The sequence below is a fragment of the Peromyscus eremicus genome, chromosome 20 (assembly GCF_949786415.1).
Source record: "Peromyscus eremicus chromosome 20, PerEre_H2_v1, whole genome shotgun sequence".
Taxonomy (NCBI): domain Eukaryota; kingdom Metazoa; phylum Chordata; class Mammalia; order Rodentia; family Cricetidae; genus Peromyscus; species Peromyscus eremicus.
In genome coordinates this window covers 20,220,751-20,356,156 of record NC_081436.1, presented here as the reverse complement: position 1 = coordinate 20,356,156, position 135,406 = coordinate 20,220,751, and the positions used below count along the sequence as shown (strand labels likewise).

Sequence of the window (135,406 nt, the reverse complement as noted above, 5' to 3'; positions counted from 1 at the left end):
CACTCTGCCGCCCGGCATCGAGATTAAAGCAGAGACCACAGGGGCACACTGCTTCCCGGGTTGGCTCACCTCCCTCCCTTATTCATCCCTTTCCTGCCTAGGGATGGCACCGCCCACAGTGGGCTGGGCTCCCCTACATCAATTAGCGATTGAAAATGCTTCACAGGTGTGGCCACAGACCAATAGGATTTGGGCAATTCCCCCTCCTGTGTAACTGGGTTGTGTCATCACGTCCACAATAAAAACTAACCAGGTCAGCCAGCTTGGTTTCCTATATGGGAACAAATAAAATTGGATCTCAAGAAACAGGCATAATAGCACATGCTTTTAGACCTAGCACTTGGAAGCTGAGGAAGACCACCCTGAGCTCCACACCAACCAGGACTAACAACAGAGTGAGTTCAAGGCCAGCTCATACCTCATGGTGAGACCTTGTCTCAAAAAATTAAATAAACTTAGATTCCTACATCAGACAGCATACAAACATCAATAAATTATTAAAATGATAAGAAAATGTATACTGAAACTTTTAGGGCTGAGGATTTGGCTCAGTTGGGAAAGTGTTTGCCATACAAGCGTGAAGACCTGAGTTCAGTTCCCCAGCACCCACAAAAATCCAGGTGCATAGCTCATGTTTGTAATACTGGTACTTGGGATGGTGAGACAGGTGGATTCCAAGTCAGTGGCCAGTCATCCCAGCTGGACTGTGAGCTACAGGCTCAGTAGGAGACCCTTTCTCAAAAAATGAGTTGGGGGCTGGAGAGATGGCTCAGTGGTTAAGAGCACTGGCTGCTTGTTCCAGAGGTCCTGAGTTCAGTTCCCAGCAACCACATGGAGGCTCACAACCATCTATATCGAGATCTGGTGCCCTCTTCTGGCATGCAGGCATACATGCAGGCAAAACACCATATACATAAAAATCATGTCTAGCATATTCCTTTAATTCCACACTCAGGAAGCAGAGATAGGTGAATATCTGAGTTCAAGCCCAGCCTGATCTACAGAGTGAGTTCCAGAGCTACACAGAGAAACCCCATCTCAAAAAAACAAAAACAAAACCAAACAAACAAAAACCTTTCAAGAATTGTTATAGGAAAGAAAATGGAAATATACAGAAAACAAAATCCACAAAGGATTGTCAGGGTTAGAGGAAACTGAGAAATCCACCAGGAGTTGCTTGTTTGGATTCTCTCATGACTTGAAGGTAAAATGTCCCTGTGGGCTCATGCAGCAAGCGCTTGGTCCCCAGCTGCTGGAACTTAGGAAGTGAGGCCTTGCTGGAGGAGGCAGGTCCTTTTAAACTTACCACTGGTTTCAACTTCCTCTCTCTCTGCTTCCTGTCAGCAGTGAGGTGAACAGCCTTCTCTACACACCTCTGCTGGTGTGATGTTCCGCCTCTTAGTGGGCCTAGAACTAATGGAGCCCAGAACTACGGCCCAAGCCCTCTGAAATGTGAGCCCAAATCAATAGCTCTTCCCTGGCAATGTCATGGAAAGCCAGAAGATGGTCAGCAGGTAAGGGCTTTTCCCACTAAGCTGGATGCCCTGAGTTCAATCCCTGGGACTCACATGGTAGAAGGAGAGAAGTAACTACACACACACACACACACACACACACACACACACACACACACGCACACACATACACCATTTTTTAGAATGCGGTTTATGTCAGGTGTTTTGTTATAATGATGGGAGGTGTGACTAACACACACTCTAAGAATCAAATACCAAGACAGAATTAGATACTCAGACACCGGAGGGGGCTCTGAGGGGCCGAGGGAAGAGGCTGTGGGAGAGACTGCAAAAGCTTTAGAGTCACCTGTGAAAAGACTCGGGGAAGGAAAGGGGAAGGGTAAGAGACCCCAGACTCCAGCAAAGCTCCGAGAAGGCAGTACTGAGGCCAAGCCACAGCTTCCGATTTAGAGGAGTCTGGTGCCAGTTAGAAATGGCCCAACTCCAGGACTCCCTGATGACTGGTCACTGGCTGGGAGCCATCAGGGCAGGAGAGACAGGAACGTGGTTTTGACCTGAATGCCAAAGTGATCTGAAGGTGTGGCAGCTGGAGGCTGTCAGCCAACTGTGCCTCCCTCAGTGGGAGCCTTTGAGGAGGAGCCTGGGTAGGATAATGTCCATGGCTACCACAGGTGCCACCACGGAAAGTCACAGAGGGCACACTCTCCACCTCTCGGTAGGTGATAATGGAGCAGCTTAAAATGGAGACGGTGAGATCAGTGGACAGCAGCAGGGGACCACAGTTGGGAGGGGACCTTTCCAAGCACAGGAAGTCTCAAACAATTGTGCATACAGCAGGTCACAGCATGGCTCTGAACACTGTGCCTGATGATACATGGCCACAGCACAGTGCAATCAGCAATAGATCATAAAACTGTTTTAAACCCATGTTTTGAAACTGAAATTCTTGAATTACCTAGTATCTGAGTTAAGGATGAGCCGGTGGGGCAGCACATGTCTGTAAAGGGAGGTGGAGGCAGGAGGATCGAGAGTTCAAAGCCAGGGCTGGGAAATGGTTCAATGAGTAAAAACCCCTGTCACACAAGTATGAGGACTCGAGTTCCAACCCCCAGGACCCCTGTAAACACAAGCGCAGTTGTGTGTGCCTGTGTCTCAGTACTCCTGGTGTGAGATTCGGGCCAGAGACAGGAGAGTCCCTGGTAGCTCGTGGGCCAGCTAAGCCTGGAGTATATACCAACAAACAAGAGCATCCCGCCCCAAAAGGTGGAAGGCAAAGGCTGGTACCTATATGACCTCCACATGTACACTGTGGCACACACACACACACACACACACATACATGCATGCACAAAAGAGTTCAAGGTGAGTTTTAGGCTGGCTGGGGCTACATGAGACCTTGTCTTTAAAAAAAAAAAAAAAAGTGTAGGGAGGATTTCATGAGAGAACAGGAGACTATTTAGAACTCAGGCAGAGAGGTCATCACAAGATGAACCCGGAAGGACATAGTAAAGGAGGGCACAGAGGAGATGACACCTTCAGCGCCCATGGTAGGACAGAAGACCCAAGGCTGATAACTAATACCTGACAACAGAAAAACGAGATCAGAAGGACGAGAATCACAGAGAAAACAGATTCGTCAAAGCGAGAACCAAGAGAGAAGCCAGGAGTCGTGGCTGGGTCTCAGCAAAGAGGATAATATTGACAGATCTCTGGCAAGAGCACCCTGTGCATGTGAGGAATGAACAAAAACCGCACAACGCAGCCAGAGCGGATTCAAAACCAACAATAGCTCACGTTTACGAGCTGGCTTCACACCTCATTCGATAGCACAACGTCTATTTACAGGGGAGATCGAATCGCACATCCTCTCTGCAGACTCCTCCCGGAGTATCTGTGCAGCTTGCTCCCGGCCCCTTAGGCACTCTTACTTCCATGCCTGTGGTTAGGCTGTTTCCTGAGCTCAAAAACGTCTCTCCCTCCTATGCAAACAGTAAGATTCACTGCAGCCTCCGTCGGCTGGCCGTTCCCGACAGCAGTGCGCCTCTGTCCATCCTGACTTCTCTGTCACTAGGAGGACCATGGTGTGCTTCAGGATCGGAACGCGTTCCATTTCAAATGTCCACAACTGGGAGGGGCTGGGGAGATGCCTCAGCTGATGCCACACGAGCTTGAGAACCTAACTTTGGATCCCTAGAACTCAAAAAAAAAAAAAAAAAAAAAAAAGCCAGATGTGCATGCCTGCAGTTCCACTGCTAGGGAGGGGGATGGGGAGGGAGAGGTCTCTGGAGTTTAAATGGCCAGCAAGCCTAGCTGAATTGAATTGATGAGCTCCAGATCCAATGAAAGATCCTGACACACACACACACACACACACACACACACACACACACACACACACGAGAGCAATTGAGGAAGACAGCCAGTGTCAACCTCTGACCTCCATATGCATGCACACACATTCATGCATGCACACACACAAATGTGTACACGTATGACACACATCCCAACACACACGAAAGTCTACCCCACTATCACATACAACATCCAGCCTCCATTGTGTCTGGGCACAGAGGCTGCACGTCCTTGGATGGTCACCATACTCCATGAGTTAGAAGAAGAGGGATGACTTGTGGTCCAGGAGCTGGCAGCAGGGATCCTGGGCACCCAGGTGGGGGAGGGGAGAGCATCCTCATGTCCACTTTAGGAGACACAACATTAGGTAACAAAATAACAAGTAGCCTGTGAGAGAGGACCAGGGTGAGTACCTTGGATGGCTCATGGGCGTTCCTGCTTCCGCCACTCATTCTGCACAGGCCCCACGCAGCAGAGAAGCATTGCCACGAGAGAGGTCTGCTTGGCCTCAGGCCAGACCTTCCGTGATGGCCACAACTCAAAAGGCATCATCCAAGATGCCGAGGCTGCTGGGCTCAAGGTCAAGGTGGGGTTCGGTTTGGAGACCTGGCATTGTACCACGGCTTCCATCTGCAAAGCCTCTCCCACTGGCCAGGCTGGACCCAGGGGCAGCTCAGTGATTTCCCTATTTCTTTTCTTTCCCCCTTTCCTTTTCTGTCTTCTTTAAGCACTTAAATCTTTTATTTTCTTTTAGACTTATTTATTTTGTTTTGCATGCATGAGTGTTTTGCCCACAGGTATGTCTGTGTACCATGCATGTGCCTGGTGCCCATGGCGATCAGAAGAGGGTGTCAGATCCACCGACACTGGGGTTCTAGATGGTTTTGTAAGCTGCCTTGTGAGTGCTGGGAATCAAACCCAGTCCTCTGCAAGAACATGTACTATTAACTGCTGAGCCATCTCTCCAGCCCCATTTTTTTTAGTTTTCGTTTATTTTTCAATTGATGTCTCATGTAGCCCAAGCTGACGGTGAATTCATGTAGCTGAGGATGAGTTTGAACTCCTGACCCTCCCACCTCCACCTCCCCAGTGCTGGAATCACAGGTGTGCTCCACCACTCCCAGCTCATCTTACTTACTTTCAAGTTCAGTTTTCTCCGCCACCCCTACACGCATTTGCTGCTGCCCCTCCTCCTGGCAGAGCGGGTCCTGGTGATGTCTGCAACCCCTAAGTTCTACCACACTGCAGCCGCCACTGCTCGGCACTGGCTACCTCCATTCCTGTCTCTACTGATGGATTGGTCAATTGATGATGGCTAAGGAGCCTTGAGGGCCCACCTGTGCCAGGTAGACCTCTGAAGACTTGACTTGTTTAATCCCCACCCCCTAATGTTGTTGTTTTTAACTCTTTACAGGGCCCACCACCCAGCTCCAGCTCCCAAATAAATCACATGGAGGCTTATTCTTTCTTATAAATGCCTGGCCTTAGGTTGGCTTGTTTCTAGCCAGCTTGCTTTCTTTCTCTCTTTCTTTCTTTCTTTCTCTCTTTCTCTCTTTCTCTCTTCTCTCTCTTTCTCTCTCTCTTTCTTTCTTTCTTTCTTTCTTTCTTTCTTTCTTTCTTTCTTTCTTTCTTTCTTTCTTTCTTTCTTTCTTTCTTTCTTTCTTTCTTTCTTTCTTTCTTTCTTTCTTTCTTTCTTTCTTTCTTTCTTTCTTTCTTTCTTTCTTTCTTTCTTTCTTTCTTGAACTCACAGAGATCTGCTTGCCTCTGCCTCCCAAGTGATGGGATTAAAGGCGTGGGCCAAAGGTAAAACCACACCCAGCTGTAAAATGGTTACTTTAATGAAGAAACAAAAATCAATCTTTAAAAGAATGTTTTTAGATATATTTATTTTTATTTTATGTGTGTGAGTGTTATATCTGCATGTATGCCTGTGCATCATATTCATGCAATGCCATCTGAGGCCACAAGAGGGCGTGGATCTCCTGGAACTGGAGTTACAGCCAGTTGTGAGGGCCCATGTGGGGACTGGGAACAGAAGCCTGATCCCCTGAAAGAGCAGCCAGTGCTCTTGACGGCAAAGCCGTCTTTCCAGCCCCACAAACCTAAGCCTTAAAAAGACCGTCATATAGCCCCGACATGGTGACTCATGCCTGTGATCTCTTATTAGGAGGCCGAGACAGAAATTACTGTGGTTCATGTATAGCCTGGGCTACATAGTGGTTTCCAGGCTAGCTTGGGCTATAACAGCCAACTTTCTCCAGTAAACCACAATGACAACAATAGAGAATGGCACACAGATCAAGGTGACAAGCTGGCATGGCTGGATGATGTAAGCTAGTGTGTAGATACATTTACAAGCCTGTGTCCACTGTCCACCACCCGAGCCCTAGTCTTCTGTGACAGCAGGGAAAGGATACAGTCTTTGGGTGACTCTCAACCACACCTCCCTGAAGAGAGTTCCCACACACCAAGTCCAAAAGCGAGAAGCACGGTGAGCAATCTCATTCCTCTGGAAACCAGAGTTAGATGTTTAAATTATTATTATTATTATTATTATTATTATATTAATTATTATTATTATATTAATTATTATTATTATTTTCTGAGATAGGGTTTCTCTGTGTAACAGCCCTGGTTGTCCCGGAACTCACTTTGTAGACCAGGCTGGCTTTGAACTCACAGATATCTGCCTGCCTCTGCCTCCTTAGGGCGGGGTTAAAGGCCTGCTCCACCACGCCCAACTAGCCATTTAAATTATAATGGAAATGTTATATGCTTGGCCATAGCTGACTGATGTGCCTCAGTTTCTTTTAGTCCATGGGGTCCAGTTGGATTTTTCCAGAGTGCTTCGTTCTTCCTTACTAATGGCAACACCAGCCCACAGAGCCGTATCTTTCCTGATTTGTCCCCAGATCCCCTCTTGCCTACTGGCACTTGAAGCCTGAAGTGTTTCTGCCAGCTCCAGTCTCTGATTGGCAGGCCCTTCCTAAGATGAGATAAAGCTGTCCAGCGTCTATCTCCCACCTCCAGCCTGAAGCATGCTGGGAATCTGTTCAGTTTTCCAACTGAAGGCAAAGGCTGGCTGGGTGTGGGTTCTGTCCTTCGGTCAATGAGAAAGCAAGACTCTTCATTCTAGCTATCGCTAATTATTCATTTCTTGCTGTAAAAAGAATGTCACTTTTGCCAGGGTGGGGTCGTGGTGGGGTGGTGGTGGCGCACGCCTTTAATCCCAGCACCCGGGAGGCAGAGCCAGGCGGATCTCTATGAGTTTGAGGCCAGCCTGGTCTACAGAGTGAGTTCCAGAATAGGCTCCAAAGTTACACAGAGAAACCCTGTCTCGAAAAACAAAAAAAACAAAACAAAAGAATGTCACTATCACTGGCTTTTTTTTTTTTTTGTACTAGGATTTGAACTCAGGGCCTCACACATGCTGGGCAAGCATTCTATACTGAACTGTATTCCCAGCCCTCTTTTGTTATTGTTGTTGGGGTTTTTGGGTTTTTTTTTTCTCTTAAGGGAGGACAGATTTATTTATTTTGACTCAGAGGTTTCCATCCATCGTGTCTTGGAGGGTATGGTAAAAACAGAACAGGCTAGGAAGCAGAGAGAGACAGAGAGAGACAGAGAGAGAGAGAGACAGAGAGAGAGACAGAGACAGAGAGAGAGACAGAGAGAGGATGTCTGAGTTCCTTCAGCATTTGCTTTTGGTAGATGCGAAGGCAGGTGGAAATAATGGGAGTGCTTTGGAGCGGAAGGAGGGGAAAGCTTCAGGTGTAGTCAGGTCCAGCTGTTGGTGACTAATGAGGAGTCAGCGTCCTGAGTGATCGGTTTGGTTAGGGATGTGTATTCAGCTCACTTTGGATGGGCAGAGACGATAGGAAAGCTGTCAGCTGTCAGCCAAGTCCTAGCCACTGGGGTAGATGCTTACGGAAGTTACTAGTCAGTTTCTTGAATTGTCCCTAGAGATAGCAACCTGCCTCCCTGCAAGTACGGCACACGCGCGCGCGAGACACACACACACACACACACACACACACACACACACAAACTTGGCTAGGAATAGGAGTGCTCATTCCACAAGCAGAAGGACCTGAGTTCGAATCCCCAGTAGCCATGTAAAAAGCCAGGTGTGGCTATGAACATGCCTGTAACCCCGGAGCGAGGGGTAAGGTCAGGCCGAGGTGGACACAGGAGGACTGCAGAGGCTTGCGGGCTGCCAGCCTAGCTCCGGGTTCAGTGAGAGACCAAGTCTCAAAAGAATAAGCTAGAAATAGAGTAGAAGACCTGGTGTCTTCCTCTGACCTCTGGGTGTGCACACACACCACACACCTGCACACACACACACCACACACCTGCACACACACACCACACACCTGCACACACACACCACACAGGTGGACATACGCCAAGGAAAATAAGCGATGACGTGCAAACGTGAACCCAGTTACACATGTGGGTTTGAGTAAAAGCCAGTGCTCTTGGTGTGGCCTTCCAGGTCGTCCCCAACCTGTCCCCTTCCATCCCCCCGCACTAGTGACCCAGCTTCTGGACTTCACTCCTCAGGGACCCGCTGCTGAGGGGCTCCGCCCACCCGAGACGTGCTGACTGGGTATGAGGTTTTTATGTTTTTGTCTTTTGAGACAGGCCTCATGTAGCCCCAGCTGGCTTCATACGACACAGGAGCTTGGTGGGTTTGAGAAGTGAGGAGTCCAGAGTGGGTACATTGGACCAAAAGAGAGGGGTGGTCCCCCTGAGGCTGGGAGGGAAGGAGGGTGCTGGAGAATCAGATAGAGCAGCGTGGTCCTCTCTCCCTGTCTTCAGGCGTGTGGTCCCCACGCTCAGCTCTGTGCAAGGCAGGGTTCTAACACTGTGTGGTTCTTGCAGATTTGTCCTTCGGAACTATTTGAAATCGGACTGTAGGACACAGACAACAGCTATTCATAAATAAGGTCACCTTTATGCTAAATGAGCCAATTCACCTGGATTTGTTTTCAAACTACCGGGAGTCAGAAAGACTTGTTCAAGGGAGCAAGGCTTAGGATGATCATGGGTATTTTTACTGGGTCACAATGAAACACTGCCAGCCACAGGCTCAACACAAGATGTCCCTAAGCTTGTGCCCTGGCCTCCAATGCTGCCTGCTCGTGGTAGGGAGGCTTCCTGTCAAACACCGCGATGTGCTGTGTCCTCCAGCCTTCTCAGGGAGCAATTCAGACTGTGACACTTTATACTGACAGCACTGAGGAGGTAACTGTGAAGGAGTGCCAGGGGAGGTGCCAAGGAAGGAGTCAGTTGCCACCTGGGGAAGCTGTGAAGCCCCCATCCCAGGTGGAAGAGGGGAGGAGAGAGAAAAGGAAAGGTGGGGGTGGCCAGGGATCAGGAGTCAGGCACTGTGTGCTCCCCCAGCTCTCCTGCAGTAAGAGGCGAGCACACACCAGAAGGCTAAGAGGGAAACCCAAAGAGAAGCTCTCCTCTTGAACCTCAGCAGGGCAGAAGATGAAGGCACCAGATCAAGGAAGGCGTTCTTCTTTCTGCTTCGAGCACGGCTGATTCTCCACTACTAGAGAATGAATGTTTGGGTCTCTCCCAAAATTCACTTACCTAGGGGCTGCTGAGATGACTCAGTGGCCTAAGGACCTGATGCTGCAGGCCACAATAATATGAAGTAGGAATTCAGCTGGCTGTGACAAAGCTATACCCGGAAGAAGCCAAGGGCCTTCCAGAGGCAAAGCCAAGGCTTTTGAATATTAGCCGTTTCCTGCTATGAATTTCTTGTGTGCTATTGTAGCTTTTCCATCATTTATTGGGCACCATTCCCCCTCTACTAATGGAATATTTAGATAACCTTCTGTGCTGACAGCTATACACAGCCACAACCCCAGTTCAAGCCTCCCTGTAATTACCATCATTAGCATCATCCGGCCATGCCCATCCCCAGACAGACAAAAGTATCTTATCAGGGATACCTCTGTACTCTCTAAGAACAGACGTAAGCATCCAGACTAGGTGTTTGAGAAGGCCTGGCGGATGTGCTAATTAAGCTTAACTTTGTCCTTTTCCAAAGTCTTATCTCTAGTTTTAGATCTACCTTTAACCATTAACTCAGACCTAAAGGGTTTCTACTTACAGGTACATCTAGCTGACTCAGGCTGCCCAGCCACTGAGTACACTCCCCCGCCCTGCCAGAAAACCACAGTAGCCAAGATAGCTTGAACAGATAAGGGGCCAAAGGAAAATAAGGCAGTTTTATTTTCACTCGTCACTGATAGACTCCTAACACTTTAACTCACCACTTCTAAGAATAAAGTTGAGCACATAAAATCCCCCTTGCTCAGCTATTAACCGAATTTTTAGCCCTCAGTTGATTCCCCATTGGTCACTTCCCTTTTGGGTTGCAGATGATGGCTGGCAATTACTGCTCCTCTGTGTGGATCTTATTGCCCCTCCTTCTGACCCTGAGGAATTCAAGCCTGGTGACCTTGCTTTAACCAGAGCATTGCTATTGCATGGGTATATAACTGTAAACCTCAGAGATTTGGAAGGATGAAACGGAGAAGAGAAAAGAGAATGGAAGAACTAGATGGGTAAGAACTGGAGAGGAAAGAGCTGAGATGGGGAAGAACTAGATTGAAGGGCTAGAAGAGAGGACTAGAGAAACGAGATGGAAGATGAGGAAGAGCCAGATGGGAAAGAATAAGATGAGAAAGAAGGAGATGGGAGAGGAGCTAAGATGGGAAAGAACTAGATGGACGAGAACCTAGATGGGGCAGAACTAAGGTGAGAGAATTAAGATAGAACTTAGAGGGGACAGCAGATAAATGTAGAGAGAAATCAGGCAAGAAAGGAGCTAGGCATGAGAGCAGAATAGAAGCTGTGTAGAGAGAGAACTGACTCAGAAAAATAAAGTGAATGGAATAAAGAATTTGTGTGTATAGATTTATTTGAGTATTCCTCAGATTATTCACCACTGGTAGCGTCTCTTCTGGGACTCTGGGAGAAGGCTATCGAGGGGCTGGACCCCCATAGCCTTCGGTAACCTGAGCTGATGGGAGGAGAGAAGCAACTCTTGATAATTTTCCTCTGACCTACACACACACACACACACACACACACACACACACACACACACACTGTGGTAGTTTGAATGTAATTGGTCCCCCATAATCTCTTAGGGAATGGCATTATTAGGAGCTGTGGCTTGGTTGGAGGAAGTGTGTCACTGTGGAGGTGGGCTTTGAGGTTTTCTATGCTCAGGATACTACTGAGTGAGTCAGTCAACTTCCTGCTGCCTGCAAGATGTGGACTCTCAGCTACTTCTCCAGCATCACATCTGCCTGCACGCCACCATGCTCCCTGTCATGATGATAATGGACTGAACCTCTGAAACTGTAAGTGAGCTACTCCAATTAAATGTTTTCTTTATTAGAGTTGCTGTGATTATAGTGCCTCTTCACAGCAATAAAAACCCTAACACACACACAGAGAGAGAGAGAGAGACAGAGACAGAGACAGAGAGAGAGAGAGAGACAGAGACAGAGAGAGAGAAAGAGAGAGAGAATAAATAAGTAAAATGTTTAAAAATAAAGCAAAAATGTGCTTATTTATATTTATTTTTCTGTGCTGGAGATGGCATCAAGGGCTTCTCACATGTTAGGCAATTACTCTGCCACTGAACTACATCCCTAGCCCCCTCCAAAATTCATCTTAGAACCCCATAAAATGGTATAAGAATCAAAGTTGAGCGGTGGTGGCGCATGCCTTTAATCCCAGCACTGGGGAGGCAGAGACAGGTGGATCTCTGTGAGTTTGAGGCCAGTCTGGGCCACAGAGCGAGTTCCAGGACAGCCAGGGCTACACAGAGAAACCCTGTCTCAAAAAAAAAAAAAAAAAAAAAATCAGAAACTTAGAGAGTTCTAATGAGGTCCTAAGGCTGGAGCACCAAGGACATTAGTGCCCTTAGATGAAGAGAAAAAGAGACTCCCTCCTTCCAACAGTCCCAGCCTCTCTCTTCCACATATGAAGGTCCAGTAAGAAAGCAGCCACCTCCTAAAGCCAGGAGGCTGGCTCTCAGCACACACATCTGCCAGCACTTGATCTCGTCCAACTCCACAACCATGAGAAAGTTTGTGCCCTGCCGCTCCCTGACCAAGACTGTGGTGCAGACCAGACCGTGAGCCCTGGTGTTCCTTGGCTTGTGGTGGCTTCACTGATCCCAGCTTTCATCTCTCAGCGGCCCCTCCTCCCTGAGGCAGAGTCTGTGGCAAATCTCCCTCTTCTTACGACACCAGTCAGCTTAAAGGCCACACACTAATCCAGTGGGACGTTGTCCCAGCCTCACCACAGCTGCCAAGATCCTATTTCTAAATCAGTCACGCACTCCGGAGACTCAGGTAGACATGAAGTTGGGCAAAGGGTGCTGATCAACCCGGTTCCTTCTTTTCCAGATGCCTGTTTTTGGCTAAGATTCCTCAGACTACTGAGCCCCACCCCCTATCCCCTCACCCACCCCACCTCCTCACCCACCCCTATCCCTCACCTCCCCCCACCCCCTCAACCCACCTCTATCCCCTCACCCACCTCCACTCCCTCACCAACCCCCACCTCCTCACCCACTCCCACCCCCTCACCCACATCCTCACCTGCCACCACCCCCTCGCCCACCCCTACCCCCTCAACCCACCCCCACCCCCTCACCCACCCCATTCCTTCACCCACCCCCACCTCTTCACCCATCCCCACCCCTCACCCACTTTTACCCCTCACCCCCTACCTCTCATCCACCCCCACTTTCTCACCCACCCCTACCTCCTCACTCACCCCTACCCTGTCACCCAACCCCACCTCCTCACCCACCCCTACCCCCCACCCACCCCATTCCCTCACCCACCCCTCTATCCCCTCACCCACCTCTACCCCCTCACCCACCCCATTCTCTCACCCACTCCCACCTCCTCACCCACCCCTAACCCCTCACTCACCCCTTGCTCTTGAACTTCCCTGGCAGAGGAAGCTACTAGGTCAGAGCTGCTTCTCTTGGTCATGGCTCTGCACATACGCAGCCCCTCTCCCAGCCTTTGATAACACCCCATTATTTTTACCAATTCATCCTGCAGCCCAGTTTCAGAGAGGGTCAAACGCAGTTACTGTCCCGAAGACACCCCCTTCCAGCCTGCTTCTCCCTGCAAAGCGCTTATCTTAGAAAATCTAAGCAGAATCTGCATTTATCTTGAGGATAATTGGAGTCATCTGCCAGGGTCTCTCTACCAAATGGCTCTGTTTGTCCCGGAGGCCCCTGCTTGACTCTCCGTGCAGCGCGAAGTAAGCTTGGGGCAGAGGGAAGCCACTGGCACTGTGAGAAGCCGTGCTCCCGAGTGTCAGCGACTGCCCCCAGGGACACTCAGGTGCTCCCCCTGCCCCCAGGGACACTCAGGTGCTCCCCCTGCCCCCAGGGACACTCAGGTGCTCCCCGAGTGTCAGCGACTGCCCCCAGGGACACTCAGGTGCTCCCCGAGGGTTAGCGACTGCCCCCAGGGACTCAGCACTTGTCATTCAGGTGTTCTCAGGACCTCAGGAGGCACTGGCCTCTTCTACACCTTCAATCCCAGGCAGGCAGGCAGGTCTCTGAGAGTTTGAGGCCAGTCTGGTCTACAGAGTGAGTTCCAGGCCAGCCAGAGCTACACAGAGAAACTGTGTGGGGAGGGAGAGGAGCGTACTGTCTCTTACTTGGAACCATACCGGGGCCTTCTCTGTTCCAGAAAGACAATGGAATACATTAGTAATGTCTTGTTTGCTTTTGCTCTGCCAAGCAAAAGCCTGGGAACCTTTGGGGAATTCACTTGACAAGCTAAGAACATGAGGCCGTGCCAGCACAGCCACTACCACGTGTATGCTGTTCCTGTGGCTCCCGCGCCTGGGGAGGCGTGACTGTGGAGTGTGTAGGCAACACAGAACTGTGTAGGTGTGGCCCTGGGGGGGCGATGAGGATGGGGGGTGGTGGAACGGTTCCATGCAGTGACTTTGCTCTCTATCTGTACTAAAGGTGTCTCTGCCGCTTCCCTTGAAGCAGACACCAGCAAGAGGATGATGAGAATACAAAGCCTGACAAGCCTATACTCCTCTTCCTCCCTCTTCCAGGGTGGCCTTGCAGCTCAGTTACACCTTTGTCACACAGCATAGACATCGTCACCAGTGTGTGAGGGACCGATGCTGCTTCGGGCACCATATTCCTGAGGAAGCATCCGTTTCTTATGCTTTAAAAATTCCCCCCAAAGGCCAACAAGATGGCTCAGAGGGTAAAGGCATTTGCTTGGTGTGGTGGTTTGAAAGGAAATGGCCCCCAAAGGGAGTGGCACTATTAGGAGGTGTGGCCTTGTGGAGTAGGTGTGGTCTTGTTGGAGGAAGTGTGTCACTGTGGAGGCGGGCTTGAGGTCTCATATAAGCTCAAAATACCCAGTGACACGGTTCACTTCCTTTTGCCTTCTGATCTAGATGTAGCCAGCAGCACCCTGTCTGCCTGCTCACCGCCATACTCCCAGCCACCATTTCCCCCTGCCATGATGATAATGGACTAAACCTCTGAGACTGTAAGCTACCACCTCAAATTAAATGTTTTCCTTTATAGGAGTTGCTGTGGTCATGTCTCTCTTCACAGCAATAGAAACCCTGACTAAGACACCAGGTGAAGAGGCCTAACTTAACATCAGTGCAGCCATGACAGGCTGCAGACTAACAATACTGGGACGAGGCCTCACTACTGCAATAACCAGGAAAAGCCACAAACTGCACCCTGTGGGGGACCAATCAGAATTGAGAAAAACAAGTACTAGATGCTCTGCTGTGGGATGTTCTGTATGGCAAATGTGTTGCTCTGATTGGTCAATAAATAAAACACTGATTGGCCATTGGCTAGGCAGGAAGTGTAGGCGGGACAAGGAGGAGAATAAAGCTGGGAAGTAGAAGGCTGAGTCAGAGAGACACTGCCAGCCTCCACGATGACAAGCAGCATGTGAAGATGCCGGTAAGCCACGAGCCATGTGGCAAGGTATAGATTTATAGAAATGGATTAATTTAAGCTGTAAGAACAGTTAGCAAGAAGCCTGCCATGGCCATACAGTTTGTAACCAATTTAAGTCTCTGTGTTTACTTGGTCGGGTCTGAGGCTGTGGGACTGGCAGGTGATAGAGATTTGTCCTGACTGTGGGCCAGGCAGGAAAACTCTAGCTACAATGCTCCAGAACATTAAGGATAGCTTATATCACTTGTATATAGGTCGCCAATTTCCTTGCATAAATGTCAGTACCAATGCCTGTTTGACAAGACTTCTGTGCCCCACTCCTGCCCAATCAGGAGTGCAATCCCCATCCGAATCTGGAATTCCCCTACCCCCCCCCCATTCCTTACTCCTTAAAAACCCTGCCGTAACTGAGCTCAGGGCTCTCCCTGATCCAACTGCTGTGTTGGAACAGACAGAGAGCCCAAGCTCGAGCTTGCAATAAAGGCTCTTTGCTTTTGCATATGAACTCAGACTCCTGGTAGTCTCTGGGGGGCTCATGACTCAGGCACAACACAGGCAAACCTGACAGTTGGAGTTCTGTCCCCAGAACCTGCAGTGGAGGGAGAAAACTGACTCCCAAAAGTTGAGAACCAATTCCCAGGATCCTTTGCCTTCCACATATGCTCTCTCTCTCTCTCTCTCTCTCTCTCTCTCTCTCTCTCTCTCTCTCTCACACACACACACACACACACACACACACACACACACACACACACAAAAAAAAAAATAATAATAAATTTAAAATTTAAAAAAAGTTCCTGAGGATCCAGGCATGGTGGCACATATATTTGGGAGGGGGAGTCAAGGGGATCAGGAGTTCAAGGTTATCCTTAGGGATGGATATATGAGTTCAAAACCAGCCTGTGCTACAGAAGATTGGACCCTGAACAAGTAAACAAGGAAAATCCTGATTTAAAAAAAGAAACAAACAAACAAAACCACTAACAAATCCAGCCATCAGTGACTCCAGCACTGAATGACTTGTTTTCTTTGCTTTGAGTTTACCGCTGGGCCGGCAGGGTCACCCTACCCACTGATCTGCAAACAGTTTATGTCAGGACTCAAAGTCTAACCCAGTGACAACAGAGAGCAGTACTCAGGGCCACTGAGCTCCTTTGAAGGGGAAAGGCCAGTCTCAATCACTGAAGCAGAAATTAAAACTGACTGCTTAAAATGATTTCTTTATACCGGGCATAGCAAAGGCAGGTGGATCTCTGTGAGTTCTAGACCAGCTTGGTCTACAAAGCGAGTTCCAGGACAGTCAGGACCTACATAGACAGATCCTGTCTCAAACAAACAAACAAAAATATCTCTTTACAACCTACTTTTTTGTTTTTCTTTTTGGTTTTGTTTGGTTTGGTGTTTTGAGACAGGGTCTCTCTTTGTAGCCCTGGCTGTCCTACAACTTGGTCTGTAGACCAGGCTGGCCTCAGACTCACAGAGACCCGCCTACTTTTGCCTCTCCAGTGCTGGGATTAAAGGTGTGTGCCACCACCACCTGGCTTACAACCTATTTTTTAAAGATATTTTTTATTTTTAATTATGCTTATGTGGGCTGGAATGAAGGCTCAGTGGTTGGGTTCAATTCCCAGAACCCACATGGCAGCTCACAACTGTCTGCAACTCCAGTTCCAGGGGATCTGATGCCCTCACACAGATGCCATGTGGGAAAAACACCAATGCACATAAAATAAAAATAAATTACAAGCATAGTGGTGGCACACGCCTTTAATCCCAGCACTCAGGAGGCAGAGGCAGGAGAATCTCTGTGAGTTGAAGCCCAGCCTAGTATACAAAGTGAGTTCTAGGACAGCCAAGGCTGTTATGCAGAGATACCTTGTCTCAAAAAAACCAAATAAATTATATAAAAATAAATTATGAGTATGTATGGGGACCTGTATGTGGTTGTGTGCATGCGTGCAGAGGCCAGAAGAGAGCACTGGGGAGCCTCCATCTGGAGTTACAGGCAGTTGTGAGCTCCCTAGTGTGGGTGCTGGGAACTGAACTCTAGACCTCTTCAAGAGTAGTAGACACTCTTAATCGCTGAGCCGTCTCTCTAGTACCTTTACTCTAGTCTTTATGGTTTATTTTTATTATTTTTTAATGAAGTTATGGTGGTTTGAAAAAAAGAAAACATGGCCCCCAAAGGAAGGAGCCCTATTAGGAGGTGTGGCCTTGTTGGAGTAGGTGTGATCTTGTTGGAGGAAGTGTGTCACTGTGGAGGTGGGCTTTGAGGTCTCATATATGCTCAAGATACCGCCCAGTGTTTTAGTCTACTTCCTGTTTCCTGCATATCAACATGTAGCAGCTACCTCTCCAGCACCATATCCGCCTGCATGCCACCATATCCTGACATGATGATGGACTTAAACCTCTGAACTGTGAGTCACCACAGTTAAATGTTTTCCTTGTAAGAGTTGCCGTGGTCATGGTGTCTCTTCACAGCCATACAAACCCTAAGACAGATGCGCATGTTGTGTGGATCTGTGTTGGTGAATACGCACATGAGTGCAGGTACCCAAGAAGGCCAAAGGAGGGCATCTGGTCTCCTGGAGCTGGAGCTACAGATGGTTGTGAGCTACCATGTGGATGTTGGGAACCAAACCCAGGGCCTCTGCAAGAGCAGCAAGTGTTCTTAAGCCCTGAGCCATCTCTGCAGCCCCTAATTTAAAAATAAAAATTTAAAGAAGGATTCAAAGAGTTTGGTTCTGATTGCTTAAGGGACAGAATGGTCCTTTACTGAGTGAGACAGGGAGCCTGAGAGATGAGCAGGCCCGGGGGGAGACAGGTCTATGGACTGGGCGTGTCAAGCCTGGGAAGGGGGTACAAATGGGGGTGCTGAAGAGCTGTCGGGCATGCTGGAGGTTCAGGGGGAGGAGGTTACCAAAGATGAAACCGTGGGAATTGCTGGGCATTGGTGGTGATCAGAGCTACAAGAAAGCACTTCTTTTTTTTTTTTTTTTTTTTTTTTTCCTGTTGTTTTTCAAGACAGGGTTTCTCTGTGTAACAGCTCTGTCTGTCCTGGAACTCACTTTGTAGACAGGCTGGCCTTGAACTCACAGAAATCTGCCTGCCTCTGCCTCCCGAGTGCTGGGATTAAAGGCCGAGAATGTACAAGAGTAACATTTTAAAGTTAATTTTGGTTAACAAAGAAATGTTAATGTCAGGGCTGGAGAGATGGCTCAGAGGTTCAGAGCACTGGCTACTGTTCCAGAGGTCCTGAGTTCAGTTCCCAGCAACCACATGGTGGCTCACAACCATCTATAATGAGATCAGGCATACATACAGGCAGAACACTGTATACATAATAAATTAATAAATCTTTAAAAAAAAAAAGAGAGAGCCGGGAGGTGGTGGCGCACGCCTTTAATTCCAGCACTCGGGAGGCAGAGCCAGGCGGATCTCTGTGAGTTCGAGGCCAGCCTGGGCTACCAAGTGAGTTCTAGGAAAGGCACAAAGCTACACAGAGAAACCCTGTCTCGAAAAACCAAAAAAAAAAAAAAAAAGAGAGAGAGAGAGAGAAAGGAAAACAAATGTTAATGTCACACAAAGACACAGTGGCAAAGATCTCCACTAGGAGTTTTCAGAAAATCCAGCTCCTTTTTGCTGCCTGCCACCACCGCTGCTGAGGTCACAGGAGTGAGGCCTGTGTACGCTATGTAGCCTCTTACCTGTTGGCTGCCCTGTTGGGACTGGGGGGGCGGGGGCAACTCCTCTCCTAGAGTCCAAGACATCAAGAAGATATTAGACAGTGTGGGCAATGAGACGGATGATGATTGGCTCAACAAGATCGTCCGTGAGCTAAACGGAAAAACCATTGGGGATGTCATCGCCCAGAGTGTTAGCAAGCTCGAACGTGTGCCTGCCTGCTGGTGGGGCTGGGGCTGATTCTGCTGCCCCTGGCTCTGCAGCTCCTGCTGCTGCTGGTTCTGCCCCCATTGCAGCAGAGGAGAAGACAAGGAGGAGGAGGAGGAGGAGGAGGAGGAGGAGGAGGAGGAGGAGGACGTGGGATTTGGCTTGTTTTATTAAATCCCTGCTCTCATTGTAAGCATTACAGCTCAGATGGAAAGGTATCCCTGCAGCCAGGAGCCGAGGAATACCACAAAGTCACACCACACAACAAACCTCACTCGAAAGATTTATTGTGAAGGAAAAACAAAACAAAACAGAAGGACGTCTGCCTCTGCTCGGGCAGGAAACATCAGCAAACTGAACAGGATACAGGGCTTATAGAGTTTCTTGGGGTAGAAGGGGGCAGAACTTTCCAGGGTGGAGCTTTCCAGGGTGGAGATTGGTGGGCTCTCATGTCCAGAGCTTGGGCTTTTTACTCTATAGGGTGGGGGTGGGATCCAGCACTTAGGGTAGTTAGAGTGTTCTGTGGGTGGAACCTGGCAGTCAGAGGTCCATGGGGCAGAGGCCTGGCCACTCCTTTGGTTCGAGGGGCTTACACTCATGCCAGGCGGTGGTGGCGCACACCTTTTAATCCCAGCACCACGGAGGCAGAGCCAGGTGGATCTCTGAGTTCGAGGCCAGCCTGGTCTACAGAGTGAGTTCCAGGACAGCCAGAACTGTTACATAGAGAAACCCTGTCTCAAAAACCCCCCAAAATAATTAACAAATAAATAAATTCTTGCTCTGCTGCAAATAAAGCTTTTTTATGTTAAAAAAAAAAATCCAGCATCTGTGTATTTTGCCTTGTGTGTGGCTGGGAGTGGGACCTGGGACCTTTCATCTGCTGCGCTGGGCCATGCTCTACCCCTCCCTCCAACCCAGCCCCAGCTATTCTGAAAAAAATGTGACACACGCCGTAATGAATAGACAACTCTCCACTCTTGGTTCAGGTTCTTGCCCTTGAACCTGTTCATATGAGTGTCTCACAAGTGGGAAGACAGGTCCCGACTGCCCAGGCTACGGAGAGACAAGAGACAAGGTTCCCTGAACCCCAAGAATCAAGAGAACAGCCTGGTGGCCCAGTTACTTTGCTGTGATAAAGGACCCGGATAAAAGTGACTTAAAGGAGAGGGTTGACTTTAGCTCACAGTTCCAGAGGGATACAGTTCATCATGGTGGGGAGGACGTGGGGGCTGGCAGGGAAAGCATGGGGACAGGAGCGAGAGGCTGCATGGTCACCTTTTAAACACTCAAGAGATCCGAGATTCAAAAATGCATCCACGCAAGCGTGTGTGCTCAGCTGCCTTTCTTCATTTCCAGAGTGCAGCGTCACAGCCAGGAAATAGGCCCCGCCCACCTTGGCAGAGCTTCCTGCCTCAACTAAAGCAATGAAGATAATCTCCCCTAGGCATACCCGGAGGCCTGCCTCCCTAGGAACTCTATGTCTATCAAGTGGACAATACTCATCATGGACTGGGCAACACAGGTGCATCTATCTGCAAGACAGATCCTCCCCGGAAAACAAGTGGTACCAGGACACCTTAGCGTCCATCTGCCTTTTTTGAAACAAGGTCTCTCTGTGTAGCCTTGGCTAGTCTCAAGGTGACTATGGAGACCAGGCTGGCCTCGAATTCACAGAGATCCTCCTGTCTCTAGCTCCCTAAAGCTGCTGGTATCAAAGGTGTGCACCACCACACCTGGTCCTAGCTACTTGTTCTTTTTCTTTCTTTTTGGTTTTTTTTTTTCCGAGACAGGGTTTCTCTGTGTAGCTTTGCGCCTTTCCTGGAACTCACTCTGTAGACCAGGCTGGCCTCGAACTCAAAAATCCGCCTGCCTCTGCCTCCCAGTGCTGGGATTAAAGGCTGTGCTACTGCCTAGCACACATTTTTTTCCCTCTAAGGCGGGGTCTTATGTAGCCCAAGCTGGAACACACACACACACACACACACACACACACACACACACACACACAAAACAAACAATGAATGCGATGCTAAAGGTAGTAATAACATGACAATACTGCTCTGGGGGGAGGGGTTGTTTTTGGCGTTTGCTCGCTTACTGTGTGGTTGACATGGCTGAGGTTTTCTGTGTTCTGGTACCTGACTAGGGCTCTTCCTCCTTGTCCCACTTCCTTTGAGGAACTCCATCCATTTTGTGTGGTTGGCATGTATGTGTTCTAAGACTGCCAGCCAGAGCCCCTCTCCCCAGAGGCCTAAGAGATGGACTGTCAATCTGGGAGATGATGATGTGACATTGTTGCTACTGGAGCCATCTTCCACTGCTGCATGGAGAGGAAGACCCACTCTGGGGCAAAGAAGATGGACTTCACAGGAAGCCCTGGTCCCCAGTGTTGCCGCCATATGTCCATCCCTGGAGGCCCCAATTGTCTTGACTAAAACCAAATGCAATTGATGGGTACTTCCAGGAGCTGGGACAGCAAGCTGGAGGGGCACTCCCTGGGGAGGGCCTTCTTGCTGAGCTACAGAGCGGCCGAGAGCAGAAGTACCCAGTGTCCACATCCTTTGATCAGGACCCACTTTCTCCAAAACCAGCCCAAGACACTCCCACAAGACTAATCCAGCTGGGTGTGGTGGCACACACACCTTTGCTCACAGTGCTGGTAAAGTAGAGGCAGGTGGATCTCTGACTTCAAGGCCAGCCTGGTCTACGTAGAGGGTTCCAGAGGTACCTGGTGAGACTCTGTCTCCAAAAAATGGAAAAGAAAGAAGGAAGGAAGGGAGGGAAGAAGGAAGGAAAGAGGAAGGGAGGGAGAGAGGGAAGAAGGAAGGAAGGGAAAAAGGAAGGAAAGAAAGAAAGAAGGAAGGAAAGAAAAGAAAGGGGAAAGGAAAGAAAGGAGAGGGCTGGAGAGATGGCTCCATGGCTAAGAGCAAGTCCCTAGGTTCAGGGGACCTAGGTCGGTTACTGGCACTCACATGGTTCAGTTCCTGGCACTCACACAGCCAATCAGGAACCAATGCATGTGACTCCAGATCCAGAGGATCCAAAGCTTCCAGCCTCCACAGGCTCTCTCTCTCACACACACAAGCACACACACACACACACACCCCACACCCCGCCCACACATGAGTAAGAATATTTTTTTAAGCACTAATCGGTTCCTAAGAGCCTTGCCTTAACCACCTGTCTGGCTTCCAGAGTTTGGTTCGGCAGCCCACAGGTCCACACCAGATGCCAGAGCCAGGGCTTAAAAACAAAACATGTTCCTTAGATTCTTTCACTCCAAGGGGTCCGTGCACATCTGGAAAATCTCACCAGCGCAGATGTGCGATGCTATTTACTCATTTTTGGCCTTTCTCGCCTACACTATTTACCCTTTTTGGCCTTTCTCGCCAAATGAAGGCGAAACCACTGGACTGGAAGACACTGGGTGGGCAAATTAGCAGCGGGAAGCGACAGGCCCAGGGGGTAGGGAGTGAGGGCTGGGGAACAGGCCCTGAGGTCCCTCTGCCACACTCTCGGACTGATAAACTTGAGGATACCACGAAGGGACCCCGCAGACGCCTCAGCCTCTGAGCACTTGTCATGGCCATGGGGGGGGGGGGGGGGGGACTGCGCTCAAGGCTGGTGGTTGGTTCTCCGGACTCACCTAGCTTCCTAAACCGCAGCAGGGAGCCCGGCCTGAAATACGTTTCTGGGTCGCATCTGAGGACCTCTGAGCATCTGTGATGCCTTCAGCCTGAGGCTTTCCCAGACTCCACACGGGAACTGGCTGTGCCCTGGCTCGGAAGAGGCAGCGCCAGGTGCCAGGTGGAACATTCGAGCAGTTGCTGTGTTAAAAGCAGTGCAGGGATCGCTAACTGCGATCCGAGCAGCAGGAAGGCCCTCCTGGAGTGCAGCTGGAATAGGGGTCCTTGAGTCTCAGCCCTAGCAGAGTGGACTACCACGGAGCTGGGGGCAGCTGAGAAAGTTACCTACCTCGGTGTGTCTAAGCTGAATGTCTTCCCTCAAGCTGCCCCCCCCCCTTTTTTTTTAGTAAAGGTTAATTTATCCAGGACCAGCAAGGGCAGAGGCTGCCCTGGGGGCCATTACGGGTGAGATGAGGCCTCTGGTTTTTATTTCCTCAGCCCCCTTGGAGCAACTCTCGCCTTCCGTCTGAGGGTCTGTGTCTGTAAGTGGGGTTCCTTGGAGGCAGAGGAAGGTGCTGGTGTGTGTGAACCCCGCTGGTGCTCTTCTGCTTCCCAGACGGCAGGGAGTTCTGGAGTCAGGGTCACCCTTCTGTGTTGTCCTGAGCCCTGGGCAAGGGCTGAGTTTTTTGTACCGCTGAACCTACCCACTGGTCGTTGCTGTGCGGTGCTCTCACATGCCTAACCTGGAGCAGGACTCCCTGCAGTGAAGGGCAATCCCTGCGGAGCTAAGGAAGGGCCGGTGGGTTGTTTCCGCTATGGGCTCCTAGCCCAGCATTTCCATGCTCCCCCTTCTGTATGCTTGATTTAATTATTCCTTTGCTTTGTAGCCTGTAAAAATAATGGTCATACCACAGCTTCTTTTTAAAAAGGGGGGTGGGTGACTTTTTTTTCCAGGCAGGCTAAAATTGGAATATAAACCCTAACTCCTAATTCCTGGGACAGGGACTTTGATCCAAGCGTCAAGCAGCCACCCTGGTGACTGGTGTGGCCTGGTGACAGTCACAAAATATAAATATGGCTCTTCAGGGCTTATTCTTGTGACTATGTGGATGGAAGGAGACAGCCCCCCCCCAAAAAAACGGAGAAGTTCTGTGAATTAGGCACACACACCAAAGGTAAGTCCTGCATTCCAAAAAACAGTTCAGCTTCCAGGCTGAAGAAATACCATCTGCCCAGGCACAGGAGTGTGAAGAGGTGTGACATGTTCGGAGCAGTCATACATTTATTCATTCAACAAATATTTACCCAGCACCTGTTATGCTCCAGACGTGATCTCAGGCTGGATGTACAACTGTGAAGAACACAGGCCCTGCCCTGGGAGAGCTGACATTCAGAAGAAACACAACAACAAACAGGTGGGGGGGGGGGCACAAGCCCCTTAGATGCCCAGAAAGCCTTGGGAAGGGAGGGCACTATGTGTGACTGGGGAGGGTCAGTCTTGCCAGTCCCACAGGGTCAGGGAATTGGGTCTGAGATAGGAGGAGCATCTGAGCAAGGGCCTGCCAGAAAGCACTGGGATGTGGGGGCCTGCTGAGGTGCCTGAGTTGGAGCCAGGAGGCTGAGGACTTGCAGGATTCCACAGGCTCTCAAGAAAGCAGGGCTGGCTTTCTGTGGGGGTGGAGGGTAGGCAACACTGGGTCCACCTAGAGGCCTCCTCGGAGAGGAAACTGGCGAGTCAGGGCCAGAAACACCCGTCATCCCCCCAGCACACTCCAAGCACAGGACGAACCCACACACCCATTGTACAAAGTGGGAAACCGAGACATCCTCAAGAAGACATGGCCATAACACTAAGTGTGGGACCAGGGAGTGAACACCACGAGCCACGCCTGGATGAGTGCTCCGTGGAGAAATGCAGTGACGTGGCCTCAGTGGCTTCTTTTCCAAACATGATTGGAAAGAAAAGAAAAACCCACCTCCCCCATTAGATGGAGGGAGTTGGAGATTCTAGTCAATGTTACCTAGTCAACCGTACAAAATGCAAGCCTCGCAGGGTTACTCGGTTACTGAGGAGATGAACCCACGGCATGCAGGATGCCTGCAGAGAATGTGCCTGGAGGTGCAGGGAGCATGAAACACATTTATCAGCATAATGATTTGTGTGAGGCTTGTGCTATTATTTCTCTTTAGTGCAGGAACTAGGAGCAAAGAGAGTTACAGAAATAAGTCTATTTTGTTTGATTGATTTTAGATTTATTTATTAATGTTTGGCCTGCATGGATATCTGTGTACCACAGGTGTGCCTGCTGCTCTCAGAGGCCAGAAGAGGGCACTGGATCCTCTGGGACTGGAGTTACAAATGGCTGTGAGCTACATGTTGGTGCTGGGAAATGAACCCAGGTCCTCTACAAGAGCAGCCAGTGCTTTTAGCCAGTAAACCATCTCTCCGGCTCTTGCTTTATGGTTTTGTTTTTAATTATGTGTATATGCCTGTGTTTCTGCATGGGTTTGTGCACATTGAGTACAGTGCCATGGAGGCCAGAAAGGGCTTTGGATGACCTCGATCTGGAGTTACAGGTGGTTGTGAGCCTTTATGTCAAGGGCTCTCAACCTGAGGATTGCCCCCTGACGGTCAAACAACCCTTTCACTGAGGTCACTGAGGACCATCTGCATATCAGATATTTACATTATGATTCATAACAGTAGCAAAATTACAGTTATGAAGTAGCAATGAAGTAATTTTATGGTTGGGGGGTCCCCACAACATGAGGAACTGTATAAAGGGGTTACAGCATTAGGAAGGTTGAGAACCACTGCTCCATGTGGGTGCTGGGAATTGAACCCAGGTCCTCTGGAAGAGCAGCCGGTGCTTTTAACTGCTGAGCCATGGAACCATCGCTCCAGCCAGGTTGTTGTTTGTTTGTGGTTTTCAGGGGACATTGTCTCACTATGTTGTTCAGGATGGCCTCCAACTCTTGGCCTTAAATAATCCTCCTGCCTCAGCTTCCTGAGTGGCTGGAACACTGTACCTGAGATTCCCTCTTCTTTTTAGTGTTTAGAACAGTGCTGGGAACCCAGTGCCTTGCAGTGCTGAACAGGCTCTACCACTAAGCTCCCAGCCTTTATCGCGATTTGCTGTTGTTGTTGTTTATTTTTGTTTTCTTGAGACAGGGTCTTACCGTGCAGCCCTGGCTAGCCTTGAACTCACTGTATACTAGGCAGGCCTCAAACTCACAGAGATATGCCTGCATCTGCCTCCCAGTGCTGGGGATGAAGGCTTGTGCCACCATTATAACCCAAGACTTTGTTTTTGAGGTGGGGGTCTCAAGTATCCCAGGCTAGTCTTAAACTCCCTATGTAGCCTAGGATGACCTTGAACTTCTGATGTGCCTGCGTTTGCCTCCCAGATGCTGGGATTAGAGATATGTGGTGCCGAGGACCAAAACTCAAGGCTTCCTGGATGCTAGGCAAGCACTCTACTGGACTACATCTAGGATTCAGATTTCCCCTGCTTTTTACAAAGCTTTTCTCTGGTTTTTGTTTTGTTTTGTTTTCTTGTTTCTGAACAGTGATCCATCAAGCATCAGGTAACACCACTAACTCTTTTTATACAGAACAGCTAACCTCCCCCAACGTTCTTCCCATGAGATCGGGTCTATGAAGAAATGGGGCCACTTATCTTATGAACATTTTTTTTAACATTTATTTATTTCCTGGGTTGAGAAAGGGGGCAAAGGTAAAAAAATCTTTGCAGGCTATTCACCTGAAGATTAATATCCAAAATATATAAAGAACTTAAAAAAACAAAACACCAAAGATCCAAATAATCCAATGTGGGAGCCCACAGAGGCTTCCCAGTGAGAACTTACTCAGGGCCAGAGAATCTGAGCTTGCTTTACCTAACAGGGCTGCATAATGGGTTGATTTGACCACAAGAGTGGTTACCAGGTGTTTGGAAGAGTCTACACTTGGCTGGGCAGTGGTGGCGCATGCCTTCAATCCCAGCACTCTCGAGGCAGAGCCAGGCGGATCTCTCTGAGTTTGAGGCCAGCCTGGGCTACAGAGTGAGTTCCAGGACAGGCTCCAAAACTACACAGAGAAACCCTGTCTCAGAAAAACAAAACAAAACAAAACAAAAAAATAGGCTAGGTATGGCGAAGCAGAGCTGCAGTTCCAGCTCAGGTGGCAGAGGGAGGAAGGAAGAGCAAATCAGTCATATTTGAGAGGTTAATAAAAGCCCGGCTTGTGTCATTCACACTAGTCATAAAAAAAAAAAATACCTAAAACTTTCAATATTCAAAGAATAGAAAATTTTAATCCAGAGCAAAGAAATTCACCAGAGTCAGAGGGTTCCTGCATATCTGAGACCAGCCTGGGCTACATAGTGAATGGGCCAGCCTAGACTACAGAATAAGACCCTGTGTTGAGAGTGGGATTAACACTTTCTTGTTTTGTTTTGTGTCAGGGTCTCACGATGTTCTCCAGGCTGGGCTCAAACTCACCAAGCGGGCTTTGAGGTCTCATATATGCTCAAGCCACGCCCAGTGTCTCATTTTACTCACTGTGGCCTTTAGATCAAGATATAAGGATCATTCACCACGTCTGCCTGCACACTGCCATGCTCCCCACCGTGGTGATAATGCTCTAAACCTCTGAACTGTAAGCCAGCCACCCCATTTAAATGTTCGCCTTTATAGGAGTTGCCGTGATTGCAGATCTAGTCTCAGGCTAGCAGGCAGGTGTTCTGCAGGTAGGCCAGATTACCACCATCCCCCACCCCACCCCCCAAACACATCCACCCTCCAAGATCGCAGTTTCTCCCTGAGATATGTAAACCTCTGCACGTAAACCTTTCCTATATAAACACCTTAAAGTGAGTGCTGGGGCCATCCTCCTCCACCCACTGCCTCATCCAGTGTTGGACGTGGACCAAGCCCAGGCTTGCTTTGTTATTAACAAACCCCTGTGTGCTTGCATCGGATATCGGCTCTGTGGGGGTCTTGCTTGGGGGTCTTGCAACAGGGGCACAAGACTAGCCATAGTGGAGAGGGTGCCTGAACTAGCCTATCCAGGCAATTAGATTAGTGAATACCCTAACTGTCATCATAGAGCCTTCATTCAGTAACTGATGGAAGCAGATGCAGAGATCCACAGCCAAGCACCAGGCCGAGCTGCAGGAGTTCAGTGGAAGAGAGAGAAGAGGGATTCTAGAAGCAAGGGGCATCAAGATCATGATGGGGAGGGCCTGGAGAGATGGCTCAGTGGTTAAGAGCACTGGCTGCTCTTCCAGAGGTCCTGAGTTCAATTCCCAGCAACCACATGGTGGCTCTCAACCACCTGTAATGAGATCTGGTGCCCTCTTCTGGACTGCAGGGACACATGTAGACGGAACACTGTATACATAATAAACAAATAAATCTTAAAAAAAAAAAAAAAAAAAAAAAGATCATGATGGGGAAACCTACAGAGACAACCAAACCAAACTAGTGGGAACTCATGAACTGTGGACCAATAGCTGTGGAGCCTCCACGGGACTGGACTAGGCCCTCTGCATAAGCAAGACAGTTGTGTAGATTGATCTGCTTAAGGGGCCCCCTGGCAGTGGGATCAGGATTCATCCCTAGGGCATGAGTGGACTTTCTGGAGCCTTACACAGCCATAGTGCAGGGCGAGGGGCTTGGACCTGCCTCAGTTGAGTATATCAGGCTCTGCTGCCTCCCCATGGGAGACCTTGCCTCGGAGGAGGTGGGAATAGGGGCGAAGGCTGGAGGGCGGGAGAAGGAGAGGAGGGGATCTGCAGTTGGTATATAAAATGAATAGAAAATTTCTTAATAAAGAAATATACAAAAAAAAAAAAAAAAAGAGTTGCCGTGGTCATGGTGTCTCTGCACAGGAATAGAAACCCTAGGACACATTTGCTTCTGTTTTGCTTCTTTGGTAAGATTTTCTGTCATTTCCTTCATTGTTCGTGTGGTTTTTCTCATGTCCTGGCATGGTTACAGTAGCTGTAACATAACAGGTAAATCCAAGCAGGCGGTGCCTGGGGCTCCCCCTTTGGCTATGTCAGAGAAAGTGTCCCCCAAAATAATTTAGCACCCAAACTCCTGAGAAGGTTTGTTTTGAGACAGGTTCTTCCTGTATAGGCCTAGGCTGGCCTTGAACTCACCATCTTCTTCCTGAGTGCAGGGATTACAGTTCTGTCCCAAATGCAAATTCTAGAACTGATACTGAAGAGCCCAGAAATATAAACACTGTAAGCCTGCACATATCACATATTCTAGGGAGATTGGAGGTGACAGCCACTGTGGACAAAAGTTAACTTTTTTTTTTTTTTTTTTTTTGATTTTTCTCTGTGTAGCCTTGGCTGTCCTGGAACTTGCTCTGTAGACCATGCTGGACTCACAGAGATCCACCTGCCTCTGCCTCTGGAATGCTGGGATTAAAGGCTGTGCCACCACCTCCTGGCTGACAAAGGTTAACTTTTAACAATAGCTCCCTGCCTAACAGCCAACAACCACAATGGACAGAGGTTAACTTTTAACAATAGCCCCCTGTCTTAAGCCAACAACCACAATGGACAGAGGTTAACTTTTAACAATAGCCCCCTGTCTTAAGCCAACAACCATTATGGACAGAGGTTAACTTTTAACAATAGCCCCCTGTCTTAAGCCAACAACCTCTGCAGACAAAGGTTAAACTTTAACAGTGGCTCCCTGCCCTACCTCCTTTAACTGTTGCCTCTGGGTGCCCCTCTGCCTTGCATTGTCTTGTCTTCTTTCCAGCCACAGGGAATACAGCTGGGTCAAGACAGCTACAGGTTTCTGCAAATATCTCAAACTAACACCCTGTAATCAAAAATTGTAAATCTTAAAATGTAACGTGGGACTCTGGACCTAAACTCAAGATTGTAAAAATCCCTTTACTTCTCCCCAAAGCCTAACCCCGAGACTGTAAAATCTCTTTGGCCCACACCTGATGCTTGGCTTTCTCTGTAAGAAGAGACTCACAACCAGCTGCCAATGTCACTGTGTCAGAAGCCCGAACTCTGACCGAGGCCCCAGTGAGCTAGAAGCTTCTTTTTTGCCCCACAGGGTCTGGAATCAAGGTTGCTTCTGGTTGATAGGCTTTCATGGTCTGTTCCCCATTATTTGTGCGCCCCTGGGATCCAATAGTGCCATATCTGAGACATACATTCAAATTCATTGAATGGAATCAATAATGACCCAAGATGACAGAGAAAAGCCAATATACTTGAAGACAAAGTCATAAAAAATGATCCTACCAGTGTGAGACCAAAATGAGCCATCTTAGAAATAAGACCAAAATGCTTTCACCCCAAAAACTAAGGCCTAAGATTTCTCCTTCTAGGAATAGGCCAATAGTTACTGAAACAAGTCAGTCCAGATTCCAGAAACCAGGAAATGTAAAAGTACAGAGTCACAAGGTCCTCTTCCTGGTTTCCAGGGTAACTGACCACAGAAGTGTCCCCACCTGAGGGCAGCCAATGAGAAATGGTGGTGGGTAACCACTCCCTTAGAAGTAAGATTAAGCCATGATTTCTAGAAAGCCCCTAGACGCTGAGCCAATCAGAATTGTACCCGTACTAGCACCCCTAAATGATGTAACCTTGTGATTTTTTCCCTTTAGAAACTGAGCTCGCAGACAGGTGGGCACTTCCTCCAGCCTCCACTGTGTTGGATGTATTGGACAAAGTCCCTGCCTAGGCTTGTATTGCTTTTGAATATCCAGAATTAAACCTTGCTTTTGCATTCCAGCATGCTCGACTTTGGTGGTCTCTTTGAGGGTCATGATCTGGGAACAACACCAGTTCAGCTGGAATCTCCAGCCTGGCCTCATTTCTCTCTCCGAACCTCGCCCTCTCAGAAAAACCGCCAAAGAGTCCAGTTCTGCATTCCCAGTTGCTCCTCCCCTAAAACTGCTAGCTGACCAAGACCCTGCCCGAAAGCATACCATACTTGGGCACAAACCCAGCTTGTTGCTGACAGGTTATGGCCCCTCGACTACAGGGTACATAAACACCCCGCTTTGGATCGGCCATGTGATTTTTCTCCTGCCCCTTTCTGCCTTCCTTGATCTCTGGGGGCTGGAGGGTCACCTGGGAGAGCTTTGCCCAAATAAACCTGGTCTTTTACTTTTTAATTTGGCTTGATCTGGCTTACTGCCTTGGCACAGAAACTTATTATCAGGGTACAGAAAACAAATTACTGCTGGGTGGTGGTGGTGGTGCACGCCTTTAATCCCAGCAGAGCTAGGTGGATCTCTGTGAGTTTGAGGCCAGCCTGGGCTACCAAGTGAGTTCCAGGAAAAGGCGCAAAGCTACACAGAGAAACCCTGTCTCGAAAAACAAAAAACAAAAAAAACCCAAAAAACACATATTAATTACTACCTGGGAGCCATCCTTGCTGCTCAGCTGCTCAGTGTCTGAAGTGAGCGCCCGAGTTCCTGCCTTCATGCCTGTCAGCAGCAGATAAACTCCAGACTGACCTGACCCAAGTGCTGGGATTAAAGGTGTGTGCCACCACTAGGCTGGAACTGTGGTATTTTGAGTGAGAAATGCTCCCCACAGGCTCAGGTTGGTGGCACTGAGTGGGGAGGTTATGGAAGCTTTAGAATATGGAGCCTTACTGGAAGAAGCATGTCACTGGGGTGGGCTTTGAGGGTTTATAGACTTGCCCTGATTCTTTCTTTCTCTCTCTCTCTCTCTCTCTCTCTCTCTCTCTCTCTCTCTCTCTCTGTCTCTCTCTCTCTCTCTCTGTCTCTGTCTCTCTCTCTCTCTCCCTCTCTCTCTCTCTCTCTCTCTCTCTCTCACACACACACACACACACACACACACACCACACACACTGCTTCTTTTTTTTTTTTAGGTTTTTTTTTGAGACAGGGTTTTTCTATGTAGCTTTGGAGCCTGTCTTGGATCTCGCTCGCTCTGTAGACCAGGCTGGCCCTGAACTCACAGAGATCTGCCTGGCTCTGCCTCCCAAGTGGTGGGATTAAAGGCGTGTGCCACCACCGCCAGGCCACACGCTACTTCTTGATCTGTGGATGAAATCGTGACCAGCCAGCTTCATTTCCTGCCAACCATACATTACCCACCATGATGATGGACTCTGTGCCTCTGAAACCATGAGCCACAATAGACCCTTCTCCCTCAACTGCTTTGGTCGGGATGTTTCATCACAGCAGTGGACCAGTCACTAATACAGAAGAGATTATTTTGGCTCACAGTCGGAGCATACAGTCCATCACAGCAGGAAGCAGAGAGAGATGAAGGCTGGCACTCAGCTGGCTGTCTCCTTTTTATCCTGTCTGGGATTTCAGCCCAGAGAATGGTGCTGCAATAGGTAAGAGGGGACTTCCCACCTAAAATAATCTAATTAAAAAAAAATCCCGCACAGACATGCTCAAATGTATTTCCATCAAGATTCTAAAGATAGTGAAGATTTACCATCTGAGACACCCAAGGTGAATGAAACACACAATCCCCCATAACAAGCCCTTTCTGACTAAAGCCAGTCTCAAATAAGCAAATAAATAAATAAATAAGAATACATTTTTAGCCAGGCGGTGGTGGTGGTGCATGCCTTTAATCCCAGAGCCAGGTGGATCTCTGTGAGTTCAAGGCTAGCCTGGGCTACAAAGTGAGTTTCAGAAAAGGCGCCAAAGCTACACAGAGAAACCCTGTCTTGAAAAAAAAAAAAAGAATAAATTTTTTTTAAGATTTATTTATTTATTTATTATGCATACAATGTTCTGCCTGCATGTATGTCTGCAGGCCAGAAGAGGGCGCCAGATCTCATTACAGATGGTTGTGTGCCACCATGTGGTTGCTGGGAATTGAACTCAGAACCTCTGGAAGAGCAGTCAGTGTTCTTAACCTCTGAGCCATCTCTCCAGTCCAAGAATAAATTTTTAAAAAGTGTTCTCAGAGCTGGAGAGATGGCTCAGAGGTTAAGAGCACTGTCTGCTCTTCCAGAGGACCTGAATTCAATTCCCAGCAACCACAGGGTGGCTCTCAACCATCTATAGTGAATTCTGGTGCCCTCTTCTGGTGAGCAGGTATACATACAGGCAGAACACTATATACATCAATCACTCAATCAATCTTTAAAAAAATGAGTATTCTCATTTGAATTTTTTTGAGTTGTCTTGTTTCTTGAGACAGGGTTTCACTATTTAGCCCTGGCTGGCCTAGAACTCACAGAGATCCTCCTGCCTCTGCTTACCCAGTACTGGGATTACAGACTTGTGCCACCATGCCTGGTTAAGTTTGTTGTTTTGAAACAGAGTCTTGCTTTGTAGCCCAGGCTGGCCATGAATTTGAGATCTTCCTAGCTGGGCCTCTCAACCTCTGAAATAAGAGACTTGAACCACCATGCAAGGCTCTGGTCTGAATTTCTTTTTGCAAAAGTAAACTTAAATGTTGGTATAATTTTAGATTTACAGGAAAAAAAAAAACCAAAAACAAACAAAGAAAAACAAAAAACTGAGCCGGGTGGTGGTGGCGCACGCCTTTAATCCCAGCACTCGGGAGGCAGAGGCAGGAGGATCTCTGTGAGTTCGAGGCCAGCCTGGGCTACAGAGTGAGTTCCAGGACAGGCTCCAAAGCTACACAGAGAAACCCTGTCTCGAAAAACAAACCAAAAAAAAAAAAAAAAAAACCCTGCCCCGAGAGTCTAGAACTTCCTTTATATACCCCTCTCCCCGTCTTCCTGCACCAGCAGGCCTCTTACAAGCCATGGGCAGCCTGAAATAAACACTGGTCTGCTGCTGTTAACTACAGTCTAGGCTTTAAGTAGACTCCCCCGGCTCTTCTCCCGTGTTCTTTTTCTGTTCCAGGATCCAATCCAGGATCCCACGCTGTGTTTAATGTCAGGGGTGGTTTCCATTTCACAGACTTAGCTGGGGGCTTCCTCTTGCTGATGAAGGAGGGAACTCCTGGGGAATTCTTGTCTCTCTCAGCTGGGGATGTGAGCTTTTCTCAAATCCCTGCCACCTCTCCAGATGTGCCTACTGCTCCAATGTGAGGAAGCATAAGCACTGGTTAAGAACATAAGACCTTAAAAACCACTCACAAATTCTCCCCACCTTCTCTGCCCTGCTGCTGCTGGTTTGTGTGAGCCCCATAGAGAGAGCCTGAGGCAGCCTGCCCTTAGCAGTTCTCAGCCAATCCAATCAGCGTTATTGATTGAATCCCTCCTGAATGCAAGGCCCTCTGGTAGATGTTAGGGGGAAATAGTTTTAAAACGACCATATCCTGCTTTTAAGAAGCTGACATGCAGTGGTGGCACATGCCTTTAGTCCCAGCACTCTACAGATAGAGTTCCAAGACAGCCAGAACTGCACAGAGAAACCTTGTTTCAAAAAACTAAAAGAAGAAGGAGGAGGAGAAGGAGGAGAAGAAGCCAACATGCATCCAAAGAGAGACACAGCTAGACCCAAGTGAGAGGCTTGTAGCAACAGTGTGAACAGAGGCAGTGTGAACACAGGCAGTGTGAACAGAGGCAGTAAGGCTGGGAGGGCTGAAGAGGGTTTCTGAGGAAGCTGGCTTTTGAAACCAAGCCTTGAAAAGAGGTAGAATTTCTGGGTTAAAGGAGAAGGGGACAGTGTAGCAGGAATCTTAAAAGTTCTTATCAATAAAATCAACCCTGAGGCCAGGTATTGGGGTGAATGCTGGAAGATCAGAGAAGCAGAACAAGCCACAGCTACCTCACCTTGCCAGTTCCTCAGCTGACCCTGTTTCCTCAGACTGGAAGCCTCTGAGTCCTCATCCAGAATGGGTCTCAGCTGAACTGTTGCTCAAAAGCCTGAAAGCTTAACCAGCCAAATGCTTCTAGTTCCTGGTCTTCACGCCTGATATACCTTTCTGCTATCTGCCATCACTCCCTGGGATTAAAGGCTCACTTTCTGGGATTAAAGGCGTGTGTCACCATGCCTGGCTGTTTCCAATGTGGCCTTGAACTCACAGAGATCCAGAGGGATTTCTACCTCTGGAGTGCTAGGATTAAAGGTGTGAGTGCCACCATTTTCTAGCCTCTGTATCTAGTGTCTGTTCTGTCTCTGACCCCAGATAAGTTTATTAGTGTGCACAATATTTCAGGGAACACAACACCACCACAGGACAGCATTCTGAGGGAAGGGACAAAGGCTCTGAGGCATAGAAAGCAAGAGTCAGGTACAGAGAACAGGATGTTGTGGAACATTATTTTAACTAGGCAAAGATGTGCTACATTTGTTTCTGCTGCGGAATACTACTTTAACTGTGTAGAGGTGTGTTACATTTGTTTATGCTGCATTTGTTTAATTGCGTAAAGGTGACTTGTATTTGTCTCACCTTGCCTGCCTAAGGCACCTGATTGGTCTAGTAAAAGCTGACTGGCCAAAAGCTGGGCAGGAGAAAGGCTAGGCAGGGCTGGAGGGCAGAGAGAATAAATGAGGGAGGGGAGAAGGGGGAGAGGGGGGAGAGGGGGGAGAGGGGGGAGAGGGGGAGAGGGGGGAGAGGGGGGAGAGGGGGGAGAGGGGGGAGAGGGGGGAAGAGGGGGGAGAGGGGGGATGCCCAGGGCCAAGAAGCCAGGCAGCCTCTAGCCAGCAGACACAGAGTAAGACAGAAAGAAAGTAAGAAAAGGTAAAGGTAAAAAGCCCCGAGGCAGAAGGTAAAGAGGAATAGGTTAATTTAAGTTAAAAGAATTAGCCAGAAATGAGCCTAAGCTAGGCTGAGCATTTATAACTAATAAGAAATCTCCGTGTCATGATTTGGGAGCTGACTGGTGTCCCCAAAGAAAAAGCCTGGTACAGTGGACAGCACAGAATTCCATGTAAAGGAGTAAATAAGGACCCCTAACATCATCTAATAGTATGGCAGGAGCTCCACCTCTCCCCAGCCGGCAGGGAGAAGCGCCCGGATTCTCACCCAGAGGTAAAATCAGCTGGGGCAGAGGACTGGTGGAGGCTTGTGGTAGCAGTGGAGTGGAAAGGAGGGTATGGCAGGCAGTGATTTCTCTTAGAGGGTCGTAAGTACTAAATCCAAGAGGGTCACAGGAATGGAAAGGGGAGAGAGAGACAGGCAAGAGAAGAGATGGGGTAATAATGGAATATGAATATGAGGATGAGGCTGGATGGAGGGAGGGTGACTGAGGTCCAGCCAGCAGGACAGACCAGAGTCATCTGAGGCCATGTCTGTTGAAGGAGCTGATTAAACCAAAGGAGTTTTGAGGTCAAAGGTACAGGAGAGGTCAACCCAGAAGTCAGGCCGGCTGGAGACTGCTGCCCAAGTGTGTCTGTGGCAATGTGTCTTCAGGGAAGAATGGGAAAGACACCAGCCTGCCTGGCAGGCACCACATTCCCAGTGCCTCTGCTACCTGAGTATCTGTGCTCTTATACAAGTTGGTAAAGATCCGTGTCCACGAGGAATGAAAGAAACCATTTCCTCAAATGATAGATACCACTGCTTATCTCCTGTAGAAAAGCTCTCGTGCCGGGCGGTGGTGGCACACACCTTCAATCCCAGAGGCAGAGGCAGGCGAATCTCTGTGAGTTCGAGGCCAGCCTGGTCTACAGAGCGAGTTACAGGACAGGCACCAAAACTACACAGAGAAACCCTGTCTCGGAAAAAAAAAAAAGTTCTCACATGGGACTGGGGTGTAATGTTGTAGCTCAATTGGTAGAGTGTTTGCCTGGCATACACTATGGGTTTGATCCCCAGCATTGCATAAACCAAGCAAGCTTATAACCCCAGTATTCTGGAGGTCTCAGTTCAAGGTCGTCCTCGGCCATGTCGTGAGTTCCAATCCTGTCTCAAAGAACAAAGAGAACAGAAAAGTTTGCGTTGTCCCCGGCTCCTAACCTCCCCGGAGTCAACCCACTCAGAAAAAGTCCAAGCTCCAATCCTGTCACGACCTGGTGGCCCCATTCTGGCCCCTCATCTATCCTGGCCCACTTCCAGCCTCAACTTTCCATACGTGGTGGCTCTGCCCCCAGCCGGTGGTCTTCTTTCCCCAGAGTCTGTCCTGTTACCCCTTTGGGAAACTCACCACACCGATTTCCTCAGCCTCGGGGTCTGTGGTTCACGGGTTAGGACAGTGAGCTGCTCAGGCCCGGGGACCACCTCCCATTCCCTCCAGAGGTCTGCCTGGCAAATTTCAAAAGCTCAAAATGTTCGGATTTCATCTTTTACTGTAAAATTCAATGCTTGCATGTGCTCATTTGGAGAGCGTTTTGTGGTTTGGGTTCCTAGGGTTTTGTTTGCGGGGTGTGTGTGTGTGTGTGTGTGTGTGTAAGGGCTGAGTCTCTGCAGTGTAGCCCAGGCTGGCCTCCAGTCCCCATCTGCCTTTCCCAGCATCCTGAGTGTACCATGTCCACAGCCCGACTCCGGATTCTTCATCTTTTCTGGACTGAAACTGTTTAGAATCCTTCCTTGCCTGGAGGTGGTTTCCACCAGAGTCCTCGATTGCAATACATTCATTTATTCATTTAGGCTGCGCAATCAATTATCAAAGCTGGATAGTGCCAGGCGCTGTTGAGGGGCCGCGGACACAGTGGGGACATGGATGACATGAAACACTGTGAAACACAGTGTGAGAGCCAGAGGGGATCCTCAGGGCGCTTTGCTCGCCCGGGGGCCACTGGGGCCTTGTCCAGCTCCTGGTGCCATGCGGGCGTGCCCAGGGATCGGTCCTGCCACCTGCGTGTCTTTCAGAGCCTTCTCTAGTCTTCTCCAACACGGCCCCACCAGCCTGGGCCAGGAGCTGGGCAGCGCCGGAATCCACGTGGATGTCCCCGGCCAGAGAGCGGGGGAAGGAGGGGCCTGGGTGGGGCGGGGCCTTTGTGGTGGGTGGGGCCGGGCCTGTCGGAGAGGAGTCCTGCAGAAGTCTGGCGGGCCTAGAGGAAAAGTCAATTGGGCGGAGCTGGAGCTTCTGAGTCCTTCTGTCCCTGCGACCTCCCGGGCGGGCGAGGAGTGACAGCCGCACTGACCGAGCAATGGGTGAAAATGCCCCCTCAGGGCCCCTTAGATCGGAGTGGGAAGGGGAAGGCCCATGCACCAACTCAGTCACTCCAGCCGCTGGAGTGGACACTCACTGCCCTCCCCACTGGGTGTCCAGACCCAGTCAGCAGCGCCAAGATGCAGCTGAGCCAGACTGTGGGCTCCGAACGAGCCACATGGCCGCTGAGTCCCGATAGCTCTTAGATTAGAGGAGTGTGCGCATAGCTATTTGGGGTTACCCTTTGGGGCCGGCAGCATGAGAAGGTCAGCTCTGGGACACACCTGACCTGAGTAGGCCCAGCTGGAGTCCTGGAATCATGCTGTCTGCCGTAAATCCTCTCTTGATCTTTCCGAATGAGCTTGGCCATCTTCTGTGCCTCTCTTTAGTGGTCTGTGTACTGAGAATGGCAGTGGTCCAACTCACGTTATGGGCAGTTGGCTTGTGTGAAGAAGTGCCCAGCACCGGCTCTGAAGGCTTAGAAAACGCTGGCCACAGTAGCCTCCCCAGTTTCTATTTCCAAAGGTTCAGTTCCCCAACGTCCAAAATATTTAGTGCAAAGTCCAGTTTTGAGTTGCATGCTACTCTGAGTAGTGTCCTAAAACCCTCAGCCGTCTTAAAGACTGTCCTCTAGGACCTCTCTAATAATTTTTTGAATGTAGCTTTAGCGGGCCTGGAACTCCCCATATCAGCCTGTCCTGACCTGGATGCAATTCTCCTGCCTCTGCCTCCTTAGGGCTAGGATTACAGATGTGTACAGCTATACTTGGTTCTCATACAGTAGTTCTAGAGACAGAGACTGCTGCACAAATTTTCATTACAGTGTTTGTTTTGGTGATTTATGTTTTATGAGACAAGGTCTCATGTAGTCAAGGCTGACCTCAAATTTCTAATCTACCTATTTCTACCTTATGAGTAGTGGGATGACAGGCATGTGCCACAATTTGTATATTATAGTCTATTATCAGCATTGTGTTTTATTAAGTATTGTTGTTTATCTCCTAATGTGCCAATTTATAAATTAAACTTTATCGTGTGTGTGTGTGTGTGTGTGTGTGTGTGTGTGTGTGTTTGTGTTTGTAGAAGCATAGATAACATTCATTGTATGGAGTTCATTAATGTCTGAAGTTTCAGGCATCCATGGGGGGTTCTTGGAATGGGTTGTACAGTTAAGAGGCACTGTAATCTGTTTAACAGAGAAGGAAACTGGGGATAGAGAGGTTTTAAGCAGCCAGTCCAAGGTCGTATAGCCCACAAGTGGCAGGATTCAAGCCGGCAGCCCCCAACCCACTCCTTCCCATTCTGTGCCAACACCAATGGGTTACCGCCTACTCAAGCCTGTTCAGATCTCTCTCACCCAGGGGACCCGGTTGTCTTTCCCTTCTCAGGATATCTGGTAGTCTGTCTGTCCAGAGCCAGGACATAGGCCAATAGCACCGATGGCCATGCATGCTGGAGCATACATAGATGAGGGGTTTAGTGCATGCTGGGTTCATGGATGCAGTGGGAAAATGACTGGTTCTACCTTACAGGTCTGCTGTCCGAGTTGAAGCTGGCTGTGCCCTGGGGCCACCTTGCTGTCAAAGTCTGGGGCTCCCAGAAGAACCCTCCAGTTCTCTGCCTGCATGGCTGGCAGGACAATGCCAACTCCTTTGACAGGCTTATTCCTCTTCTTCCACAAGGTGGGGCTGTGGGCTAAGGGGGCAGTGGAGGGGTGGAAGCCACCACACAGACCCCTTTCTCTTTCTCCTCTCCGCTGCAGATTATCATTATGTGGCCATGGATTTCGGAGGTCATGGGCTCTCATCCCATTACAACCCAGGCTTCCTGTATTGCCACCAAAATTTTGTGAGTGAGGTCCAAAGGGTGGTAACAGGTGAGCAAGAGCCAAAGTGAATACCAGGAAGGAGTTGTGTGTGTGTGTGTGTGTGTGTGTGTGTGTGTGTGTGTGCTAACCTTTTTTTCCGGTTTGTGTTTTCAGCCTTTAAATGGACGAAATTCTCCCTCCTGGGCCACAGTTTTGGTGAGTCAGTTTTGGCCAGGCCCCGAGTTCTATGGAGGGTTATCAGAGAGGGAGAAAAATTGATACAGTGGTGCCTGGTACCTTTCCCTGCCCCTCTGAGGAGGAAGAAGAGAATCCTCATATGCTTTTCTTGGGGACTGGGCCCCTGGCCTCAGATGAGGGAGGGGGATGCCCCGTGAGTGTTTTCACACGAAGGGACCTTGGTGGGCCAGGAAGAGGCTCCAAGTTGAAGATGCGGTGTCCCAACACCGTGGTGAGAGAGGAGCTGGGGAGGGGACAGGTCCTCAGAAAAGAGCTCAGGGGAGGATAGTGGGGGCTGGGGAGGGGGGGTTCACATAGCAGTGTGACAGCGCTGCTCTCTTGTCCCGCAGGTGGCACTGTGGGCGGCATGGTGAGTAGCTGGCTGCTCTATGGTCACCTGGGACCTTGAGGGGCAAGCGAAAGGTGGGCTGGGGAGAACCCCTTGACACAACGGATGCAGTAGCCAGCACCTCCTTAGCCAGAGGCAGATTCCGCACGCGCGCGAGCACGCACGCACGCACGCACGCACGCACGCACTCATGTGTCCTGGTGACGGTTCCTCGGTTCCTGGTAGTTTCTACGTGTCCTATCTAGGGTTACTGGGGTCTGCAGCTAGGTCTGGGAGCACACTGAAGGGACAGAAGACTCGATCTGGTGAAGCCTGCGCCTTCTCCAGCCACTCACTTGCTCCTCTCTTGTTCCTCTCTAGTACTCCTGCATCTTCCCCGAGATGGTGGACAAACTTATCTTGCTGGACTCAACACCCTTTCTCCTGGACTCTAATGTAGGAAGAGGCTTCTTGGAGGCTGTCACGGGGACCCTAGACTTTAGTTAGGGCGTGCCTTCAGCTCTGTCTCCTGTGGTGGACATTAAGGAGGCAGTAGAAAGTGGCAGAAGATGGACAAGTTAGCCAGGCATCTCCCCCAGAGAGGGGAGCGTCCTGAAGCTTGTGACCCTAAGAACGTCAGGGAGCAGGGCATGGGAACTCTTTGGAAGCCCAGTGTGTGGCCTGGATTCTGCAGAATGCCGGGGGAGCCAGCATAGACTGTAAAACAGCAGCCATGGGTGGAGGAAGTCTAGGGCCACAGCAAGCTCCCTGCCTGAACACTTAACCAGTTCCTTTGTGCTGTCCACCTGGAACAACCATATACATCAACCATGAGTGTGGCTGAGAGACCAATACTACCCCCAGCAGTCACAACAGCCAGTACTGTCCCTGTATCTGAGACTCGGCCCTGTCCTTTACATACTGTGTGACCCTAAGGAAGTTAGTTTGCTCCAGAGCACTGCAGTATGACAATTTCCATCTTTCCATTTACAAAATGGCCACGCCTTCCCTGAGGACGATAACTCATTCTTTCTTTTTTTTTTAAGATAGGAGCTCATTCTGTAGTCAAGGCTGGCCACGAACTTCTGGCAATCCTCCTGCCCCAACCTCCTAACAGCTGAAATTGCCTTTTCAGTTTGTTTTGTTTTGTGAGATAAGGTTTCTTTGTGTAGCCCTGGTTGTCCTAGAACTAGCTCTGTAGACCAGGCTGGCCTAGAACTCATGGAGATCCTCCTGCCTCTGCCTCCCAAGTGCTAGGATTAAAGGTGTGCGCCATCACTGCCTAGCTGGGATTAGTTTTTATCCCTATGTCTCCGGTCCCTGCACATTGTAAGCACTCAGTAATTTTCCATTGCATGGACCATTAACCATTAAGCATTAGTGTGGAACCCAATACCCAGACTATGGTGAACTTTGCCCTTTGGTCTCTGTGATGTCCCACTGATGAAACAAGTATAAAGAGCCTTGGGACTTCCTCCTGGGTGGTGGGGGGGGCAGTGAGCCCCCATAAGCCTGAACCTGCTGGTCTTCTGCCACTGGGGACTTGGGGTATGAAAGATGGAATGTCAAAACCGATCCACTTTGCCTACCTGGTTCCACTACTTGCCATTAGAGTCAAGTTGCCTGCCCTCAATGGAATGCTAGTGTTCACACCTCTACAAAGCCCTTGGCAGTTAACAGAGATGCTGCCTCCCCCATCATCTGATCCCTCTAGCTGTCCCAGGCCAGCCTGTGCCAAATGAGAAAGGATAACTAGCAGGGGCAGATCAACCTCAGAGGGGCACCAAGGGCAGCAGGCGGGACCAGGGAAGGGACTGGGACCTCTCATCTGAGGCTTCCCTATTCACCAGCTTGCTCTGGCTGACTCTTTAGGAAATGGAGAACATCCCGCTCTACAGACGGAGGAACATAGAGCACATGCTGCAGGTGGAAGCTTCCCAGAAGCCCCTGAGGGTGTCCAGCCCTGAGGAATTGCTGCAGAGGTGGGTGTTGGTGGCAGGGGTGGGGCGGAGGGAAGCTGGCACTGCTGTGCCCAGGGTGGAAACCTTCCAAGTCAGGGAGAAGATACAGCACGTTCCTCCTCCTCCTGTTTCCTCCCCCAACCCCTCTACCCCAGTTTGCTCCCCCTGGGGTGACACTCTGGCATCAGGCCTCCTGGATTCTCCCACTCTCCTGTTAGACCTGTCCGGCAGCCTCTACCCCAGAACACCCACACAGCCTTGTGTCCTTGTTGGCCTCTCCATTCTGCACCCACGGCCCAACTGGGAATGCCCTGGCTGTGTTTGTACTCATCTGGCAGTGTGCACAGTAGGACAGGGCTCCACTTTTTTTTTTGTGGTCTAGAGGAGTGGAGACACACACACACACACACACACACACACACACACACACACACACACACAGAGTAACAGGCAGACTGTGCCTGATGCTGTAAACACCCCACTGATTCTGAAAGACATGCAGATCATTGCCTCCCTTCCCTCCATCTCCCCTTCCTCCCTCCTCCTCTTCCTCCTGGAGAGTGACCCCAAGCACTCAAGCACTTTACCCCTGAGCCACACCCCTAGTCCTTTTTGGTTTTTGTTTGTTTGTTTGTTTGTTCATTTTAGAGAGATTTAGCTATAATTCAGGCTGACCTTGAACTCACTATGTAGCCGTGACTGGCCTTGAATTCAAAGTCCTCCTGCCTCAGCTTCCTTAAGCGCTGGAATTAAAGATGGGCATACTATCTCTAGCTGCCTGCTTTCCTTTCTGTCTAACCCCTGGGCTTGATGGAGGCCTGATTCCTTTTGTGTCTTCCTGTCTCCCCCAGGATCCTGAATAACAATAACCACTTGAATAAAGAGTGTGGGGAACTCCTGCTGCAGAGAGGAACCACGAAGGTGGCCACAGGTAAGGACTCACCATCTGTCCCTCATTACTGCGGGATGACATGGGGGGCCTGCATGGGTCAAGCTGATACTTGGTGCCTCCAAGTGTTTCACTGGTTCTTCCATTGCCTCATACACGGCACTGTGAGAGCAGGATGATGGTTATGATAAACGACGCTGGTGGTGGTGCTGGTTACTGGTGGAAAAGTCACGGGCCACAGCCACGACTACCAGAGTTATAAAGAACTTTATTAGAAAGAGGGGATAGGAGGGAGGAGAGCCAGGCCTGGAGGGAAAGGAAGATGGCGGGAGCAGAGAGAGAACACACACACACACACACACACACACACACACACACACACACACGAGTGGGGGTCCAAGTTTGGCTTTTTAAAGTGGGGATTGCGTGACCACATGGCGGGCATGTAGTCGCCAGCGCCCATTGATGACATAACACATAAGACACAGGACCCCGAGCTGCGCATGTACAGAATCCTAACACAGGAGAAACTGAAGCTGTGCATTGCTGAGTACCTACCTGATACAAAGTCACGTAAGCGTTGTAGAAAACCACACTTGATGTGAAGGTTGGCTAGGTACTGGGACTAAAGTTGGTGACTGTCATGGCTGTGCCCTGCTGGGCCTCTGGGGAGGAGGTGCTGTGGCTCTGGCAGCCTCTGACCTGAGAGTCTTCTGTATTACTTTTCCCACGTACTTGTCAAGATCCTTTACTAAGGGCCTGAGAAGTGCAGTTCCCCGTCAAGACTGTGAGTGTGGCAGAGAGCCACACTGTCCCAGTCTCAATGGGGCTGGAATCTATAGGCGGCACAATTCCAGGGGGGCACCATTTACAAATGTCCTTTGTGAATAGAAAATAAATAAATAAGTAAATAAATCTTAAAAAACAAAACAAAACAAACAACAACCCCCCCCCCCCCCACAAATGTCCTTTGTGAAAAATGACACCTCCTAGGCCTGGGCAAGAAGGAGGCTGAGCAGAAAAAGTAAATCTTAGGAGGAAAAAAGATGATAAATAAGCCTTAGACACTTGTCTGTTGCTGCTGTTATCTGACAACTTGGAGAAGTCAGGGTTTATTCTGGCTCTCAGTCACAGGGGACTGCCCATCATGACGGGGCGGGGACAGCGTAGGAGCAGGAGGCAGCTGGTCACGTTGTGTGCCCAGCGAGGAAGCAGAGAGAGATGAACCTGGTACTCTGCTCACTCTTTAATTCAGTCCCGGACCCTAGCCCATGGGATAGTGCTGCCCAGAGTCGGGGTAGACATCCCCACCTCAATCTGATCTAGGAACTCCCTCAGAGACGTGCCAGAGGTTTGTTTCCATGGTGATTCTAAAGCCTGTCAAGTTAACATTAGCCATACTAGCAAGTAAACAACCAAGGCGTAAATATGAGTGCCTGGGGGAGAGGCGTGGGGCCGTTCTCAGGTGAGGGAAAAGCTCTCTCTTGAGATGGTGTGACAAGACAGAAAGTGTCCCAAACTAGTTTGGTTCCTGTTGGTGCCAGCTGAGCAACCACGGGACCCCGCCCCCTGTTTGGTTAGGAAACAGACAAGGTCATTAGACTGTTGGCTCTCACAGGCTGACAGGCTCCGTGGAGGTTGTGGAAATTACTTTATGAAGAAGCGAAAGAAGTAGGTATCGCCTCCACCTACTCAATGCCTGTGGGGTTGGGGCAGGTTGGCCAGGACAAAGACACTAGAGAGTGGTAGGTACCGGAACCAACAGACCCTGGCCGAGAGAGGCTGTCCTGTGGGAACTCCTGTCCTGTGAGACTAGAATTCCAACTGCTGAAAGAGGCCCCCTGGACTGTACATTGTACCTGTAGGTAAGGATATAATAACACCGTGAGGGTCACAGGGAGCAGGCCTTGAGTGTTCAGGTGCAAACTGCCATTCTGATCTATTGGGTTTTAGTCCCGAGCCTGTCTCCTTTCCCTACAAACCCATAGGAAGGTTAAGGGCCTAGGATTTTGTGCCCCACAAAGATGGCCAACCCAGGGGTTCCCTGTAGAGAAATGGGCTAATCCAGAAGAGACATCCTTCCAGCCAGCCCAGGGAATCCAACTGGGCCCTGAGCTGCGTGAAATGTAGGCACAGATGCTGTCACTAAGGAGACACTGGGCATTGCGGAGGTGAACTTCCGTGCTAGGGAGCAGGCAAGTGGCAGGAGCACTCCTCTGTAGCAGAATTAGCTTGGGAGAAGGTAAATCCAGATCCTTCTGGCTCTGGATACAGTGGGAGGAAACCATTGTTCTGGGCCTCTAGACCCCCTCACCAACACACACACACACACACACACACACACACACACACACACACACACACAGCCAGTCTCTCTCTCTCTCTCTCTCTCTCTCTCTCTCTCTCTCCTGACCTGAGTAATGCACGTGAGGAAGTGGTTGTAGGCATCTACTTCCCTGCCAAAGGGAGTTCCCAACAAAGCCGGGTCATGAAGCTAATGATTTAACCAGGCAGATGTACCAGGATCAAGAGAGAGCCTTGAGAGGCTGGACAGATGGCTCAGTGGTTAAGAGCACTGGCTGCTCTTCCAGAGGTCCTGAGTTCAATTCCCAGCAACCACATGGTGGCTCACAACCATCTGTAATGGGATCGGGCGCCCTCTTCTGGTGTGGATGAAAACTAAGCACTCATATACATAAAATAAACAAATATTTAAAAAAAAAAAAAAAGAGTGAGAGCCATGAAACACAGCTTTAGGCACATCCTTGTCTAAACACAACTGTTCCAACCCATAGTCCGGTGCTTGCTTCAAGCCAGGTGTGGTGGCATGCCAGCCTGAAACCCTAGCACTTGGGAGGTCGAGGCAGGAAGATCGTGCTGTTGAGGCCAGCCTACATAGTAAGACCCTAACTCAAGCAAACAACAGAAGCAACACATACTACTGGCTGAAGGTATTCTGTAAAGAGGGAGAACCCAGCTCTGTCCGGGGTCTCTGAGGATGAAGGGACAGGCTCTATCAGTCTCTGGCCAGGGAAGCCCTGCCTTCCCCTCCAGGATGCTGAAATTTCTGTCATAAACTCAGCTGCATTCAGTCAAAAGCAGATCCGTCTGGCTTGAGCAGTTTCACAGAAACACTTGGCAGGGGAGCCGGGACAGCTGCCCATATTTGAAAGGGAAAGGCTTTGTAGAAAAGCAGAGCTTTCTAGCTGCCGCCGGTGAGAAATGGAGAGACCTAACAACAGTCATCCCCCACCGGCAGCCACCAGAGGCTCTGAGGGCCTTGTCCATGGGCACAGTGCCCTCTCTGCCGGTCTCTGCTGGATCTGTCTGTGACTCTGGCGAGTCCCAGCAGAGACGCGGAGTCAGCAGTGGGAAGACTGTTGAGTTCACTGCTGTTCCTCAGATGGCCGGGCAGGCCTCCTAGGTGGGAAGAAAACAGGAAGGAGCCACCCATGGGCAGAGCTGCAGCTATCAGTGTTCAAGATCAGGGCTTGTTTGGTTTTTGTTTTGTTTTCAATTATACTTGTTTATTTTATGTGTGTGTGTGTGAATGGGTGTGTGCACATGTAGATGGATGCCAAGGATTGAACTCAGATCTTCAGGCTTGGTGGCAAGTGCCTTTAGCCACTGAGACATCTTAATGGCCCCAGAGGACTCTTAGCTGTTTGTTGGTTTTTTTTGTTTTTTTGGTTTTTTTTGGTTTTGGTTTTGGTTTTTATTTTCCCACAAAGTCCACAGAAAATGGACCTAGGGCCTACTTTCTATCCCCCAATACCCCCATGCTCTGGGACAGAGGGATGGCTAGGGAATATCCCTGGTACTCCAATTGTATAACCTGAGGATTGGGAGACAGTCACCATGTAGGCGTCCCTCTGACACTGTGGGACACTGCTAAGGCAGGGACAGAGAAGGGCCAGCAGATACAGAAGCCACACTGTGCCAAGGACCTGCCAGGAAGCTGTGGAGAGGACAGCGGGATGCTTCTGAGCACAGGGCTGGAGGCTGGACCAAGTAGGACCAAGTTAAGTCTGCACTGGGAAGCCCATGGCTTCATGTGGGTTCAACTCAGCCCAGGCCATTTCCCTGTCCTGCTTAAAGGGTAAAGGAGTTTATTAGGGAGGAAGACTTACTACAGCACAGGAGATTTATCCTAGGGTCCTGGAAGTCCGAGGCGCAGTCCAGCGCTGTTCTTCTGCCTGGGTCTGTCTCAGCATCCAAGCCCACCAGGTCTTCTATGCATCCGAGTCACAAGAGCTCTATCAACAATTAAACATTCCATTTATTATCTCAGAGTTCCATAATCTCTAATTAGAGGCCAAAACCTAATAATTACAGAAAATAGCATTCCTTAATGTTTCCATAATTGCTTCTTTTTTTTTTTTCTCAGAGTAGCATCTAGATTCATGCATTGCTTTTCCTGTGGGGGTGGGGGTGGGTGGGTGAGGGTATCCTGCCTTAACCTTTCCCAGACATACATGAGCTCAGTCATCATTTGGCTTTTCTTTCTTTCTTTTTTAACGAGTTATTTTTTTATTTCGTGTGCATTGGTGTTTTGCCTGCATGCATATCTGTTGGATCCCTTATAACTGGAGTTATAGACAGTTGTGAACTGCCATATGGGTGCTGGGAATTGAACCCAGGACTCTCTGGAAGAGCAGCCAGTGATCTTAACCACCGAGCCATCCCTCCAGCCCTCACATTGAGCTTTTTATCAACTTTGTCTAATCTGTTGCTATTTAAAAAAACAAAAACAAAACAAACAAACAAACAAAACCTGAGTCGGGCGGTGGTGCACGCCTTTAATCCCAGCACTCAGGAGGCAGAGGCAAGTCAATCTCTGTGAGTTCGAGGTCAGCCTGGTCTACAGAGTAAGTTCCAGGACAGCTGGGGCTGTTACCCAGAGAAACCTTGTCTTGAAAAAAAAAAAAAAAAACCAACAACAAAAAACCTGAGTCCAAGCATGATGGTGCACACCTTTCATCCTCAAAGAGGCAGAAGCCTCTGCTTACCCTCTGTGAGTTTGAGGCTAGCCTGATCTACACAGCAAATTCCAGACCAAGACTACATAGTAAAACCTGTCTCAAAAATAAATACTTCTTAATAAAAACTAGTGGGGAAGGTGGTGGCACACGCCATTAATCCCAGCACTCAGGAGGCAGAGACAGGTGAATCTCTGTGAGTGTGAGGCCAGCCTGGTCTACAAAGCAAGTTCCAAGGACAGCCAGCGTTGTTACACAGAGAAACATTATCTCAAAACAAAACAAAACGTAAAAACCAGGTAACTTAATAAAAGTGCAAGGCTGGGCGCATTGCTCGGTGGTCGAGTTCCTGCTCTGCATGTGCAAGGTCCTGGGTTCCAACCGCAGCACTGCAGGAAAAGGGGATTTACTGGAAGGCTGTGGAGGTTGGGAGCCCCGGAATGCAGTGGGAGCATCTACCCCATCTATGGTCAGTCCTTAGCTTCATCTCAGTTTTACCAACTTTCCCATGTTGCAGACATGACACTGTAGCCGCCTGGTCCCTGTTTGTCACTTGTCTCTAGACCTGGAGTGGTTTCTTTCTTGAGTGCAGAACTGTGGTATTGCAGGTGACATCCAACTGCAATATGTGTGTCTTTTTTTTTTTTTAAATGGATTCTGGAATTTGAATCATTTACGTGTTTGATTCTAAGACTTATATTTTGTTTAAATGTTTAACACACTGGGGACTTAGCCCATTTGCAGAAGGTGTTCCGGTCTGACTTCATCTTGTCTTAGGTGGTTGTGCACAGGGGAGTTGAGCAGACTTGTAGGCAGACCTCTCCCTAGGCTGACACCTGCAGCTGTCCCCGTTTCTCTTGTTGGAGCATGTCCCCAGAGTTGGCTTTTCTATTCCCGGCCAACTCTTGGAAATTTCCAAGGCTTGTGAGTTCCTATGAGGCTGCTCTGCCCCACCCCCACACTCCTGCACACAGTTCTGTAGGAATCATAGATGTGGCCCAGGAGGGTGTGGCTAAACCTTTCTAGCTGGGTAGAGTTGTCCATCCTCTATGGCAGCGACCAAGTCTGACAAGGAATGCCATGGGTCTCGATTATTCTCTATTTCCTAAAGAAACGAACAGTTTTCTCTGAGATGGGAGTTGGACCCTAGAGTGGTGGCACACATGTCTTTAGTCCCAGCACTTGGAAGCAGAGGCAGGCAAATCCCTGTGAGTTGAGGCCAGCCTGGTCTACATAGTGAGTTCCGGGTCATCAGGGGCCACATAGTGACATCCTGTCAAAAACAAACAACAAACAAACAAAAACAAGAAAGAGAAGAAGGAAAGAGAGAACCTTATTGTTTCCACCATCATCCTTTGCTGTCCCTTGGGGTCTGAGGAGATGCCCATGTGCTGTGGTCAGACAGCCTTGACCAAGCTCTGTTCTAGAAGCCCAGGACGGAAGTCCAGGGCTGGCTTTCACCAGCCCAGATAGAAGGCATGAGCCCTGTGTGAGGAGACGAGACTTCCCCAGGAAGCCGCCGGGTGAGTCCCTTCCTGTAAAAGCTGACACTGAAAACACCATGCTTTGTGCTTTCTCCAGGGCTGGTGCGGAACAAGGACCGGAGACTCTCTTCGGTAAGTACCGCCGTCTTCCAGCTTCGACACAGATTGCCTGTGATCTCTTTTCGAAGGTAGTGTTAAATTTCTATGCATAGCATAGGATAGACCCATTTTAGCTGCCTGTAAGTACACTGCTGGGTAGTATTAGACACACTGTTTTATGTTTTGTGATGTGTCACCAACACCTATAGCCCAGACTTTGTCCCACTCAGGAAACACGGAACCAATTAAAACCCCAAGTCCTCACCCGTCTCTCCAGCAACCTCTAATTGACTTTTCTATGCCTGTGAAGTTGCTTGTATGACACCTCACAAAAGCAGAATCAGTGTTTGTCCTTCAGTGCCTGGCTTCCTCTCCTCAGCGTCGTGCTTTCCAGATCCTTTCAAGTGAAACATGAAACACACATCTGAGTTCACACTTTGTGAGGACTGAAAACTGTTCCATCCTGGTGACTTTAATCCCAGCATGTGGAGGCAGAGGCAGGCCAATCTGTCAGATTTTTTTCTTTAAACATCTTTTTTACATCTGTTTTTTAAATTTAATTTTTTTTTTTTTTTGTGTGTGTGTGTGTGTGTGTAAGGGCACGGGGGAGCGTGTGTGGAAGTGAGGACAACTCGTGGGAGTCTCTCCTTCCTCCATGAGTGTCATGAATCAAAGCCGGTCAGCTTGGCGGCAAGTGTGTGTTTATCCTCTGAGCCGTCGTCCTGCTGGCCCCACAGCACATGTTCTCTGTGCAGTCTTCTGCTGACAGACACCGGGGTTTCTTGTTCTGGCAGCTGAGAACAATGCTGCTGGACCATGAGGCTGTCCCAGAATTGAATTGCTGGAACCCACGGCGACTTGTGACTGATCTTTTGAGAAACTGCTGTCCACAGAGGCTGCACTAGTTCATGTTCCCACCAATGATACACAAGGGTTCTGATCTCATCCCCAATCTCTGTCTCTGTCTCTCTCTGTCTCTCTCTGTCTCTGTCTCTCTCTGTCTCTCTGTCTCTCTGTCTCTCTCTCTCTCTCTCTCTCTCTCTCTCTCTCTCTCTCTCACACACACACACACATACACACACACACACACACATACGGGTGGAAGGGTGCTGGGAATTGAACCCAAGGCCTTGTACATTCTAGGCAAGTGTTCTACCACTGAGCTACGTCCCCAGATCCCTTTCTCCCATTTGTCTCTTCATACATGTGTACATACATCGACAGACTTTCTCCAAATGTCCCCAAGTGTCTTTTCATACATGTACATGTACACGGACACAGACCCTTGTCTCAGGACTTTGCATCATTTCCATACTCCCTTGCTAAAAAAGTCTCTCACAGGGCTGGAGAGATGGCTCAGAGGTTAAGAGCACAGGCTGTTCTTCTAGGAGACCTGAATTCAGTTCCCAGCAATCATGTGGCTCACAACCATCTGTAATGAGATCTGGTGCCCTCTTCTGGCCTGCAGGTGTACATTCAGGCAGGGCACTATATAATAAATCAGAAACAAACAAACAAAAACTAGAGAACCGAGGTGAGTCTGGAGCACAGCCGGGCACACTGACCTGGATCCAGGTCTCATACCCTGTGTCCTATATGCAAAATGCCTCAGAGCTAGCCGTTCATTTGACTTTGCTGTTGGCTTAACCTTATTACTTTAAAAAAAAAAAAAAGAGGGGAGGAGTCAGGAAATGAAATTGGAAGAGTTAAGAGACGCTGAGGGGGAGAGGCAGCTGATAAAAGGGGACAGGCAGGGACCCCCAATGTGGTCAGTCCACAAAGGAGAAATAAGCTGCCATAGAAACTCAGAAGAGCTTCATGTCTGCAGGCATGAGTGGGGTAATGTCCCCTAATCCTTGCCTTGGGACCAACTTAAAATGAAGTTTGAGGCCTGATTGTACCCTTGAGCCAAACCAACCCCAGTTCGTGAGGAAAAGGAGGGAGTTTGGAGGTCAAGGCCCGAACCTCCCCACCTGACTGCGTCTGGCGCCACCTCCTGTTAGCTGTTGGCTGTGGCCAGTGTTCAGAGGCGGCCTCCCTGCCCGGCCCCTCCTCCCGTGCCCCCCAGGCTTGTTTGAGAAGGTGAGGCCAGGGAGCCTGCCTTCTGGACCAGGTCACACCTCTCCAGCTGTAGCTCTGATGTGAGAACCTGGCTGAGAGACTGTGGGGCCTTGTGGCGATGTGGGAATCTCTGCTTTGAGAACGTACCCGTGGTGATTTCAGTCTGAGGAGCAGGATAAGAAGCGACTTTGTTGTGTCTGTGTGAGAGTATGTGTATGATGTACTTGTGCATGTGGAGATCAGGGGACCTTTGGTGTTCCCCAGCCACATTCTCACATTTATGTATTATCATCTATTGACTTTTTGAGATGGTCTCAAACTTTTCAAGCAGGCTAAGCTGGCTGGCCCGTACACTGAGGGTCCACCTGTCCCTGCCTCTTGAGGGCTGAGATTGTAAGAACGTCACACCATGCCCAGTTGTTGCTTAAAAGTGAAGTCTGAGGATCAGATTCAGGTCTTGTTACAGGCACTCTACTGACTGAGCCATGGCTCCGGCCCAGGAGTGAATTTTTTCATGGTCTATATAAAACTGGGTATCAGATACTCACCAGGGCCCAGTATATAACAGGCAAGCTCTCTGCCACTGACCTACAGCCTCAGCCCAGCTGTACTGATGTCTTTTATTTAACTTCATTAACTATCATTTCTCCCATGAAGTCCCCTGATCCTAGCATGCATACGACACCTGCCGTGCACGTGACCTACAGTGTCTGTCGGTAGCTGCACGGGGCTAGAGGCCTCCATTTTGGGCCCTGCAGCATAGGCACATTAAACAGTGAGGGCTGGGTGGAGACACAGGTATGGTGGACTCTGGGACTCTGTGTTGTGGTCACAACACATTTCTTTCAAGTAGAAGCAGTCTCAAGAAGAGAATGAACTCTGCCTGGCAGAGTCCAGAGCCCATAGCTGGACTGTGCCCTGGGAAAGGTCTACAGGGGGTTCCTGGGTCCTAAACAGGTCCAGAAGTAACCTCCAGTCAACAGTCACATCCAACTGTAAAGGGTTCTGTGAATGGAGTCTGGCTGGGCAGCCATGATCCCCACAAGAGGGAAGAATAGATTTGGGGGTGGGTGGGAGACACACTTTGGTTGACGGGAGCTAAGAAGTCTTGATGAGTAAGTGACTGGGTGGCCCAGCTGACCTTGCTGGAACCCGGCTGCCCTGAAATAAGGACTCTGCAGGTGTGCATGGGACTTCATGGCAAGGATTCACCCTGGTCTTGTTTCTGCAGCCAGAGAATAGCTTTGACTTCGTGAGCAAGGAGATGTTTGTGCACCTTACCAGGAACCTTCAGGCCAATGTGTTCCTGATCAAGTGAGTCTAGACTGAGTGCCCTTGACAGACCCGGGGAGCAGGACCCTCTGAGGGAGCCTGGCACAAGGCGTCCAGTTCTCCATTGTGACACCACACTACTTCCACTTAGCCTTTCTTCTCCATTGTGACACCACACTACTTCCACTTAGCCTTTCTCGGGAAGCATCCTTGTCAGCAGGTGCTGGGGGGGCGGGGACAAAGCAAGGGGCGGCCTGGGAGCAGGGGGCAGGGGTGAGGACTGCCGCACAGACTGGCAGGTCTCTGGGGAAGCCTGACATGGCTGGACTTAAGATTCCACTTCCGCGTCAGAGAAATGGCACAGGCAATCTTGGGAGCTTGTTAAGTCCTATTCTGTTGGGAAAGATTGTCCTATTGGAGTGCACAGCTTCAGGAAGGATGCACTTGGGGTGATTCTCAGGGGCTCAACCCTACTCAGATCAGCCAAATTAACCCTGATGACCAGTGGGGTGACAGACATAACAGGACTGTCTTCACATTCAGGAATTTTGAATTAGGAACTTTTCCTGGGCTAGCCACACACAGTGGGTCTAGCCTGATCCTTTCCTTGATGCTTGGTGGTGGCGGAAACAGCAGGGAAATCAGAGCGAAGTTTGATGCTGTGGTGTGGGCTGTTCCTAGGAGGCTTAATTAATGATTTTTTTTTTTTTTTGAGTTAAATTTTCAACTCATTATGGAGTTTGGGAAATGTTAACACCGTTATAAATTAAGGCAAAGCTAAACTTAAAAACAAGGGACTGGCTGGGCACAGTGGCTCACACCTGCAGTTCAGGACTGGGGAGAGCTCGGCAGGGCTGTGGCAAGTCCGAGGCCAGCCCAGGCTACAGTGTGCTTCAAAGGCAGGGGTGGGGGTGTGGGGGGTGATGGTTGTGTGATATGCACGTTAGACGTCAGTAGGTTTTATTTTGAAGAAAAGCCTGGCCTTGAGAGTCGGTTCAGATCTCAGTCCAGCTTTCAGTGGCCCCCACTTTCCCCGGCAGGCATTCAGCTTCTGTTGGCCTGCTACCCACTCTAAGAGAAAGCTGGTACTGAATGACTGACCCTCAGGATCAGCAGAGGCTCAAAGGGACATAGGAAAAAGGAAAATGGGAGTCAGCCAGGCTTGGGCTCTTCAGGTCCTGAAACCCAGACAGGGCAGAGGGCTCTGTTAAGATTCACCCCAACTTCTTGCTGCCCAGAGCAACAGAGGGGTACTACGATGTGAGACGAGCCAATGATGAGAAGAAGGAGCCCCTGCTCTTCATGGTGAACACGCTAAGCACCGTCCTAAAAGAGGTAACGTGTGTGGCCCAGGAGGCTGACAGGTTGGCACGTTTTCTGCTCTGAATCCCACATCATAGTCAATCACTTTGGATCCCCTCCATGGCCAGTCCCCACAAAACCTAGGACACACAGTCAGAGTTCAGGAAGGAGACAGCTTTGGTTGGCAGGATCTTCCATTTTATTGTTCTCACCTGACCCCTGGCCAGGCTTACTTGTGGGGCACACCTCTTAAAAGCGGCCTCACACTCGCCTCCACTGCTCCCGGAAGCAGCAGATCGGCAAGTGTGACGGCTCCAGGGCAGGGGGAGGCCTGTGGAGGTCCTGGCTCTCTATGGTCAGCCATCCACTTAGACCCACCGAGGCCTGGAACCTTTGCACACAGCCCGATGCTGCCACACGGGGAACCTCCTATTCAGCCCGCTCCACCAGAACTGGCAGCGAGCCTGCCTGTGACTGCCCCAGTTCAGCACTGTAGTCACACAGCTCAGAGGCCTACATCCCTGGGACAGCTTCCAGGTCCCCAGGCTGCTGTGGAGAGAGGTTGCCTCTCACCCACTTGGAAGCAGTCAGCTATGAGAATGTCTCCCGAGTGGGCAACATCTCACCAGCTGCCTCTTTCTCCAGCGGTTCCAGTTTGTGGAAATCCCAGGCAATCACTACATCCACATGAACAAGCCTCACCTTGTGGCTGGAGCCATCAGCTCCTTCCTACAGAGCCAACCCAGGACCTCATCGATGCTGTAGCTCTGGTCTTGGATCCTGTTCACACTTTCTAACACCCTCATCCCACAAAATAGGTGGAGTGGGGCTCACTGGGCTGGAAGACCAAGGGAGGCAGCGGAGAATCCCACGGTAGAGCTGCGGCAGGCAAGGGAAAACAAGGTTCTGGCCTTTAGTATCTGACTTTGAGAAGGGGACAGGTGCCCTGGGGCTTGTGTTTGGTAAGCTGCAGTGAGCTGAGGAAGCAGGGCCTGGGCTGGGTCTTTGGAGCCTGTTCTGGCTGCTAGCCTGTGTGGAAATAAATCTGTCTTCACTGCATTCCAATGGCTCTGTTGCCTGCAGGGGCTTCATGGAGGGCAACAGAGTCAGAGCAGACGGTCAGTCAGGTTTCCCAGGAACATCTTTACAGGCATGAGGAGGCAGGGGCAGCTCTCTGGAGGCCAAATGCTGCTGCCGCCCTGCACGTCCAGCCTGTGTGGGTGTAGAGATGGAGCTGTGGGACACAGCAGCGGCTTCTTGGCCTGGGATCTGCTTCCTAAAGCACAGTCCCCGAGGGAGCAGGCCTGCTCTCCAGCGGCCACAGCAGCTCAGTAGGGCCGGAATTTGCGTTGGGCGCGCATCAGTTCAATCCTCTGCTTGTCTTCCTCGAACTTCTTGCGCAGCTGTGCTAGGTCTGGGGGTGTGAGGGACACAGGACGGGTCACACAGAGTACCTGTACGGGAACTGCCAGCTACCCTACTAAAGGGGACTCCTCATGTCCCAGGGAGGCTCAGTACACTCTCCTTCTCCCTGCCCCCCTCTCTTGCCCCCTCTATCCCTGCTGTGCTCTGGGTCAAGGTCAGGATCCTGCAAGAAAACAGAACCGGACACTAACTACAGCCGCGCAGGAGGGCTAGGCTGAGGTGGGAGGTGGTGGCATGGAGAAGAGAGGCCTAGAGAAAGCAGGACTCCTAACCCTTCTACTCCCTATGAAGCAGCAGGCCCACGGGCCCCTTTCCCTAGATGAGGCCTTGGAGTGGGGTGCTCCAGAATTCAGCAGGTAAATGGTCACCAAGTGACCCAAGTCAGAGGTGGCACCCGGAGCTCCAAGGAGGGGGGTTGACAGACAGGCTGCTCAGGTGAAGGGACAGCCTGGGGTCTAGGAACAGGGCAGGAGCATGTGAGGTGTGGGAGAGACGGTGAGGCAGGGGTCAGTGCCAACAAAGGGGGGATCTGAAGGTGGCTGTTGAGCCCACCCCATGCTCAGGAGAGGACCGGGCCTTCTCAGTCCCACAGAAGTGTCCCGTGAGCAGGATCCTATGCGAGAGCATGTACCCCCATATGGAACACTCAAGACCCCCCCCCCCCAGGTCCCTCAGCACTCTGCAGTCGACGCCTTCTGGCTGGGGCTGACAGGTCCCTGCCCCAGGTGTTTCTGGGGAGCAGCAGGGGCACCAGCCTGTAGAGGAGGTGCCTGAGGACGCCCTGCCCCGGCCCGTGGGGTGCCCCCAGGTGTCCCTTACGCTCCATCTTGGACTCTCGGTGCTGCCAGGCGTAGAAGTTGAGCAGCTCCTTGCGAGCACGCTTCCTTTTCTCCTTCTCGAGAAGGCGCAGGCTGGCCGCTTCTGTCCGCGGGAGCACAGGCCTGCGGCCCCGGCGCGTCACCTTCACCCAGCCCTCCTCGTCCGGGACTCCTTCCTCCTCCTTGGCCTTAGTCTCCTCCTGCATGGAAGAGGCGGTGGATGGGCTGGGCTCCGCAGCAGCAGGATGCCCCGACTGGCCCGAGGCCCACACAGTGTCTGCTGGCCTGAATGGTCCCCGCAATAAGTGTCGAAGAACAGACATATCAATGACACTTCCTTCACCTGCAGACCACTGAGAGTCCATGTCACCCAGCCAGGTGGCCCGGGTTTCAGCAAGCAAAAATGGGAGCCTGCACTTCCCATGGTAACCGAGGACAGGCTGCCACCGCCATTCCCTCACAGGCACCACAGCACAACATTCACTACTTGTGGTACCCACCTTCCCACGGCTACACACGTGATACCCGGGGGCCCTACTGGAGGCCCTACCTCAGCTAGCTTCTTGTCGTAGGCCTCCATGAATGTGTCTACTTCGACTCTCAGGGCCTCAGGGTCGAGCACTGAATCTTCATAATCACTGATCCACTCTGAGGGGGAAGGGAACATGGTGTATCATAAACCACACTGGAAAGCATCATGCGCTGTCTGCGCTCGTGGAGAGTAGACTCGGGACCAGAGAGCTGGCTCAGGTTCGGTTCCAAGCACCAACATGGTAGCTACAACCACCCATAACTCCAGTTCCAGAGATGCACCCTTTTCTGACTTCCTTGTATACGAAACACACGTGTGGTGTGCAAACACACAAAAGCAAAATCTTTTTTTTTTTTTTTTTGGTTTTTCGAGACAGGGTTTCTCTGTGTAGCTTTGCGCCTTTCCTGGGACTCACTTGGTAGCCCAGGCTGGCCTCGAACTCACAGAGATCCGCCTGCCTCTGCCTCCCGAGTGCTGGGATTAAAGGCGTGCGCCACCACGGCCCGGCTAAAAGCAAAATCTTTAACAGTTACAAAGAGAGCAGACTCCAGGAGGCCTTCCTTTGCTCCTCCCAGCCTCTCCTGGGTCAGCCTGGCTCCCTGGCTCTGTAGCCGGGAGAGGGAAACCAGCAAGCTGCCCGCTGGAAACAGTTGGCAGGCAAACTGCTGCCAGCAGATGGCACTATTTTTTTTTTATGCCAAGGCATAAAAGCCCCGCAGTGGGTCAGGGAGGGCAGCAGCTCCCTGATGAGGCAATCAACCTCCCCAGTCACTCTGGGGCACTCCCCCATCTGATGCCGTTCCCTTGGCCTGCTCTCAGCCAGGCTACTCCACCTCTGCTGCTGGGTGCTGTGAGCACTGTTTATGAGGTTTTTGCTGTCTCTCTGCTGTTTGTGCTCTGCACTTTGCCAGCCATATACTTAATAAACTGTCATTCCAACCATCACTACAGCTCTCACAGAACGTTCCCCAGGCCGTACAGAATACAGAGGCGACCGGCTCAGAGTGCAGAGTCAGGCTTTGCCAGACATGGCTGGCAAGCTGGATCCTCTAGCAGAGTCCAGGGACTTGGGATCGAGGTTCAGGTGCTAGGAAGGTTCTGGAGACAACAGGCTAGGCCCTTACCTCCTTACCTGCTGCCAAAGGCTCAGGCTATTTTCTGATGTGTCTCAGACACAGCCCCGCCAGCCCAGGCCCCTTGGGAAGAGGGGACACAGCTTGTGGCATTCACAGATGCCGCCCCCATCAAGTGTCCCTCACCAACCCAAGGCCTGAGAAGGAAGCACTGGCCACTGCCAGCGGTACTGACTATGAATTCCGCTCTTCACAGGGTGGCTCTCTGTAGAAAGCAGCAATGGGCCCTTCAGATTCAAGGCAGCTGACACTCCACTTGGCTTCTGGAACACCACATAAGCTACCTGAAAGCCCTGGGGGGAGAGAGATGTCTGTGTGAGCCTTCCCACTTGTGGCACAAGGCCCCCATACCTGCCCCGGACCATGGGAGATGGTGCTTGGCTCTTTCATGTATCATCCCACAGTCTGGGTGAGGGACAGCCATGCTCCTAGCTAGCCAACTGCTGCTGGGACACCCAGGCTAGGGTGGGTCATAAACAGACAAGGCACAAAGTCGGAGTAAGACTCCCTTGTACCGTAAGGACACGTGAGGGACCTGGGGAGAGAAGCAGGGCTCCTGGAGCTAGGGCACCAGTCCCGAGGAGAAAGCCACTGAAGTAGGAAACAGGCTCTGGGAGACTGCAGGGCAGAGAGGGAAACAGGAAGTCAGAGAACGTGGCGGCACACCTGAGAGAATCAGAGGCCATCACCCCGCCAATCTAAGTCACACACTGCAGAGAGCACCACAGGGCCACAGGGCGGCTGTCTGAAGTCTACTGCCGAGCCCACCCACGCCCCACCACCTTGCTGCCACCCAGTGGAACCTGGTGGAACTGGGCAGCCTACCTGAGCGGGCTTCTGGTGAAAATACTTCGACTTTGGCTCCTTGGGGCTCTCGGCAAGGTCAGGCTTCTGCTGCAACTCCACTGTCTTGATGGCGCCACAGGAAGACAGGAGTCGGGACAGGCACTCCTGCCACGGTCAGAGGGAAGCTGCATGAACACCCACAGGCTCCTCAGAGCCTCCGGACACCCACAATAGACCGGAAGGACTCGAGCCCAGGTCTACACAACCCAGGGGGCCTAAGTGCCCAACCCTGACCAGCTCCCAAGACAACACAGAGGCAGATGTGTCTAGAAGTAAGGACTTTCAATGTCACTGACTTCGGATGACAACTAACTAAGCTTTACACCTAAGTCTGAGAGAATCGGCTCCGGCTGGGCTCAGGATGGTGGTAAGCTTTGGCAGGAAGAGTATGAGGGGACTTCTTAGGTCTGTGCTGATTACACACAGTGTGGTCAGCTTCTGACATGCAGCAACTGTCCAGCCCAGCCCTTCTCTCCAACCTGTTGTCCGGGCTGGCCTTGAACTTCTGATCCTCCAGCCTCCAAATCTGATTTCTGTGGTGCTGGGGATTGAACCCAGGGTTTCAGGAACGCCAGGCCAGCACACTAGCACTGAGCTCTATCCCTAGCGCTAGAATTTCTCTTCTCAAAAAAGTAATTCTTCCCACTTGGCATGGTGACACACACCCGAAATCCAGCACTCAGGGGGCAGGTGGATCAATTGAAAGGGTTTTTAAATTGCATTTGTCTGTGCGTTTGTGCACAAGTGTATGTGTGTATGTGGATTCCATGTTACATGTGTGGGGGTCAGAGGACAATCTGCAGGAGTCAGTTTTCCCTTCCACCATGTGGGTCCCAGAGATCAAACTCAGGCTATGGGACATGGTGGCAAGTGCCTTTACCCACTGAGCCATCTTGCCAGTCCTCAACCTCCTTTTTAGACTAAGTGTGGTGGCACATCCCTGTAATCTCAGAACTTCATTAAGAGAATCAGGAGTTCAAGGCCAGCCTCACCTACATAATCAGTATGAGGCCAGCTCAGGCTACAAGAAACCCTGTCTGAAACAAAACAAAATAATGAAAAGTAAATGTAATAGTGTCTGCGAAAAATCAGTATGTATGTCTAGATAGAACTGCACCTGATTTTTGTTAGACTTTCTTTAAAACAAAACAAAAAAAAAACTAACCAGTAAACAAAAAAAAGTTGTTGGAAGGATAATTAATTTCGAAGCCAGCTGTGACCACTCGTTAACTGTAATAAGTCGAGGTAGTGGGGTGGTGCTGGAGCACAGCACATCTGAGGCCAGCCTGGGCTGTCTAGTGAGTTCCAGAACCACCTCCGGGAGAGTGAGACCCTGTAGCCCATATTCTTAAGAATTCTGAGAGCCCGGGTCTTTTCAACATCCTCCACTGTGGGTTTACTGGCATTTCCACCTGACCGCCAGAATTTTGTAGGGCCCATGGCAAGTGTCCCCCCCCCCCTTTCAGAACCCCCGGTCCTCTGCCAGCAGCTTACCTCTGTGCAGTAGGGGGGCACATTGAGGATAAAAAGGGTCCTATTGGGGGGCCACGTGGACTGGGTGTCTTGGCGAACTCTGTGCTGTCTCACGTAGAGGTAATGAGAAGCCCGCTGCTTTTCCGAGAACTTGATTGGAATAGCTACGAGCAGGAGAGAGTTCGGGGTACCCCGAGTTGAGGTTCCTCTCTCTGTGTCCCTCTCCTGTTCGTCCACCCACCCGCCCACGGAGAGCTAGAGAGCACGTAGTCGGGTAATCACGGCCGGTGGGGACACGGAGCCAGCGGCTCACTTCCCCGCTCTCGGGGTACTCGCTGCCTCACACCATCAGCTCCCATCGCACTGGCTGTTCTGCTTGGCACACCAACCCTCTCCCCTCCACCCACTCTTCAGGTTGGGGCTGTCGCGTCCCGACCCCTCATGCCGAGCTAGCCCCACCTTCCCAGGAAGTCTACACGGGTGAGATGCGAATCTCCAGAAAGCCAGGGAAGCTTTTCCTTGGGGTGGGGATACAGCTGCGGCCACCACACTCAGGAAACGCTTGTTGAAGAACCAGACAAGCGCAGGCCAGCGGGTGACAAACTCCAGTGGTTGACGCTGCACGCTCGGCGCTCGGCGCGGCCTGGAGGAAGCGCTCCCAAGGCCCTCTGAGCAATGCCCGCGGAAGTCAGCAGCCAGAGCCGGCGCGGCGGGCTCCTGCGCCCCGAGACCTGACGAGCTGCCGTGGCCTCCGCCACCCGCAGGCCACCTCCCTGAGAAGAGGTCAGTTCCTGGCCCTCAGCTGCTCACCTGAATAACCCGGTGGGCTCGGTATGCTCCCCTCGTGGCCGCACGCTCCAGGTTTCTTCTTGCGGGCCACCATCTTGAGGACCGGGAGCGCAGGGATGAATGGGAGTTGTAGTTCTCCTTTCCGGCGCGGCTGAGTTCCCATGACGACGGGACTACGTGGGGCCCCGCCTTCTCAACTCTAGGCCCGCCTCCCGGATCTTGTCCAGCCCTAAGATTTTCCCCTTCCTTGTCAAAAATGGGGATGGAGGGGGCGGGGTGAGATGGGGTGGAGAGGAGGCATGGGGGAGGCTGGAACGAAGGCTCGGAGGTTAAGAGCGCCTGTTGTTCTTCCAGAGAATCCGGGTTCGTTTCCGATCACTCACAATTGTCTGTAATCCCAGTTCCAGGGAGATCTGACGCCCTCTTCTGGCCTCTGTGGGCACAGTATACACGTGATGCAGATAAACATGGAGATAAAACACTCATAACACAAAAAATAAATCTTTAAAAATAAATAGTAGGCAGTTTGAATTGCGGTGCAACTGAGGAGCCACTGTGGGATTTTGAGTATAGAGATGCATAAACAGTCTCTCCTTGGTAGTTAATTCGACTGTAAGAGGACAAGGGGGTGAGCAGCCTGTGGCTGAGACTGTAAGCAAAGAGCCATCGGAGCGGGTAAAGGCACTTGCCACCAAGCCTGACATCCTGATTAATCCATGGAAGGAGAGAACTGACTCCCGCCAGTTATCCTTGGACCTCTACATGCACTCCATGGCATATGTCCTCTCCCACAAGATAAAAGTTTTAAAAAAAAATATGTGCATGTAACCCTGGCTGTCCTGAAGCTAGCAGATCAGGATGGCTTCAAACTCATAGAGATCTGTGTCTGCCTCCCGAGTGCTTGGGATTAAAGGTGTGCACCACCACACCTGACTCTATAGAATTTAAATGTTTACAAATCCAAGTGAGTTCAAATAAACTTTCCCCAGCTGGGCATGGCTGTAATCCCAGCTGAAGCAGAGGATACCTGTGTGTTCCGGGGCATCTGAGGATACAGTGAACCGTGTCTCACCTTTTTGAGGCAGAGGTCTCACTTAGCCTAGGTGGGCCTGAACAGTGATCCTCCTGCCTCCATTTCCCCAAGTGCTGGGATCAAATGTAATCGCTTCATGCTGCTAGACAAGCACCCTACCAGCTGAGCTTCATCTCAGCCCAGTTTCTACTGTTTAATCGCCAAATTCACTGCTGAATGCAACTGAATGTTCACTGAAAATGCAACAACCCATTGCTTGTTATCTTAATTCTAAAGGGTTTTTCTTGGCTAAAACTTTCAAAATTTCATTCAAGTGTGTATTCATAATTATCCATTATAGTATTTTTATGATGGCTACTTTAAAATCTTTATTAAAATTGGGAGCTGTACTACATCTTAAATCCCCATTCTTAGCTGGGCGTTGGTGGTGCACGCCTTTAATCCCAGCACTCGGGAGGCAGAGCCAGGCGGATCTCTGTGAGTTTGAGGCCAGCCTGGGCTACCAAGTGAGTTCCAGGAAAAGGCGCAAAGCTACACAGAGAAACCCTGTCTCGAAAAACCAAAAAAAAAAAAAAAAAAAAAATTCTCAGGTTGGGAATGGAGGATCAGATTATATGTCCAAGGCCAGTCTTGGCTAGATAGTGACATTGTAAAACCCTGTCAAAAAATAAACAGTAAGAAACTTATGCCAGTACCAAGCCGTTTTTATTACTATAGCTCTATAGTAGAGCTTGAGGTCAGGGATGGTGATGCCTCCAGAGGTTGCTTTATTATACAGTATTCTTTTAGCTATTCTGGGTCTTTTGTTTTTCCATATGAAGTTGAGTATTTTTCTTTCCAAGTCTGTGAAGAATTGTGTTGGGATTTTGATGGGGATTGCACTGATTCTGTAGATTGCTTTTGGTAAGATTGCCATTTTTACTATGTTAATCCTACCTATGCATGAGCATGGGAGATCCTTCCATTTTCTGGTATCTTCTTCAATTTCTTTCTTTAGAGATTTAAAGTTCTTATCAAAAAGGTCCTTCACTTATTTAGTTAGTGTTATCCCAAGGTATATAAATAAGAAAATTAAAAAGCCTTGTCAATTCCACCACGCCTGCCATCCTGGGGTTGATGTCCATGGGAGATTTGCTGGTTCTCGTGAGTTATTTGTTAACTAAGACACAGACATTTTGGGTATTGGATAGACTCTGAATTTATTTAAACCTGCGTTTCTTTATAGCCAGTCTGCTGCCTTTCCTTGTTTTTTTTTTTTTTTTTTTCAAACCTTGATTCATCTACATTCAAGTTGAAAGCCTTGAGTCTCATTTTCCTCTACAAAATATTCAGGGCCTGTTTAGTAGGAGGAGGGTAGGGCTAAGTACTATTCTATTCTATCCCTATCAACGAATAACTACTTTCCCGATGCCATAGCTCACCCAAACAGTGAAGTATTCCTTCAAGTTTAATTTCTTCAGAGCAAGACACCAGCTCCTTTGTTCCTTGTGGACAATTCCTAGGTCTGTCTATACTGGGACAAACAGGCCTCGCAGCTAGTGTGTGGGCTAGTTTGTCCACCTGCCTCAAACTAGTTATCTAAAAGGAGGGAACCGCATCTTGGAAAATGTCTCCAGAAAATCCAACTGAATCCCAGCACTGGGGGGGCGGGGTGAGGAGTGGATCTGAGTTTGAGGCCAGCCTGGTCTACAGAGTTCTAGGACAGCCAGGGCTACAGAGAAACCCTGTCTCTAAAAACCAGTAAATAAGTTTGCAGAGGGAGGGAGAAAGGGGGGGGAGGAAGGAGAGGAGGGGAAGGGGAGGGAGGAAGGAAGGAGGAGGAAGAGAAAGGGAGAAGGAAGAAAGAGAAAGAGAAAAGAGAGGGAGGGAGGGATGGAGGAAGGAAGGAAGGCTTACTTTCTGGTTAAGTTCCACAAGTCACTGTGGTTTAAATAAGAAATGCCCCCTAGGGGCCGGGCGGTGGTGGCGCACGCCTTTAATCCCAGCACTCGGGAGGCAGAGCCAGGCGGATCTCTGTGAGTTCGAGGCCAGCCTGGTCTACAGAGCGAGTTCCAGGAAAGGCGCAAAAGCTACACAGAGAAACCCTGTCTCGAAAAACCAAAAAAAAAAAAAAGAAAAAAAAAAATGCCCCCTAGGTTCAGTATTTGGTGCTGTCTGGGAAAGCTTAGGGACATTTTAGGGGACAGACATTTGCTAGAGGAAGTACACACTGGGTGCAGGCTTTGAGAGTGTGGTCCTGTAGTGGCCTCTTCTGTTTCCTGTGTGGCTAAATGTCATTGGTCAGCGCCCGCTCTTCCCTTTCTTGCCAGAACAGACCATCCCTCTGAATCTGTAAGCCAAAAACCAACCCTTTCCTCCTTACTTTTGTGAGCGTGTTTTTCTCAACAACAGAAAACTGTGTAATACAGCAGGAGCGGGCTGTTGCTCTAATCAATCTGACCACATGCCGTTTATGCCTTTGAGACTATTTTGTGAGAGTTTGGACTCTGGGCAAGAAAAACTGCTTAATATTAGAAGCAGAGCTTAATGGGCCATTCTGGTGGGAACTTGGAAGATAATAATACTCAAGAGAAATGTAGACAGCAAAGGCCTGGCTTGTGAGCGTTCTGAGGGGAATGAGGACTCTAACCAGAGACAGGGCTAGGGGCCATTAATGTGATATTTTGGCAAAGAATCTGCCTGCATTCTGTCCATGTCGTGAGAATTTACCTGAGGCTGAATTTTCAAAAATACCAAATTTCTTTGGCAGAGAAAAAAAAATTTTTTTTTTCTTTCCCAAGAGGTGGTTTCTCTATGTAACAGCCCTACTGTCCTGGAACTCACTCTGTAGACCAGGCTGGCCTCAAACTCACAGAGATCCACCTGCCTTTGTCTCCCAAATGCTGGGATTAAAGGCGTGCACCACCACTGCCTGGCAGCAGAGAAGACTAAGACAGTGTAACACCGAGTCTATGGTATGGTTATCAATGGTTACTCTCATGCAGGTCTACAGACCTACTAGGACAGAAAAAAATAAAGGCTGTGCCACTTAGAGAGGAACAGCCTGAGCAACTTTATGCTGCAGTCCTGTCCCATGCTGAGAGGCTGTACCGCCTCCTGCTCTGCACCCACAAGACCACTCCCCGCCCAGCCTCCAAGTGTCAGAGGAGAAAACAAAGTGGTTTTCTGCTCCTAGAAAACAACTGCCTAGAGTTTCCCAGCTTCCAGACAGAAGCTGCCACACTGTGCTCCAGGGGGCCAGAGCCCAACCTGAGTTGGGCAGACCTGGCAGTATCATTCATGTGGTACTGGTGTGTGTGGTAGAGCGTAAGTGTGGCAAGGCTATTTATTACACAGCACAACTGTTAGTGAAGCCTGGGTTGCATCTGAGACCCCAAGATGGTGGAAATGCCAAAGCCATGGACACCGACAGAAAGCTGCATACAGGAGTGGAGCAGGCCGGAGAGCCGCTGCAGACGGCCAAGCTGGAGCTATTGAAACCTTTGAAACTGAAGCTTTCCTCATGGACAGGGAGCTGAAGGGTTTGGTGTCTGTACTGGAGGTTTTGGTCTTGCTTTGGTACAATCTTTCCTGGCTATGCCCCGATTCCTCTCTCTTGGAATGAGAATGTGCATTCTTTGACATATGTTGGAATCTTTTTTGATTTTGAAGGGTCAGTTAAGAATTTGCCTTGAGGCTAAAGAGATGACTCAGTGGTTAAGACCACTGGCTGCTCTCCCAGAGGACCAGGGTTTGATTCCAAGCACCTACAAGGCAGCTCACAACTATAACTCCAATTCTCCAGGGGATCTGGTGCTCTCTTCTGGTCTCTGCAGGCATCAGGCACGCACACATGAGCACACGCACACAGACAAACAGACAGATGCAAAGAGATTATAGCCCAGGACCAACAAGATGGTTTGGTAGGTAAAGGTGTTTATCCTTAAGCCTAATAAACTGAGTTTCATAACGGAATCCACATGGTGGAAGCAAAGGATGGACTCCCAGTGGGCCCTTGACCACCACACATGGATCATGAAATGCACATACCCAAACTAAATATAGTAAAAGCAATTTTAAAAGACATTACAGCTCAAAGTTAGGAATAACGAACATTTATTGAGAAATGGAAAGTAACAAGCCCCTCCATCCTGCAATGTCTTTCTCTCCTGAACAAGACACAAACAAGTAACGCAAGGGAGTGGGGGCATGAGGGTGGCCCGCCTTCTTTTCCGATTCCCAAGATGACATCCAGAAAATGCAGGGGAGGCCACACACTCCCCGAAAAGTACCACATAGCCAGGAGGCTGAGGCCGACTCTGTTCAACTGTGCTGCCCAGAGCATGCCTAGTTCAACAAGTGCAGGGAACCAAGAAAGGCCTAGGCCATCCCTACTCTACACAAGGCAGAAAGCGTGCCAACTGTTCCCAGTGGCAGAGAAGTCAGGTCCTAGTGTCTTGGTGTTCTCTTGGGCCAGGAAGGGAGGGTGAAGCATGAGGAATGTCTTCTGGCTGCTGAGAAGAATTAAGGTTGTCCCCATTTAGAGGGGTGTAAGGGAAGCAGACTTCTTTAAACAGTAGAGTGGAGCACCCCAGATGCCATTCTTGGATTCCTTGGCTGGGCAACCTCAGAGCTGGACTGACTTTGGCTCAAACTAGACCTTTCTAGCTGGGCAGATCTAACTCCAAGAGAACAGGAATTAATTGAAATTCTCTTTACTGAGCTAGCCTTGAGAGGATCATGGTGTCTCAGCTTCCTTTACTTCCTTGGCTTGTGCCTTTATAGCACACTACTGATATGTGTGCCCTTAGAATCCTGCTCCAGCTATGACAGCTTAGACTCTCCTGTCCCCATCGTCAGAGGACTACTGGCCAGCTCTGGAATGGTGCTGCCCAACACTCAGCCCCTGCCTGAGTGCCGTAATTCTGCACTAGCAGCCCAGGAGCACGCTGTAGAAAATCGCCCGCCAGCTGGCCTGGTAGGCCAGCCCTACTCTGAGACTACTCATGGCAGTGAGGGTCACTCACACCAACAGAGACAATGCCATGGTGGCAGCTGCACTGTGGGCAATCCTGACTGCTGTTCTGTAGATATCAAAGCCAGGACGGCAGAGCCAGAGCCAGCCAACAGCTCCCATTCAATCCATCTCTCCCAAGCCCACTGTGCCACAGCCTGGGAGTACAGCCTGGAAAAAGGCCCAGCTAACTTGGAGCTGGCGCCTGCACCAAAACCAGGCTGTGGTGTTGCCCTGTCAGGTGAGACCCAAAAGGGCTAACGGCACAGGTCCCTTCTTGTGCTCCTATCTGGAAGCAGAGAGAACTGGGCCAGGGCCTTTGGCACAACTCTAACAAGGGAACACGAACTCTGGGAAATCCTTTTGGGCTGCCCAAGACAGCACGGGCAGCCAGGAGCTGGTAACACAGCCACCCTACCTTTACCTGCCCCTGTCACAGAGCTCTGCACATGAGCAGTCAGGTGGAAGACAAGAGGCCAGTGACCTAATGCAGCTCCCCAGCTGACCTAGTGCCCTCCAAATGGTGGGAGGTCCCATTCATTCCATTTTATTTGTAAAACTTCAACAGAACAAGAAAACTCCTGAAAACACAACAAAAAAAGCGGTCTCTCCAACAGCCCCCCAGCCCTGTGTCCCACGGGGCCACAAGAAGGCTACCCAGGGAAAGAGCGCACCATTCCTAGGGAAGAAATCAGCATGGGGCCGAGGGTCAGGAGGCACACAGACAAACACAGCCTACCTTGGTGATGAGTGGAGGAGAGAGGAAGCATACTATAGAAATGTAATGCACAGAAGGGCAAGGTGTGGAACAATACAGAAAGGTGGGTCCCGTCCAGTGAGGAAGCTCTCCCTGGTCCTTGTCCCTTCTCAGGGGGCTTCAGTCCGACGGCCCATTGGTCACAAGCTTTGCCTTGGGAAACAGAGCCACCCTCCTCTGCCCTGTTTCGGGCTGCCTCGCTCCCCGCCTCAAAGTTTGATTTTGAATTCTGTGGGCTGTGTGGTCACAGAGGCCCCCGAGGACTTGAAGAGAGCTTTGAGAATGGTGTCAGGGTCCACTTCGGCAGGGGGGTTGGAAGAGGAGGAGGCAGGAGTCCCCCGCCGAGGCAGCTCACTCTCCTTCTTCACTGAGGGGCTGTCACTCAGGCGCCTGGGAGAGCAGAGAAACCCTGTTAGTTTCGCCTTCGGTGGGCCGGGTCTCAGCACTGAGCATCTGCTGGGAGGTAGGCATGGGTGTAATGCTCTCCACACCCCTCGATCTGACTTCATCTTATAGGAGACCTCTATTTTTCTTATTTACTACTAAACAACAACAGCAAAACCTAGCTGCAGCCTGCTGAGTGCTCGAGTTCCAAGTCTAGAAACACTGCATGTTCTTCTTTCTGGATAGTCACACATGGTCACATACTACACAAATCTTATAAAGCCTAACCTAAACCAACCACACTAACTCTGGTTAGCCCAATGACTCATTTGTCAGGTCATAAAAACCTTCAATTTTTTTTTATTATTTTAAATTATGTTTATATGCGTGTCTGTGCATGTGACTGCAGGTGCTCACAGATGGTTCAGAGATGCCCAACATGGGGAACCAACCTTGGGTCCTCTGCAAGGTCCTCTTATTACTGAGCTGTCTCTCCAGCCCCTTCCCAAACATTTCTAAAGCAAACTTACTCCTGAGACAGTTTTACACACTTGTCTAACCACTGTCTATTACCCGGGTTCAAATCCTGCCTTTGCGTGTCCAAGTCTATTCTAGGTCTGCCTGGCAGGAATCCACCTACCGTGGCAAGTCTCACCTTCTCCTTGGGTATACTGCCCCTTTCAAGAAAATTCTACCCTGCCAGCCTCAACACTGCATCCCAGGCTCCAAAAAGTCCTCAACAGTAACCAGGCACATGTGCCCAGAATGCTGCAGCACCAGCTCAGCAGTCAGTCACTATCCACCTGGAAGATGTCAGTCACACAAAGGGGAGGGGACTGGTCATATTAGTCCACTGTATGAAAACCTTGAGCCAAACCAATGCTGGTGCTGCCTCTGAAAACCCAAACCACTTGGTTCTAACTGAAGCACCCTGACTGACCACTGAGCATCACAACAGAGGAAATGGAATGGAGGACAAAGGAAGCCGTGAGGAGGCAGGCGCTTTACCCCTCCGAACAGAAGAGGTGACTATACAGACTGAACGAGCAGAAAGCCTTTCCCGGCCTGTTCCCCTTGGCACTTACAGCAGGATGGGTTGGTCTGAGGTGATGACATTCCCATTCATGTGAAGGTTGCACTTCATGGGTTGCCCTGGAAACCAAAAAAGGCAAAGGCTCCATCAAGAGACCTGTTCCTAAGAGGACAAAGGTCACCAACACCATGACCAAGGGTCAAATCCTATCACTGAGGCCAGACATGGTGAACAGCTCTGAAATCTAAGTACTGAGACACTCAGACAGGAGGATTTCAAGTTTAGAGCTAGCCTGAAGTACCCTGTGGGGAACAAACAGAAGCTATCTAGCATGGAGGTCTGGGGCAGCTAACTGGTCATTTTCTGAACGGGCATCCTATAGGGCTGTGAAGTCTGACCACCTTAGACCACACTGACTCTTTCACCCACTCGACCCCTAAACTCTATCCTCAGAAAGTGATGTGAGACATGTTTCCCCATCTCCATGCTTACTCTTGCTAACAAACTCTTCATCTTTTGTCAAACGTGTGATCCCTGAGTATGGTGTACTGCGTGATGAGGACAGGCCTGGTTCAGTTGAGTCCTTGCCTAAGCCAAACCAATGCTGGTGCTGCCTTTGAAAACCCAAATGAACCTCTTTTCTGTATAAAGAACATAGCTTCAAGTATTGCATCCCAACAACAGACAGCACACTAACACATGCAGACACTAGGAAACCTGAGAGCGTAAGGGAGCCTCGGTAATGAGACAAAAAGGCCAGGACTCTGCTTCACACTGGAGTCAGTCGGTAACTGGAGGGTGGGAAGGAACTACACCGTGAGGAGCCACCCCAACAAGTCCGCGAGGCACACAGAAAGGAAACCGTTTATGCTATGACCCTGCATAGAGAAGACTTAAGGACTGTGTGAGGCCTTCCCCGTCCACCAAGGACCAAGTGCTGTGAGGCTGCACTCCCACTGGGAGTCATGATGTGCAAAGGGAACAGAGCTGTGTGCGAGCACTTCAGCACCCAGGTCAGGTCACTACTAACGTGAAACAGGTCCTGATAAATTACAATGTGTACCGCAAACCTTTGAGCAACCTTAAAAAAGATTCAAAATACACACTGAACTCACTCAAGGAGCCAAAAATCTGATTATTAGTAGCACATGTGGGTGGATCACAGCTCCACTTCAAGGAAAGCAAAGGTGAAACTGGACTAAATCCATACTGCTGACCTCAGGCACAGCCCACTCTGCCATGCTCTGCACTACATTGCCTCGAGGGGTTATCCCGCCTCCTTTCTCCAAACTGAAGGTTCCTAGCACCCGCAATGAATGAGATTGTCAGGGACACTTTTGCAGGAGCAGTGCGCACTCTAAGTCTCTGTCACGTTTTTTGTTTTGTTGTTGTTTTGTTTTGGTTTTGGTTTTTCGAGACGGGGTTCTCTGTGTAGCTTTGGAGACTGTCCTGGAACTCGCTCTGTAGATCAGACTGTCCTCGAACTCACAGAGTTTAGCCTCTGTCATGTTTTGGTGATTCTGCACTGCCTGGAGCTGTCTCCGTGTTATCACATCTGTTGTGTGATACAGTATGATGCATCCCAAATGTGTGCTCTGGCTGCCCCACTGACTAGTCATTCCTGTCTCTGGCCTGCCTATTCCTTGAAACCTAACACTGAAATCAGACCACCGAGTAACCCTACAACGAGTCTGTTTTGTCTGAGCAAGGTCTAATTGTGTAGATTAGGCTGTCCTGTAACTACACAGCCCAGACTAGTCTCAACTATGATGATTTAGAAATGGTCACATGAAGGGAAGAGCTGCATGTCTAGTCACTGCTAGTTAAAGGCACCGGACCAGAGCTGTAGCTCACAAGGAGAGTGTTTGCCTAGCATGTATGAGGCTTTGTGTTTTTCTTTTTCTTTTTCTTTTTTTTTGGTTTTTCGAGACAGGGTTTCTCTGTGTAGCTTTGTGCCTTTTCCTGGAACTCACTTGGTAGCCCAGGCTGGCCTCGAACTCACAGAGATCCACCTGGCTCTGCCTCCCGAGTGCTGGGATTAAAGGCGTGCGCCACCACCGCCCGGCGTGATTTTTTTAAAAAGATTTATTATATATATATACACACACACACATATATATATACACATATATATGTATATATATATATGCTTGCAAGCCAGAAGAGGGCACCAGATCTCATTATAGATGGTTGTGAGCCACCATGTGGTTGCTGGGAATTGAACTCGGGTCCTCTGGAAGAGCAGCCAATGCTCTTAACCTCTGAGCCATCTCTCCAACCCTGAAGCCTTTGGTTTGATCCCTAGCATTTGGGGGAAAAACGTATCACAAAATGAAATAAAATGAAGCTGCACCTAAGGGTGCATGCTTGTAATCCCAGCCCTTGGGAGGCAGAGGCAGGAGTACTGCTTTGAGTTTGAGGCCAGAATGAGCTACAGTGTGAGACTCTGTTGTTTGCAAACAAATACTATCACCCCCTAAATAGTATGGCTATTCCTATACTAAAGGAATAGCTGGGCAGTGGTGGTGCACGCCTTCAATCCCAGCACTTGGGAGGCAGGGTCAGGCGGATCTTTGTGAGTTCGAGACCAACATGGTCTATAAAGTGAGATCCAGGACAACCAGGACTGTTACACAGAGAAACCCTGTCTCAAACAAACAAACAAACAAACAAACAAACAAACCAACAAACCAACCAAACAAACAAACAAAAAAGGAATAGAGTGGTGGGGGAGAGACAGACAGACACAACACCCTACGGAATGAGAGAAATTAACTGTACACCATTTATCTATTCAAAGACCTGACCTAAAAATCAGATGAACTCTTGTACATAGTGTAAGGTTGGGCATGTGTGCATGTGGAGGTCAGAGGTCAACATCAGTGTCTTCCTCTATCATGCTTCACCTTATTATTCACATTTATTTATTGTTTGAGACAGCGTCTCTCAAAGCTAAGGATCCAGCTGTCCCTGCACCAACAGCGATGGTCTTGCAGAAGCACGTGACCTTCTCTCTGGGTGCAGGGACCCTCACACCGTCCTTATGCTCACACTTAATCCACTGGGCTGTTTCCCTAGCCTTGTGACTCTAGGAAGAACCTTTACCACTCAGGAGCCAGAAAAAGAGAATCCAGCCAGCACACCTTTAATCCCAGCACTCGGGAGGCAGAGGCAGGTGGATCTCTGGGAGTGCCAGGCCAGCCTGGGCTATAGAGTGAGTTCCAGGACAGTCAAGGCTACACAGAGAAACCCTGTCTCAAAAACCAAAAAAGAATCCAACTCTAGACCTGGCAAAGACTGAGCAGACATTCCTCTAGAAGATACACACACACGTCAGATAAGCACACACAAACCAGAGCACCAATGCTGTCTATTACTGTCTGCCTCTCTGATTCTCGTCCAGGCTCTGGTCCTCGGCAGGTTCTCACCACCTACACCATGAGCATGGAAAGGCACAGAGCTCCTCTCAACTATTTAGCTTGAGATACAGAAAGAAAGCAGTTTCCTCACTGGTAGCTCTCACCCAGAAGACAACATACAGCCAAGACTCCAGGCCTCTGAGAAACCCGTGTCCTAGCAAGCCCGAATGTGAAGCTTGGCTTTCCCAGCAAGATCCCTTAAGAGGCACTATTCACCGAGTGCACATCACTGCCTCTTCCTGTTACCCTGAAGGTCGCAGGGAGGGAGTGAGTTCCCCAAGATGTCTTTACACCAACCTCAGAGGACAAAAAAAAAGCCTCCTCTTAAAAGCAGAGGAAGCATGGTGGCAGCTCCTCTCTAACTTACCGTCCAGACATCGGTTGTTGTACTTCTTATAAGCAGTGATGGCATCGTCCTTCTTCACGAACACAACCTCTGCTACCCCAGGATGGACCAGTCGAGCCCGCTTGAGGGCTCCACACACACAGAAAAGCTCCTGCAAAGGACAAGTGAGGTTGGGAGGGAACCCCAGACTCCCAATAAAGCCCCAGACACCGAGTCTTTAGTAGGTTGTTGGTTTCAAGTGTTATCCTAACTTGTTGGGGGAATAAGTCCATCCTGTCACTCTACTAGGAGACAGTACCTGTTTCCCTAACTCGACCTTTGGTGATTTGGCCCTGTATCCTCAGGTGGTAAAAAAGCTGCCCTGAGCATGCCCATCCTTTGAGTTGCAGCAAATCATAACCGACGTGGTCCTACAGACTGGGACCACAGAAGCAGCCTGTGACTTCAAGGTCAGGCAGCTGTGAAGGTACTTACAACAATGTCCTCCTCTGTGACTCGAGGGTGCAGATTATTCACAGTCATCTTGGTGCCTTCCAAGGGACTGAGCACAGGCTGCCATAGGGACAAGAACGTGACAAGGACTCAAAAGGCAGCATGTACTAACACAAAACTCACCCCAGCCAACTGACCAGGAAGGCACAGCAGAAACCCCACTCAGAGGCCATCTATCACACTGGGCCTCTTGGACTACAGAGGCCATCAGACTCCTGCTACTTCCTAGGTGTGCAGGCCCTTCAGATCCAAGCCTCTGAATATTCGGAATCTATCCATGCTTCCAGTCTTCAGCCAGCTAAGGCTTAGTCACGACATAGGCTTAAATTCCTGAGAGGCACAAGATGGCTCCTCAAAGTTCTCAGTAGCTTTCTTCTGGGACCCTCATGCCATGTCACTATATAGTGGGATCTCTCTCCAAAAGTCCTCACTGGCCAGCAAGCTCTCTGAGGACAAAGGTCCCCAAATCCTGGTTTATTCATTTGCAGAAAGGGATGGTTAACATCCATTTCACAGGGCTGTTCTGAGGACCGTAGGTACACAGAGCACAGTGAGCACCCACACAGGCTGATACTAGCTGGAGTGGTAACTTTTACCTTACCTCAGCAGGTGGCAGCTCTTTGGGAGGCTCCTCCTTGTTCACCAGTGTCCGGGACAAGTTGGTCAAGGCTTTGGTTCGAACAGAGGAGGGGAGAACAGGAGCTGTGTAGGCATCGTTCTGAACCACTTTTGTGAGAGGGAGAGCCTTGGACATGGACAGCTTGGAACTGCTCAGTCCAGTCTACACAAACAGGCAGAAAGGAGTCTGAGAAGCCAGAGACAGAGACTTTGTTTGTTTGTTTGATTTTCGAGATGGAGTTTCTCTGTGTAAACACCCTGGTTGTTCTGGAACTCATTCTGTAGACCAGGCTGGCTTCAAACTCACAGAGAACCACCTGTCTCTGCCTTCTGAGTGCTGGGATTAAAGGTGTGTGCCACCACTGCCTGGCCGAGACACAGACTATTGTCTGAAGGGCTAACAACTAGCTAGAGCAAGACTCCCAAAGTTTCCCAGTCCAAGCCAAGGGGGGAGGTTACCGGTACTAGTGATAGACACTGGGGAGGGCAAGACTGGGAAGAGTACATAGCCCAGGCACTGACTGAACCCTTGATGGGAGGGAGGCACAGAGAAGCCACTTTCCACAGGGTTAGCTCTTGCTTGGCAAGAGGATTCCATACAGCTTTGACCAAGAAACTCATCCAGGAGTCACAGGCTCACACACAACTGTTCACATTTTCTGGAAACCCTGCAATTTACAGCTGGTCAGAAGGCCAAAAGCATGAGGTCAATCTCATCCCTAGATAAGCTTCTACTACAATGGAATGATCATCAGCTTGCAGAATGGCTGGACAGAGGAACTCTCATTTTCTTTTCTAATGATTAATTTATTTTCTGTGCATTGATGTTTTGTATGTGTGTTTGTCAGGTCCCCTGGAGCTGCAGTTACAGACAGTTGTGAGCTGCCATGTGGGTGCTGGGAATTGATTCTGCATCCTCTGAAGAACAGCCATCTCACCAGCCCCTAGGAACTCTCTTAAGAAGGCATGGAACTCCTAGCTTTCCGTCTCTGACCTGGCGATGCAGAGGCACCATACCTAGCTGTAGCCTCTGTAGCTCTAAGACTGTGAGGACAGGCTGGCAGAGTTAGCATGCACAGAGCATCAGACTCAGTCCCCTCCTGAACTGAGGATGTGGTCCCTTGGAAACAGAAATTCCTCAGTTTAACATGTCTAGGTGGTTTTGCTGGCACCAAACAGGAAGAAAGAAGGGATGCCACAGCCAAGGAAGTAGATGAGAGTATGGGGCGGGGTCAGCTCACCAGGCTTCTCCAAGTCCTGGTGAAGCATCCTCTCCATACCAGACTCCACACTGCTCAAGGCATGTTCTGTGTCTCAAGAGCCAGAACAGTGCCCTGGGAGCCACACTGATGTGGTTCAACAACTCCATCTATGTCTTATAAGCTGGGTTATGGTGAATAGGTTCATCTACTTTGTGCTGCTTCCTTATCATAAAAACAAACCCATGGCACTGAGAAGGAGAAATCTTAAATGAAATTACTATGATGATTTTTTTTCCAACTGGAATTAGCCATGGACTAAGCCAGCAGACAGGCAGGCAAACCCTGTCTAATTACTGGAAAGGCCTCTTCCCTTTATAGCTAAATGAACGGGCAACATTCAACTTTACAACCACTGTAAGAACTTAGTTAGTAACCAAGAGATTGCTTCACACTTGGGATCCTGGCCAAAGCTGAGTCTCCGCAGCAGGACCCTCCTCAAGCTCCCAGACATTGCTTTCTCACCTCTCTGCATGATGTCTGACCAGTACCCTTGGTGGTGCGGGGTGGGGGAGAAGCCCAATTTTCTTGACTTGCTGGTAACCCCTACTGCTTACAGTTTACCCAGCCTGATGTACTGTTGTTACAGTAGGAGAAAATGAACTAAGACCCAATTCCCTTCACGTGTCTCAAACCCAGCTCCTGGGAACTGTAGCTGTTCATCTCACTGCAGTGGGACCTTGAGCGAAGTCCTGGACACCCCAGTCTCAGCAACAATAAAACCAAGGAGCTGGCTAGTCATGACTCTAAAAAAGCTCATAGCCCACATCAATGAGAGGCCCTTTTCTCCACAGCCTCATCCATCCACTAGATCTGATGCAGGGTGCCATACCACGTGGTGGACAAAGCTGCCCGTGGCTGCAAACTTCATCTGTTTGGTAGGAACAGGTGCCACAACATCATCCTCTTCATCTAGGTCGTATAAGTTCTGAGAAGAAAGAAACAGTAGCTGGGCTAGGAATGTTGCTCAGTGATCACTAGCACCCCAGAATAAACCAATCAATCAGATGGATAAATGCTAATATGGCATGCAGGCCCTCAGCAAACATCTGAACCAAGAGCAGAGAAATGGCTGCTGAAATGCACAAGGAACTAAGAAGGAGGTGGATGCATGAGTACAGGGGCCTGGAGAGACTTAGGACTCAAGTCCTTACAAGGTGATTCCTACCCATAGAACCCAATAACAACTGCTAAAAAGTACTGTGACTTATGGGTCAGTCAAACTCCAGTTCCAGGGACCTTTTTCTGACCTCCGAAGCACCAGGCATGCACGCAGTGCACATGCCAACAAACGCTGCTAGACATTCTAAAAACCCACCACCTGGAAAGGAGCTACAGCAGCATGCATGCCAATAGCTCCTGGCTTGGTGAACAGGTACACGAAGGTGTTTCTCTACATTAGACATATGTAATGTTTATAAGAACAAACAGTTTGGTTTCCCTGTCTTCTCCTGCCCTTTATGCCTCTCCTTTCTCAGTAAGAAGTTTCTTCTCAGAGGCTCGGGTGTAGCTGCTGAGATGGTCCAATAAAAAGCCCTGGGTTTCATCTGAAGCACAATATACCAGGAAGGAGGAGGCAGAAGGACCAGATGTTCACAGGGAACTGGAAGTCAGCCTGTCTACATGAGAACCTGTCTCAAAAAAAGTTTTTTTTTTGGAGACAAAGTCTCCCTACATAGCCGAGGCTGTCCTAGCCCTTGTGACCCTCCTGACTCTACCTCCCTGATACCATGCGTGGATTAAGAAATTTCTTTATTTCTTTTCTTTCTGTTTTGTTTTTTTGAGATAGGGTTTCTCTGTGTAGCTTTGGGAGCCTGTCCCAGAACTTGCTCTGTAGACCAGGCTAGCCTCAAATTCACAGAGATCCGCCTGCCCCTGCCACAAAAGTGCTGGGATTAAAGTTGTGTGCCATCACTGCCTGGCTGTTTCTTTCTTTAAAAACAGGGTCTCATTCTATAGCCCAGGCTATCCTGAACTCACTATATGGTCCAGGGCTCAAATTCATGGGCTCTGGTCCAGCCTCCAAGTGTTGAGATTACAGGTATGAACCATCATGTCTCCAAAGAGGCTGTAGCTTCTTTTTCTGCAATAGCATCTCATTATGTAGACCAGGCTAGCCTCACACTCACAGAGATTCGCTTGCCTATGCTTCCTGAGCTCCAGGATTAAAGGTGTGTGCCATCATACCTAGTACAAGTTTCTTCTTCAAACTCACAAACTCCAAAGTGAAAACCTTCTAACACTTTGAAATAGAAGTCGTAGGCCAGTCCTCAGTTGATTTACCCAAGCAGACCTCATCAAAACATATGCATGCATATACAATCAGGTGTGGGTACCACATACACACACACACACACTCATTCTACCTGTTTGGCCTGGTGGTTATTGACAACATTGATCCTCATTCCAGCAGGATGAGCATGAAGTGGCACCATGGCCTTTTGCTGTGGAACCTAGAAACATCCAGTGGTCATAATCCATCCCAGAAGGTTCATGTGCATTCTAAGTAGTCAATGAACTTGAAATGTGTTGGCATGTGCAAGTATCACAAGCAGTTAGATCTCTTGGGCTCCTACTCTGGTCCTCCCACTGGCTGGATGAGTGAATAATGTCAGATACACTAGTTCATATCTCTTTCAGGTTTTTTTTTTTTTTTTTAAATAAAAGTGAGGTAATAACTCTAAAGTCTGAGTGAAGAACAAATAAGCACCTGCCGTAGCATGAGTACAACATGCTTTGTGTCGTCCCCCCGCCCTTTTTTCTGTACTTCTGTCTCACTCTGGGCAGTCAGTTCACTCTGGTGGACCTCTCCTTAAAAGACAATACTCTGTTCCACAAGACTGTCTCTAATGTACTCTATCCTTTTTGTAAGCCATAAAGTACTGGACCAACACTTGGAACAAAAACTTGCATTTCTGCTATTCCCCAATGTTCCCTGCATATTTCTAGCTTTCTTCTCAGGTTTCTGGAAATGCAGGCAGGAGCCACAGCCTACCTGGATGGTTTTGGTGAGTTTCAGAGCAGGGGTCACCGTCCCAATGGGTGGACTTGTGAAGGTAACAGGCGATCTCCTCTTCAAGCTGATCTTCTCCCGGGCATCAGCCACCTGCCGGGGCTTCTGGGGCACAGCGCTCTGTTGCTTTCGGGAGTTCAGCATCTCTCTGGCATCCTGTACTTTTCCTTTGATCCGAAATCGAGCATCTTTCTGCAAAAGCTTCTCACGGGCATCTTTGACTCCCAGCTTGAGCCGAGCATCTGAGATGCCAATCTTCTGCCGGGCATCAAATCTCTGCTGGAAGGTGGCTGTGCGAGCTGGCTGGCTAAGAAGACTCTGCTGGATCCCAACTCGAGATCGGATGCCTCCTCCAACGCCTGGTCTGGCACTCAGCCTGCAAGTACAAACTGCAACAGTAAATGGACCTGAAGATCAACAGCAGCCCATGGAGGAGAGCTAGGACCACTGAGCAGAGCTTGCCCCACAAGGCCCCATTATAAGCCTGTGTCTCCCACAGCCTGGATGTTCTCAGGCGCACACCCTGAGCCTCCTTATCTGTGCCAACCCTGCATCTAGGAAGGAAAGGCTCAAAGAACTGCCATCCACACACCCAAATTCTGCAAGACTGTCTGGGACTGACTCAGAGGCACCCTGACCAGGCCCCAGAAGCTCCAGGAGCTTTTACTCCTTCTCCGGATCACAATGTCTGAGATTCCAGCAACCTCCCTCCCACATTTCGTGCTGACTGACTTTCTGGCTCCCCTGAGTCTTCCAAGCACGGGGATGCCTCCTCCTAATACTTAGGCTTGTTTTCATCTTTCCCAAAACCTGGAGGATGCCTCAGGCAGCAGGATAAGACACTCCACCAGTCCTGCCTGCCATTTTTTTTTTCCTTCCTTTTTTTTGAGACTTACAACCCGGCCCAGGCAGATAGACTCTACACTGGGTCCTAATGCCTGCTGTTTCTACTGGGTCTCCAAGCCGGCTTCCCCTGAGATACGATGGTCTTCTTGTTCCTGGGTCTTCTTTACCTTATTCCCTTGTTTCTCCTCTACCAAGCCTGGATGTTCTTGCTTTTATTTCTACTTTTCAGTTACCCATTAGGCTTTTCAGGTTGTCTTTCCCCATCTATAGACACAAACTGGTTATGGAGATGTAGACCACTGGGTTCATCTTACAGAGATTCAGATGTCTTCTGGATATGGATAGACTGATGAACTGTCACAGGCTGTTTTAATTCACTTGCAAAGTTGGCTCTGAACATGACACCTGGCATGCTTGCTTCAGTTGCAAGCTTATGTATCTTAGCATTTCCTCCAAAGCCTCTGTCCCAGGTCAGGCTGGCCCCGACTCCGTGACAGAAAGAACAAAACAGTCCATGTGCAATTGAAACAGGTAAGAAGTAAGCCATTTCCAATAGAGGGTATTATTGATTATTTCATGCTATAAAAGTGTTTATAGGGCTGGAGAGATGGCTCAGAGGTTAAGAGCATTGACTGCTCTTCCAGAGGTCCTGAGTTCAATTCCCAGCAACCACATGGTGGCTCACAACCACCTGTAATGAGATCTGGTGCCCTCTTCTGGCCTGCAGACATACATGCAGGCAGAACATTGTATACATAATAAATAAATAAATCTTAAAAAAAAAAAAAAGTGTTTATAATAAAATTAGCTAACACGAAGCCCACACATGGAAAGGATAAAAAGGACCTGCTCCAGAATCTCTCAATAAGAACTCCAACATCACAGTTTTAACAGGACTCCCTCGGCTAAATTCTGTCAGATGATGTAAACATGAATTTAATGATGATTATGATTAAAAAACAAATTAAAAAAAAACCCAAAAAAATCTCAAACAGGCAGTGGTGACAAACACCTTTAAGCCCAGCAGAGACTAAGGCAGAGGCAGTTGAATCTCTGAGTTCGAGGCCAGCCTGACCTACAGAGTGAGTTTCAGGACAGCCAGTGCTACACAAAGAAACCCTGTCTCAAAAAACAAACCAACCAAACAACCAAACAACCAAACAAACAAAAAAACCTTTACATGCTGCCTAAGTTATAAAGGCTGCTTATGTTTTCTGTTTTACCTGGGAACTTACAAGGCTCAATGGGTTAACAACAGACACATGTGATACTGATTCATTGTGTTACTCCCTGTGTGATTGCCTTCTCTTATTAAGGTGATGCTGCACAATTCCTTCTAAACTAAATAACTGCCACTTTCAGAATTCCAACTGTGCCCGCTTCAAACAATTACAGCTGGCCTTGTTAAATGTTAATATTCCTGCAGGAAGGGAAGAGACAGACAAGGTCACTGGACTGTCACCTGAGTAACCAGTCACTCCTCACAGCTGCTTGTGTGCAGTAAGGTCCTAATAGGAGAACTCAAGGTTTCTTGGATGACCAGGCTAAAAACTAAAAATAGGAAGGAGGTTCATCAATGCAGCAATGAAAACAAATGTTAAATGTACTGAATAAAGGCCCAATTATTGCCCTCTAAAAAGTCTTCTTACAACAAATGATGAGTGTTACTGTTACACTCACGGTATTAAATTTTTTTTTTTAATCAAGAGAGATGAATATATAAAAGTTAAAATGACTAAATTGGGGGTTCTGGCTCTGAATACTCTCCCTGCTGTCTTGGTTCTTTTTTTTGTTTTTGTTTTTTTGTTTTTGTTTTTGTTTTGTTTTGTTTTTTGAGACAGTTTCTCTGTGTAACAGCCTAGCTGTCCTGGAAATCACTCTATAGACCAGGCTGGCCTCCAACTCACAGAGATCTGCTGCCTCTGCCTCCTGAGTGCTGGGATCAAAGTGCCACCACTTGATTAACTTAAAACCCACAAAAAAGGTTGTTAAAAATTCACAAATAGGTCATCTTAATTTGCTACAGCATGCCATGTATAAATTCCTAGGGTTATAATGGTCTATTCATGTTAACAAAAATCTGACTTAAAGATGTATGGTTTTGTTAACTTTTAGTTTTCCCATGGACTGTATCTATGGTTTAGAATTTATTTATTTTTATTTTATGTGCAGTGTATGTATGTCTGTGTGAGGGTGTTGGGTACCCTGGAACTGGAGTTACAGACAGTTGTGAGCTGCTATGTGGGTGCTGGGAATTGCACTCAGTGCTCTTAACTGCTGAGCCATCTCTCCAGCCCCCTGTATCTATGGTTTAAAGCTTATTTTGGTACTAAGAGGGCTTCAATTCAAAATTGCAATTCTGAAAAAAAAAAAAATCCTAGTTTTATAAAAGTTACTTATTATAAACAGTTAAAGATAATCAAAGCATACAAGTTAATGATCAGTTACCTGATAAATGATCAAATTCTTTAATGTGCAATGTTTGTAGTCATGCTAAGTACAAATGACTCATTTGCAGAAACAAGCTTGGAAGGAGAGACCAATTTATATCTCCCATTATTTAGTCTTTCTGTATATGTTGTCAAAAATAAGCCTGAAGCAAGTAACTCAAAACAAGTTTAACGTAAAATAATATTCAAAACTGTTTAACACAAAGTAATATTCAAAACCAGGTATACTAAAAAACGGAGTAAAGTGGGCTAGATTTACAACACACTTGCATGGCAGGATGTCTGCAGGTCCAAGCAGTTCCCTTGGATGGAGCACAACCCCACCAAAGTAAGCTGCAAGCTGGCCTCATTACAAGACAAGGATGCATGGGAAAACCAGACCTGCCAGAAGTCTGCTGCTCCTGTCTCTGGCTGTGTAGGCCAAACCAGAAAGAAACCTTATCTGTGGAGAAGATGAATTTCTCCTCACTCACATGACAGGGAATAAATTATCTTGCCTGTGAAGGGTCTGAAAGTCTACATCCACATCCCAAACGCCTCAGAGAGGTAAATTGTTGAGGAATAATATTTTTGTACACTGTGAAGAAGTGTCACTCTGGTTTAATACAAAGCTGAACAGCCAATAGGTAGACAGGATTTCCAGGCACAGAGGATGCTGGGAAGGGCAGAGCAATTGTCCTGTCTTCAAAGTCTCCCGAACAGACATATGAGGATGCTGTGAACAGGGGAAACCTGTACCTAAGCCTACCTACCACCTGACTGGTATAGGACCTATACACCATTTCAAGTGGCTGTGCCCTTTACCCTGGCTTTCAATTCTTCCTCTTAACAAAAGCTAATTCCAGGGTCCACACCATAACCACCATGTGCCCTGATTAAAGGAGGCTGCCAGATATTCTGTCATCATACTCACAGTTATGGGTATTTATTCAGAACAGCCAAGTGGTGTCTTTGAAAACCTTGCTAGACAATCCTATAAAAATGACTCAATAGGGTTCTAGTTCTCCTTTAAATTGCCAATTAGATGCTGAATTTAACTGAATTTAAAGCTTCTTTTACAAAGCTTCCAGGTGCTCGTTCCTTATGTGGGAGTTTGGTGTAACAAACTGCTAATTAGTTACCTTATCCTTCTACAGAACTCTGGTACATGGTCTGGCCAGTTGTACAACTGTATTAAACCTTACTAAACAAAATTTATGTTAGCTTTGTCTCTTAATGTTCCCCAAGGGGTTGTACAGTTACTCCCCCTGAGGTTTCTGGATCCTTGCCATCTGTGGAGTTTCACTGTGGTCCTTGGATGGACGGACCCTCCTCTGAGGCACTTTGGCTACCGCCCTTCTACACTAACCCTTTTATCAGCGCAAAGAGAAATCTGCACCCTACACCCCTAAAGCAGTTTGGGTGACCTATGAAGGGGTACCCAACCCCATCCCGCTTTTTGCCACTCTGAACAGTTCTTGGCACTCAGAACTAGAACAACCAGATGGAAGCCTTTCTACACCAATTAACCTGTTTTACCAGCTCTCAAAAGCCCAAGAAAAACTTCAGATCAGCCTAACACCCTGATTCTTTGGCTGCTGCAGTACCCCGTGACTAGATCTGACTCCAGCGTGGGATGGGATTTGTGTCCTCCTCTGAAAACGATGTTGCTTCCACACCAACAGATCCTAACTGGTTTGAGATGCGGCTCAGAGACATAGGGACCAAACAAACAAGCTTCTGCTGTGTATGTATGGGCTTTTAGTTCCCTCCCTCTCTGGCTCCTCCCCTGATCACTTCCTTCATCCTTAGTATCCTCACAGTCACATTTTTTACCCTGTCTTTTAAGTGTTTTACCCTCTGAACTTCCCCCATGAGCCCTCCCAATGGCTCTCACCCTACAAGTGATGGGGTGCCAACAGTTACAACACCGCCAACTGACCAATCAGGTTAAGGAAGACCTGACCTTGGTACAACACAGCAAAGGCACCTTACAAAATCAAATAGGTTTCCTGACTGTGGTGGTCCTCCAAAACCGCAGAGGACTAGACTTAATGAGGGCCAACGGGGAGGCATCTGTGCCTTCATAGGGGAAGAATGCTGTTTTCCTGGGAATCAACCTGGCCTAGTGTGGGAAATACTAACAATTATTAGAAGGAATCAACACAGACAAAGGGCACACAATACTTTCTGGAAGCCCACCTGACTGCTTGGGAACCCCAGATTGCCCCTTGGCAGGCCCAATCATTATGCTCCTGCTAACTTTCCTCTCTGGTCCCTGCCCTTTCAGCTGTCTCAGCAAGGTCCTCCAGCAAAGACTAAAAGCTTTCAGTGCCCAGAGGGTCACTGAACTCTTCATGCCCCTATCCCATCTGGAAGGGACTTCTACATGCCCACCTCCACCAGTCTGACAGTCATCCCACTCCAACTGGAAGAAGCCTCCCTGACACTACAACCTCTGCCCCTTTTTACTCTTCCAGAATTGGGATACGTTGGTGTGGTAGTCTGAATGTAACTGACCTCCATAATCTCACAGGGAGTGGCATGAGTAAGAGCTGTGGCTTTGTTGGAGGAAGTGTGTCACTGTGGGGGCGGGCTTTGAGGTTTCCTATGCTCAGGACACCACCCAGTGTCTCAGTTGACTTCCTGCTGCCTGCAAGATGTGGACTCTCAGCTACTCCATACTCCAGCATCACGTCTGCCTGCACGCCACCATGCTCCCTGTCATGATTGATAATGGACTGAACCTCTGAAACTGTAAGCTAGCTACTCCAATTAAATGTTTTCTTTATAAGAGTTGCCATGGTCATGGTGTCTCTTCACAGTAATAAAAACTCTAAGACAGTTGGGTAATAGCCTCGGGTCATGAGGAAGTGAGTCAGGCTATATGGGGCACTAGCCTCTAGCCATAAAGAATGGTCTAGCCCCAGCCTGACCAGTCCATTCCACCCATCGAAACAACATGCCCCAGTATCAAAAACAACCCACCCTGAGCCTGGTGTGGTGATAGATGCCTTTCATCCCAGTACTCAGGAGGCAGAGGAAGGTGAATTTCTGAGTTCAAGGCTAGCCTGGTCTACAAAGCAAGTTCCAGAACAGCCAGGGCTGTTACACAGAGAAAACCTGTCTTGGAAAACAAAAACCAACAGCCCACCAACAAATTAAGCATGAGTCAACAGACATTAACTTGAGGAATCAAATTTAAACAGTCTTTCTTGTTACTGATGTTAGTGTTTTAGTTCTCATCTACCACATTAACACCTCCAAAGTAAAAAGGAAGGGTGACTACTGTCTTCAGGAGGAGCACCATCTCAGGGCTCTAGTCTTGCTCAGGGACAGAGCCCACTCTACTGCTAATCAGGGTGAGGATGCCCACGAAGGACACCTGACGAAGTGCTCAGCTGCTCACATACAAGTCACCAAGACAATCTGGACTGACATTTTCATCCATAGCAAGGCCTCACTTGGTGACAGGGACACACTGAGAAATACAGGACAGCAGTGACAACAGCTTAGCACTGCCCCTGTCATATAACCCTAGGGGCCACCTCCACGTATGCCACTTTTGTCTGTACACCGAGGGTGCATTTGTGGAAGAGAGACTCTGGCAGCCAGGGTTACAGGCGCTGCTCCTGCGGGGAGTAGCTACTTTGCAATTTGATGCATTCATTCCCTGGTTACAGGCATTCTTTCAACTCCTTTCACAGCTTTGGAGGCTTCTGTGTTCCAGCTTTTTATAATCACATCTCCTCTGCTGCATGAAAAGACAGCTATTCATCCCAGCAGGCAGCAGCACTGGTTATAAGGCAGGCATTAGTCATCAGGGATTCTTCAAATAAACACAACTGCCAGGGGCAGACCTCTAAACCAGTCAATTATGGTACCTGCCCCAGAACTGCTGAAGGCTCACTAACAAAGCCCTGCCCTATGGGGGGGCGGGGTCTCCAGTCTCACCCCATCTTTGAGCCTGCAGCCTCACATCCCATTGTAGGAGCTACTGAGTTTCCTAAACACATTCTGCACATTTGTCTTTGGGAGGGTGAGGGAGGGTGGCTGCCCCACCCTGGACAGCAATAATTGGGACTCTGCACTGTTCCAAGCGGCCCAGGTACTCCTCGAGATCCTGGGAAGAGCACGGCAGGTCAAGGAGAGGGCCCACTGGACTCCTCTCTCCTAGTCTCCACCTAGAACCCGGCAGACACTAGGGTCTGCGGGGACTGGGAAGGCCTGGCCTTCCTGGTTCTGTGGAAGACAGAGCCAAGGCCAGCTCCAGATGTCTGACACAAAAGAGGCCCATGAAGGTAGCCATGGGTTACAGAAAGTGGATTTAAATCCAGGAAAGGAAGTTACGCTAAGAGTGTATTCGTGTTGACACCATTCAAAAAAAGGGGAACAAAACATTTGTGTGTGTGATAAAGAGATAGAGATAGAGAGAGATAGAGATGAGAGAGAGAGAGATGAGAGAGAGAGAGAGAGAGAGAGAGAGAGAGAGAGAGAGAGAAGAACGTATACAGCACAGCACAAATGTAGAGAACAGAGGACAACTTTCAGGAGTCTGTTCTCTCCCTCTACCAAATGGGTCTTGGGATGGAACTCAGTTGCCAGGCTTGGCGGCAGGCTTTTTTACCTGCTGAGCAATCTTGCTGGCCCTGAGGTCATTTGAGGGAGGAGGGTGCTGCTATTTCTGTTGTTTTTTGATGACTTTATTTCTTGTTTTATATAACTGTTTGTCTGAATGTGTATGTCTATGGACCATGTACACAGGGAGGCCAAAAGAAGGTGACAGATCCCTGGGTACTAGAGTTACAAAGAGTTGTGCACTGCCATGTGAGTGCTGGGAATTGAACCCAGGTCTTCTGGAAGAGCAGCCAGTGCTCTTAACTGCTGAGCCAGCCCCGAGATCATTTTTATACAGAGAAAACCAAGAGTTTAACCTAAATTAGTAACAAGATACCCGGACATGTTCCTTTACTGAAGTATTTTCAGACATTTTACTTGAAACAGCACTCCTCCACCTTGGTTTTTGTGTTTGGAGCTACAGTTCCTTCAGCTTATCTCACAAGGAGTAAGAGTGAGGAGCAGGTCCAGAGCCTAGATCTGAGCCCAGCTTCACTGTCCTGCCACCCACTGTGGCTCCAAGGACTCCTCAGACTGCTGTGCAGCCCTCAGCTGATCAACTCCAGCACACTCTAACCAGACCAGCAGTGATCCCAAGAACCAGACTAAGCAAACCACAGAGAGACGCTGCGCTCACTAACTCAATCCGAGACTCTCACGTCTAAGGCAGAAGTCAACAGGGCACAGCCTGCACTCCAGCGCTAAAATCACTAGAGACAAGTGTAGGTGGGACAGCAGGGTCTCATCCAGAGATGGATCAAGGGTCACTCAAACCACGCTCACACTCTACACACACCCATTCACCGAAGCTCGTGCTCAGACTGCTCCCCCAGGTCCCGCTGCACTGGTGTGCTTGGGGTGTGCAGTCTTATGGTAAGCAGTGAGGACGGCCACCAGGCAGGTGGGTTTACGGAGGCTGTTTTCCCGGGCAGACCCTGGCTTTTGCCCCATCAGCTAGCAGGAGAGTGGCTGCCCCAGGAGCCACACACTCTCCCAGTTACTTAACCCAAGGCTCTTCTCAGGATCACTTTGAAAACACTTAAAACCAAAGTTGCCAGAACAGTGATTCCTTCTAGAAAGTACTAAACAATGTATTTACTGGGGGAAATGACATCACAGAACTTGATATGGAGCCCCAGATCAGTTTGTTGACTATGCAAGTGAAATGGAATGTCAACAAGTTTTAACCCTTGCACTGCCTTCTAGGCCTCCAGAATACTCCTGTTCCAATCCAATCTTCACATAAAAGCAAAATCCTCACACTGAAAATCAGATCTTTTTTTTTTTCCTTTAAACCTTCAACAGTGACATCGAAGAAAGCCACCACCTAGTGAGCACTTGGCCTGGGGGACAGGCCTACTCTGTTCCGGACGTGGAAGGAGAAGCAGAAGCAAACCATGGTGCTCTGAGTGCAGAGCCTTTCTACCTATGCAGTTCCCTGCTTCCTCTTCCTTTAAGGGAAGCTCCACAGCACCTCCATCACTTTGAACACTCACTACAAAGCACATTCTTTGTTTTCTGAGGCAGGGTCTCAACAGCTCAGGCTGGGTACCAACCCTCCTACCTCAGCCTCCCTAGTGCTGGGATGACAGGCATGCTCCATCACCTCAGCTCTAACGTGCTTTAAAAGGAAAAAAAGGGTATGGTTCGGATCGAGAATGTTCTCCAGAGAACTCACTGTGGAAGGGTTGGTTTCCAGCTAGAGGTGCTACTGGGGTGGGGGTGGGTTGGATAGGTTCATTTATGTAGCCCTGGCTGTCCTGGAACTCTATGTAGATCAGGCTGGCCTTGAACTTACAGAGATCTGCCTGCCTCTGCCTGGAGTGCTGGGATTAAAGGTGTGCGCCACCACACTTGGTGGTGCTAAGAAGGGACTAACTACATCACGAGAGACTAACCTTACCAGTGGATTACTCCACTGCCGAGTTCATAGCTAAAAGGGCTACTAGGGGGTGGGGCCTAAAAGCAGGAAGCAGGTCACCTCCTTCGAAGGGTGTATTTCTGTCCTTTCCCCTCTCTCCTCCACTCACCTCTCCTGCTTCCTTGGCTGCCCGAGCGGCCCTTAGGTGAACACCCCTGCTTTAATGTTCAGTCAAGTCTAGAGCCAGGCAAACACGGACTGAAACTGAGGGTCAACTGCCATGTCGAGTACGTCACAGCAGCGTCACAGTTAACACACACAGCGCAGCTCTCCCGCACCATCAGTCCTCTGAACAAGCCACCAGGAAGACCTTTCCAACAACAGCAGAGAAGGGGCCTGCTCAGGGACGGCATGCCGGCTCACAGCCTGCTCTCCCTGAAGATGCACACATCTTCCTCTCCCTGAAGCTGTCCTCACTGACTGACATTCCAAGACAACCCACCTAGGTTCTACAGACTGCACAGCATCAGGCTCTGAGGGCAGACATCTGTGTCAAGAGCTGTGCTAAGATAACCACGGACTTGTGTAAGCAGACCCCGTTAAGCGTGTACACTACATTATCACAAGTTGTGAATCCCGGGATGCACTCCCTCCTTGGATTCCCCATCGTGCCTGTGGATTTTCGTGCACGCCTTTAATCCCTGCTATGAACTCGGCAGTGGAGTAATCCACTGGTAAGGTTAGTCTCTCATGGTGTAGTTAGTCCCTTAGTACCACCAAGTGTGGTGGTGCACATCTTTAGTCCCAGCACTCCGGGCAGAGCCAGCCGGATTTCTGTGAGTTCGAGTCCAGCCTGGTCTACAGAGCGAGATCCAGGACAGCCACCAAACTACACAGAGAAACCCTGTCTCCACAAACCAAAAAAAAAAAAAAAAAAAAAAAAAAAGGAAGAGGAAGAAGCAGCAGCAGCAGCAGCAGCAGCTGCTTATGGCCTCTTCCAGGGTCACAGAGCCAGATCCCGACCTGCCTGTGGCCTTAACTAGTTAGAAGTTCTGGCACCCCAAGGTGATGGAATAAAGTTGCTTCTGCTCATCTAAGGTTGGTCATTTCCAGACCCAACAGCCATTAAAGCTCGAGATGGCTACCAATGTTGAAGAGTCTCTTGAGTCTTGAGTGTCTCACAAAGTCCAGGACACCCATCAGTGAACACCAACACACCCTCTTTTTCTTTCCTTGCCTGTGGCCAACTCAGCCAGCAGTTAAAACTGAGCACTCCTGCCGGGCGGTGGTGGCGCACGCCTTTAATCCCAGCACTCGGGAGGCAGAGCCAGGCGGATCTCTGTGAGTTCGAGGCCAGCCTGGGCTACCAAGTGAGTTCCAGGAAAGGGGCAAAGCTACACAGAGAAACCCTGTCTCGAAAACAAAACAAACAAAAAAAAACAAAAAAAAAACTGAGCACTCCGTGGCCTTGGGAAAGCCACCCTACCTTCTCTCAGGCTCCAGCTTCCCATCTGTGAAACCGGTATAAGGTAAATAAATAGCACGGGAGTGCCTGGAGTCCCAGCTACTCAGGAGGCTGAGGCAGGGGGACCGATGGGTGAGTTCAGGAGTTCGAAACCAGCCTGGGCAACATGGAAGACGCCAGCTTCTCAAAACAGAAACAAACTCGCCTGTCATCCCAGCACTTGGGAAACGAAAGCAGGAGGATCTAGGCTTTTAAGGCCAGTCTCAGCAACACCGCGAGTTCGAGGCCTGCTCCCGCTATGTGAGACGCCGTCTCGAGAAAACTGGCGAACAACAACAACAACAAAACATTACAGACACTAAAGTGATAGGCACAAGGCACCCTGCATAGGGAAGCTCTTAAACGCCTCTCAGCTGGTCAGAGTTACCCAAAGTGGCTTAAGAGAACCTGCAGGGCTGGGTATGGGCTACGGTTCCGAACGCTCAACTTCCGTCCTCTGAAATCCGAGGGCCGCAAAGCGCGAGCGAGCAGAGACTGCGCCACCGTGGCCCCCGGACCCGGTCCCCAGGTAGGAAGGGCCGGCGCTGCCCAGCCCTCGGCCCGCCTTGTAGCTGGGCCTCCCGGGCCCGGTAACCAGTGGGCTGGCGGGCGGATGGGCCCGCGCGGCCCGGCCAATAAGGAGCGCGGCGGACGCAGGGGGCGGGAGCCGGCGGCTTCTCGCGGGCGGCTCCCTTCTCCGGCCCCGAACCCTCCGAAGCAGCGAGCCCCCCCGAGCCCCGAAGAGAGGAAAAGGCCGCTCACCGTCCCTTGGTCGCCGTCCCGCGCTTCCGGATGAGCTCGTCCAGCGAGATGTCGGCCATCTTGCGCCGCTAAGCGAGCGGGGAGCGCAGACACCGTCCACAACGAGCCCGCCCCTCGGCCGCTTACGGAGCGACGAGCAGCTTCCCACACCCCGGACAACCAACTCTCGCGACAACTCAAAAGAGGCTCGGGACGGAAGGGGCGGGGCCGCTCCCCGTGAGCCTCTGCGGGGCCCACTTTTCATCTGCATCTAGAAGGCCGGAACGTAGTGGATTCTTTTTTTTTCCCCCCTCTCTCCTTTTACAGAGGAAGAGTTAAAATGATATAATTGGAAACCACTAGAAAACTTTCATGTAGACGATTTTGCCGGTGGAACGGCCGATCTGAAAGTCACCACAGCTGTGATGAGAATACAACTCCTTACCTCTGATGATCGTGCACTTGCCCTTTATGCCTTAAACTTATGAGTAAGGAAAATAACGATTCGGGGTGACGCCCGAGTCCTCACTGCTAATGTGAGAAGAATTTTTGAGCGGGTAAAGGTTACCCCCTAAGGCGACCCGCCTACTTTGCGGGATGCCTGGGTGAGGTAGTCTGCCCGACCCCCTCTCTGCTAAAGAAAATCAGAAAGATAACAAGCTGTCGGCATAGTTAACCTGAGACTGCATCCTGCGTACAGGTCAGGGGTTGAACTGTGTTTATCCCATGCGTGGTTAAAACGCATCTTCTCTGCTGGTTGGACTCCACGTCCACTACCAGTCGGTTATTTAAAATAATAAGATAAAAAATGCATCAGGACTCAAAGAAGAGCTGGGCAGAAGCCAAAGACAGCCTTAGGGTTCAGCACTGCGTCTGACACTGGAGAAGCATCCTGGTCCCGGGAGTAGAGCTAAGATTGGCTTGTTCTCTATCCTTGTCTTCAAATAGAGGCCACCAGCATCATACCTGTCTCTAGTTGTTAAGGAGCAGGAGGACCCCAGGGTGGGCAAAGGGATAGATAGCTGCAGGTTTAGCCTCAGTGCTGGGGCTATTTGAGCCGTGCAGAGAACAGAACAGGCCACAGGGGTCTTGTCAGTAAAGCCCTCACTCCTCTTGACAGTGAAGTTGTTAAAAAAAAAAAAAAAAATCCGTGTTTCCCTCCAGTACACGAGACTATAAGGAAATCATCTAATTTTGGTTTGGGGACTGGGGATGAGGCTTTACGTAGGGGCAACCCCACTGGACTCCCCCATGGAATGGAACTCTGTGATCAGGCCTTTCTCCCTGGGGCAAACAAATGCATCTTCCAGCGATGAAACTGCCTTGTTGTAGCCAAAGAAAATTCAATTCACTTTGCTTGGCAACTGTAGAAACCACACCTCTGACTGTGAAACCCAGAGTCCAGCCGCACTGGGGTGGGGACGTGCCCAGGGTCCTGCTCTGGACAAGCCTCCCCAAAGACTGCACCTCTCCTGGAGGACTTCAACTATACATGAACATACTACATAAGCAAGCGTCATCTATTGTGAATTCCTTTCCTTTTTACTAGCTCTGATGTGCTTGGAGTGTGTCGATTCTTTCCCCCAATTCCATGTGTTAGGGAGTGATATCTCACCCCAAGATCAACTTCTGAGAGTAAAGGGGTTACTGTGGCTTTCTAAATGAGCCTCAGGTCTTGGAAGAGCGGAGAATCACTAGCCCATATAGTGGACTGGAAAACTGAGGCAGAAAGGGTCTGGGCCAGGTCCAGCACATCTCCTCGGAGAATAAGACCAGATCCCTTTCAAATCCCACCCCTCACACGCTAATTTTGCATCCTCGGGCAACACAGACCTAACCTGTGCCTGTGGCTCACACTGATGAAAGGCCTGTGGGGCTTGGGATTATAAATGGAGCACACAAGAGTCCTGTGTGCAGAGTTCCAGGGACATGATGGGGTAGGAGAGAGGGGCTGCCCCATGGCTGAAGCTTCCGCCGGCATTCCTGTGACCCCCTCCCACTCTCCCTGGCTGCACTCTAGCCTTGCTAGCTGAAGGCAGGTCGGGGTGTTTATGTGGTTTCTTCTTGTGTCTAGCCCCACCCACTTGTTTACCATTTCCTGTCCCGTCTAGCCACCTATATTCTTTTATGTATGTATGTATAAGTGTGTGTGCATCCACCAACTGTGCACATGTGGAGGCCAGAGATCAGTATCAGGTGTCTTTCCCTCTCTCCACACCTTATTATTTCTTTTTAAGATTTATTTATGGGGGCTGGAGAGATGGTTCAGAGGTTAAGAACACTGGCTGCTCTTCTAAAGGTCCCAGGTTCAATTTCCAGCACGCACATGGCAGCTCACAACTGTCTGTATGTAACTCCAATTCCAGGGGATATGGCATCCTCATGCAGACATACATGCGGCAAAACCCCAATGTACCTAATAAATAAACAAAAAGATTTATTCATTATGTATATAGTGTTCTGCCTGCATATATGCCTTCACGCACCAGATCTCATTATGGATGGTTGTGAGCCACCATGTGGCTGCTGGAAATTGAACTAAGGACCTCTGGAAGAGTGCTCTTAACCGCTAAGCCATCTCTCCAGCTGCCCCTTATCCATCTTATTTTTTTGACAGGGTCTTTCACTGAGCCTGGAGTTCATCAATAGGCTAGATTGGCTGGCCAACCTGCTCACCGTCCTGACCACTTCCCAGGGCGGGAATTCAGGCATACACTGCCTCGCCAGCTTCCCAGCCCCTCCAGCCTCCTGCTTTTCTTGGTGTTTCGGGAAGCCACTTGTTCCAACTACACACCCTGGAACCCACTCTCACTGCCTAAACATCTGCCCCAGTGGGGTCAGGTCTTGACAGCCCAGCTATGGCACCAGAGGTGGCTTTCCTGCCGGACGGTTTGAAGAGCAGCCCTCACTCCCTCCTGATCTGTCTTCAAGTGACCATCTTACAATTGTTATCAGCCTAGCATCTTTCCCAGAAGAATCCAGGGCTAGGAATCAGGAAAGAGAAGGCAATGGCAGAGACATCACAGGAAAGTCTCAACATGGACAGTGGACCAGGAAAGAGCACCTATGAGCGCCCCACTCTACATCAGGAAAGAGCACCTATGAGCGCCCCACTCTACATCTTCCACAGGGCTGTCCTGACCCGGAAGTGACAGTCATCAGTAAGGACAAGGGTGGACTTCCCATCTACTTTTCCCCACTTCCCAAACTCTGAACAGGCGACACAAATGCCTATCTGAAATAAAACACACGTCTGTCTCTCCTGCCCCTCCCTGGCGATCCCCATGGAGACTCCAGAAGGGTCAGTATTAGCAAAGTTTTACTTCAACTCTTTTCTGCCCATAAATGACTAAAAAAGCCGGTGTGCAGGAGGAGACACCACCTGCTGGAGGCCGGCACCGGGTCTGTCCCCGAGGCAGGAGGCACTGCTCAGCCGCCCTCCCCCAGGCTGGGGACCGGGCGGGAGGGAGGTTTGGGGTGGAGAAACAAGCCAGAGTGGTGGCTCCAGACCACGTCGGGGATCCCAAGGGCCACCCCACTCTGTTGGGCTGACGACTCAGGGCACCCAAGGCTGCAGGGGGAGGCCGTGAGGTTTTGGAAGGGTCCATGTGCTACCCCAGGAATGCTTGGCCAGCAGTGGGGGGGTAGCCTGTCACTGCCAGACACCCTCCTAAGAGAACCTCTGGGTGTCACCGTCTAACGTAGTGTGAGGGGCACAGGCCAGGTCATGGCCTAAGGCAGGTGGTTGGATGGTAGGCATGGGTCCTGGGGCTGTGGCTGTTCCCTTCCTTCTTCCTTTCTATAGTGTGGTCCAGAGCAATGGGTAGACGTGGTACTAACAGCGCTCTCTCTCTCTCTCTCTCTTCTCTCTCTCCGTCTGTCTCTCTGTCTCTGTCTCTGTCTCTCTTTCTCTCTCTCTCTGTGTGTAAGGGGGTGCTCATGGGACATCTCTGATAATGGCTAGTTAGTGCCAAACAGAAGCCTATGCAGAAAGTGGTCAACAGGGGTCACCTGATACAAAGTCCTGATCCCAAAGAGGCCCCTCAGGGGCCAGTACAGCTGGATGACCAGGGCCGGGCAGGCCAGGCTGAACCCAGGCCCCAGTATGGATGTGAGCTGATGTCAGGGTGAGGGACAGTGGCGGGGACGGAAAGGGTGGACAGGTGGCTGTGGTGAATACATGAGCAGCAGGCACGGGAGTGGCCAGCGTCCGGCCATCAGAAGGTGAAGCATCGCTCCTTGGGGTGGCCCACTCGCTCCAGGTTTGGCAAACAGGCAAACTGGATCATGGGTGGAGGTCCACACATCAGTATCAGCGGCTCCTCCCCAGGCGGTGGAAGGTGGTCCCTGATCATCTCCTCGTTCACGAAGCCCTGGCTGTAGTTCCAGTCTGTAAAACAAGGGACCAGTTCAGTCAGAATGGAGTCTACTGCCCACCTGACCCACAGTGCCCCTGTCCATCCTGACCCCTCCCAGATGTCACACATCCCTAAACCCAATACCTCCTGACAGCCTGCAACCAGAAAACAAGGCCTTCCTGCTTCTCCTCACCCACCCTACAGTTTGAAAACCTGCCCCATGGGCCCCCCCCCCAACTATATAGGATTATTGAGTCTTATAATGATAGGATGCAGTTCGGCCCGTGCATGCTAAACAAGTGTCCCGCCCAGGGTACGGCACATGGATTTCATTTTATAGAAACAGATGCCAGAGGACCCAGAATTGTTGGTTGCACCTAACGAGTCTCCCTTAGGCGGTGTCCAGCCCAGGCTGGTCGGAGTGACTCTCTACACCTTGAACCCCAGTGGCAAGCTCACTGCCAGGCTCTTCTGCCCCCCCAGAGCCGGCTCCCAAGAAGTAGGGTCTTGTTCACAGCTGGCTTCTGGTCCCTGGCCTGAAACTGTTACTCAGTAAACAATGAGCAGGCCAGGAGAAATGACAGGCTCAGGACTGAAATCCCAGCACCTGAGAGAGACAGGGGAAGTGAGGATGTGAGTTCGAGGCCAGCTCAGGGACTATAAAGTGAGACGGTCTCAAAATAAATAAATAAAACAAAAATCCCCCGAAGGGGCAGCATGTAAGAGCAGTCCGCGATCCGACACCAATGAGGCCAGGGCAGACTCAAACTCTAGGCCTGGGCCCTGGGTGGCAGCTGCTCCCTCCTGCCACCTCCTCCTCCTTTCCTGGGCCTGTGTGCACACTATTTCCACCGTTCCCATCCCTCATAACAGGTAATACATCAGAGAGGTGCCAGCGCACGGCAGCTGGGGAGGGTTCTGGTCCAATATTGACATTTCAGGACCTGCTGGCTGGTTCAGGATGCTCAGAACAATTCTGACACCTCTCGCTCCATCTGGGGGTACCTGCTCCAGGCCAGCCCCTGAACTGTCTCCCGTGGGCACATCCCTAGATTGCTTTCAGAGGTAGACATGTGGAGGCGGCGGCCGAGCAGGGGGATGCCGGGCCACTGACCCCTGCCACTGAGGCTGCTTCTAAGACTCAGGGCTCCACAGGCCTGGCAGAGGCCCCTCAACCCCACCAGTCCCCATCACTCGGGATTATCTCCTGCTTGTCTCTGCCCTCCGAAACCCAGACAAGCTTCCTCAAAGCCTCAACAGCAACAGAAACAACACGAAGCTCGGGGTAAAAAGGGGCACTGGGGCCACGGAGCTGGCGCCGTGGATCAAGGCACTTGCTGTGCGAGCCAAGCCTAGTGACCCGAGTTCGAGTCCCAGAACTTGACTCCACAAACTTGTCCTCTAACCACCACACATATGCCGTGGAATGCACCCGCAACACACACACACACAATGTTAATAATTTTTTTAAAGGCGCTGACAAGGAGGCATTGCCTTTATAGTGTCTCTATGGGTCCCCAGGTGCAGGAGGGGCCAATTCAGACCCCAGGACTGGGAAGAATCCACCGTTTGATCCATCATGTCCTCCGAGCAGGGATCCCATGAGCTAAGTAACTGAACACATTTCCCTTTGCACCCTGGCTGCTGGGAGTGTCGGGGGTGACACACGAGGCCCATTTGTGGCAGGCAGGCATCACAGCCAATGTTTGTGTGAGCCCCATCCCTGACTCCACTTCAGGCCAGCCTTTGTTTTTCTTCCATTTCTAAATTCCATTTGTACCCCCTCTGACTCAGCGTGTGAGTCACGGCAGGCTTCCTAGGATTCCTCTGGAACAAGGCGTGGCGCAGCCAGAGGGCTGCCTGGGAATGAGCCGTCTGACAGAGCAGACAGGCACAGCGGAGAGGTTCACAAGGCATCTCCGCACCGTGTTTCCTTATGCAGGTCCCAAAGGTGGCCCTGGGAAAAGCTAGCATTTGCCACATGTATGGGCTGCTGTCCCTGTGCCTGGGTCCTCAGGGCCTGTTGCTGCTTCCTTGTGGGTCAGGGTGGTATCGAATAAAAGGGAAATGCCAGCTGATTGCACTTCCACAGATCACCACGAGGGGGCAGCCCTGGCCCTGACCCCCTCGGGAGGGTGGTCCCCAGTTAGCTGCTCCCAGGAGTCCATCTCCCACTCCTTTCTTTACTAGAAGAACAGAAGCCGCTCAGACACCCACACCCAGTGCCTGGCTGACTCACACACGCAGGGCTTGGCCGGCATGGAGCCGAGTAGCTGTTACTTCCCACTGAAACGCCTTCCCGCCGGGGGAAGAGGGAGGCCAGGGCTCATAAAACTCCACAGGTGTGGGAGACTCCCCAAGGCCTCCCTGGGATTACCAAGGGACAACAAAGGCCGCAGGAAGAGGAGACTCTGGACAGAGCTGCCTGCAAGGCGCCCAGGGAGCTCCTGGGAAGCCTCCTCGGTCATGAGTGGGCACCCACGCTGGGGTGGGCTTCTAGGTGACACAGCTGCTTCAGAGTCACCGTGTTCCTGTAAGGGACCCTGCAGCTGTGCTCCTCGCTAACCCCAATAAACTCGGTGGGCACCAGGGTGAACTTGGGTGGAATCATTCCTTTACTCTACCTTTGCTCTCTCAACCCAACATAAATAGAAACGGTCTTATCTTTTTGCCCTCTCTACCTGGGGTTAATAGAAACAGTCTATCTTTGCCCTCTCTCCCAGGGGGGACTAGAAACAGTCTATCTTTGCCCTGGGGGGGGGGGGACTAGAAACAGTCTATCTTTGCCCTGGGGGGGGGGACTAGAAACAGTCTATCTTTGCCCTCTCTCCCAGGGGGGACTAGAAACGGTCACAGAGGAAGCAGTGTTAGTTACTGCTGTTGTTGTTTTAAGGGGATAGGGTCCTGTGTGGCCCAGGCTGGCCTGGAACTTGCTCTGTGGTTGAAAATGACGAACTTCTGATGCTCTTGCCTCCCACCTTCTCATTGCAAGCATGTACTACCATCATGTCCAGTTTGTGTTAGGATGTAGGTCAGACCCGGGGCTTCACGCCTGCAGAGTGAGCCCAGCCCAATACCGATGTGACCCCCTATACGCGCGCATTTTACTCAAAGCAGGATACGAAGGACAGCTCAGCTCCCGGAGAGCAGTCTCACAGGAGTTTGGGGGCCTCGTCCCCTCCTTCCAGCAGGGATCTGGCTCCTCCACAGCACCATGAACTTGACCCACAGCTTATGGAGGCGCGTGGCAGTATAAGGGCAACCGTGACACCCCAGCCCCTCTCCAGAGGGAGTGACCAGAAAAAACACATACACAGGCTGTTACAGATTACAAATCACACAGAAGCTGCCGCCCCAACCCCCAACCCCAAAGTGAGCCAGGCCCAAGGAGATAGTGTGGGCTCCACTGTCCATGGGACAGTGTGGAGACTGAAGGACCAGGACTCCTGCCCTGTCTCTGCTGCTTCCCGGCTGTGGGATGTGGGCACGTACTTCCCATCTCTGAGATCTGGTTCCCCCACAGCCATGAACAGGCCGTGAGTGCTGAAGGAGCCTGGTGAAGGCTCAGGGCTGAGGGTTCAGCCCCCCACTCCACCTGGGGTTCCCCATGCTCACCATCCGGGGCTTTGTCCACTGTGTACCAGAGCTTGAAGCGAGCGGAATGTTCGTTCCTCAGTTCCTCCAGCTCAGGCCGCAGCAGGATGTCTTTCTCGGACTGCAAGGGACAGGCCACCCAGTCAGGAAAGGTGACTCAGGGACTGCCCTTGGGGACCTCAACAGGGACAGACCCAGGGGTGGACTCAGTGGCTCAGAGGCAGATACTGAAGCTCATGGGAGTCCTAGTGACCCAGTGGCCCTCTCCAGCCACCTCGCCTGTAGGGCCTCTCAAAGCAGCTGACCAACGGGTCCTTATAAACAGAGCCTGTGAGCTGGGCATGGTGGACATGCTTATAATCCCAGTAGCCAGAGGCAGAGGCAGGAAGATCATGAGTTCAGGACCAGTCTCCACTTTGTGGGTTTACGGCCAGCTTAAGCGCTCTCTCTCTCTCTCTCTCTCTCTCTCTCTCTCTCTCTCTCTCAGTGAGGGCATCAAGGTGTTTCCTACAGCTGTGCAGGGACCAAGTCTCAGGACAGATGAGACTAGATCGGGGGCAGAACATGCTTCCTCTGGGCTGCTGTACCCAATACATGGGTAGTGCAGAGCTGGGCCTGACAGGCTCTGAGGACAAGATGACCTGAATCATATCTGAGAAGCACGAGGTGCCAGGGTCTGGCCTCTATACTGCTGGGACAGGTGGACTCAGCTTGGCCCCCCTAGAGACCTCACATAATTTCATATTCGGCCACCAAACACAGGACCTAAGAAGGCTCACGCGACAGTCTTGCTTCACCAGCCTAGTCTACCAGTGAGAAGGGCAGAAAGGGCAAACTCCTCATGCCAGGCTACCCAGGTCACAAAAGCCAGGCTTCACCAAGCCCCCGGCACTTCACCTCCACCTCTGCCCAGGCCCGTGTCCTCCCACTCTACCAGAGTTCCACACTCTGCCTAGGGCAGCACCAAGTGTGGAGGAAGGAGTTTAGGAGTGGGGAGATGCCCCGGGGCTCAACCTTCAGCAGCCACCCACACCTGCTGCCGCCAGAATGTTCGCCCTGCCCCTCATTCCAGACATCCTCGGCACCTCTGCAGAACCTTCAGACTCTTGCCCAGGACGTGGCCAAGCCCCAAGTCCACCTGTTCTAGAGACTGTTCACTGACCTGGTTAGCAAAGAGCAGGTAGCACACGGTGTGGTCGTTTGGGTCCTTCATGACGGCGCGGATCACTTGCAGCATTGGGGTGATGCCTATAAAAACAGGGTCCTCACACACTGACACCAGGCACCCAAGCAAGGAGAGGTATGGGGCACCCAGGCCTAGCCTCGGACCTGCCGCCTCCCATCCCCGCGTCTTGACCCACCCCCAGCTCAGCCAGGGCTCTGCCCCTTACCTGTGCCTCCTGCAATCATGCCTACAGACTTCACCGTCCTGACAACAGGGTTGGACTTCTTGTCTGCACGGATGGCAAACTTCCCTAGGAAGAGAACGGTGGTTGAAGCAGCGAAACCCTGCGGGGTCCGGGCAGGGAGGACACCACACAGTCCCGGGCAGTTGGGAGTAATGATTGGAATCCAGGCCCCTGCTCAAATGAGATCTCCATGGAAAAGAGAGAGCAAAGGTGGGCAGAGTGGAGGATTTTCACTCAGACACTGGCTGGCTGGTTTGGGTGGCACTGAGTCTGCAAATGAACCTGGTCCCCCCCAAGCACAGCCAGGGGCAGCCCCTGCGCTGGCCACTTACCCTCTAAACAGCCACCGACCAAGGTAGGGGGCAACACCACCTGTCCCCACCCCCCAGTCTCCCCAGACACAGCTCCCCCAGCTCTCCAGTTCCCAGGGATGCCTGCTCTCATCACCTTTGCCCTGGTAGACCAGCAGCCCGTTGGGGCCCCGGAATTCAATGGTGTCGCCAATATTCATGTTTTCCAGGTACTGAGACATCTTCCCTCCGGCAGGAAACTTGGGATGGGTGTCCTTGAAGTAAACCTGCAAGCCACATAGGTATCTCTCAGTCCCCAGCCAGACTTGGGGCAACCCAGCCTCTCCTAAGGTCCCATTCACCCCAAACTTAAGCCTTCCACCCCACACCTCACAAAAGCAAAGCTTCCACCTGCTACACGGGGTTACTATCTGGAGAGACCATGCTGTACCAGCTGAGGTTCTGTGTCCACATCTGCCAGCACAGTGAAGCTCTGGGCATCAGCTCAGCCCAGCCCCCACTCCTGGTACACGCTTCAGCAGTCACACAAACATCCCCCTTGAAGTGACTTCCTTCCGGGCCCCTGAGGGATTACTGTCTTGGGAAAGGCGAGGCCTATGGTACAAATGGCCTAAGAATACGGACACAGAGGAACAGCAGTGCCCATGTCTGGGCTGGGCCATCTTCCCAGGGGCCTAGACCTTGAAGGTAAGCAGGAGCCTGACCAGGAAGGGGAGAGGTGGGCAGAACACTGTCACAGACTCTGATGCGTCCAGGGCCAGCAGGAGCCATGGAGACTGGGAGGGGCCTGTCTATGGCCCGCGTGTCTCTCTCTCTCTCTCTCTCTCTCTCTCTCTCTCTCTCTCTCTCTCTCTCTCTCTGTGTGTGTGTCTTTCTCTCTGTCTCTCTCTGTCTCTGTCTCTGTCTCTCTCCTAGACTCCTCACCTCCCTGCACTCTTCCTATCTGACCAGAGATTCCAACCCAAACAGACGCTCGGTCCAGGACCATTTCCTTTGTTTCTGGACAAAGTCCCAAGCCAGACTGGGACATACAGGACCCCGTCTAGCCCGGCGATGTCTCCACCCCTATCCACCCCTCAAGGCCTGCTCCGCACTGTTTGGTTGGTTGGTTGGTTTTTTTTTTTTTTTTTTAGAAGCAGGGTTTCTCTGTGTAGCCTTGGCTGTCCTGGAACTCGCTCTGTAGCCCAGGCTGCCCTCAAACTCACAGAGACCCACCTGCCTCTGCCTCCCTGAGAGCTGGGATTAAAGGTGTGCGCCACCACCGCCCAGTTCTGCTCTGCACTTTTGACTGGCCGTTCTCAAGCCTGCTGACTTGAGAGCCTTTACACCTGGAAGGTTCTTCCCTCTTCTCTCCTCACCTGGCCATCACCCACTTGGCTATGGGTCTCCCTTTCTCTGCCACCCGAGTAGGAAGCAGGTTTCCACACCCCACCCCGCCACCCGCAGCCACGCCCTGGGGACCCCACCTTGACCACCAAGTCCACGAAGCCCTTGTCATCGTCGCTGGAGACGGGAGTGTAGGGCCGAATGACCAAGTTCCCATCGATCCTACTCGAGAGGTAGATGTGCTGGCCTGTAAGACAAGGAGGGGTCATTTGGGGTCAGGCGCTATCCCCCCCGAAGCTTGTTTTCCCATGGCCCTACACCCGTCTCACATTCATACCCTGGCCTGGCTCCCCCTGTGCCCTCCCCCGTCACAAGGGATTCCCAGACCCCTCAGCACTGGTCTCTACACCTGTGCTAGTGCCACCGTCGGGGACACGGGCCTTCTCTGCAAGGCCAGGTGCTGCCCCTCCTCCCAGTGGATTCCAGGGAGGAGATGGGCTGGGCTGGACAGACTCACCAATGGGAAGGCCCAGGATGTGCTGGGGCGAAGGCAGGGCGAAGCGGAAACGCCGAGTGTCGTGACTGATAATCTGCAAAGAGGCAGAGCTGCTGGACCTCAGAGCACCACCACCCCCATCCCTCAGCAGTGACAGTGACGTCACCAGCACGCACACATATGGGGGGGTCAGGCGCATGTGCGTGGGGGCCTCCGCTCTTGCACAGAGGGCCACATAGCAGGGTGGTCAAAGCAAGATTGAACACGTGGCCCCAAAGGGAGGACATCAGACAATCTAGAAAATTCCACGTGGTGGTGGTGGGAGGAGCCACCTCTACTCTCCGCTGGAGCCGGAGGTAACAGGAGACACTTAGGCCTGGACTAGGGAAGGAGCAGAGCTGTGACAGAGTCATAGGTGTCAAGCCTGGCAGTAGAAGGTTCTAGAAGCCACCGCAGCCAAGAGCCCACAAGAAGTGAGTGAGTGGCTGTGGCTGAGGCTGAGCTATGTAGGGCCAGGGGCCACAGCAGGCTCCACTGCCTGGGAGGTCCTGGGGTTGGCCACAGTGGAGAGACCAAAGTCAGGCCTCCACCGTCCACAGACTGGGCACTAGGGTATAGTCAACAGGGGGACTGTGGTGGCCACTTCCCCTGCAGGGATGGCCAGGGGCTGCTGAAGAGCCTAAGGAAAGGACTGAGAAACAACCCTCTGAGACCCCCACAGGAGGATCAAGAAGTCTGCCAGTGAGTTCTGCCCAGAGCCGACTCTGGACCCTTTCCTGGCATCCAAGCTGGCTCAAGGAAGAGCCAGCAGCTGCAGGGCCACACCCACATGGGCAATCGTCCACAGATGGCCACAGCATTAACACCTGGGGGTGACATGCAGGCTTCCCCACGTTAGGTCAGATTGAGAAAGAAAGCCTCCTGGCCCCGCAGGAGAAGTCAGCACAAGGAGTCTGTCCCGTGTGTGTGTGGGGGGACCCCACCCTGTACATTTGAGCAGAGGAAACACTGGAGAAGCCCAACCGGGCACCACTCCAGGCAAAGCTGCGGGCCACCCTGCCTCCCGGAACCTTTGGACTGGGCCAAATGTGGCCTGGAGCTGACTAGGAGCAGAGTTCAGCACTATTGACTGGACCTAAGGGCCAAGGGCAGACTCTACCCTTGGGGGTTTTTTGGAGGAAGTACTGATAACTACAAGACAGCTTGGCAGGACCACAAAGCAGGTCCACCTGCTGACAGGTATGGCAGCGCCAGGCTGGGGAGGGGGAGGGGGAACAGCTGAACTCCAGAAATGCCATGTGCCCGTTCAATAGGGACAGGAGGGTCCCCACGGTGTGGCCTCGTGGCCTCATAAAAGACACTAGACAGTCTCAGAAAAGACGCACACAAACCAAACCAAACAAGGCGGCCCTGAGTTCCTGAAACACCATCTGTACTGTATGGGTAAAATGGAAGTAGCCTGCAGGTTTCCAGCACAGCCTGCTGGGCCAGCCATGGGTGGGAAGGGGAAGTCCACCAAACAAGCAGAACTTTACAGGGACACGCTAATCATGTCACACTTTAAGAATAAACACGCAGCATAGAGAGGGGAGACGCAAATCCAAAACAAAAACAGGTTAAGAGGACTGAAGTAAAGGGCAGGGCCGGAGCACCTTGCTTAAGGCTCTGGGTTCCATGCTCAGTAACACGACAAGCCAAAAACCTGACAGACAAGGTTTAAAAACATGGGCTGGAGAGATGGCTCAGCGGTTGGGAACACTGGCTGTTCTTCCAAAGGACCTGGGTTCAATTCCCAGCACCCACATGGTAGCTCACAACTGTCTGTAACTCCAGTTCCAGGGTATCCAACACTCTTACAGATGTAGATGTAGGCCAAACACATAAAAAATATACATAAAATAAAAATAAAAATAAAAATAAATGCATTATTAAAATCATGATGTTGGCAAGGTATGGTGGCACACTCCTTTAATCTCAGCACTTGGGAGGCAGAGGCAGGCAGATCTCTGAGTTGAAAGAGAGCCAGTGAGTTCTAGGACAGCCAGGGCTATACACAGAGAAATCCTGTCTTGAAAAACCAGGGAAACAAAACAAAACAAAACAAAATCAAACAAAACAAACAAAACACCATGATGCTGGGTCTGCTGGCACTCAAGCAGTGCTCATCTTTAGTCCCAGCACTCAGGAGGCAGAGGCAGGGGCATTTCTGTGAGTTCCAGGCCAGCCTCACTTACTGTAGTGAGACCCTGTCTCAAAAACAAATAAACCAACCATGGGAACTCCAATTTGGTAAGAAAAAAGGTATGCGTGTGTCTACACTTGTGCAAGACTCTCTGAGAGGCCACAGAGGTCTCATTAGGAGAGGATTTGTTTTTCATTCTGAATTTTTCCCTTCTGTCTCCTCTACACCTCTGAGAACATGCAGACTTACATATGTGAGTCCCCATCAGGTCCCCACTGAGATGGTCAATCCCACGGTCACGTATTCTGAGTGGAGACCTGGGCCCAGGCTCCTCCACGCCTCTAGGCTTTGACTCTGTGCTCCCTGACTCAGATTTCCTGCCACACCCCTCTGGAAGCATCTAGGGGAATCCAGGAATAGATCTGGGAGGGCCCCGAGGAAAGGGGAGGGAGGCTGAGCAGGAGGGGAGCAGCTCAGCCTGGGTCCTGTCCAGACACAGTTCCAGAGGCAGCGAGAGGAAGCCATCCAGGCTAACGAAGACCAGACTGTATCTACCACCCGGGCAGGGGAAGGGTGAGCTCTTATCTCCAAGGGGCAGGGTGCTCAGCCTCTCACCCTGCTCCCAAGGCTAAGTAGGGATGTGCACCCAAAGTCCCAAAGGGCCCCTCCCACTCTGATACTCCATGGACAGTGAACGTGGTGGGAGACGGTCATGGGGTGTTACGTTACCCCCCATATAACAGTTACCATCTTCATCAGTGCAGCTCTGACTACGTGCAAGAGACACTCCACCCCCAGACTGGGCCTGTGGTCGACTTTCCCTCATAGGATGGGCTGGGGAGGGTCAGTGGACCCTCACCTGAGGTTCCAGCTACCCCCACTCTGCACCTCCCAGTCAGCTGTGGGGTTCTGCCTAACTGATCTGGTCTAGGGGCCTCCTAAGGTGCTATAGTCCACAGGGTTAACTCAAGGGGTCCTCTACCTAAGCCACGTGGGAAAATCCATCATTCATGTTGGGGTGAGGTTTCTCAGTGGTGTGGCTGCTTTGGGGTCACCCACAGTCACCCATGCTTTGTAAGGAAGCCCAATAAATTCATTGGTACTCCGGTGTGGCTTTTGGTGGACCGGTGCTTTGGTTTGTCATTATGCCCTATCTGGAGAGAACAGGTGTTTGTGTTGACCTCCTGTTAACAGGGTCTGAATCCCTCTGCCACTTCTCCATGGCCTTCGGAAGGGACATCCCCGTGTTCTCTCCGTTTGCAAAACGGGCAGATGAGAGGGGGAAGCCACAGGCGTGCTAGGGCGCGGGCTGGGGCAGTCACCTCCTTGTCGATGAGCCGCAGTGGGTACTTGACGTCAGGGTTCTCGAGGGTGATGGCCGGTGAAGAGCGCTGAAACAGCTTCATGAAGAGGCTGTAGAGGAACCAGACGGGAGAGAACGCCACGCGGCTCAACTGTAAGGACAGAGTGGGCCCCAAGGTCAACACAGGGCGGGAAGAAGCCCCCCACTCCCTTACAGGTGACAACTTCACCAGCATCCCCAAGCCTTTCCTCCTGTGACCTTTCTCCTCCAGCCTTGTCCAGGGAACTCCATTTGGCAGACCACTAGAAGAACCCATCAAAACCAGACTCATGACGTGTGCCACATCGCTCGGTCGTCTGTGCCCAGTGCCACGAGAGAAGTTTTGACCCTCCTGCTTCTACTTCCCGATGGTGGAGATTACAAGCATATGTATGGGCATGTACTGCATGCTGGGCAAGTACTCTCCCGACTGAGTCAAATCCCAGGCCCAAGTTCCAGTTCTCAGCCCCGCTCAGAAGCCTAAGAGCTCTACGCCACCCCCAGGCCTCCAAGCATCCATGAACAGTTTCCTAAGGGTCACTGGCTCCTCACTTTCCCCTCCCTGCTTCCCCTTCAGAGCCAAGGAAACCAGCCAGTGAGGTTGGAGAAGTTGAGTCACTCCCCACAAATAACGAGCCTGAGTCTCTCCCTGGGTGCTGGGCTCTGCCTTCAGCGATGGCCTGGGCACTGCTCCTCCCCGGTTGAGTAGCCCTGGGCAGCTGTTTTGGGAAGTTGGGCTTAGCTGAAAGAAGTGAGTCACTGGATCTGGCCCCGGCCCTTGGCTTCCTGGTTAGCAGGGATGTGAAGAGCCTCAACCACAGGCTGTACCGCTACTGCCATGATCTCGCCACCAAGCCAGAAGGTCCTTCCCCTCTGGTTACTTCTGCCAGGTATTTTGATCACAGGGAAAGTGCTCTCACCCACCCACCGAGCCATTTGGTTGGCACCCCCTAAGGTAGGATATTCTTGCTCGCTGCCCCCCTCTGTCAAAGCCCTGCCAGGACACCCCACCCTCCAGCAGCTCAGAAGGACACTCAGCCTCTTGTCCCATCTGCAGAAAGAATGTAAGGCTCACCATGAGGCATTCCTCCCAAGGAGCAGTGAGCTAAGCTGGGGGGCCCCTGATTCCCAGAGGGGTGTGCAACTTGAGAGATGGAGGACAGTAAACCTGATACACTCCTCACCCCCCAAACCGGCCCTACAGGTTCCAGCAGGCCCAGCAGCCAAGGGCCCTTTGTTGGGCCCAGAACAAACTGCCTGCACCCCACGGGCCCCTGGTATGTGACCCATAGGGTCTAAAAAGGGCCAATTGTTGGGCCACACCCATTTAACGAGCACTACTGTGCCTGGCATCACGTAAGCACCTTACCTGTCCCAAGGCTCACTGAAGGACCAAGTTGGCACCATGGAGTGTAAGCTCCAAGAGACCCAGTTTTGAGGCTCTGGAAGTGAATGAGACTTCCAAAGGCCATGCACAGAGCAAACACCAGCCACGTGTCCCTGGGACCACCCCACTTCAGCCCTTGCCTCCAAGTCTAGCGGCTACTCTAAGCTACTGAGAAACCGCCTGGAGGGAACTGCCCTGCCCCCAAGTCTCAGGGTCATATTCACGCCACCATCTGCCGGCTTTCTCAGGGTAAGCAAGTGGCTGGCCGTGGGGACAAAACCAAATAAGAATGAGACTGCAATTTGACTTCAGGACTTTTCAGTCCCATCTTGCTGTTCCTGAACCACCTCTGGGGACAGGTCCTACTGTGCCCACATCACAGTCTCTTTCCGCCCTAAATGCATCCAACCAGCTTCTCCTATGAATCTTTCAGAACCCAACTCAAATGTTCAATCTTTCCTGAGGAGTCATGCCTAGCTAACCAGGCCCTTGGTGACTTTTCACAGCCTTAACTTCTCTGTGAGCTCTCTGGGGTTGGGGACCATTCTGGGAATTTTTCTCCATCCTGCTGGACGGTTCCGTGGCACATAGCAAATCCACATCCAGAAACCACCACTGTTGGGAGCCCTGGGGATGAGCACCAATGACTGTCCACCTGGGCCTATGCTTTGTGTGCCCTGTGTTATCTCCCCCAGCAGGGCTGTTGTAGGTACACAGGCTCGCTAGCTGGAGTCCCCTTGGCCTGCAGCTGACCTCCCAGGGCCTGCCACACATCTGGATTGTTCCTGACCCTCCTGTTGTGGTTTGAATGGGGAACATCCCCCATAGGCTTGTGGATTTGAACCCTTGGTCCCTAGCTCATGGTGCTGTTTAGTGAGGTCCTCGAACCTTTAGGAGGTACAGCCTTGCTGGAGGAAGAACATCACAGGGGACAGACAAGCTGTCTCTGCTTCCTGTGTGTGGCTGAGATGTGATCCCCCAGCTCCCTGCTGCCATACCTTCCCTGCCATGATGGACTCTGTCCCTCTGAAACCCTGAGCCAAAACCCACTCTCCCTTAAGTTGCCTTTGGTCATGGTGCTTGATCACAGCAGCAGAACAGTGACTAATACATAAGTGCAGCTCTCGATACATCCCCATTTAACAAAGGAGGCTCAGAGAAGCCCAACATGGACTTCAGATTTCGTTTCGTGTGTGTGGACCAGCCCACAGTCCTCACTCACCCTAAATCCACCAGTGCTGGTCAGTTTTGAGGGTAGTGTCTACAAAAACACCCTTGTGTCAGGACTCTGGGTGGGTCCCAGAACATAAGCTACGGTCCCTACACAGCCCCCTCAACGAGCCCTGGGTTCAGAATGGCCAACCTCTCCTGTCTCCAGGTAACAGGATTGCTTGGTCACCATTATCCCAGCATTTGGTGCAGGAGGCACTCAGTAAATATTTGTGCAATTACCAAAAGGACAACAACATCATCCCTCTCTCCTGACCCCGCATGTCTCTTTGTTCCAGAAACGAGGGCAAAAGCCAAGACTGCTCCCTAATGAGAAAAGGATTCAGCGTATCCAATTTGCCTTACAAACCTTAGGCTTAGCACAGGCTGTGGAGGGAGCCATGCCACCTGGCCCTGGCCCTGGCGCATGCTCAGAAGGTGCAGATTCCATGAGCTAGGACCTGCCTCCTGGCTGCTCCCGACAGGCACTGCCCTCTTTTTTTTTTTTTTTTTTTTTTAAAAGATTTTATTTATTTATTATGTACACAGTAAGAGGGTGCCAGATCTCATTACAGATGGTTGTGAGCCACCATGTGGGTGCTGGGAATTGAACTCAGGACCTCTGGAAGAGCAGACGGTGCTCTTAACCTCTGAGCCATCTCTCCAGCCCAGGCACTGCCCTCTTACCTCAACCCTCAGGCTGCATCTGGGAGGCGCTAACGTCACTCCCAACTCAGGTAAGAAAACAGTCGCTCCGGTGACAAGCCTGAGCCCAGGGCCACTTCTGGACACTGAGAAGGGAGAGGGGAACTTTTTCTAATATAAAAATTCCTATCTGGAAAGACAGCCGTGATAAGCCGTCCTAGCTGTCACTCATTCAGTCAACAACCTCAGCAGGCACTACTGGGCCTAAGGCAGGTGTGTACGTGTGTGGTCCAGGTAAACCCCAGGCCCAAGGAGTTCAAACTAGACGGGGCGACAGACCAGTCACAGAGGAGCCTCACCAAGGCCAGGAGCAGTAGAGTGAAGGCTTGATCCCCAACAGTTAGAGGCCCAACCAGACTCACTCACCATGGGGCTGGGTGTATTCTGTCTTCACTGGCATACAGTAAACAAGTTGTCCCTCATGCCTCCATGGCACCACCCTAGTCCCAGCAGCAGCAGCCAAATAAACAGGAGGCAGACGGCTGAGAAGTCACTGCCCCAGTTTCACACACACACACACACACACACACACACACACACACACACACACCATCTTACCCCAACCAGTTTCAAGTCCTTGAGGGAGGCTGCTCCCAGACCTTGACCCTCACGCTGCACCATGTACCAATAAACCCACCCCTTCTTCTTCTTGCTCCGACAGCAAAGAGGGGTAAAAGAAACTGGATGCCAGGATCCTAGGAGGGAGCCCTGACCTCACTTACCATCATAGCTAAGGGATGCATGGCCTGCTCCCCACCCGCAGGACACCCTGCCTGGCTGCTCACGCTGGCATTTTTCCCTCTAGGGCTCTGGAATCTACTCTGCCCAGGCTGGATAGGGAGGTTGGGCAGAGAGCCCAGCCCCGGCCTCCCCACAGGTGCCAGCTCCCTGACCTGGGGCTTAAACAGACCAGTCATCGACTCGCTTACCTGCCCACCACCCACTCGTCTGCTGTCCCGACAGATCAAATGACCACAGCCCTCCCGGTCTTGTTCTAAGTGGGAGGAAGCGGGAGGAAATGGAGGAAGTCCCGAAGCAGGGGGGCTCTGGGCTGGGCTCCAGACCATGGGGGAAGGGAGCCCAGGAGGAGGGACAGGTGGATAGTTGAGCCACCCTCTGTGGATTCTAAGCTACCAGCCAGGCCCAGGGTTGGCAGGAGTCAGTGGGAAGACCTTATCTGCTCTACAAGAGGAATGGGTCTGTCGGGGCTTGCTGGAACTCACAGACAGGTAGAGAGGCAGTCCAGAACAGCAGGCCAAGCCCGCAACGTTTTCCAGATGGACAGCTGACTCGAGTACCATCCTCTGGGCTGGAACCCCAATATATGCAGGAGGCCTCCCATAAGGCCTGCATGGCCCAGATAAGACATCTGGTACACCCAATGCCCAGCAGCCACTCAGAACACATGGCCTCCCGGACAGGAGGCTGGATGGTGTATACTGTGGGCATTGAGGACTAAGTGGGACCCCAGTCAGTCCCGTAAGTCAAGGACAATACCAAGCAACCCTTGGACAGATGAGGCCAGGGTGGGTGGGTGGGTGGGGGGTCTCCTGATAATTAGAGCTCTGCTGCCTGCAAGGAACTACTGTTGATGTAACATGAGTGGAGGTAACAGCCAGGTGCTGGGGTGCCATGATGAACCCACCAACGTGGTCCAGAAGGTGAGGAGAACCTGGAAAGCAGGGGAGGGCAGGGGGCCCAGGGCAGTCTCTGGGGAAACTGGTCAGAATGTCATTGTGGGATGATGTCACTCTGGGGTGATGCCACATGTTTGCCTTGGGCCATCCTGGATTGGCCACTCTCTCAAGAGCAGATAGCAAATGCCAGGCCAAGAAGCCAGTTGCCTGTCTTCACCAGAAGTCTTGGATCTTGCAGAGAGGAGGACACCCTCCAAGACAGGTGCTGGCCTAATTTCCCCACATCCAAAGAGCTGGGCACCTCAAGGCCAGGGTGTGCTTATGTGTTAGGGGGTGGGCACACTTCACATGGATGCTCTCAAGAAATCAGGGAGAGGAGGTGGTCTCCAGGGTTGCTGAGGGGGGCCTCGGTCAACCCAGAGTGACAGCAAGAGGGTAGAATTATAGATGTTAGAAGGTCCCAGCATCCTCAGTGTCCTGGGCTGGTGGCCAAGTCTAAATGACACTTCAGTGACAGCACAGCTGTGTAACTGAAATGGCCAGGGCCTGCGTGTGTAGGTAGCCAAGGGGCAGACAGCACAGAAGATCCTGGCCAACTACCAGCCTTGTTTATGGCAAGAGGATGCACCAAATCACTGATCTAGAGATAGCTTACACACCTTGCCCATGCACACATGCAAAGTACTTACTCTGGCCATGCCAGCACACACGTGTCCTCTATTAACACGTCTTCACGCCCACACCCTCATTCTCTCTCTCTCTCTCACACACACACACCTGTGCACCTACTGTCACACTTCACGTTCACATTTACAAAACCCTCACGTGTGCACTCGGTACAGATGCATGCGTTCCACATTCTCACCGGCTCAGCCGCTCCAACTTTCTCACTCTCACAGGTCACGCCCACTCACGCGGGCACACACGTCACTCATCCCCTGTCACGTTCGTGCACACCCAGGAAGGGTCGCCCAACGTCCGCCCCGCGCCCAGGCCCCTCTGGCCTGCGGCAGGGCCGGCGTGGCGCGGCCACTAGCCAGGGCGTGAGTCACGGTCTGCAAGGGGCCGGGTGGGGCGCGGTGAGCGGTGCGCGTGAACGGATGCTGGGTGTCCCGGATCGTACCGTGCCCCCACGGTGCGCGCTGGCGACCCCAGACCCCTGCCACCTACCGTGCTCAGCTGGGACCCCATGGTGGCAGAGAAGACAGTAGCTGCGCGCTTCTGCACCCGCTACTCCGCCCGCCGCTCCCCCAACGACCCGCCCCAGCCGCAACACCTCGGAGGCGGGGCCGCTCTGCGGAGCCAGTCAGGAGCGCTGTGGTGGGCGGGTTGGGGGCGGGGCCTCTAGTGTCCCCGCCCACCACTTCCGTCCTGCGAAGGTGGGAGTGCGTTCTGAGTGGCTGACGGCGCTGCACGGAAGAGGCTCGGCGGGATCAGCTGCTGGGGCGCCGCTGTGCGGCCTCGGGCGGTAGCTTGTCGCCTCTGGGCCTGTTTTGTCCCGGTGAAGAGAGCAAGATGGCGTCCCCATGATAAGCTCTTAAGTCCTGAACCTTCGGTCCTGGAGGCCTGCAGGAACTGGCTGTGCTGGCCAAGGCTCAGCTCGCATCCCAGGGCGTGTTGCCAACACCACTGACCACCGAGTTCAGGCCACAGCCAGCCCTGCCCTGCCCTGCCCTGCCCTGCCCTTCCAGCCTTTGAACCGGTCGTTCCCTCCTGAACAAATCTCCCAAATGTGCTGAAGCCAGCTCCGTCTTAAAGTTCAGCTGCCACCTCTTCAATCATGCCGGCTCTGACCCCTCCCTGGAGGGACCCAACTGGTGCAGAGCGGTTTTAACCGCTTAAGTTATCCCACCTGTTCATTCACGATGCTCCACGTCCTCATACCCACCCTGCTGGACTGTGGGCTTCCCCGGGTCAGGGCTCTGCAGTCAGCCTCCTGTATGCTTGGAACCCAGAACAGAGCCTAGCATGTAGGTACTCAATAAACACTTGCTGAATGTGTGGCCTAGTGGGCAAGTGAATGCGTCCCTGGTATTCTGGAATATTCTTCAGCGTGGTACTGGCCAGATAGGGAAGAGAAGACCACTTTGAGGGCACACAGAACCCACAGAGGCTGGAGGTAGGGACAGAGTGGGTAGATGCAGGAGATGGGAGAGGCCAGAGAAGCTGAGACAGATGGGGCTGCTGCCCTCAGTGATGTGAGACCCGATGAGCATGGGAACTTGGCAGGCTGAGTGAGGGAGTGAGCAAGGGACTTGTTGCATGAAAATAGGGAACTAGGGCCTGTGGTGACGACCCGTGTATTCAATACTGAAGAGACAGGTGGATCTGTGTGCAGTTCCAGGCTACACAGGGAGGCTGTATTAGCTACTTCTTTTGTTGCCGTGATAAAACACCATGACCAAAGGCAATTTGAGGAGGAGTTTATTTTAGCTTACAGTTCCTGAGGGGTAAGAGCCCATTAGGACGAGGAGGCGTGGCCACAAGCAGCAGGCAAGCATGGTGGAAGAGTAAGATGCTGAGAGATAACGTCTGGATCTTAAACACGAACGGAGAGAGAGAACTGGAGGAAAGGCCAGTCTATAAGCTCTCAAAGCCCACTCCCAATGACAGTACTCCCTCCAGAGAGGCCACACCTCCTAAACCTCCCCAAACAGCAACACAAGTTGGGGACCAAATGTTCAACTACCTGAGCCTGTGAGGGACATTTTTTTTTTTTTTTGATTTTTTGAGACAGGGTTTCTCTGTGTAGCTTTGCGCCTTTCCTGGAACTCACTTGGTAGCCCAGGCTGGCCTCGAACTCACAGAGATCCGCCTGGCTCTGCCTCCCGAGTGCTGGGATTAAAGGCGTGCGCTACCACCGCCCGGCACATTTCTTATTCAAACCACCACAGAAACCCTGTCTCAAGTAATGAAATGAATAAATACATAAGGAATAATGGCTGACACAGCTGTAATTCCAGAACTTGGATCGTGGAGGCAGGAGGATAAGGGATTCAAGGTTATCCTTGGCTACATACTGACTCAAGGTTAGCCTATGCTACATGAGACCCTGCCTCAAAGAAACAACCGGAGGAGGGGCCCCTACCACCCTGGAATGGGAGGGTAGATCTGACATCAGTTAAGTATGGTCTCGTTTGAATTTCAGCACTTCTGAGGCTGAGGCAGGAGGATCTCAAACTCAAGCCGGTCTGTTCTACAGAGTAAGACCTTGTCTCAAAAGGGGCGAGGGTGGGTGTGGAGGCTCTTCTGATCCCTAAAAGTAAGTAGCCTAGGAAATGTGTCCTGGAGACTAGAACCCTGGTCTTCAAGCTTGCACAGCAGGCGCCCTTGCCTTTAATCCTCAGAGCCCCCTCTCCAGCCCTCACTGTCGCCTTCCTTGGGATCATTATTGACTGTCCATCTCTTCTATCTGGCTGAACCTCTTCACAGTTGTTTCTCTTCCTGAAAGTAACAGGGGTCATAGGTCACAGTCAACCTTTCCTTACTGGGACATCTCTCTGCTGTTTCAGAACCTGTCTGCACACATACTTCAACCCACTGGCCATCAATCTCTCTCTCTCTCTCTCTCTCTCTCTCTCTCTCTCTCTCTCTCTCTCTCTCTGTGTGTGTGTGTGTGTGTGTGTGTGTGTGTTTTGTTTGTTTGGTTTGGTTTTGGTTTTTGGTTTTTCAAGATAGAATTTCTCTGTGCAACAGCTCTGGAATTCACTTTGTAGACTAGGCTGGCCTCGAATTGTTTTTGCTGTGTAGCCCTGACTGTCTTGGAACTCATTCTGTAATCCAGGCTGGCCTTGAACTCAGAGATCCACCTGCCTCTGCTTCCCAAGTGCTGGGATCAAAGGTGTGCGCCACCACCACTTGGCTTCACTCCTGATATTTCAGGATCTGGAAAGGGAACTGGATATCACAGCAGATGTCATACTAGCTTGGTGCCCTGACTGTGACCTCCAGGCTGTGTTGACTCATGACCTGAGGAGACAGAGCTGATATCAAAGTGGAGAATAGTGGAAGCTGATGCCAAGATCTGTACAGATCTTGTCAGCTTAGGGGAGGGAAGAGGCATGTGGTCAGGAAAGTCACTGTGACCACGGGACTGTAGAGAGGAAGAGTCACAGGTTGAAGAGCTGAGTCAGAAGTTAAGAGCACATGCTACTCTTCCAGAGGACTGGAGTTCAGTTCCCAGCACTTCCAACCACCTTAACTCTAGGGCAGTGGTTCTCAACCTGTGCATCTCAACCCCAAAAGACCATCGGAAAACACAGATATTTACATTGTGACTCATAACAGGAGTAAAATTACAGTTAGGAAGTAGCAATGAAATAATTTTATGATGGGGGTCACCACAACAGAAGGAACGTATTCAAGGGTTGTAGTATTAGGAAGGTTGAGAACCATTGTTCTAAGGGAACCAAATGACCTCCATGAGAACCTTGAGAACCTTGCACACATGTGCACATACACAGACATAAAAAAAAATGGTCATGGTGGCGCACACCTTTAATTCCAGCACTCAGGAGGCAGAGGCAGGTGGATCTCTGAGTTCAAGGCCAGCCTGGATTACAGAGTGAGTTCCACGACAAGCCAGGACTACACAGAGAAATCTCTCTCAAAAACCAGGGGGAAAAAAGCCACCGGAGACCCCTCCTCTCTCCACACTCTCCAGCTGCCGGGGTCCCCTGGCTTACTAACCCAGTGCTTGACTGCCTCCAGCCCTGGTAAGAACTGAGTTCCAGCATAGTACTTTGTCGAAGTTGTCTGGTTTGGTGTCTGTTTGAAGACAGTATCTCTCTCACTACGTAGGCCAAGCTAGCTTCCAACTCCCAGTGATCCTCCTGCCTCTGTCTCCTGAGTCCTGGATCACAAGCTTGTCCTACCATGCCTGGCTTGTTCTGTTTGATTATTGAGCTGGGTCTCAACTCTCAACAAATCCTCTTCCTGGGGCTCAGATCCATGTGAAGTGGTTGAGCTCCGCCCAGAAGTTGTTGCTTCCCAGGGGGACGAAGTTCCTATTCCTGTGACCTTTCCTCTGAGCCCCGACCTCTCCCCATTCAGTCTGATCCAGGCTTCAGCTAAGGTAGGGATGTTGTTCCAGGGATGGTAGGCAGAACAAGCTGAGGGAGGCTGTGGTCCGGTTTCTTTTTAGAGAGGGGGATAGATTTCTTCCCAGGCTTCTGCAAGGAGCTGACAGTGACAAGAGGCCATCTTGGAGCTGGCCTCTTACTCAGAGATCCCCCTGCCTCTGCTTCCCAAGTGCTGGGATTAAATGTATGCATGTACCACCCCCACCCCCCCACCCCGCAGCTTTTTCTCTTTCTACGCAGATCGGTCTTCTGTCTTTCCCAGACTTTCAATTCATCCCCTGGCCACCAGCATCCCTGTTACAGTTCTTTAGTGGTTTGGTTTATTTCTTACAATTTTTACTTTTTTTTTTTTTTTTTTTTTTTTTGAGACAGGGGCTCACTAGACAGCCCCAGTAGGCCTGGAACTCACTTGCAGCCCAAGCTGGCCTTGCCTGTGCAGCGCTCCTCCAGGCTCAGCCTCCTGACAGATGGCAAGGATTGCGAACTGCACCCTGCGCTTACTGGGCAGGTCCTCCCGCCTCCTTTTATCTGGTGACAGATAAAATCGGGAGATGTGCAGTGTCAGCTTTCTCCACTGTTTGTGGCACATGGCACTTACCAGATCTTTCCCAGGGTAAGGTGATACTTTACTTTGAATCTCCTGTGACTGTCTCAATCCCCAGCGACTTCATCCCAGGTTTCAATGTCCTCAGTGTCCCTTGCCTGGAACAATTGTCACTGAAGTGGTTTAGAAACTGCTTTAGGGGAAAGAAAAGACCCATGACCTCATCCATCCCTCAAGGCCCTCCTATGACCTAAGACCAGAATTTCCCTGTCACTCGGTTTCCTTCAGGCATTGGCAAAGAATCCCCAACTCAGCCCAGACCCCTGATCCAAAAAAAGGTTGAAGTTCATTCTGCTTGGTATAGGAGTGAGTCATGGCCCATCGAGAACAGAGAATTGATTTTTTTATTTACTTGTTTGTTTATTTATTTATTTACGTGGATATGAGTGCTCATGTACTACAATGCGTGTGGGGGTCAGAGGGCAAACCCACTAAGAACCAGTTTTCGAATCTCTGTGAGTTCGAGGCCAGCCTGGTCTACAAAGTGAGTTCTAGGACAGTCAGCGCTACACAAAGAAACCCTTGAAAAACCAAAAAAAAAAAAAAAAAAAAAAAAAAAAAGGAAATGGTTCTCTCCTTCCACCACTTAGGACCCAGGGAGCAAACTCTGTCATCAGTCTTGGAGACAAGACTTTCCCTGCTGAGTCACCTGGCTAGCCAAGATCAGAGGACTGAATCTGCACTGAGGGGCCACTTCCTGAGGGGCTCTGGACTCCAGTCCTCCTGTGGATTGGGAAGGGTTTGGATAAAGGCTCCCAGGCAGACTTCAAGGGCAGATTTGGAGGCCTGGGTTGGAGTTACCCTGCTCCTTGGAGGTACCCCGGGTGCTACTTAGAGGTCCAGGAGTTGTGCTACCAGATTTAGTGTGTGTGTGTATGTGTGTGTATAGCTCACATATATATATATAAAATGAACATTTTGGTATAAGTATGTCCCAAATACTGTCTGGGGTATATTTACAGTGAAGCCCTAGGATTTCAGATGTCTCAATTGTTGGCCTGGCACCAGGTAAAATTAAATTCAAATTTCAGGCAGACAGTGAATAACTTTCTGCTCAAATGTGCTGAACGAAATACGTGGGGCAGGTACTATTGGCTGTAGGAAGTTGGGCCAGGGCAATGAGACAGACAAGTAAAGCTGGAAGCTATGGCGGGGGGCTTGAACACCAAGGTGTTCTGGAAGTAGCTGCAGTCTTAGGCAGGGGACTTGAACTTGGAGGGCCACTGACAGACCATTCTAAAAGTGCTCTGTGAACCAGGCCTGGGGTGCACATCTGGGCTCTCAGCATCCAGAAAATGGAAGTGTAGATCAGGAGTTCCAGATGAGTTCAAGGCCAGCCTGAGATATATAAGACCCTGTCTCAAGCACAAAACACACACACACACACACACACACACACACACACACACACACACACCCCCTCTAAAACCCATGCTACAACAAAGCATAAGCTCCCCCTGTGGCTCTAGGGAAGGTTCAGTAAGGGAAAGGGCCAGAGACCAGTGAGGGGGTAACAGCAACGTACCAAAGCTCAGGCCCTTGGTCAGAGAATAAAGACATTTCCAAACTCAGGCTTGGGATTCACTGGCTAGGAAGACCAGGCAGAGGGCCACTAGATTGAGCAACGTGTTAGTCAGTGGCCTGGCATGGGAGACAAGCAGGGTCGGAGGGCCTGTAGGAGATGATATGGAAAGCCCAGGAAACATGAGTCCAGCTGTGGAATGAAGGGGCCGTGTGGGCCCCAGGAGAGGGACAGTGAGTCCAGCCCCGGAGAGACACTGGAGTGGGTTAGGATGCTGAGCTGCAAGGAACTCTCTGGAAGGGGAGATGCTTCAGCTCAGAGGAGCCCATCAATGTCATTTCTGCTTCTGGAATCCCCCAGGGGACACCAGGGATTGAGGTGGGGAGGGAGGGTAGGGTCTCCACTCCCTGGGTGGGAAAGCAAGAACTAGACACATAGACACATAACTCCTCCAGCTAGATCCCTGAAGGGCCTGTGAAATATTCCATTGTGCACTAAGGACATAATCCCTGGCTCTTAAAGTGTGAAGGAGATTATGTTTCAAAGTTTTTAAAACAGAAAAGCAGGGCTGGGGGTGTTCCAGTGAAATGAAAGGTTAATACAGGCCAGTAGAAACCACAGGTAACTTCCTGTTGGGTATGGGAAGGACCCTTAGAAGGAAGGGGGTGCTGGGGTGATGAGCTTGGCTCTCGTCTCACCAAAGCCACCCCTGAAGCCTCTTTTGAAGTCACATGACCTAGATCCATCCTTGAGCAATCTTTAAGCAAGCAGGGCTGGTCCTGTTGAAACAGGCATTGGCGCCCCTGCATGGTGTGGTAATCTTCTCAGCAAATCGTCCAAGTCTACAGAATACCTCCCAGCCAGGAGGATTCATTACCTACGGGGCAAGAAGAACCTGGCCGGGTCCCCTGGACAGCAAGTAACCCTTCACCCAGAGCATCTGTCTGCCACAAGGCCAGGGCTCAGAGATGCAGAATTTTGCCCAAGGTCACCCAGACAGACAAGGGGCGAAGCTAGAATTCCCACCTGCAATCTGCTTGCTTCTGAGCTGGTTCTCTGTACCACCTCCTGCCCCTGGAATTAGTTAGGCACCTGTTTATCCTCTTTAGTGTCTACCCGGGATGTCTCAGGGTGAGTGGCCAGGGACTGACATGCAGCTGGAGCTGGGTAGGGGAGATTCTGTGTCACCCCACCCATAATGCCAGGAAATTTCAAATCTGGGCTGTTTCTGTGACCTTGGACGAATCATTCCTCTCTCCCAGGCTCAGTTTCTTCAGCCACAAAGTCAGGGATTATCTAGAGCCTAGAAAGATCGAGGGTTAGCTGGATCTGGTGGTGTATGCACTTGGGAAGTGGAGGCAAGAATAGCAGTTCAAAATAGCAAGTTTGAGGGCTGGAGAGATGGCTCAGTGGTTAAGAGCACTGGTTGCTGTTCCAGAGGACCGGGGTTCAATTCCCAGCACCCACATGGATGCTCATTAACCATCTTTAACTCCAGTTCCAGGGGATCAAACAACCTCTTCTGACCTCTGAGAGCATTATATACACATGCGGCACAGACATGCATGCAATATAAGATAAAAACATATCTCAAAAAAAAAAAAGCAAGTTTGAGCCTAGCCCTGAGCTATATGACACTCAGTCTTTTTAAACTGCTTTTAAAAAAAGAAAGAAAGAAGAGGAATGAAGGAGGGGGAAGTATTCACATGATGTCAGATGGAGGAGGGACTGAAGAGCAGGGCTAGGGGCTAGGGTAAGCAGGAAGGCTCTCTAAGGTGTGGACATTTGAAACAGAGGCCTGAGGGAGTGGGAAGAGCACATGCAAAGGCCCTGAGGCAGCAACAATGACAATTGTCTGTTTGCTACTGGATTGCTACTGTGGTCTCTTGGCTACACCATGTCTTTTAATAAAGGTTCCCTTTGAGACTTCATACATAACATGAGCTAATCCCCACAGCAACCCTTTAAAAAACGTGTCTATAGCCAGGCTTGGTGGCACACGCCTTCAGTCCCAGCTCTCCTGAGGCAGAAGCAGGAAGATCTCTGTAAATCCAAGGGCAGCCTGACCTACATAGCAAGTCCTAGGACTGCTAAGCCTACATAGAGAGACTTTGTCTCAAAAAACCCCAAACATGTCTGTACACTCTTTGGTGTTCTACCATAGAGAGGCGGGCACTGTTTCCTCCCCCTGAGCTCCATCATTGCTCAGCCAATAGAATGAACCCAACTTGTAAGGAGGTGTCTTCGGCTTCCCATCTCTCGGGTTACCTGCCCTTGAAACCCAGACATCATGCCCTGTGATCAGCCAGTAAAGGAGCCCAGAAGAGGGAGGGGCTGGGGTCTCTGGTCCTTATCTTGTCCAGCTCCCATCCAGCAGCCCCAGCCTGCCAGAATGTCAGTAGACCATCTTGGAAGCAGATCTCTTGAACCTAATGGGCCAACCCAGCTGGTACCCTTGGAGCAGAGATGAGGCACCCTTTGTTTCATTAAGGCCTGCCTAAATTTCAGTTGCATTTCAAAATCAATGTGTGTGTGTGTGTGTACTGCTGGGTATTGAACCCAGGGCCTCATGCATGCTAGGCAACCACTGTACCACTGAGCAACATGCACAGCCGTCTTAATTTTATGACGGGGTCTCATTAAGTTATCCAGACTCTCCTTGTGCCCCTCATCTGCCTGCTCCTCCATGGTCTAAGCTCTGGAACTTACCAGCATGCACCTCTGCGCTTGCCTAAAACATAGTCTTTTTCTCTCTGTGAGCATTTAACCTCTTTGGAAGCCCACATAATGGGGCCTGATGCTCCAGCATGCAGAGACACTGCCACACATGTGACCAAGCTTTTTCATGATTTTTCATCATTTTGGATAGAACTCAGGGAACGCCCTGAGATGGACAAATCTGTGCTGTTTCACTGACTTCCTCAAAGGTAACGGTCAGACACAGAAATGCTCGGGCAAAGAGAGAACCCATGTTTTAGTTTGTTTGAGGTTTTTTTTTTTAACTTTTATTTTCTGTGTATGAGTGTTTTGCTTGTGCATATATCTGTGTACCATGCATGTGCCCACTGCCCACAGATGTCAGAGAGGGAGTCGGATCTTCTCGAACTGGAATTACAGTGATGAGCTGCCAGATGGATGTTGTGAACTAAACGTAGGTTTGAAAGAGCAGTGAGTGCTGAGCCGTCTCTCCAACCCCTGTTTGAATTTTAAGGATGGCTTTTTTTTCTTTTTTTCCGAGACAGGGTTTCTCTGTGTAGCTTTGTGCCTTTCCTAGAACTCACTTTGTAGACTAGGCCGGCCTCGAACTCACAGAGATCCGCCTGCCCCCGCCTCCCGAGTGCTGGGATTAAAGGTGTGCACCACCACCGCCCAGCCAGGATGGCATTTTTTTTAGTTATATACCTGTATGTCTGTGTGTGGGTATGTGCACATGATTATGGGTACCTGACGAGACCAGAAGAGGTTGTCTGTCTGGACACTGTGTGGACAATGCCTTGGGGAACTGTGAGAAGCTCCAGGAAAAAAAGGCAGAGGGCCTCTTACCTCAGGTGCATTTTGTCCCCTGGATTGTTCTTGGACGTGATTTCGTGTCTCTTGCATTAAACATTACATTCAACTTACAAGACATGTTTATTCTTGTTGGATGTCGGAACATAGCTACAGAACCCAATCTGGTGAAGGTGTACCCTGAATCTGGATACGGCCTCTGTCTTGCATTCAAATTTCTCTGATATAATCTATAATATGTGCCAAGCAATTGTGTTTGCATTGATCTGTTCTGAGAAAGTTCTGGGAAAGGGCCGCTCTATTAATATTTAATATGTGCTATGGTCATTTATTTACGTGTTTTTCTGAACTCAAACAACCTTCCTGGGATCATTGCTTTCTTTGTTACATTCATGTGTAAAGTCCACTGAAATGGAAGGAAAGTGGTCTACAGCATTAGACTGTGGTCCACCCTATTCCTTCAGGTCTTCAAATCCCAGGTCTTGCAGACAGATCTGCATAGGTCTGCTAAAGTCAATAGGCATCAGATGGATCCTCTGGAACTGGAGTTACAGGTGGCGGCTGTGAGCCACCCTGAATGGGAGCTGGAAACCAAATGAGTCCTCTGCCAGAGTGACCCGCACTCTTAACTGCTGAGACATCACACCAGCTCCTGAAAAAAAAAAAAAATTAAACTTCCGGGCTGGAGAGATGGCTCAGAGGTTGCTCTTCAAGAGGTCCTGAGTTCAACTCCCAGCAACCACATGGTGGCTCACAACCATCTATAATGAGATCTGGTGCCCTCTTCTGGTGTGCAGGCATACATGCATGCAGAACACTGTACACGTAATAAATCTTAAAAAAGAAAAAAATGAAACTTCCTAATCTTTCAGAAAGCTGCTAATGGATGTCTTTGTGCACTGGCATGAGTAGCTAGGAGACACCCTAAAAACAGCCATGAACTGGCTGAGGTCGACAGAAATATTTTATCTCACAGCTCAAGGGACCCAAAGTCCAAAATCCAGGTTTCTTCCCTCTGGAGAATTCTCCACACCTCTCTCTTAAGCAGTGATGGCCAGTTTTTAGTCCCATAACTTGGGAGGCAGAGGCAGGGGGATCTCTATGAGTTTGAGGCCAGCCTGGTCTACAGAGTGAGTTCCAGACCAGCCAAGGGCTACATAGAGAGACTCTGTCTCAAAAACAAAAACAAACAAACAAACAAACAAAAAACTTGTTCCATTCCATTTCCACCTGGCCACTGCCTCCTGTGCCTCCTCTTTCTTCTTTTCTTCCTTCCCTTTGGTTTTGTTTGTTTGGAGATAGGGTCCTACTGTGTAGCCTGTGCTGGCCTCAAACTATGTAGACGAGCTGGCTTCTGTTAATCCCACCAATCAAGAATGAGACTATTACCACAGTTTAAAGTCAAATTTGAAGTAAGCTTTAGTTAAACACTGGACAGATGAATGGACTCTAGCTGGGTCCATCCCTGGGTTTCCAGAAGATGGTCTCAAATAAGTTTACAGTGGCTTAAGTATTTCCATCAGGTCCAATCAGGGGCAAGCATACATCCTGACTTACTCCAGCCTACATCCAATCAGGGTCAAGTGTACATTCTGATACATTTCCTGCCTGTGATCCTCCCGCCCACATGTGATCAAGCACACCCAGTGCAGATGGGTCAAACAAACTTATTTAGGGAGTGAAAACATGTGGCTTGTTATCGCCTACAAACAATGGCCTCCAGCATTTCAGGAACTGTCTGTTTTTGGGCAAGGGGCTTGCAGATCAGAGGCATTTTTGTGTCATGGGTCTCTAAGGCATAGTAATTAAAACTTAAACTGTAACTTTGGCTCTTACATTCTCCCCTTGAGTTGTTTTCTGAGTCAAATCCTTGACCCTGTGATGGGTACCTATTTATAGTGGGATCTAATAACCATCAATTTAATGGTACCCAGACAGGCGTTAGCGTTTAGTTAAGGCACCAATGATACAAGAGCCAAAAGCAATTAGCAGAAGCAGAAAGGCCAAAAGCCCTGTGGTGGATGACATCAGAGTGACTATCTAGAAGGAACCTGGAAATGAGAATGGGGACCAATTATTTACTTTATCTCAGGTCCCCTTTATTGCACTAATTTTTTTCCAAGTACAGCCAGATTATTTCTAATGATTTCTGAATGGTTTACATAAAAACAACTTTCTCTTAAAGCTATACAATAACCTCTCTGTTTTACATAGAGCAGGTTGAGTATCCTATTATACTATAGAACTATTTCAGCTAATGAATCTTCCTGTTGATAGATCTGGGTCTACTTGGTTTTAACAGACACCTTTCCTGGTAATGCCAATAGGCACTATGAGCAGCTATTTTGTCTTTTGGCCTGATGAGAAGCACCTTTAAGTCTATATTGAGAAGGCAACCAATAGAAATTGGAATCTTGAGTTTGTGACTAAACAGTAAGTGGTCACTACTCTACCAGCTTATCAGAACTCCATCGATCAATTCCTGAACCTTTGAAATCTTAGTGTAACAATAGCAGAGAAGGAGAAAGAAATCTGAAACATTTCCCATTTTTCCTATACCTTAAATCACTTATTTATACCTTTCCAACTTGCATTTACATCTTAAATCACTTTCTGAAACCCTCAGAACTTATTTAAGCTTTTACACCCTCCGACCTTTATTACCTTAGAACGTTTTCTTAGACCCTCAAGACTTGCATAGACCTTAACACTTTTTCTTTCCATCTAAACATTTACCAGAAGCATAAGCATTTATTAGTGAGAACAGTCATTGCAAGTCATGTTCCTTTAGTTGTAAGTTACATCTGAAACCTGTTTATCTTTTAATATGAAGCCTGCTAACAAGTCAAACCTGTCTATCTTTTCTCAACAGGATACCTAGTACCTCTAAAAAAAAAAAAAAAAAAAGCCTCAATTTTTACATACAAAATGAACTAACAAGGTGGCTGCTTGCTGCTGCTAGGCTGACAAAGTTAGCATTAGCCCAGCTGTCAATACCATCAGAGATCTGAGAAGGATAAACTATAACATGAAGTATAGTCCAAATGGCCTATGTATCAATTAAAATGGCAGTGACTAATCCATTACCTAGACAATCATCTCAGGCTCCTGTGTTCTCTGTGGTGTTGGGGGCAGAGATGCCAGGATAACATCAGTCTTCAGCTGCCAGGCCCAGAAGATAAGAGGTTTTCCTGTGGAGAAGGAACATGGGGGAGACCATTCTTACTTTGTCTAGGTAAAGTGGGGCAATCGACTCTCCAGTGTCCTCCTTGTCCACAGTTTGGGCAAGGTCCTGGTGGCAGGTGCAGCATTGGGGCATTCTTGCCCAATGGTTAGTGTTACCACAATCTAAGTGGAGTCATCATGGTGCCCCATCATCTTCTTTGGAGACCTTGGGGTCACTGCTAGGAGCTGAGAGGGTCTCTGACATCGGAAGCCTTTTTCACTAAACATTTTAAATGCCATATTCATCAGCTCTCTGACAAACTTGAGAACCATTATCTATTAAGTATATCTGAGCTAAACAAATCTAGGTTTAACCTTGAAAACACATATAGGCTAAATAAAGCTCTTTTCTATAATTAATCACATTAATATTTATCATAACTATAAGTACAGTTCTGAACATATTAAAGAATTTTATCATGTATAATGTAACTGACCATTAACTTTTATTTCTTAATTATCCTCAACAGTTTACAATAACTTATTAACTTTCATAAGATTAAGAGTTGCATGGGTAGGGCTTCTGAGCATGGACCAAGGGAGCCTAGAGGGTAGCATTGCCCTTGACTAGTTAATAGGCATCAGAGTCAAATGTTAATGGAAGGGCCATAAGTTCCTTTTGCCAGAGGTAAGGAAAATGACTTCCTTTTTAGCAAGCAGGAACTTTCTTCAAGCCCCTGAGGAAATAGGGGCTTTTGTCTAAATGCATTGGTGTTTTGCCTGCATGTTTATCTGTGTGAAGATGTGGATCCCCTGCAACTGGAGTGACAGACAGTTGTGAGCTGCCATTCAGGTGCTAGGAATTGAACCTGGGTCCTCTGGAAAAGACGACAATGCTCTTAACTGCTGAGCCATCTCTCTAGCTCCTCAAGGTTCCTTTTGGGGGTTCTTAGTCTCATCAAGAAAAGAATTTAGCAACAGACTCCAAAGGAAGTGCAAGGACAATTTTATTAGATCTTAAGAGAAAAACAATAGAGCAGGCAAGCCATAAATCTCAGCAGGTATACCGGAAGGGAAATGAAGAAAAACACCATGCCAATTTTGGTGGAGATTGACAAGTAGCCACATAACAAAAGGGGAAGGGGGCTTCAGAGAAAGAGTGGAAAAGCCCAGGGCACCTTGGAAAACATGCTCTAGCCAGTATCCATCTAGGAAAAAGAGAAGTATATGAAAAGAAGAAGAAAGGAAAGGTCTGCTTTTCTGAGTACCTTAGAAAGTGGGAACACCACAACGCAGAAATCCCACCAGTCACCTGCTGGAATCATCTGCTTGGAGAAGGGGCTTCTGGGCAGGAAAAGTGCATTATCTCCTGATTCCTCCCAGCTGCTCTTGGGTAGCTTAGAATGCCAGGTCTCCACCAGATGGAACTTAGAACAAAACCCAGATACCTCCACCTTTATATAAGGTGATTTAAATGTCAAGGAAAGGTAAAGTTGATGTTTACATTTCTAGTGTTACCAGGGGAATAGGAGGTGGGATCCAAAGCTTCAGGAGCTACTGTAGCAGCTGGATCTCTTTATCAGTCCCTCTTTTTTTTTTTTTAAATTTATTTATTTATTTTTATTTTTATTTTTATTTTTATTTTATGTGCATTGGTGTTTTTGCCATGGGTGTCAGGTCCCCTGGAACTGGAATCACAGACAGCCTTGAGCTGCCATGTGGGTGCTAGGAATTGAACCCGGGTCCTCTGGAAGAGCAGCCAGTGCTCCTAACCACTGAGCCATCCCTCTAGCCCCCAGTCCCTCTTTTTAACTGACCACACTGAAATAGTTGCCTTTCTCTGCCTTCCATTATTCTGTTGTTGGTTATTTCACTCTTTGCTCTTTGGGGGCCCACCACCCAGCTCTCAAATAAATACTCAGAGACCTTTTCTTACTTGTGAATGCCCAGCCTTAGCTTGGCTTGTTTCTAGCCAGCTTTTCTTAACTTAAACTAGCCTGTCTACCTTTTGCCTCTGGGCTTTTATCTTTTTCTTTTTCTCTATATTTTTTCTTTACTTCTTACTCTATATCTGGCTGTGTGGCTGGGTGGCTGGCCCCCAGTGTCCTCTTTCCTTCTTCCTTTTTTGTTCTTCAGTCTTCTCTTCCCATATTTATCCTCCTATGTATTCTCTCTGCCTGCCATCTCTACCTATCCTTTCTCCTGCCTAGCTATTGGCTGTGAAAGGACCAAGCAGATGCCATAATAGGCTGTTCAGTCTTCTCTCAGAGATCAGGCCTCAATTTCAGTTTCCTGAGACTTGACCAAGCAGTCTCTGGGAGGGCCATGAACAAAAGACATAGTCCTTGCAGTAGCTCCCTTTCTGCATGTACTCTGACTGCTCAAAGTTCAGCCAGATGTTTACCGTCTGGGACCCCTCACCAACTCAGAGTTATGTGCATGAGTCAAGGACAGAGCCTGGACCACTGAGCCAGCCCCCACAGTCAGTACGTGCTTGGCCAGTCAGCCCCCATGGCGACTCAAGGACAAAGCCTGGGACTTGTGCTGGACTGCCCCCAAAGTGATAATTGTAACCACCAACCAGTAAATTCAAAGGTTACATAACCTCACCCAATTAAAAGAGAACAGAGATAAAAATAAACCAATCCGAGTTGCACCTGAAGGGCTTGTGGTTTTTGCCTTTAAAAAGCTAGCCACACAAAGAAAGAGCAACTCCTCCCTGCCTCACTGTGTTGGGTGTAGGAATGAGTTCCCTGTCTAGACTTGTATCTACAGAATAAACCTTGCTGTTGCATTCTGGACACCTATGGTCTTCAGTGGTCTCTTTGGGGTCCCAATCTGGGCATAACAGCTGTTCAGCTCTTTATTAGACCATCAGGTGTTTTAGACAGGCACAGCAACACAGCTTCACAGGGTTAAACAAATGCATCTTTTCATCATTAAACAAATGTTCCATGGTATAAGCAAATGTAACATATCTTAAAATAATATTCTACAACACTATTCCTAATAGTGTTGTAGAATATTTAACTGGTCCACTGAGGACAGGCGACATATGGCTGAGCCTAGCTTGTTAGAGCTGACACTAAAACCCCAGCCACTCTCCTCCTCCTCCTCTTCCTCCTCCTCTTATTCTCCCCCACCCCCCAAAACAGAGTCTCCCTATATAGCCAGGCTGTCCTGGAATTTACAGAGATCCCCTGCCTCTGCCTCCCAAGCGCTGGGACTAGAGGCGTGCTCAGTCACACTGGCCTCCTAGCCACATTCTTAACAGGGTGTGTCACTCACTGCTAGACAGAACCCTAATTAAAACTAGCTGCAGTAGGAAGGTCCTGGGGTGGCTCACCAACTGTGAGGAGGATCCTTGGGAGAGGGCCAGGGTTCCTCTTTGAGTAGGGAGCCCCAGCTGTCCTGCCAACATGGGCATCTTTCCACCTGGGCCCTGTCACAACTTGGTCCAGGAAAGCAGATTTCTGATAAGAAAAAAAAAAAAGGCGGTGGGGGGGGGGGATCTCTTATCAGCTTGTTCTGTCATGCGTCCATCTTGGGCTCCATCAATGGTGCCAAGAAGACCTGAGCCCTTAACTGGCTCAGTTTGGGTCACGTGGTGACTCTTTGTCCAGTTACACTAGTCATGGGTGGAGTTAAGTGGGGATCTAGAAACTCTCCCTGGAACCAAAGTAGCCGGGCCTGTGGGTCTGGAATGTCCCCAGAAGGCCCCGCACACCCAGGGCCACCCGGGGAGGGAAATGTATGTGCTGGCCTCTGTGGGTGGTAATCGCTATTGGGTTCTGGAGCTGGAAAAGCGTCCGCCCCGACTTGCGGTGTGACTTGGAGCCACGGAGACATGAGCAGGGGCTCAGGTGGCTTTTTTTTTTTTTTTTTTTTTTTTAATGAAAAACAAAAAAACAAGCTTTGATTTTCTGAGAATAGAGAAAGAGACCCAGAACTGCAGTGGCCGGCTTTGGCCCAGGTGCACAGGTGTGAACTTAGATGCTAGTCTTCACTCTGCATCCGTTGCTTACCTTGTTTCCCCCTTCCCTCTTCCTCTCTGCCCACACTGGTGAAATTCGGAATAGCAGAGTTGGGAGGAGACTCCTTGTGCATCCTCAGAAAGGCTCTTAGTTCTCAGTACCATCACCACCTGGAAGGCTTGCAGATCCGGGAGACCTCTCTTCCCACATGGAATGCCTTTGGGCAGCTGACAGGACCAAGCAGATGCCATAACAGGCTGTTCAGTCTTCTCTCAGAGATCAGGCCTCAATTTCCGCTTCCTGAGACTTGAGCAAGCAGTTTCTGGGAGGGCCGTGAACAAAAGACATTGTCCTTGCAGTAGCTCTCTTTCTGCACGTACTCTGACTGCTCAAGGTTCAGCCAGTTATTTATTGTCTAGGACCCCTCACCAACTTAGAGCTATGTGCCTGGGTCAAGGACAGAGCCTGGGCCACTGAATCAGGGACAAAGCTCAAGGATAAAGCCTGTGACTTATCCAGGCCTGCCCAAAAATGGTAACTGTAACCCCCAACTAACCCTAGCCAATTAAAAATTACTAACATGGCCGGGCGGTGGTGGCACACGCCTTTAATCCCAGCACTCAGGAGGCAGAGGCAGGTGGATCTCTGTGAGTTCGAGGCCATCCTGGGCTACGAGTGAGTTCCAGGAAAGGCTCCAAAGCTACACAGAGAAACCCTGTCTTGAAAAACCAAAAAACAAAACAAAACAAAACAAAACAAAACAAAAAACCAAAAACCCTGCCCCATGGTTACTCGGGGTCTCTCCTGCTCCGCTGCTGCGTCAGATGGACAGAGAGTCCCGAGTTAATTTGTAGTAAAGACTCTTTGCTTTCACATCAGATTTGGTCTCTTGGTGGTCTTTGGGGGACTCTGGGAACAACATAGTTAGAGAACAGGCCACAAGAATGGACACTAACCTGGCCTGGATGACTGCATAAAGGTCTCAGTGACAGGGCAAGGTGGTTTGGCTTGCTCTTGTGGGAGGGGACACATTGCCAGAGAGGGGCTTTACAGCTAATTTATTATCTTTATTTGATGTGCATTGGTGTTTTGCCATGGGTGTCAGGTCCCCTGGAACTGGAATTACAGACAGTTGTGAGCTGCCATGTGTGTGCTGGGAATTGAACCCTGGTCCTCTGGAAGAGCAGTCAGTGCTCTTGAGTGCTGAGCCATCTCTCCAGCCCTATGAAGAGACTGTTTTTTTTTTTTTTTTGTTTTTTTTTAAGATGAGTGGCCCAGCAGAAACTGTGGAGGACCAGTGACCAGAGCTACCGGCCCCTCGCTTGGAGACTCCTAAGACAGAACTGAACCTGGTTAGGATCAGCCCGACACTTGAGGCTGAGACACCCGTGAACTGCCTCTTAGAAGACAGGAACTGTTTCTTGGCGTAAAATCCACACCCAGCACACACATGAGCCATGAAACCTCTCACATCAGCCCTAGGAAGTGGGAAAGCTTATCCCTGTGTCATAGATGAAAGGACTCAGAGAGATGCCAGAGTCTGATCAAGTCACATGGGGGTGGAGGGGCACCAGCTGACACCCCCCATTTCTTTCTTTTTTTCTTTTTTCTTTTGGTTTTTTGAGACAGGGTTTCTCTGTGTAGCTTTGCGCCTTTCCTGGATCTCACTCTATAGTCCAGGCTGGCCTCCAACTCACGGAGATCCGCCTGGCTCTGCCTGCTGAGTGCTGAGATTCCTACACTTTGTAGTGTAGGCTCTCTCGATGGTGCTGGCTGTATCTCCCAACAAGAAGCGTGGTGAGAATATATGCCTAAAAGAAAGGAGGCTGGAGAGATGGTTTAGTGGTTAAGGGTACAAGTGTGCAAACCTGGGGTCCGGAGTTTGGATCCCAGCACCCACACAACAAACTGTGTATGTGTGTTTCTATAGTATTGTGATAAAACACCATGACCAAAGCAACTTCGGGAGGAAGGGGTTTATTTGTCTTACACTTCCATATCACAGTCCATCACTAAAGAAAGTCAGAGCAAGAAGTCTATAGCTCCTCTTCCAGGGGATCTGCTACCCTCTACTGTCTACTGACTTCCAAAGGCACCAGGCATACATGTGATGCACATATATGCATATAGGTAAATGCTCATAAGATAAAAAAAAATCTTTTTTTTTTTTTCTATTTGAGACAGGGTCTTGAGCTGGGTAGTGGTGGCAGTGACACACACCTTTAGTTCCAGCACAGGACAGACAGAGTTATGCAGAGAGAGAGTCTCACTATGTAGCCTTGGCTGGCCTGGAACTTGCTCTGTAGCCCAGGCTGGCTTCAAACTCACAGAGATCCGCCTGCCTCTGGCTCTTGAGAGCTGGGATTAAAGGTGTGCTCAGCCCAAAATAAAATGAATCTTTAAAAAAAATGAAAATTGTGGAATTATATACTAAATAACTGATGCCTCTAGAGATTATAAAATGTGTACAGTGGATCATACAGAGGCTTCCTGGGTCCTGGCACTCAACTCAGTCTTTCCTCTGGAGTAATGAGAATGTAGAAAGAGACTAGAATGGGGGCGGGGGTACCTACCGGTGACTCTCTCTTTTGGGGGGATTCCACATAATATCATATCCCAGGTATTACCAAAGCACCCAAGGATGGTCTCCAGGAGGCCACTCCCACAGCATATGTGTGGGAAAGTGCTTGCTCTGTGATCCAGTTGCAGTCTTGGGTTTCTACCGCTCTCTATAGCTCACCCAAGCTCATCTGCGCTGTGAGCTGGGACCTTGCTATTCTCTGCTTTTGACTGATTCCTTGCAATCTGGTTAGAAAAAAAGCCAGTTCTGTGGCAACTCCAGCCCTGTCCTCATCAGGCCCTGTTTCCCTTCCTGCCCCAGTCCCTGTCCTATCTGGAAACACCCACACCCCCTTCCCACCATAGTTCCTTCCCTCCTGGCGTTTGTTCTGGATGTCACGGGGCGGAGAGGTTGCAGAAGTATGGAGTTCTTCTGGACTCAAGTCCAGACAGAGGCAGGTTAGAGAAGTCAAGGGTTGTGGGTACATCTAGGGATAGGGATGGCCTGAGCACCGGGTGAGCCTGTGAGCAGCCCTGTGAGGTCGCAAGTCAAGTTCAGACTGCAGGCAAAACACAAGATGCTAGAGTGGAACAGGACTGAGAGCCTGGCTGTCTCTGAAGGTCAGCAAGTTTGGGGTGCAGACTGCTCGGCCCTGCTCTGGGTCACAGAGGTGTGTAGCCTCTCCTCCATTAACCCAAGCCTGGCTACATTTCTGCTCTCAAGCCTGCTCTGGATTACACAGGGCTGGGGGCAGGGGAGGGGATGGCTGGGGGCGGGGTGCTGACACTAACCTCCAGAGGTATTTGGAATCCGCACCGCTGCTGCCTGGGAGTGGAGGGGAGATGCCGGGTGCCAGGTGGGTTACGTGCACGTTTCGTTCTGGGAAGCTGAAGGGCTTGTGAGACCCTGAGGGAAGATATTTAGATTGGCTGGGTCAGAGACTTCTCTGCAAAGCATCATTATCGCAGCCTAAACGGTAAGAACGTCCTGAGGACAACAGCGCCCCCATGTGGATAATTGAAAAAGAGGAAGATGCTGGTGTGTGACAATAACCGGAAGAGCAGCCTCAGCCATCCATCACCCCTAATCCTTCTGTGGTCTGGGGCCCCAGGTAGCTCTCGCAACTCTCAGTTTTATTATAAAGACGGGATCCAAGGGGCTAGTGATATAGTTCAGTTGGTAGAGTGTTATCTAACATGCACTAGGTCCTGGGTTTGATCCCCAAGCGTCACATACGACATGGTGGTGCACACCTGTAATCCCAGCAAAGGGGAGGGGAAGATGGAAGGATCAGAAATTCAAATTCTGGGAAACGAGTCAGCAGAAGCCACTTGCCACCAAGCTTGACATCTAGAGTTCCATCCTGGAATCCACAGGGTGAACACAGTTGTCCTCTGACCCCATGGGCACCATGACACACATGGACACTAACCCCCCACCAACAAGAAATTTAAGGGTTTTGTTTTTAGATTTGTTTATTTTATGTGTTTGAGTTATGGATGGTTGTGAGCCGTCATGTGGGTGCCGGGACCCACACCCAGGTCTTCTTCAAGAGCAGCAAGTGCTCTTAACTACCAAGCCATTTCTCCAGCCTCAAAATTAGAGGAAGAAAAATTAAAAGAAGTTCAAGGTCATTCTTAGCTACTTAGTGAGTCTGAGGCCAGCCTGGGCTACATGAGGATGCCTCAAAAGATTAATAACAGAATAGAAACGGATGGGATTTGACCCAAAATGGTTGGCGTTCCTGATGCCCAGTCCACTCATAACCACAAACTACCCCACCCCAGCCCGCTTCTGCTGGCTATTCTGTGTCTTCACCGTATACCCAGTGCAGCCAGCTAGGTCACACGGCTGCTTAGTGGCTTTGGCCTTTCCTCTTGAAATACATTTGAACAGGTGCTAAGAATTTCCTTGAAGCAATGCTATTTCCAAATGGAGAGATCCCAGCAGCATAGAAGGCTGCTCATGGAAGGAGTTAGGCAAGCTACCTCAGCATATGCTGAGCTGATACACTGGTCACTCAAGCTGGAGCCATGAGGACCCTTTGTGGGAAAGAGCCTTGGTTGCCAGAGGTTGCAGAGGGCCCGAGTGAAGGAGCTCCTGGAGGTCCGTATCTGCCCCCAGCTTCCACGCGCACCCCCACTGTGAGTCTTTCCTCCTGGTAATTCTCTCCTCTAGCCCAGATGTCCCCCAACCACACCACTCCTTTATGGATGGGTTGCTCAGTCTGAAAGGAAAAATTGTTCTCATCACGCTTGTGGACTTCACTCACTGGTAAAGGGCCCCACATACATGGAAAGTTAATACAACTTTTTAAAAATAACATTTACTTATTTGTGTGTGCACTGGGGAGGAGGGTGTGGGTTTGAGCAAGGAGGGCAGATGTGCGAAGAGCAGCTGCTGGGCTGGGTTATCAGAACCAGAATGGCAAGAAGGGTCAATGGCACAGATATCCCAGATTACAGCTGTCAAATAGCCTTCCCTTCCCCTTCCTTCCCTCCCTTTCTCCCTCCTTCCTTCCCCTGTATTCCCTCCCTTCCTTCTTTCCTTCCTGAAGTTGTCTTTGCTGTGTAACTTTGGCAGTGTGTGCTGCCTGTGAGGATGCTCTGAAGACACAGCATGGCTTCTGTGATATTCGTCAGCAGAGCTGGATCTTGTTCTGTATACGGAACAGTGTGAGCTGATGAGCCGAGCAGAGGAGATGGACTCTACCTACCAGCAGGAAAGCCAAAGGAAGCAGGGGCAGGAGCAAAAGCAGACTGTTCTTTTCAGGGCTGTTTTACTAGCAGAGTAAAAACCGGAAGAGGCAAGCCAGGCCGGGGGTGTACGCTTTTCATCCCAGCACTAAGCAGGCAGAGGCAGAGGCAGGCGGATCCCTGTGAGTTCGAGGCCAGCCTGGTCTACAGAGTGAGTTCCAGGACATCCAGGGCTACACAGAGAAACTTTGTTTCGAAAAACAAAAACAAACAAACAAAAACCAGAGGGGGCTTTCTTAGTCACAGCTCTAAGGAAGTGGGCCCTTTCTGACTGGGTGCTCTGAACTTTCACTCAGAATAAGGGGCATTTAGCAATGCCCTCCTATGGATCTCAGTCCAAAACAGCACAGACTAGCCAATGTTACCTCTGAGTACGCCCCTAACAGCATCCTTCTCTGTAGGAATAGTCCCTGATGTGTTCTGAGGGTGACGAGCATAGACCTATAGTTTAGCTGTGGTCCCCAGGGTAGGGGGAGTTTGAAACAAAAAAGTTAGGTGGGCTGAGAGCGTGAGACCTACTTCCCCTCTCCGGTGGATGCACTTTGCACCCCATGAATAGCGGCAGCAGTGTGGCCTCAGACACTTTGTTTCAAATCACCACAAACTGAAAAGTATCACCGGCCAGAAGTAAAAAGAAACCATGGAGATCAGCCTGGACCTGTCCGTGCAATTAAATCCTAGGCGAACTCCACAGTTCCTCCCCTTCCCAGTTAAGCTCTAAGCTCGCAACAGGTGACGCTGCTCAGTCCGTTTTACTAGGGACCTCACTTTCCAGCCTATTCCTATGTGGCTTCCACAAGCAAGACATCCACAGGAGGTGTGGAAGCACTTGCCCACCGGGTGTGATTCCATTTAGGGCAGGGAGCCGTGTCCCTGTCTCCTCCATGCTCTCTCTGGGTTCTCTGATGGAAGAAGCCTTGTCTTCATAGACTTCCCCAGCTGGGAGTGGCGTTGGGTGGTTCCGGGCGCCGCCTGTCGGCCGCAGCTCTGCTCGCAATCCTAGAATGCCTCTCGGATCCCAAGTTCTCATCGTGCCTGTCCCCGGTATGGACTAGCAAGTCCCTACAAGATGTCTGCTGTAAATAAATCTTTAAAAAAAAAAAAAGGTGATTGTGGCGCTTTAATCCCAGCACTCGGGAGGCAGAGACAGGATGGATCCGTGAGTTCAAGGGCAGTCTGGTATACAGAATGAGTTCCAGGAAAGCCAGGGCTACAAAGAGAATCCCTGTCTTGAAACCCCCCACACTCCAAAAATCTGCTGAATAGATGATACTGCTAAAGGGCCTTAGGGAGAGGGGACCCACCCAAGGTAGACAAGGGTCTGTGGTGTCCATGCCCATCTGCTCCTTCAAGCCGATGCACACTGTAGACATTTGTAACATGCAAAATGATGGTGAGTAGTTTCTTTCCCACCTGAGACCTGGGAAGCCTTCCCCGACTGTTTGAGACGGGGTCTCATGTAGTCCAGGCTGGCCTCAACCTCCTATGTTTCTGAGAATGCCCTTGAAGTTCAGGTCCTCTTACTTTCTGTGTGCTATGAGTACAGGCCTGTGTCTCCAGCTGAGACCTGGGACTTCTTGGGTAGTGTCAGGCTGGGACTTTGGACTCCTGAGGCAGCTGAGACAGCTCGTGTCTTTTTTTTTTTTTTTTTTTTTTTTAAGATGTGATCTGGATGTGGTGACGCAGCTGGGAATCCCTGTACTTTCCAAGCTTGAGGCAGGAGATTTTGAGAGCCTGAGGTCTGCCCAAGCTACACATGGAGACTCTGTTTCAAACAACCACCCAAGCCAAGTGTGACAACAACTCCAAGCTCCAGTCATCCCTTCATCTCGAAGATGGGACCACTTCTGACAATTTAGTAAGGGAAGTGTGGAAAGCAAACAAGAAAATGCAGATAAGAAACCCTGCAAGGTGAGTGAAGAGAGGTGGCCGCCTGAGAACAATGTCGCAGGAGGAGGGCATCTTCCCCTGTAACATCACTGACGCCCTGTCGGGTGCAGCCCTGGGACCATGCATGTATAAAGTGAGAGGATAACAGTTTTGAGTCAGTTCTCTCCTTCCACCTTTAGATGGGTCCTGAGGATAAAACTCGGGTCAGCAGGCCTCTGCTGGCCCTTTACAGGCAGAGCCATCGCAATGGCCC

General features: G+C 50.2%; 4 protein-coding genes, 1 non-coding gene and 1 pseudogene across 8 annotated transcripts; 3 read left to right on the top strand and 3 right to left on the bottom strand.

The window, feature by feature from the left end:
- The first annotated feature begins 11,941 nt into the window (after positions 1-11,941).
- LOC131897122 (large ribosomal subunit protein P2-like) lies at positions 11,942-18,909 on the top strand (annotated as a pseudogene).
- Positions 18,910-37,222: 18,313 nt separating this feature from the next.
- Positions 37,223-54,836, top strand: Serhl2 (serine hydrolase like 2). The gene is made up of 12 exons (XM_059247471.1): positions 37,223-37,360; positions 38,891-39,040; positions 39,121-39,234; positions 39,340-39,381; positions 39,753-39,772; positions 40,112-40,186; positions 41,603-41,712; positions 42,543-42,622; positions 49,141-49,175; positions 52,435-52,517; positions 53,714-53,810; positions 54,423-54,836. Exons 1-12 carry the CDS (start codon positions 37,357-37,359, stop codon positions 54,540-54,542), a joined length of 930 nt encoding a protein of 309 aa, XP_059103454.1. The 5' UTR covers positions 37,223-37,356; the 3' UTR covers positions 54,543-54,836.
- On the bottom strand, positions 53,954-61,089 carry Rrp7a (ribosomal RNA processing 7 homolog A). Of its 2 annotated transcripts, XR_009375498.1 has the most exons (8): positions 60,815-61,089; positions 60,026-60,168; positions 58,511-58,636; positions 57,861-57,978; positions 56,571-56,668; positions 56,022-56,220; positions 54,204-55,191; positions 53,954-54,168 (listed from the first exon to the last, which is right to left on the bottom strand). XR_009375498.1 is itself a non-coding variant. In XM_059247472.1 (7 exons), the coding sequence occupies exons 1-7, from the start codon at positions 60,954-60,956 to the stop codon at positions 55,106-55,108; spliced, it is 912 nt and encodes a 303-aa protein (XP_059103455.1). In that variant the 5' UTR covers positions 60,957-61,089; the 3' UTR covers positions 53,954-55,105. The 2 variants fall into 2 exon arrangements, 1 of the variants encoding a protein (XP_059103455.1); XM_059247472.1 differs by having other exon boundaries at positions 53,954-55,191.
- A 4,815-nt stretch (positions 61,090-65,904) lies between these two features.
- Poldip3 (DNA polymerase delta interacting protein 3) lies at positions 65,905-90,325 on the bottom strand. 2 transcript variants are annotated; one of them, XM_059246880.1, is made up of 9 exons: positions 90,160-90,325; positions 78,123-78,516; positions 77,494-77,580; positions 75,960-76,055; positions 73,852-74,031; positions 73,233-73,310; positions 72,780-72,909; positions 69,046-69,112; positions 65,905-67,966 (listed from the first exon to the last, which is right to left on the bottom strand). In XM_059246880.1, exons 1-9 carry the CDS (start codon positions 90,216-90,218, stop codon positions 67,786-67,788), a joined length of 1,272 nt encoding a protein of 423 aa, XP_059102863.1. In that variant the 5' UTR covers positions 90,219-90,325; the 3' UTR covers positions 65,905-67,785. The 2 variants fall into 2 exon arrangements, with proteins under 2 accessions (XP_059102863.1, XP_059102861.1); XM_059246878.1 differs by lacking the exon at positions 90,160-90,325 and adding an exon at positions 89,380-89,680.
- Positions 90,326-90,609: 284 nt separating this feature from the next.
- LOC131897265 (U12 minor spliceosomal RNA) lies at positions 90,610-90,760 on the top strand. Its single transcript, XR_009375621.1, has one exon. It is a non-coding gene; the product is annotated as a U12 minor spliceosomal RNA (small nuclear RNA).
- A 3,228-nt stretch (positions 90,761-93,988) lies between these two features.
- Positions 93,989-111,368, bottom strand: LOC131896916 (NADH-cytochrome b5 reductase 3). 2 transcript variants are annotated; one of them, XM_059247744.1, is made up of 9 exons: positions 111,265-111,368; positions 105,137-105,268; positions 101,654-101,726; positions 101,277-101,383; positions 99,947-100,076; positions 99,482-99,565; positions 99,253-99,338; positions 98,112-98,211; positions 93,989-94,528 (listed from the first exon to the last, which is right to left on the bottom strand). In XM_059247744.1, the coding sequence occupies exons 1-9, from the start codon at positions 111,283-111,285 to the stop codon at positions 94,356-94,358; spliced, it is 906 nt and encodes a 301-aa protein (XP_059103727.1). In that variant the 5' UTR covers positions 111,286-111,368; the 3' UTR covers positions 93,989-94,355. The 2 variants fall into 2 exon arrangements, with proteins under 2 accessions (XP_059103727.1, XP_059103728.1); XM_059247745.1 differs by lacking the exon at positions 111,265-111,368 and adding an exon at positions 107,766-107,882.
- Between the last annotated feature and the right edge of the window lie 24,038 nt (positions 111,369-135,406).

Bases quoted from the DNA above. Each gene is read 5' to 3' on its own strand.
- Poldip3 (XM_059246878.1), bottom strand. From the start codon at position 89,570: ATGACAGGCGAGTTTGTTTCTGTTTTGAGAAGCTGGCGTCTTCCATGT. The intron at 77,581-78,122 runs GTAGGCTGTGGC...GGATGTTTCTAG, and splicing joins AACTCACCAAAACCATCCAG to GTTCCACAGCAAAAGGCCAT. The intron at 67,967-69,045 runs GTAAGTGCCAAG...CTGCTCTCCCAG, and splicing joins TCAGACCAACCCATCCTGCT to GCGCCTGAGTGACAGCCCCT.
- LOC131896916 (XM_059247744.1), bottom strand. From the start codon at position 111,285: ATGGGGTCCCAGCTGAGCACG. The intron at 101,384-101,653 runs GTGAGTCTGTCC...CTTGTCTTACAG, and splicing joins CATCCTGGGCCTTCCCATTG to GCCAGCACATCTACCTCTCG. The intron at 99,339-99,481 runs GTAAGGGGCAGA...CTGTTTTTATAG, and splicing joins CATGATTGCAGGAGGCACAG to GCATCACCCCAATGCTGCAA.
- Rrp7a (XM_059247472.1), bottom strand. From the start codon at position 60,956: ATGGGAACTCAGCCGCGCCGGAAAGGAGAACTACAACTCCCATTCATC. The intron at 57,979-58,510 runs GTAGGCTGCCCA...CTCTCCCCCCAG, and splicing joins TTCACCAGAAGCCCGCTCAG to GGCTTTCAGGTAGCTTATGT. The intron at 56,221-56,570 runs GTAGGGCCTCCA...TCTTCCATGCAG, and splicing joins ACGACAAGAAGCTAGCTGAG to GAGGAGACTAAGGCCAAGGA.
- Serhl2 (XM_059247471.1), top strand. The intron at 39,382-39,752 runs GTGAGTCAGTTT...CTTGTCCCGCAG, and splicing joins CCTCCTGGGCCACAGTTTTG to GTGGCACTGTGGGCGGCATG. The intron at 42,623-49,140 runs GTAAGGACTCAC...TGCTTTCTCCAG, and splicing joins AACCACGAAGGTGGCCACAG to GGCTGGTGCGGAACAAGGAC.